Source organism: Antechinus flavipes, chromosome 2 (assembly GCF_016432865.1).
Source record: "Antechinus flavipes isolate AdamAnt ecotype Samford, QLD, Australia chromosome 2, AdamAnt_v2, whole genome shotgun sequence".
Classification (NCBI taxonomy): Eukaryota; Metazoa; Chordata; class Mammalia; order Dasyuromorphia; family Dasyuridae; genus Antechinus; species Antechinus flavipes.
This window is the reverse complement of record NC_067399.1, coordinates 684,672,748-684,811,694: the sequence shown is the minus strand read 5'-3', so window position 1 is coordinate 684,811,694 and position 138,947 is coordinate 684,672,748. Positions and strand designations below refer to the sequence as shown.

The 138,947-nt window shown below is 54.9% G+C and overlaps 3 protein-coding genes and 1 long non-coding RNA gene across 6 annotated transcripts; 2 read left to right on the top strand and 2 right to left on the bottom strand.

The window, feature by feature from the left end:
• The first annotated feature begins 6,784 nt into the window (after positions 1-6,784).
• On the top strand, positions 6,785-11,184 carry LOC127547034 (collagen alpha-1(I) chain-like). The gene is made up of 6 exons (XM_051973890.1): positions 6,785-7,024; positions 7,183-7,408; positions 7,791-8,791; positions 8,911-9,051; positions 9,390-10,643; positions 11,152-11,184. The coding sequence occupies exons 1-6, from the start codon at positions 6,785-6,787 to the stop codon at positions 11,182-11,184; spliced, it is 2,895 nt and encodes a 964-aa protein (XP_051829850.1).
• Positions 11,185-13,961: 2,777 nt separating this feature from the next.
• On the top strand, positions 13,962-15,433 carry LOC127547222 (uncharacterized). The gene is made up of 2 exons (XR_007950099.1): positions 13,962-14,807; positions 14,973-15,433. It is a non-coding gene; the product is annotated as an uncharacterized LOC127547222 (long non-coding RNA).
• A 13,931-nt stretch (positions 15,434-29,364) lies between these two features.
• Positions 29,365-35,824, bottom strand: LOC127547221 (homeobox protein Nkx-3.1-like). Its single transcript, XM_051974023.1, has 3 exons — positions 35,089-35,824; positions 34,484-34,866; positions 29,365-30,407 (listed from the first exon to the last, which is right to left on the bottom strand). Exons 1-3 carry the CDS (start codon positions 35,345-35,347, stop codon positions 30,135-30,137), a joined length of 915 nt encoding a protein of 304 aa, XP_051829983.1. The 5' UTR covers positions 35,348-35,824; the 3' UTR covers positions 29,365-30,134.
• A 31,909-nt stretch (positions 35,825-67,733) lies between these two features.
• KNDC1 (kinase non-catalytic C-lobe domain containing 1) lies at positions 67,734-136,851 on the bottom strand. Of its 3 annotated transcripts, none has more exons than XM_051982801.1 (31): positions 136,467-136,851; positions 127,490-127,688; positions 126,444-126,502; positions 113,462-113,608; positions 111,360-111,477; positions 108,023-108,867; positions 98,059-98,173; positions 96,385-96,456; positions 96,074-96,135; positions 95,411-95,569; positions 94,393-94,470; positions 93,789-93,888; positions 93,460-93,610; positions 92,341-93,044; positions 91,936-92,080; positions 91,512-91,612; positions 88,631-89,007; positions 86,349-86,378; positions 85,197-85,290; positions 85,018-85,115; positions 84,252-84,472; positions 76,947-77,060; positions 76,471-76,618; positions 76,187-76,366; positions 74,948-75,154; positions 74,022-74,104; positions 73,475-73,625; positions 69,188-69,310; positions 69,033-69,092; positions 68,307-68,464; positions 67,734-68,057 (listed from the first exon to the last, which is right to left on the bottom strand). In XM_051982801.1, the coding sequence occupies exons 1-31, from the start codon at positions 136,587-136,589 to the stop codon at positions 67,826-67,828; spliced, it is 5,454 nt and encodes a 1,817-aa protein (XP_051838761.1). In that variant the 5' UTR covers positions 136,590-136,851; the 3' UTR covers positions 67,734-67,825. The 3 variants fall into 3 exon arrangements, with proteins under 3 accessions (XP_051838761.1, XP_051838759.1, XP_051838760.1); XM_051982799.1 differs by having other exon boundaries at positions 69,203-69,310; positions 136,467-136,656; XM_051982800.1 differs by lacking the exon at positions 86,349-86,378 and having other exon boundaries at positions 136,467-136,655.
• Between the last annotated feature and the right edge of the window lie 2,096 nt (positions 136,852-138,947).

Genomic DNA, 138,947 nt, shown 5'->3' with positions numbered 1-138,947 from the left:
GGAGGAGATCTTGGAGACCACCCAGTGCCTCGATTGGCCCCTGGTCCAGAGAGGAGCCCCTCAGGGGGGCCTTGTGCTTGGGCCCGATCAGGGGTGGGCTGAGCTCCCGACTCTTGGACCGTCATGCCCCAGTGGCCGGAGGCTGGGGGTGGTGGCTCCTCACGTCCCCAACCTGATCCAGTGCCCTCAGCCTCTTTAGCTCTGGCAGGGGCCAAGATGGCTCCATCACCCAGACAGTTGGGGGGTAAGGCTCCCAGTCCTTGCCCTTGCTCTGGTCAGACCTCCCGAATGCACACTGCCCCCGTGGGGAAGCATCTCGGCCTGGTCCCCCCCAGATCTGGGGGTGCAGCAGCTAACAGAAATGCCCTGAGGGGCCCCTCTCCCTGGAGTTCTCGGGGAGGGCCGTTTCTTGCCTGAGAGCACCATGGCTTTGCGCCCTTGGCACGGCGGGGGCGGGGCCGGGGAAGGGCAGTCGGGAGCGTTCCCATGGCGCGGGCCTCCTGCTGCCGATAGGGAGGCCGTGAGAAACGAGGGAAGACAATGTTATGTCTCCTGGGCGGAGGAGTGAGAAAAGTAACCTTGAACATGTTTGGATCAGGAAGGCCGCCCCCCCTCCCCCTCCCCACCTCGCCCCAAGCCCAGGAGCCAGCCTGGGACGTGAGGCAGGAGCTGGCAGGAGGCCAGGCCCCCCCCCCCCCCCCCCCCCCCCCCCCCCACCTCTCTGCAGACATGGCCCAGGTGGGAAAACGAGGCTCAGAGGGCAAAGCTCCCGAGACGGGCAGAGCGGAAAACCCGGATTTGGAACCGGCCTTTCTTCCCTTGCAGAAATCTGGGAGGTGGGGGTGGGGGGAGGGGCGGGGGACTGGGACCCCCCAGCTGCGGACACGGGAGCCATTGACGCCTGGGCTCGAAGGCTCCCTTAGAGGCCTCCTCTGAAAGTAATGGCGGCAGCAACAGCAGCTTCCTGCCACACGGCCCTGAGCTGGGGCCCGAGACAGTGGGGGCAGCGGAGCTGGTTGTGGGTCTGGGGCCTGAAGGAGGGGAGTCCAAGCCCGAGGCTGAGCCTAAGGATGGGGATGAACCAGATCTGCCTCTGAGGCTCAGTCTGGGCCAAGGCTGGGCATGAGCTGGGTCTGGGCCCGGGCTGAAGCCCATCTGGGCCTGGCGGTCCCGGGCCTGGGCCCAGGCCTGAGTGTGACTCGGCCCGGGAAGGCCGGCCCCGTTCTGAGGCCAGTCTGGGCCTGGCGGTCCCGGGCCTGGGCCTGAGTGTGACTCGGCCTGGGGAGGCCGGCCCCGTTCTGAGGCCAGTCTGGGCCTGGCGGTCCCGGGCCTGGGCCTGGGCCTGAGTCTGACTCGGCCCGGGGAGGCCGGCCCCGTTCTGAGGCCAGTCTGGGCCTGGCGGTCCCGGGCCTGGGCCCAGGCCTGAGTCTGACTCGGCCCGGGGAGGCCGGCCCCGTTCTAAGGCCAGTCTGGGCCTGGGCCCCTGTTGGAGCCGGCCCTGAGTGTGGGTGGGGCTTTGGGGGCCCCTTGTTGGGGGTACCTCGCTGTAGGGGAGGGGACTCTCTTCCACTTGGGGGGCCAGGAGAGCCAGCCCCAGGACTCTGTGACGTGGGAGCGTGGTGCGCGCTTCCCAAGCTTCAGATCCTTTGGATAAAGGATTTCATCGGGTCCTCCCCTTGCCCTGAGAGCCGGGTGCCCATTTCACAAACGAGGAAAGTGAGACTGGGGCGGGGGGGGGGGGGGAGGACAAGGTCAGCCAGAGGAGGAATGGGATCTGACCCCCGAGCTCCCTTTCTTGGCCCAGGGCAGCCAGCTGAACCCCATCCCCCCAGGCCGCCTGAACGCTGCCCTCTGCAAAGGGAGGGGGGTTGGGGAGCGTCCCGGCTGGTGACCGCCCTCCCGGAGTTCAGCTGGGGGCTGGACATTCGACCTCCGGGCTGACAATGGCCGGGAGGCCCCAGAGTGCCCGGCCCCGGGCGAGGAGCCGCCATGTGATGCCCAAGGGAAGCGCGAGAGCAGCCTGTCAGGCCCCTGAGGCCCACGGCCTGCGAAGGGGGCACCGGGTCGGAGCTCACCACCGTGGTCTGAGGCAGCTCGCCGGAACCTGTCTGTCCGATGGGCAGCGGGTGGGCCCTGGAGGCAGCGGGTGGGCCCTGGAGGCCCCCGACTTCAAATCTGGCCTCGGACACTTACTAGGGTGCGACTCTGGGCGAGTCATTGAACCCTGTTTGCCTCAGTTTCCTTGCCTGTCAGATGACTGGAGAAGGAAGAGGGAGCAGCTCCGGGGTCTCTGCCAAGAAACACCTCGAGCCTGTCCCTGGGCGCCCAGCGGTGTCCTCCACAACAACAGGGAGGCTCTGGGAGGGATGATGAATTCAGGGTGGGCTTCAAACGCCCCCGGGACACCCTGGCAGTGAAGACAAAGGCCAGGGCTGGCTCTCTCTGCCGGGGGGTCGGCAGCAGAGATGAGCTCACCCCGTGACAGAACCCGGGGCCCCCCAGAGCCCCCGACTAGGGCTAAAGGAGCCCCTGAAGGGGGAGGGGGACAAGGGCAGTGCTCTGAGTCAGCCAGCATGGCCTTTCACTCGGCAGATGAGGAAACTGAGGCTCCAGGGGGAGGGCACCTTGCCAAGGCCATCGGAGAGTCAGCGTAACCGGGGGCTGGGCCCCCGCTGCGACCCTGAGCCTCCCGGGAGGGCGGCTTTGTAGCGCCAGGATTCCACAATGTGTCCAAACAGAGCCCGGGCAGCTCGGTTCCCAGGCCGTGGTGACCTTGGCAGCTGAGAGGCAGGGAGGGAGGGAGGCCGCGGAAGGAGGAACAGAAGTCGGCCCGCCGGGCGAGGGGGGGGCAGCAGCCGGGGGGAGCGAAGGCAAGGGGGAGCAAGGGGGTTTGGCTGTGCCGGGTGGTGGGCACCCCCACAAGGCCCCCTTCCTGGGACGTTCGCCCCCACCTCAGGGCAGGGCACCCACATCCTAGACACGCAGGCTCTGGTCCCGCTTCGTCCCCTGCACCGGCCCAGCCCCTCCCCACACCGCGGTCTCTCCATCTTGTGAAATCAGGCCCCTTTGAGCAGCGGGCAATGCCCAGGACCACCAGACTCAGCATCGAGGGAGCCACCGTGAGCCTCAGTTGCCTTATCTGTAGAGTGGAGACAGCACAGGCTGACCAGGGGGAAGTGCAAACTTTAAAATTCTAGAAGGACGTGAGGGTCCGGGATCATTGTTACTATTTGACAGAAGGAGAAACTGAGTATTTGACAGAAGGAGAAACTGAGTCTCAGAAAAATTAAACCACCTTAGCATTCGAGAGCTGCCGGGGACTCCCTCACTTTACAGGGGAAGAAAATGAGTCACTTGCTTAGGCTCAGGCACCAGGGGTGTCTGGGGCAGGATTCAAACTCAGTCCTCCCGACCCCAGGCCTGGCTCCTACAGCAACAATCCCCCAAAGATCTAGGAAATGGGAGCCTGGCCCTTGGACGAGTCTGGCCCCCAAACCTCCCGGCTGTGAGGGGGGAGCGATGTGGCGGAGGCCCGATGGGGGGGGAGCGATGTGGCGGAGGCCCGGGGAGGGGGGAGCGATGTGGCGGAGGCCTGGGGAGGGGGGAGCGATGTGGCGGAGGCCCGGGGAGGGGGGAGCGATGTGGCGGAGGCCCGATGGGGGGGGAGCGACGTGGCAGAGGCCCGGGGAGGGGGGAGCGATGTGGCGGAAGCCCGGGGAAGGGGGAGCGATGTGGCGGAGGCCCAGGGAAGGGGGAGCGACGTGGCGGAGGCCCAGGGAGGGGGGAGCGATGTGGCAGAGGCCCGGGGGTGGGGGGAGAGCGATGTGGCGGAGGCCCGGGGAGGGGGGAGCGATGTGGCGGAGGCCCAGGGCGGGGGGGGGGGAACGATGTGGCGGAGGCCCGGGGGGGGGGAGCGATGTGGCGGAGGCCCGATGGGGGGGGGGGGAGTGATGTGGCGGAGGCCCGGGGAAGGGGGAGTGATGTGGCGGAGGCCCGGGGAGGGGGGCGGTGATGTGGCGGAGGCCCAGGAGGCAGTGCTGGACCTTCCAACCACAGACACAGGCACTTTCTGCCTCCTTTTCAGCTTTTCATTTTCAAAACGTTGACATTCACCTTCCCCACTTCTGTCTCCTTCCTCCACCCCCCCCCCCCTCCCCAGGGCAAATGAGCCAAGGATATTGGATCCGTTGAAAACAAAAACTCACCAAGAAAAGTCCTTCACACAGTGCCCAGCACACAGTAGGGGCTGGCCGAGGCGGCGCACAGGGCCCAGCGCACAGTAGGGGCTGGCTGAGGCGGCGCACAGTACCCAGCGCACAGTAGGGGCTGGGCGATTCACCATACACTGCCTGGCAAATAGTAGGGGCTGACCAAGTCTCCTTTCCCTTTGCTAGAGGTCCTCAGGCTGCGGGATGGGGCAGAGGGAGTCAAGGACCAGGTGTGTAGGGCCATCCGGGTGCCAGTCGGCACAGCAGCCCTATGGGCTTTACAGGAAGCCGTGTCTGTCGAGCGAGGGCCTTGCCCTTGGAGCCTTTCGGCCAATAGGGAATCCTGCTCCCTCCTTCAGATTAGAGGCCGGGCCCCTCTGGGAAAGGAGCCGCCCCTCTGAGCCTCAGCTTCCCCATCGGGGGAAGGAAGTGGGGTGGGATCGCAGGTAAGAAGCCCTCCATGTCACACCGGCGTCCCGTGTGCCCCTCCGGCCCCTCCTCGCCCTTTATTTTAATTCCATTTAATGAGCCTTTATTATGCACCTGCTGTGCCAGTCACTGGGCTAGAGACATGGAAAGCCACGTCAGGCTGGCGCCGAGGAGAGACGGGGGGGCTGGCAGAGGAAAGGCCTGGGTGCCCCGTGGTATGGCCCCTTCGGGCCCTCCCCTGCCTGCGGTGCCCTGACTGTGGTGCAGTCCCGGGGCCCCCATGTTTGAGTCGGGGAACGCTGGGGGAAATGTGTTTCAGGAAAGGAATCTGCCCCGGCTGGCAGAGAGCAGTGGTTCTGGTGGGAAGCTGCAGAAATCCAGAGCGAAGAGGGGCATTGTGGGACCAGGGCCCGCTGCTCGGGAAGGATCCACATCAAGGGGAGCCTGGCAGCCAGAAACTGGAAAGTGCACGGATCCTGTCAGTGGGAAAGGGCTGGGTAAACTGTGGCATATGAATGTTATGGAATATTATTGTTCTGTAAGGAACGACCAGCAGGATGACTACAGAGAGGACTGGCGAGACTTACATGAACTGATGCTGAGTGAAACAAGCAGAACCAGGAGATCATTATATACCTCAACAACGATACTGTTTGAGGATGTATTCTGATGGAGGTGGATCTCTTCAATAAAGAGAGCTAATTCAGATCAAAGATGGACAGAAGCAGCTACACCCAGAGAAAGAACACTGGGAGATGAATATAAACTGCTTGCATTTTTGTTTTTCTTCCTGGGTTATTTCTACCTTCTGCATCCAATTCTCCCTGTGCAACAAGAAAACTGTTTGGTTCTGCACACATATATTGTATCTAGGATATACTGTAACCTATTCAACATGTAAAGGACTGCTTGCCATCTGGGGGAGGGGGTGGAGGGAGGGAGGGGACAAATCGGAACAGAAGCGAGTGCAAGGGATAATGTTGTAAAAAATTACCCTGGCATGGGTTCTGTCAATAAAAAGTTATAATGTTTAAAAAAGGGGGAGCCTGGGCTGCCCTCCCCTGGCCCCAAAGTCCCCAAGTAAGGAGGCAGGAGGACCAAGATTTCAATCACCCATACGCTTATTAAACGCCAGCTGGATGCCGGTCTTACTGGAGACAGTGATGCAGGAGCCTGACCCTCAGGGAGCCCACAATCATTGGGACAAGGTGTAAACAGCAGGGGCGGGAAGTGTAGGGGCGGGAAGGGGCATGGGTCTTAAGGGCTGGCCGCTGGGCACAGGCCATGGTAGTGGATAGGAGCGGGCAGGAGGGGCATCCAGGTGGAAGATGGGGGAAAGCTTAGAAGCAGCGGGCCCTCCGTCCGCCCCCAGCAGGGCCCTCCGTACCCACCACACGCCTAACAAGTGGGCAATCAGCCCGCGCTCCACGGTGGGATGCCCCCTCCCCGCTTCCCCTGCCCGGACTCCGAGATCCCGGCTCTCCTGCCATCGAGCTGCCTGGGGGGCCAAGCAAAGCCATGGCATGTGTCCCTACCTGGCCAGGCCCTTCTGGCTGAAAGAACATCTGGGGAAGCGAAGAGTAGCAGTGAAGAGCGGGGGCCACAGTGGCTACAGACAGCCCAGAGACCCCATCTGCTCCCAAGGAGTCCCCAGGGAATCCAGGCCCAGTCAGTCTGTCCCGGCAGGCCCTGGGGCTCGAGCGGGGCCGGACCCGCTTCCCTGCCTGCCAGGGTCCGGGGGCTTTTCTGGCAGCTGCTCTCGGACGGCCCACCTGGCGAGCCCCTCTTTTCTGGCTTCGCCCCCGGATTTGTGGCCCATCGGGGGCGAGCCCTGCCTGACTAGTGGGGCTCAGGAGAGGCCGAAGAGCCGGCTCAGTGCTCACTGTCTCACCCACAAAGCTGCGCCGAGGCCTTTGTGTGCTCAGTCGGGCAGCCTGAAGGACAACCCCCCCTTATCTGACTGCCTCTGAGCAGACCAGACCCACCTCAGCCGGGCTCCTGCTGCCTCACAGAGCGGCCGGCGGCCTCTGGGGACTGGGACTCGGCTAAGAGGGGGCACGGGGCGGGGGAAGCGCCTTTGGCGCCCGTGTGCCGCCGTCTGCCCGAGGCCGGGGGGGGTCATCCAGGGCTGGCCCCCAAGCCCCCGGATGGCTGAACACTCATCCCGAGGACCCCGAGGGCTGGGGAACCGAGCCCCAAATAACACCCCCGCCCCCGAGGCGCCAAACGTCCCCAAAGGCCCTTTGCACACATCAAAGGCATCCTTGCCCTCCATCTCCCCGACATCTGTCAAAATCATCCCAGATACCGGGGCCAAAAGCAACAGTGGTGACCTTGCCCGAAGCCCTGCGATTGTCCCCGACGAGCCAGGCACAAAGCCGCGTCACGTGTGGCAACAGGGGGCCTGGGGGAGGGGGCTGCTCCTCCCGCCCGGCTTTTGGAGCCGACGGGGAGACCCCAGGAGACCCGCGTCTCTTGCTCCCCGGGCCAGGCAGTTGTCGTTTTTGCCCTCACGAGACCACCCCCCTGGCCTCCCTGCCTCCAGTTTCCTGACCCTTTCCTTGCCCCCAAAGGCGTTCTGCTTCAGATGCTTCCGCTCTGCTTGGACACATGGGAACACAAGTCCTCAGGGGGAGAGAAAGGAGAGCCCCCGCCCAGGACGGCCCCAGCCGGCCTCCGTGGTCTGGAAGGAGCCGGCCCCACGGCCGAGCCCAGGGACTGGGGCTCAGGGTCCTCACCGCCAAAGCCCCGGAAACAAGATGGGGTCACTGGCACCGAGGGGATGGTCCCCGGAGAGCAGAGGAGGGCGCTAGAGAGACCTGGGGACGGATGACAGCAAGGGGGTAACGGCACATAGAGGGAGGGTCCTAGCAGCGGGCCGGGGGGAGGAGGGGGCGGCCAGGACGGGCTCCGGGGGGGAGGAGGGGGCGGCCAGGATTCCCAGCTCTTTGCCGAGGGTCAGGGCCGCGGTCCCGCACTTGCCGCGAGCTTTCTGTGATGGCTGGGGTCATTTTCCTCACATTTCTCCCTTTTCTCTCGTTCATTATGGGAAGAGGCCCGGGAGGCCGAAGGGAGGCCGGCATGGGAAACTGTAGGTAACATGAACAAAGAAGGCCACGGTTTATTTGCCAAAATCAGCCGGATTTCTGTCAGGGAGAGCTGCGGACAGTGCCCAGATCAACGCCTGGAACAACGCTGGAAACGCCAACGTGAGTCATGGGGATGGAGATTCCTTGGAACCGGAGCTGTCCCATCCTAACGGCAGTGGCCAAGTAAGGAGCAGGTGCCCGGGGGGAGCGGGTGCCCGGGTGGGGAGTGGGTGCCCGGGTGGGGAGCGGGTGCCTGGGGGGGAGCGGGTGCCTGGGGGGGAGTGGGTGCCCGGGGGGAGCGGGTGCCTGGGGGGAACGGGTGCCCGGGTGGGGAACGGGTGCCTGGGGGGAACGGGTGCCTGGGTGGGGAGTGGGTGCCCGGTGGGGAGCGGGTGCCTGGGGGGGAGCGGGTGCCTGGGGGGGAGTGGGTGCCCGGGGGGAGCGGGTGCCTGGGGGGAACGGGTGCCCGGTGGGGAACGGGTGCCTGGGTGGGGAGCGGGTTCCCGGGTGGGGAGCGGGTGCCTGGGTGGGGAGCGGGTGCCTGGGGGGGAGCGGGTGCCCGGGTGGGGAACGGGTGCCCGGGTGGGGAGCGGGTGCCTGGGGGGAGCGGGTGCCCGGGGGGAACGGGTGCCTGGGTGGGGAACGGGTACCCGGGTGGGGAACGGGTGCCCAGGTGGGGAACGGGTGCCCGGGGGGAGCGGGTGCCCGGGGGGAGCGGGTGCCCGGGGGGAGCGGGTGCCCGGGTGGGGAGCAGGTGCCCTCCCCCTGCCCTGGGGGAGACGGCTTCCTGGAGCACTGAAAACCCCAGGGCCGAGACCTGAGCGAAGCCACAAAGGCCGATTTGGGGGCAGGGGAGGACACAGGCGACATCCACAGACCCGTCCCGTGGCCGTCCCACCGAGGAACGGGCAGCTCTTCCCCGGGCACCAGGAACGGCCCGCGCGCCCACCCACGCAGCCAGGTCTGAAGGAGCCCCGGCCCAAGCTGTCCCCGAGCCGAGGAGACGCCAGGAAAACCCCAGGCCCCGTTGGCGCCTCTGCTCCCAGCAAAGCGCCTAACTTCTGGGTGCCTCATTTTCTTCTCTATGTTAACAAGAGCTAGCGAGCCGGGAGCTCCCTCCCCTCGGCCCCCAGCTGGCCGGAGCCAGGCCCAGGGGCCACCTTTGGGACTGGTTTCGGGGGCAGAGACGGCCCACGGCTGGCGCGTGTGAGCCTCGGGCCGCCCGCGGGACGGTGCTGGACCAGTCCCGGCCCTGCCTTCGGTCCCCGTCTGTGAAACGAGACGACCTGCGGCCTCCGGCCCCCCTCCTGCTCCTCCTGGAGCCCGCTGGGAGATGGGGACCAGACCCCCCCCGGCCCGGCGGGGGCAGGGGAGCTGCCCAGAGCCGTAGGGCCCCCGGGCCGGGCCTTGGCGGGGGGAGGAGCTCTCTGCATCACTTATCAGTCCCTAAGCAGGCTAATCTCCCCATCACGGCCCCAGTTATCAGTCAGTCGAGGTCTCCTTTGTGAGAGGCCCCGGCTTCCGAGAGGAGATTGTGGAGGGAGCCGCAGAGCGAGCTGCCCATTAACCAGGGAGCCCGGCCCGGGCTGCCCAGGGAGAAGCCGAGGGGGCGGCCCCGGGGCCATTGTTCGGGCTGATCTGAGCATCAGGGAGGGCCCCGCAGGACTTTGGCCCCGAGCACACAGACCAGTCTCCGGTGGCCCTTGGCGCGCCCTGCGCTCGGTGCCCTCGCCAGTCACGGGCGCCCCAGCCGGCGCTCCTCCGGTCAGCGAGTGTGGGCCCCCCAGCCCGCAGCGGTGCCCAACCTACGGGCAGGGCCCCTGTGCCCCCTGTGCCCCCCGGCCTGCAGTGGTGCCCAACCAACGGGCAGATCCCTGTGCCCCCTGTGCCCCCCGGCCCGCAGCGGTGCCCAACCAATGGGCAGGGCCCCTGTGCCCCCTGGTCTACAGCGGTGCCCAACCAACGGGCAGGGCCCCTGTGCCCCCTGTGCCCCCCGGCCCACAGCGGTGCCCAACCAACGGGCAGGGCCCCTGTGCCCCCTGTGCCCCCCGGCCCACAGCGGTGCCCAACCAACGGGCAGGGCCCCTGTGCCCCCTGTGCCCCCCGGCCCACAGCGGTGCCCAACCTACGGGCAGGGCCCCTGTGCCCCCCAGCCCACAGCGGTGCCCAACCTACGGGCATGGCCCCTGTGCCCCCTGGTCTACAGCGGTGCCCAACCAACGGACAGATCCCTGTGCCCCCTGTGCCCCCCGGCCCACAGCGGTGCCCAACCAATGGACAGATCCCTGTGCCCCCTGTGCTCCCCGGCGGTGCCCAACCTACGGGCAGGGCCCCCTGTGCCCCCCGGCCCGCAGCGGTGCCCAACCAATGGACAGATCCCTGTGCCCCCTGTGTCCCCCGGCGGTGCCCAACCTACGGGCAGGGCCCCTGTGCCCGGGCACTGGAGAAGCGCCTCAGGGGCCGCCGCGCCTCTGGTTGTGCTGAGACCGGCCGGGGGGAGCCCAGGGATCCACGTCCAAACCTGGCCCCGCGGCCGCTGTTCCACGGGCGACCCTTCTCCGAGCCCTCGAAAGGGAGGCACCAGCGACCTTCGGCCCGGCCTGGGTCCCGCCTCCACCGCACTCAGTCTGGGGGGGGGGCAGAAATAGGGGAGGGGGCAAAAGGAAGGGGGAGGGGCGGCCCCGTCTGCCCAGTCAATGGGTACGACGACCACAATGGTAACTCGGACGGCATTCACGCGTCGGGGCCAGCAGGAGGAGCCACAGAGCGCCGGGCCTGGGGCCAGGGACTCTGCCTCAGTTTCCTCCTCTGTCAGCAGGAGAAGGAAACCGCCAAGAAAGCCCCCGACGGGCCCCAGGGTCAGAGGGCCGGACCCCGGGCACACGTAGGCAGCGCGACTGCAGCCGGGGCCTCGCACGTAGGGTCGGTCCGGCCCTTCCCCCGGCCCCGGAAGGGCCTTCACTTACCCGGGTCACACAGGGCTGGGCCTCGTGCCCCACGACCACGGAGGGCCCGGCCAGGGGAGGTGGGGGGGGTCTATAAGGGGTCGCCAGGGACGCGAAAGCCAGAGCAAAAGAGGAACATGGCGGCCGGGCCGGGGTCGGACGCAGGGGGGGCTTCCTCTCAGTGGCCACCGGCTGCAGGGCCCGACAGCTGCCCCCGGGGGGGGGGGGGGGCAGAAATAGGGGAGGGGGCAAAAGGAAGGGGGAGGGGCGGCCCCATCTGCCCAGTCAATGGGCACGACGACCACAATGGTAACTCGGACGGCATTCACGCGTCGGGGCCAGCAGGAGGAGCCTCAGAGCGCCGGGCCTGGGGCCAGGGACTCTGCCTCAGTTTCCTCCTCTGTCAGCAGGAGAAGGAAACCGCCAAGAAAGCCCCCGACGGGCCCCAGGGTCAGAGGGCCGGACCCCGGGCACACGTAGGCAGCGCGACTGCAGCCGGGGCCTCGCACGTAGGGTCGGTCCGGCCCTTCCCCCGGCCCCGGAAGGGCCTTCACTTACCCGGGTCACACAGGGCTGGGCCTCGTGCCCCGCGACCACGAAGGGCCCGGCCAGGGGAGGTGGGGGGGGGGTCTATAAGGGGTCGCCAGGGACGCGAAAGCCAGAGCAAAAGAGGAACATGGCGGCCGGGCCGGGGTCGGACGCAGGGGGGGCTTCCTCTCAGTGGCCACCGGCTGCAGGGCCCGACAGCTGCCCCCGGGGGGGGGGGGGGGGGGCGTCCGACCGAGCGTCCCTGCACTTCCGCCCCAAACGGCGCCGAGGGGACCCGGGAACCATTGCTGCGGAGCTGGCGGGGCGCGGGGGCGGCGTTGGGGCTGCGGGGGGGCGTTGGGGTGCAGGGGCCACGGGGGCAGTGTTGGGGTGCAGGGGGCGTTGGGGTACAGGGGCCACGGGGACGGTGTTGGGGTGCAGGGGGCATTGGGGTACAGGGGCCACGGGGGCAGTGTTGGGGCCGCAGGGGGAGCGTTGGGGCCACGGGGGGCATTGGGGCACAGGGAGCAGCGTTGGGGTGCAGGGAGCAGCGTTGGGGTGCAGGGGCGGCATAGAGCCCAGGCCGGAGGAGCCAAAATCCCGGGCTTTGCCCAGGGAGCCGAGCTAGGAGAGAGGCTGGAGGTGCCGAGGGAAGGGCGCTGAGCCCGGGGCAGGGGCCCGGACCGGGGGCCAAGGGGAAGGAGGGCTCGGTGAGAGCGGAGACAGGGCAGGAAGGCCCCAAACCCGGCTGGAACCACCCAGCAAGGGCTGAGGGAGGGTCCGAACCAGGCTGTGAGGGGAGACAGGGAGGGAGGGAAGGAGCGGAGACCATGGCGGGGCCGGAGGCGTGGAGGGCGAGGGAGACTGGGGAGGAGACGGGGCCTCCCAGAGCTCCGAGACCATCGGACACCGCAACGAGCCTCGAGGAGCGGCTCCGGGGACGGGCTCTCCACAGGGAGGGGTCCCAGCTGCTCGGTCACGGGGAGAACCGGCTCCGGCCGGAGAGAACCGTGGGAAGGGAGCGGGCCCCAACGGGGCATTTCCACTCCCTGCTGCCGCTGGCTTCTGGCGCCTTCCCAGGCCATTTCCCCTCCAAGCCCCGCTTCTCTCGGGCAGCAGGAAAACTGCGCGGACGCGGCGCACGCTGTGTTCAACATATAGTTTAACATGTATGGGACACCTGCCGTCCGGGGGAGGAGGGGACGGAGGGTTTTGCAAGGGTCAGGGCTGAAAACTCACCCGGGCCCGTGTCCGGCCAATGAAAAGCTTTAATAAAAAAGAGAAGGAAAAGGCTCCGAGAACGTCACCCCCCCCCCCAAAGTGGCGGCTGAGGGGGCAGAACGCGGGGGCTGCTGGACTCGATGCCCCGGGACAGGAGCGGCCCAATGGTCAGTGCCGGGTTTGACACTCAGAGCTGCGGCCCCGGCAGAGCCCCGAACCTCCGCCTTCCTGAGCTACAAAGCGGGGCTGATGACAGCGCCCCCCTCCCAGAGGGCAACAGGCAGTCTCCAGGCTTCAGACCCCCTGCTCTGCGGGGCTTCCGTGGCAGAGGGCGGCAGCTGTGGGCACTGGGGGGCTCCTGGGAGCCCCTGTGAGGGGCGTGGGCTGAACTCGTGTGTGACCCAAACTCGGGAGGCCGGGGCCCAGTCTGGGTGAGAGAGGACTCTGGGAGTCTGGGGGCCCTGGGAGTCTGGGTGCGGGGGGGCCCTGGGAGTCTGGATAAGAGAGGGCTCTGGGAGTCTGGGTGCGGGGGGGCCCTGGGAGTCCAGATGAGAGAGGGCCCTGGGAGTCCGGGTGCAGGAGGGCCCTGGGAGTCTGGGGGCCCCTGGAGTCCAGATGAGAGAGGGCTCTGGGAGTCTGGATGAGAGAGGGCTCTGGGAGTCTGGATAAGAGAGGACTCTGGGAGTCTGGATGAGAGAGGACTCTGGGAGTCTGGATGAGAGAGGGCTCTGGAGTCTGGATGAGAGAGGGCTCTGGGAGTCTGGATGAGAGAGGGCTCTGGGAGTCTGGATGAGAGAGGGCTCTGGGAGTCTGGATGAGAGAGGGCTCTGGGAGTCTGGGGGCCCTGGGAGTCCAGATGAGAGAGGACTCTGGGAGTCTGGGGGCTCCGGGAGTCTGGATAACAGAGGGCTCTGGGAGTCTGGATGAGAGAGGGCTCTGGGAGTCTGGATGAGAGAGGGCTCTGGGAGTCTGGATAACAGAGGGCTCTGGGAGTCTGGATAACAGAGGGCTCTGGGAGTCTGGGGGCCCCGGGAGTCCGGGTGCGGGAGGGCCCTGCCAGGTGCCGGCCGTCCAGCTTGGGCTGCAGACCCCCAGACCCCGGGGGCTTAGTCCGGGCCCGGGCAGAGCCCCCGAGCCGAGCTGCCCCAGGCCCGGAGTTTGTGCAGAAAGGGTTAACGATCCCTCCCTGTGAGCACGGACGAGAGCCGGCTAACCTTGAGCAGGGGCTGCGATAACAGAGCGGGCCTGGCTATCTCTCCCTGGGAGAGCCCCCGAGGAAGGCCAGCTCTGCAGAGATAAATGCCCGCAGCCCCAGAACGCCGAGTTCTTCCTCCGATACTTTCCCCGGGCCCTTGACGCCAGCGGGGCGATAACTCTGGGCCCGCTGTCAGCGCCAGCCAATCGGCGCCCGCCCCCCGGGTCCCAGAGGCCGGGCCCCCGCCCCGCGGCCTCCCCCCTCCCCTGCGCCTCCCGGCTGTGCCTCTGCCAAGTCTCTGTGCGGCGGGCGGGACCTTGGCGCGCGGCGGGCACTGATTACGGGCCGGAGGAACTGGCTACATTGTTTGAGCCGCCTTCAGCCAAGGTCTCGGGCTGGCATAAATTGAGAGGGGCCGGGGCGCTTCTTCAGCCAGTCAGCTCCTGGCTCCCGAGCAGGTAAGGTCTCCCGGCCGGCGGCCGCCCTCGCCCTCTCACTCGCCTCCCTTGCCCCTTTCCCGCTTGGAGGCTTTGCAGGCCGGGCCCTCGGCTCCCACTCCAGGCCGGGCCCTCGGCTCAGGTAAGGTATCGGCCCGGTCCGACTCTGCGCCCAGGTAAGAGGGACGCTTCCCTGCCCCTGCCCGTTCCCCTCGTGCCCGGGCAGCCAGGGGGAGCCCAGGGGGCGAGGCTGCAGGCGGGCAGCGGGCCTTCCGTTTGTCCCCGAGCTTTGGGGCCCCTGCAGGCGACTGTGGCTCAGCGCTGGGGGGGCGTCCGGGAAAGGCTGGGGGGTCCCTGCTCCCCGGGGCCGTGAGTCCGGGAATCCTCGGGGTGAAGGAGTCTCCCGGCCCCCGACCACCCGCTCTCTCCCTGTGACCCAGGCGCCCTCGCCTCCATCTCCTCGCGGCGGTGACAGCCCAGCTCAGAATGGCTCGTGGTTCCTTTTTCCTATGCATATACTTCTTTGAGAATAAATTCTAAAGAGGCGTAGGGCATGGGAAAATGGGGCCACGGAGCTCCTCCTCCTCCTCCTCCTCCTCCGGACCTCGGCTTCCTCCTCAGCGCTCTCCCGGCCGGCCCAGCTCCTTCCTCGCCCCTTTCCTTCTCCTTCCTCCCCATCCTCCTCCTCCCCCTCTCCCCGCCTCCTCCCTGGAGCGCCCGCGGACGTCCAGCTTCACCCCAGCAGCCGCAGTAAGGTAAGAGGGGAGCCCCGAGCTCGGAGGCCAGCCTCCCGCGCCCTCCCTCTTCTGTTTGTTCCTTGGCCCGGAGACCCCAAGGTCCGGCCCTTTTCCGCCTCCTTGTTCCAGCCGTGGGCGTCCGGAGAACTCGGCAGGAAGATTCTCCTTCTGTTTCTCCCTCAGGTGGAGGTTCCGGCGCCATCCCCTTCGCTCTCCCTTCCTGGAAGCCCCCGCCCCGCCAAGGCCCCAAGGGCACGGCCCCTGCTTGGGTGAAGATGGGTGGGCAAAGTGGGGGCGCCTAGCGAGGAAGCCCCGGACGGGAGTCCGCCCCGGAGCCGGGCCGGGGGCTTGTGAGGGCACCGGCTCCAGTGAATGCCCAGGGCCAGGGCTCAGCTTTAGAACCCGGGGGGAAGGGGGTTATCCTGCCTGCACATGACTCCATGTGTTCAGTACCAGGACGGGACCATGGTCCAGAGGCACCGGGCCAGAACCTGTGCCAGTGGAGCTTTGGCCCCGGCCCAGCCAGGACCTCGGAGGGCCTGGCTTCTCGGCGTGTCCCTCCCAGCCAGGCTTGGGGAGGCTCCTCCGGGCCCCCAGACCCTCTTCACATGTGAAATATTAATAAAATCACGCTCCTTCCTGAACCTGTGCGACTTCTCTCTCATTTACTGGGTCTGGGCGGGTGGTATCAGGGCTCCGCAGACCCCAAGACAACTGGGGGGTGGGGGGATGAAGCACAAATTACCGATGCTGATGAGCAAGGGAGCTGAACCCAGAAAAGTCTCCTGACAATCAAAGCAAGGGGCCGGTCCCAGCACTCAGTCTGGGGTCAGCCCTCAGTGAGGGAGCCCCAGCTCCCGCATCCCAGCCTCAGCCCTTCCCCCAGCCACATTTAGGGCGGGGGGGGGGGGATTAGCCAGGCTGGCTTCCGAGCTTCACTTTCCCAGGCTTAGTGTCTGAGGGACCCGGGCTCGGGACCCGGGCTCAGAACCCGGCTTTCGGGAAATCCCCCAAAGTCCTGGCCACTGCGAGACCAGAGGACGGCAGCCTCCCTTCTGGAGGCTGAGGGCAAAGCCTCTCCTGCCCCAGGGGGCACCGACTGGGGCTGCCCCAGTGGGCCTTCCCCGGGCGGCCCGAGAGAAACAGCCCAGCGGCCTGCACAGGAGCCTGAGCCAGCCCGGCCACTGCCCAACAACTTGCAAGGGGCAGGGCCCATTCCCAGACGGCCTGGGGCGTCCACCTCACTTTCCTTTGCCACAATCAGCCCGGCTTCTCAGAGTGGAAGGATGTGGGGGCGCGGCAGGGGGGCGGGGGGAGGGCAGGTTGTGGCTTTGAATTCCTGAGGAGTGAGACGTGAAGGGGAGGGAAGTGGGTGGGAGAAGGGAAGGCACCTGGGGGCAGGGGGGCTGCCGCTGGAGAAGAGAAAGGGGCCATGTTGCTTCGGAAGGAACCAGCTGGAACCAAGCTGCCTTCTGGGAGACTTGGATTCCTTCCACCAGTATTCAGCCTCACTGCTAGGCAGCCAAGGTGGCAGGACAGGACAGGCCCTGGGACCAGTGGGAACTCCTCCTCCTCTTCCTTCTCTCCTCTTCCTCTCTCTTTCCTTCTCTCCTTCCTTCTCTCCTTCCTTCCTCCTCAGCCTCCTTCCCTCCTCCTCCTCAGCCTCCTTCCCTCCTCCTCCTCAGCCTCCTTCCCTCCTCCTCCTCAGCCTCCTTCCCTCCTCCTCCTCAGCCTCCTTCCCTCCTCCTCAGCCTCCTTCCTTCCTCCTCCTCAGCCTCCTTCCCTCCTCCTCCTCAGCCTCCTTCCCTCCTCCTCCTCAGCCTCCTTCCTTCCTCCTCCTCAGCCTCCTTCCCTCCTCCTCAGCCACCTTGGAATCACCCTCTGTCACTGATGAAGGGTCCGAGGGCGGAGCTGGACAGCGGCTGCCTCGCTGACCCACGGCAGAAGCCCAGAATTTTAGAGCCGCTGAGACCCGGATCGGGGCAGTGTGACTAAGCAAGAGCCCCCAAACCTCCCTCCAGCACGTGGCCAGAGAAGGACCCCTCCAGCGGCCCGACATCACCTTCTATTGTGGAAGGGCTTCGAGGGAGGGGAAGGGGAGCCCCTTGACTTGCTGGGCCTCCCACTCCCTCCTCTTCTGGGGAGAATTCTAGCCTCCGGGCAGAGAGGGGGCCCAGACCTTGCCAGAGGTGGGGCGGGCTGGCCACAGACAGCCACAAGGCCCCGCAGGCACTCGCTCAGGGACTTCGTTGGCTGATGAGTGAAAGCCGCTGCTCGGGGCTAATCCCGCTGGGCCACAACGAAGGGTGGGCACATTTTGTCCTAGAGAGATCTGTGACAACGTTGCAGAGAAGCGACACAGCGTGAGGAGGAAAGCTGGCCGAGCCTTCTTCATCAGCATTTTACTCCCGCAAATAGCAAGATTTTAAAAGGCTTTAAACACATTTTCTTTTGATTTGCTGAGGAGAATCACTATGGCGCTTAGTGCTGGGGAAAATTCCATGTTTTACTTAAACAGGATATTAACCCTTAGAGTGATTAAAGCACGGACGTCCTTTAGCCCAGAGTATTTTCAATAAACACTCATGCAGAGACTTTGTTTAGCACACACACAAAAAAATAAAATAAAGAACCAAATGGCCTTTTAGCAGAGAAAAAAATTTCCCAATCCCGAAAAAAATCAACTCTCTCATTTCACTGATGAGGAAACTGAGAAAGTCATCCCTGAGGCAAGGGATAGAATCCAAATCCTCACATCTGCCTCAGTTTCCTGCACTGTAAAATGGGAATGAAAATTGTACCCACCCCGCAGGGTTGTTCAGTGGGGATCAAATGAGGCAATATCTGTCAAGAGCTTACACAGTGCCTGGCACACAGCAGGTGCTTAATAAATCTGCTTCTTTCCTTCCTGCTGTTCTGATTTCCAAACCTTTGTTAAGAATCTACTCTGTGAACTGCTAGTATCTGAATACAGACTGAACTTTATTATTTTTCACTTTCTTTTATTCTTTTTTCTTGTTAAAAAAAAAAACACTGACATAGAAAGGTTTTCCCTGATCGTACATGAATGACCTGTCAGACTGCTCACCATCTGGAGGGAAAGAGGCCAGGATAGAGTTTGGAACTCAAAACATTTTTTCAAAATTTAAAAATTGCTTACACATGTAATCGGAAAAAAATAAAATTTTATTAAAAAATAAAGCTCTGGGTACAAATTTTAAAAACAAATAAATAGAAATTTAAAAGTCTGTCTTGCACCGAGAGCATTATTCTGGCTTCTGGAGATCCACAAATCAAGCAGCTTCTGTCTCACTGGGGTAACCCAGCATGTATATCCAGAGCCCGTTCCCTGCTCGCCCTCCGGCTGCCCCAGGGGCTGAAGCCAGTCAGGCACCCCTAATGGGCTCAGCAGCCTTCCTCTGTCTCAGACCACATCCACTGGTTACCCTCCTCTAGATCACTAAGGCCCTGCCATTTTCTCAACAGGGATTCCCCCAACATTGGTTCTCAACGAGACATCCCAAGGATCTCGTCCCCGTGAGCCCCCAAAGGCTCGGCTTGCCCCGACCATTCTCCCTCAGCAGCTCTCCACATCCCCTCCTCCTGGGAGGTTCACGCAGCCTATACCATTCCCCCCCACTACTGCTGTGGGTAGTTCCCAGTTTTTCCTAGGTTACTCCCAGAATCAGCCCTTCCCTTTCCACATCTTCTGCCGTCATCCTGGAGGACTTCAAGCATGGCGCTGGCGTCTCCTTCCGTGACCCGATTAGTTTTCCTAGCCTTGGTGCCCCCTCTGGTTCCCAAACTCCAAACGGGGGTCTCTGGCCACACTCTCCTATCCTTCCAGGGCTCTCACTCTTCCCCAGCCTCACTGCCACTTCTGGCCTCCGACTCTCCGAGGACATCGACCACTTCTGGCTTCCCCTCTGCCTCCATATAGCCCAATCCCCCGTATGATGCCGTCAGCTCCCCACCCCCTTCAGATTCTCGTCAGCCCTGGGGGAGCCGTGTCCCCCAAAGGTCTCAGGTTAGCTCATGCTGCAATGTCAACGTGAGATGGGGTTAGTCGGGTGGCTCCGCAGCAGCGCTCCCCGTCTGCCCCTCCTTGGGTCCCCCTTTTCTCCCCAGAGTGATCTTCCAAATCTTTATTTTCCTGTCTCACCAGCAACGTCACCCTCACTCCCTTCTCACAGGAGATGGCCCATCCTGAGCTTCCTCCGCCCATTCTTCAAAGGACCTCGGCAGCTTTCAGAATCTCCCTCCCTCTAGTCACAAAAGGGGAGGAGGGAATAAGCATTTAGCCAGCACCGACTGTGGATGGCCCAGGAACTACTTTAAGCACTTTTCTTTGCAAATATCATTTTAACATTGTACCCGGCAACAGCAAGATTATAGGACAATCAGTTGTGTCGGACGTGGCTCTTTCCAACAATGAGATGATTCAGACCAGTTCCAATGATCTTGTGATGGAGTCATCTATATCCAGAGAGGATTGTGGGAACTGACTGTGGGGCACAACATGGTATTTTCACTCTTTTTGTTGTTTTTGCTTGTTTTTTGTTTTCTTTCTCATTTTTTTTCCCCTTTGTGATCTGATTTTTCTCATGCAGCGAGATAATTGTGGAAATATAGATAGAGGAATTGCACATGTTTAATATATTGGATCACTTGCTGTCTAGGGAAGGGGGTGGGGAGAAGGCAGGAAACAAATTTAAAACACAAGTTTTTGCAATGGCAAATGCTGAAGATTATCTAACATGTCTTGAAAATAAAAAGCTTTAATAAAAAATATTATTTCATTTAATCCTCACAACAACCATGATAAGACAGATGCTATTACTAAGCTCATTTTACAGATGAAGAAACTGAGGCAAACAGATTAAATAATTGACTTGCTCAGGATCACCCAGCTAGTGTCTGTGAGGCTGAATTTGAATTCAGGTTTTCCTGACTCAGAGCTCTATCTACTGCATCACCAGCTGAGCCCCGCTCCAGTAAAACCCAAATAAATGAAGCTCCTTTTCTTGTTTACAAAGGATCATTTCTCCAGCAGGGGCCTGTGGAAGAACCCACCTCCAGCCTTCTCTAGACCAGGATCCAGTTTTCATTCTGTTTCCTGCACATGACCTTGACATTTTGTCCAGCTGGCCACTGTCCATCTTGACTCCCCTTCCCAGCCAGTAAGGGCAACATTAAAAAATGTTTGGTTTAACATTTGTAATATGGTCCAGAAGAAAATGGCCAAGTTAAGAAACACCGGTTGAGCCTTCCTTGAACTCTTCTGACCCTCACCACAAGCCTGAGGGGATGTTATCATCATCCTTATTTTTCAGCTAAGGACACCGAGGCAGAGTGACTTGCTCAAAGTCACCCAGCTGGCAAGTGTCTGAGGCTGAATGGGAACCTAGGGCTTCCAGACACCAGCCTAGTGCTCTGTGGATTCCGGTACCCCCTTGAGTCCCGGTGGGCAATAGATTTATGATGCTTCCAGGGCTCTGGAGACCCCACAGCTGACCCTTTGTCAGTCTTAGTCCACATTGACCTGGGCGATTTCTTTGTTCATTTTTGTTGTTCTCTTTGAATTTTACATCACTTCTGTTTCCAAATCCCCCCACTTCTCCTCCCTCCTTTCCCTAGCATCCTCCTTTGTTAGAATATCCGAGTTACTCTACCTTCTGACCTATTAACTTGCCTTACCTCCAGCCTCCCCCTTCCCCAAATTAGGACTCCCCCAATGCTATGCTATTCACCTTCATCCTCAGCCCCTTTGTCCTGACTTCCACACTGGGAACTAAAGCAATGCCTGCTGTGGTTGCCCGTGAATTAGAGGTGGGCAGAGGTGGGGAGAGGGAGGAGAGGAAAGAGCAGAGTGGGAGAGGGAGGCTGGCACCTGGTGTTCGGGAAGAGAAAGAACAGCTATCTTGGACTAGAAAGGGGGCGCAGAGCTTTGACATGTGTCTCAAGTCACTCTGGCACTCTCAATGGGGCAGCAGAGTTTCTGCCCTGCTACTTGGTAGCCAAGTGACCTTGGAAAAATCACAGCTTGTTTTCTCCTTTGTAAGATGAGGGGCTTGACCTTCACCAGGGCTTTCCCACTTTTTTTTGGTGTGACAAGGAAGCATTTGGCAGTAGTCTGGCCAAGTCTACCGACCTCTGCTCAGAATAGCTCTTTTAACCAAATGAGATGACATGTAATACACTTTGCAAATGTAAAATCCTAATATAATGCCAGCTGTTACTAGTTATTTACAGTATATCCTTTTCCCTCTTTTATGATCTCTGGAATACAGACCCAGTGGAGATCAGTAAAATTGAAAGTAAGAAAACTCTTGAATTAATAAATAAAACTAAGAGTGGGTTTTATGAAAAAAAAAAACACAACAAAATAGATAAACCAATTTGATTAGAAAAAGGAAAGAAGGGGGCAGTTAGGTGGCTCATTGGATAGAATAATGTTCTGGTTGGTTTTCTGGAGGTCTCTGGAACAGCCTTCTTTTTAGTAGAATAATCACCAGAGAATAGCCAGGTGTTAAAGTCCAAATTCTTTATTGTCTCCTTGTCTGGGGCCCAGACTAGTTGGTCTCAGTGGAAGAAACAGGCCAGCCACCACAGTGGTGTGAAATGGAGTGAATTTCTCTCCTTGGCTGCGAGAGCTTGAGCTCCTGCCTCTAGTCCTCTGTCTTCTCTGGCTGTATCTGGACCTCCAAAAGTGCAGGAAGGAGGAGAGCCATTAGGAGCCTGATCAAAGATGGAATGTCTCTGGCTATCCCAGCTTATATGCTCTATTTTAATGACATCATTGTAGGTGTGAATCTTGTAGAACTATATTAAGTACTAAGTTCATGTACTGAAGCAGAAAACTATTAATCACCATGCTAAACTGAATATCCATTGTCTTATCAATTCCACTGACTTAACACCTTGTAAGAATCCTTGTTTCAAGTACAGAGTTCTGGCCTATAACAGAATAGAGTATCAGCCCTGAAGTCAGGAGAACCCGAGTTCAAATAAGGTCTCAAACACTTAACACTTCCTAGCTGTATGACTCTGGGCAAGTTACTTAATTGCCTCAGCAAAAAAAAAAAAAAAAAAAAAAAAAAAAGGAAAGAAGAAAATCAAACTGTTAGTCTCAAAAATGAAAAGGAACTTTCCACCAATAAAGAAGAAATTAAAACAATAATTAGGAGTTATTTTGTCCAACTATATGTCAATAAATTTGATAATCTAAGTGAAATGGAGGAGTACCTTCAAAAATATAGATTGCCCAGATTAACAGAAGAGGAAATAATTTAAATAGTCCCATTTTAGAAAAAGTAATAGAGCAAGCTATTACTCGGCTCCCTAAGAAAAAAATCTTCAGGGCCAGATGGATTTACATGTGAATTATGCCAAACATTTAAAGAGCAATTAATTCCAATACTATATGAACTATTTGAAAAAAATTGGGGAAAGGAGTCCTATCAAATTCCTTTTGACATACACATAGTACTGATACCTAAATCAGGTAGGATCAAAACAGAGAAAATTATAAACCAATTTCCCTCATGAATATTGATGCAAAAATCTTAAATAACATATTAGCAAAGCAATTACAGAAAGTCATCCTCAGGATAATACAATATGACAAAGTAGGATTTATACCAGGGATACAGGGCTGGTTCAATATTAGGAAAACTATTAGCATAATCAACTATATCAATAACTAAACTAACAAAATCATATGATTATCTCAATAGATACCAAAAAAGCATTTGATAAAATCCAGCACCCATTCCTATTAAAAACACTAGAGAGTATAGGAATATATGGAGTTTTTCTTAAAATGATCAGTAGCATTTATCTAAAACCATCAGCAAGCATCATATGTTGATAAACAGAACCATTCCCAGTAAGATCAGGAGTGAAACAAGGTTGCCCACTATTACCATTACTACTTACTATTATATTAGAAATACTAGCTTTGGCAATAAGAGAAGAAACAGAGAATAAAGGAATTAGAGTAGATAATGAGGAAACCAAATTGTCACTCTTTGCAGATGATATGATAGTATACTTAGAGAATCCTAGAGAACCAACTAAAAAACTATTACAAGTAATCTACAACTTTAGCAAAGTTGCAGGATATAAAATAAATCCACATGAATCATCAGCATTTTTATATATCACTAACAAAATCCAACAGCAAGAGATACAAAGAGAAATTCCATTTAAAATAACTTTCAATAGTATAAAATATTAGGGTATCTATCTGCCAAGGGAAAGTCAGAAACTCTATGAGCAAACTATAAAACACTTTCTACAAAAATAAAGTCAGATCTAAACAGTTAGAAAAATATCAAGTGCTCATGGGTAGGCCAAGCGAATATAATAAAAATGACAATACTATCTAAATTTATTTACATAGTGCCATATCAATCAAACTCTCAAGAAATTATTTTGCAGATCTAGGAAAAAAATAGTAACAGTTTAGAAGAACAAAAGGTCAAGAATTTCAAGGGAATTAATAAAAAAATGAAAGTGGCCCAGTTGTACCAGATCTAAAACTATATTATAAAGCAGCAGTCAGCAAAATCATTTGGTACTGGCTAAGAAATAGAGTAGTTGATCAGTAGAACAGGTTAGGTTAACAGGACAAAATAGTCAATAACTATAGCAACCTAGTGTTTGACAAACCCAAAGACTGAAGGTTTTGGGATAAGAACTCACTATTTGACAAAACTGCTGGGAAAACTGCCAACTAGTTTGGTAGAAACTAAGTATTGACCCATATCTAAGATCATATACCAAGATAAGATTGAAATGGGTTCATGATTTAGACATAAAGAGTAATATCATAAGTAAATTAGAAGAATATAGGATAATTTACCTCTCTGATCTGTAGAGAAGGCAGGAATTTGTGACCAAAGAAGAACTGGAGCCCATTACTGAGCACTAAATAGATAATTATGATTTTATTAAATTAAAAAGTTTTCATACAAACAAAACTAATATAGACAAGATTATAAGGGAAGAAATAAACTGGGAAAACACTTTTACATTCAAGGGTTCTGATAAAGGTCTCATTTCCAAAATATATAGAGTAGGGGTCCTCAAACTACGGCCGCGGGCCAGATTCGGCAGCTGAGGATGTTTATCCCCCTCACCCAGGGGTATGAAGTTTCTTCATTTAAAGGCTCACAAAACAAAGTTTTTGTTTTTACTATAGTCTGGCCCTCCAACAGTCTGAGGGACAGTGAATTGGCCCTGTATTTAAAAAATTTGAGGACCCTTGATATAGAGAATTGACCCAAATTTATAAGAATTCAAGCCATTCTCCAATTGATAAATAATCAAAAGATATGAACAATGTTCAGATGAAGAAATTGAAACCATTTCCAGTCATATGAAGAAGTATTTATCATTATTGATAAAATGCAAATTAAGACAACTTTGTGATACCACTACACACCTCTCAGATTGGCTAAGATGACAAATGTTGGAAATGTGGGAAAACTGGAACACTAATGCATTGCTGGTAGAATTGTGAATTGATCCAACCATTCTGGAGAGCAATTTGGAACTATGCTCAAAGGATCAAAGTGAATACTCTTTGATCCAGTTATGGCTCTACTGGGCCTATATCCCAAAAAGATCTTAAAGGAAGGAAAGGGCCCCAAGTGTGCTAAAATGTTTGTGGCAGCCCTTTGTGTAGTGCCAAGGAACTGGAAACTAAGTGGATGCCCATCAGTTGGGGAATGACTGAATAAGTTATGGTATATGAATGCTATTGAATATTATTGTTATCTAACAAACGACCAGCAGGATGAATACAGAGAGGCCTGGAGAGACTTACAGGAACTAATGCTAGGTTAAGTGAGCAGAATCAGGTTATCATTATACACAGCAACAAGAAGATTATATGATGATCAATTCTGATGGACGTGGCCCTTTTCAACAATGAGATAATTCAGGCCAGTTACAATAGTCTTGTGAGGATGGGAGCCATCTATATTCAGAGATAATTGTGGGAACTGAGTATGGAACACAACATAGTCTTTTCATTTCTTTTGTTGTTTGCTTGGATTTTATTTTCTTTCTCATTTCTTCCTTTTTGATCAGATTTTTCTTGTGCAGTAAGATAATTGTATAAATATACATGCCTGTATTTGATTTTCATATATTTTTACCATGTTTAACATATAATGCATCTAGAGGAGGGGGTGGGGAGAAAGAGGAGGAAATTGGAACACAAGGTTTTACAAGGGTCAATGTTGAAAAATTATCCTTGCACATGTTTTGAAAATAAAAAGCTTCAATTTCAAAAAAAAAAAAGGGAATACAGACCCAGTAGACACTGCTAGATCAAAGAATATATTCTATGCCTTTGGGGCATAGTTTCAAATTGCTCTTCAGAATGGTTGGTGATCCCAATATTTTGAGGACACAAGTTGAGGGATCCCAGATGAAGATAAAGAACTGACTTCAGTTCAAATGTGTCATTATGAGATTTGTCTGCGAGCCTGGTCTGGGTTTGAGGCTAGGACAGGAAGAAGAGGAATGCTTATTTCTGAAAATGGTATGCTCAATCCATCTGGGCATGTCAAGTCCATGTCCTAAAACCTAGATTCCGGTAGGTGAGGATTCCCAGAATCTGAAGTCCTGGCCTGGAACCTAGAGAGGGAAATTATTCTCACCTTGTACCCAATGATCCTTGAAGAATTATGCATTCTGGACCTGGGCCAAGAAGCCCAACTGGGTAAGAAGGCGCCTCCTATGCCCCTGGACTGGGGCCTGAAAAAGCAACTGTTTTTAGCTGAAAGTAATGAAATGTGATTAAACAAAACAGCAGCAAAAACTAGGCCTTCAGATAGCTTTGCTAAGTTCAGGCAAAACTGCCCCAAACTAAGGAAGCCCAGTCAAAGCAATTTATTCTTCTCCCCTCCAAAAAAAAAATCCCCAAAACAAAACATGGAAGGTTTTGGAAGCCTGCTCAATGGGGAGGGGGAACCAAATGAACATTCAGTCTTCAGAACACTTGACGGTGAAGCAAATCTTCTGCCTGCCCATTGGCTAAGAAGTGGGGGACCAGGGGCACGGCATCAGACACTCATTTTCAGATGTGGCCAAACTCTTGACTCCACTTGCTGTATACAAGAGAGGCTTCTACAGCCCAGGAAATGAACATGAAGTTCAACGCAAAACCATTAATAAACCATTTTTAAGGCACAGAGGTATGTAGTCAGTCCATACAGTGCATGGCAGGCTTTGAACCTGGAACCATTTGGGCAATTGAGCAGATTCTATCAATGATGTTTCTCCTTCAGTGAGAGGAGCTGGATCTGTCCAAGGTGCTGAAGTTCTCCTCTCTGGAGAAGAGGCACAGGAAGTCTGTCTCTGCCCTGGGCTCTCCCCTGGTAATGATGCCCTGAGAGCCCTTACCTAAGAAGGTTGACAAGGGGGACTCTCACAACAGTCTTGAGCATGAGGAACTCAGTATTTGCCACGCAGAGACCTAGACTGCATCCTAAACCATGCAGCTACCTGCGAAATGAGCAAAGTACTTGTATTAATGATCTCAAATTCTGGCCAGGGCCCAGCTCCTTGCTGTCCATGACCACATGGGCAAATCCTAAATTTGTGTTGTTATCTGACCCCTGGGAGGTCACTGGACTGAGCTCCAGGCTCTTCATGGGGAACTGAGGCCCCCAGGAAAGTGGGCAAAGTCCTTAGTGGTAGTCTGGCTTGGATTTCTCATTTTACACATGATGAAACTCATACAGTCCATCAAGTTAAGATGCCTTGGCTCAGAAGGCCACAGATAGGCAGCATTTGAATCCGGGTCCCTTGATTCCCAGTCTCGCGCTTTCTCTGTATATTGTTGTCTGTATATTCGTTACTTGCGTTGCATATCTCGTAGGATCGCTATGAGGATGTGGCAGTCTGGGTTTGGAGAACTTGGGGGAGGGAAAAGGATTCACCTTAGGAATGGGCCCTGCTAGTTCTGCAGCATTTGAAACTCATTGAAACCATTTGCATCCTGATACATTGTTGGAGGAATTGTGAACACATCCAGCCATTCTGGAGAGCAATTTGGAACTATGCTCAAAAAGTTATCAAACTGTGCATACTCTTTGATCCAGCATTGTTTCTACTGGTCTTATACCCCAAAGAGATACTAAAGAAGGGAAAGGGACCTGTATGTGCCAAAATGTTTGTGGCAGCCCTGCTTGTAGTGGCTAGAAGCTGGAAAATGAATGGATGCCCATCAATGGGAAAATGGCTGGGTAAATTGTGGTATATGAACATTATGGAATATTATTGTTCTGTAAGGAATGACCAGCAGGATGAATAGAGAGAGGACTGGCGAGACTTACATGAACTGATGCTGAGTGAAATGAGCAGAACCAGGAGATCATTATATACCTCAACAACGATACTGTATGAGGATGTATTCTGATGGAAGTGGATCTCTTCGATAAAGAGAGCTAACTCAGTCTCAATTGATCAAAGATGGGCAGAAGCAGCTACACCCAGGGAAAGAACACTGGGAGATGAATATAGACTGCTTGCATTCTTGTTTTTCTTCCCGGATTGTTTATGCCTTCTGAGTTCAGTTCTCCCTGTGCAACAAGAGAACTGTTCAGTTCTGCAAACATATATTGTATCCAGGATATACTGTAACCTATTCAACATGTAAAGGATTGCTTGCCATCTGGGGGAGGGGGTGGAGAGAGGGAGGGGAAAAATCAGAACAGAAATGAGTGTAAGGGATAATGCTGTAAAAAATTACCCTGGCATGGATTCTGTCAATAAAAAGTTATTAAAAAAAGAAACCATTTGCATTATCTGCTTTTGGGCACCAAGACGCTCAGGTCCCCTTCTATCATTGCATGTACACGACCATCGTCTGGAAATCTATCGTTCTGACTGTTTCCTCCACTCTTCTGTCAGCTGAGACAAATCTGCCTGCATTTCCTTGACTACCTCCCATCCTTCTGTTCTCACTGGGCCAAAATCTCCTATTTCATGCATTTTGCAATGAATACTTTGACTGTCTCCATATTTCTTGTCATGATGTGCTGCCACATATACTGTAGTACATATTAGAAGTCTCTCTTACTGCACCCTTACCACCCCCAATCAAGGCCTGTCTGCCAAATGTCACCTGTGCAACATGCCTCAAATGTAGCCCCTTCTCTCCTTGGCCATTGCCTGGTGCAAGCGACATTACCTCCCACCTGCAAAAGCTTATCGGTGGCTCTGCCTTCCCATATCCTTCCACACTTCAGTCCACCCTCCACTCAGCCATCAAACTGATGGATCAAGGAGTTAAGCAATCAATAAACATTTACCAAAAACCTATTATGTGCCAGGCATCGTGTTAATCAGTGGGGATACGAGAGGCAAAAGACAGGATCTACCCTCAAAGAGCTCACAGCCTGATGATGAAGATAACTGCAAACCCATATATGCAAAAAGCTCAGTACAGGGCAAATAAAAGAAACAACAGAGAGAAGGCACTAGAATTAAGAGGAGTTGTTAAAGGCTTCCTCAAAAAAGGGGCTTCAAGTTGGGAGGCAGAGTTGAGAATTCCAACATTCCGGGTACAAGGGACAACCAGAGGTAAGATGGGATGTCAGCACAGAGATGTTAGTGAAATCCACGGGATCCAGTGAGATCACCAAGGGAAACTATACAGAGGGAGAAGGGAGGAGGAGGGCAAAGACTCAAGGAACAGTCTGGATGAGATACAGCCAACGAGCGGGCAGAGAGATAGGAGAATCAAGCGAGAGGCTTCCCCAAAACCTTCTTTCTAGGAGAGGATGACGAACAGCATCGAAGTCTGTAGAGAGGTCCAAAAAGATTACAAAAAAAGCTCATTAGATTTGACAATTATAAGATCATTGGGAACTTGGTTAGAAGTCAGATTTAACAGGTTAAGAGAAGAGACAATGGAGGCTCATAGTGTGGACATCTTCTCAAGGAGTTGACCAGGTCATCCCTTTATTCAACCTCTTAACAATAAACATCCCGCACCACTTGCAGGATGAAATTTTAAATCCTGTATTAAGGACATAGGACTCCACGGACTCTGGTCTCCTTGGTTAATGCACAAGACCCTCCATTTGCTGGCTGGGAATTTTCATTGGCTATCCCACATTCCCAGAACACCCTCCCTCCTGATCTTTTGACTCCTGGCTTCCCTCAAGTCTCAACTCAAATCCTTCCTTGAGCAAAAAGCCCTTCTCAATCTCGTCATCCTCATGCTAGGACTTTCTACTTTGTCTGCATTTTATTTATACACAATTGTATATGGTCTCCTCTGCTAGAATGGGGGTTCTATGAGGGCAAAGCAAGGGAGGGTTTTCTTCCTTTCTTTGCACCCTCAGCCATTAATCTAATGCTTGACACGGTAAGTGCTTTACAACTGTTTGTTGACTTTATTTTTACCTTTGCCCCTCTTGGAACACATGTCAGGACAGTAAGTTCCGAGTTATAGGATATGAAGATGTTCAGGCTCTTTTCTCCCATATTTACAAATTATTTTCCAAGTGTCTTGACTAAGTCATAGTTCCATATAATAATAATGCATGCATTTAAAAATTCTTTTAATTTTAATAAATAAAATGATTTGGAAATTTAACACCAGGTGTGTACAGGTAGAGGATGAGCTCCTTAACGGTAGGGTTTTTTTCATTGTTTACTTTTTTATCTTCATTGTCTGCCCAGGGCCCAGCTCACATCAATGCTTATGTTCTTCTAGATTTTATAATTCTGAACTTAAGAAGAAAAGGAAACTGAATTCCACATGTACCTTTCTAAATTATCCTGTTTATGTCATCTTTTTCTTTTGGGGAGGGGAGGAACCCAATCTCTAAATTCTTTCTTTCTTTTCCTTCCCCAGTTGAGGGAAAAAAAAAAAAAACAATTATCTCATTCTTTTAGAAGGTGGGCAGAATATTTCATCAGCAGAGCTCTGGGGTCTTTGTTAGTCATCGTATTGAGTACAGGTCTTAGGTCTTTCAAAGTTATTTGTCTTTACAATTGTGTTGTTATTGTATAAATTGTTTCATTTTTGCTCAGCTCATTTGGAATCGATTCATACCAGTTTTCCCAAATTTTCCCCAAACTGTCCCTTTTGCTCTTTTATGGTACAATAATATTTCATTACAGTCATATGCTATAAATTGTTTAGCCCAGTGATAGTGACTCTCTCATAGTCACATGGTCACACAAAATTCTTTGTTGGATGTCAACCTCCCTGGGCCTCAGTTTCCACAACAGTAAAATGATGGAACTCAGTTATGACCCCGGCCCTCTTTAGAGAGACCAACACACCTTATAAAATCATCCCAAAGACCTTCTTTAGAAATTTGGATGGTAATAAGGCATTTGCAATCCCAGAGCCTGAAGATCTCGAGAAGCATAGAGAGAATGGTTAAAGCCAGGGATGCAAGTGGGCGGGAGGACAGAGTTCTGCTCACATAGAAAAGGACAAGTGTGATAGTCAGGCTGCAGTCTCTCCCCAGGGTCAACTATAGTCCAGAAAGGGTTTGAGCGAGTTGGAGCAAGGAATTGTGCTTGTTCTTGGAGTTGTCTCTTAAGCTTCTTCCTTCTGTTCTGGAACCAGATCTTGACCTAAAAAGGCAGGAATAGAGAATTAGATCTGTCTCCCCTTTGTCTGGAGCCTTGGCTTGGACCGGATGCATGGGACCCGAGAACCGGCCTGTCTGTACCGACCACTTAGATGGGAGATTTTGTCATGGAGTCGTTTCAATCATGTCCAACTCTTGGTGACCTCATTTGGGTTTTCTTGGCAAAAATACTGGAGTGGTTTAGCATTTTCTTTTTCAGCTTATATTATAAATACTGAGGGTGAGCCCAAACCACATAACCAGTAACTGTCTGAGGTCAGATTTGAATTTGAGAAGATGAGTCTTCCTGACTCCAATATTGGCACTCTATCCATTGTACCATCATGGGCCATTTGATACCTTTCTGGGCACAGTTCTAAACTGCTTTCTAGAATAGCTGGACTAATTCATAGCTCCACCAAATAGCACATTAAAAATGTACCTGGGCTGGCTGCAAAATAAAGACCTGGGAAGACAGATGAACTGATGCAAAGTGAAGCGAACAGAATCAGGAGAACATCGTACACAATAACTGCAATATTGTACAATGAACAGCTGTGAAAGACTTTACTTTTATCAATACAACCTTCCAAAGCAACTACAAAAGATCCATGATGAAAAATGTTCTCCATCTTCAGAGAGAGAACTTGAGGACTCTGGGTGCAAATGAGACCAGATCCCCCCCCCACACACACACACACTTTCATTTTCCTGCTTCCCCCCACCCCAAACATGGATAATACAGAAATACATTGCATGATTTCACATGAATAATTGATATCATGCTTGCCTTCTCAAGAGTAGGAAAGGGATGGGAAAACGGGAATTTAAAAAATTTTTAAATTAAAGTGAAATTTTAAAAAGGCAATTGTGAATTTCTAATGAAATAAATAAAGATATAATCTGAAAACAAAATAATGACAGAATGCATAAAATATCTGGAAGTCAATCTACCCAAACCCACTCAAAGACCTTTAGAGATGCAATGATAAAATGTTCCTTAAGGAAAGAAAAGGGGGAAGAAATAGGTCGTAAAATGATTAAATTATCAGCCCTGGATTTGGGAGGATCTGGATTAAAATCTGACCTGAGACATTACTAGTTCTGAGAAAAGCAGGAAGGAAGGAGAGAAGAAAGGAAAGGAGGGAGGGAGGAAGACCTTCCTAAGTCAGGAGCAGTGTTCCTACCGGAAAGCAATATGACAGATATTTGGTCTACACCAACATCTTTGCCACAATCAATTTCAAATGGTTGATGTGGCCTGAATTATCCCATAAGAATAATGAAGAAGCAGACCACATATTTTACTTTAACTATGGCAGGCAAATGAATTAATTCTTTTAAAAGGATCAGAGACAATTACAAAAGATCCAGTTGTTTTTCTATGAAATTGGAAAGGTTTTAAATGAAAAACATTACTTCAACTATGTAAGAGAACTGGGCAACTAAGCAAAATCTTCTGTCAGTGGAAAGAGCCTCATATCCAAATAAGACTCAAAAGATATTTTTTTCTTTTTAAAAAATTATTTTAAAACATTTTAATTTTATTTTAAATTTATGGAACAAAACAAACATTTCCATAGTATACCTTAATAAAAAAGATGATTTCCCATGAAAATAAGTATAATGAACAACCTTCTATTCCTTTTAAATATATAAAATTATTATATATTGCTTTTCTTTTTTTCTCCCCCCTTTCCCCAACTTTACAAATGGCTACTATTAGACACAAATTGGTGTGTGTGCATGTGTGAAAGTATTCTATACATCCTTCTATTTATCAGTTTTTTCCTCTAGATGCAGATAAGAGATTCATGTGTCTTTTACTGTTAATTTAGATATTTATAATAGCAAAAAATTATTTATTTGATAAAAGGCTTAAAAATAGTATTGCTGCTACTTTATACAATGTTGCCTTGCTTCTGCTTATCTCATACAAGTCTTATCACATTTTTCTAAGATCATTGTACTCATATATCATCTTTACTAATTATGTGACTCTGAGCAGGTCTTAGTTCCAATTGTCTTGTCAAATTAAAAAAAATAATAATGACAACTTGTTTAGCTATTTCCCAATGAATGGGCATCCTGCAATTTCCAGTTCTTTGCCACCACAAAGAAAGCCACTACAAACATTTAGAACACATAAGTTCTTTTCCAATTAGTAGCAGGCTAATAGATAAATATAGACCAATTGTAGAAACAATTTACCAAGTTAAGGTTAAAATGGATACACAAAGGAGACGTTAAAAGAAAATTAGAAGAACATGGAACACATTATTTATCAAATTTGTGGATAGGTGAACAATTTGAATAAATAAGAAACAGAGTGAAGTTAGCCATAAAATGGATAACTTCAATTATACTAAATTTAAAAAGGTTTTATACAGATAAAACAAATGTCACCAAAATCAGAAGGAAAGCAGGACATTTGGGGAAAATTTGTAGGCAGTTTCTCAGAAAAAGATTTAGGGTCATGTTTCAAATATATAAAAAACTCTTGTCAAATCTATGAGAATAGTCATTCCCTTATCAAAGGGATATGGCCTGGTAGTTTTTCCAAAAAAGAAATCAAAACAATTTATAGTCATGTGAAAAACTATTCTAAATTATAACATGTTCCAAATCACTAATAATAATAAAATAATCTTTGTTGCTGATGTCAGTTGTATCCAACTCTTTCATGATCCGACTTGAAGTTTCTTTGGCAAAGATGCTGGAGCGATTCGCCATTACCTTCTCCAACTCATTTTATACATGGAGAAACTGAGGCACGGTCTTACAACTATTGTCCAACATTATATTTACTGTGACATAGAAATAAAAACCAAAACAAATTTTTTTCTAGACAAAGTCGAGATTAAGTGGTGTGCCCAGGGTTACACAGTGAAGAAGTATTCTGTGTTTGAGGCTAGATTTAAATTCGGATCCTGATTCCCTGGCGTTGCGCTATCCACTGCCCCATTTAGCTGCTTCCAAAACATTTCTAAAATTTCATCCGGTACTCAGAACAATTGGCAAAGAAAATAAAATATAAATATATCGCTGGTATACTTTACATTGGTTGTAATTCTGGGGGGAAATCTAGGAACCACGTGAAGAAAGCTCTGAAGTATCCGTATGCTTCCTGGGCTAGCAGACAAATGACAGGACAAGGTAGAACCCCAAATTTTTCTAGAGCCCCTTTTCTCCTTAGCAGAACTGCAAACAAACTGGATGAGCAACAAACGAGCTGGATAGAACTGGACTGTGGCTAGGCAATGGTGCCCAGTGGGAGGTGCACTTGGGTGGACTGATTAAAAGGAAATCAGCAAGGTCCAGCAGTCCCAGACCTCAAACACGCAAAACAAAGCGGCAGTGGGCATCGGAGCCACTCGAGATAGCCACAGGATAACTCGAATTATTTTAGTTAATTTTAAAAGCCGATGAGACGAGTGGGTCCCGGCACTCGCACAGAACCCCATTAGCCAGCTTCCCTGGCTAAACCCACAGCAACTAGGCCAAGGCCTTCGGAACAAAAAGCGCTCGAGCAAAAGAGACTGCCAGGTCCGGTTCTACAACAAAGGGGGCCGGACCAGAGCAACTGGATGAGCACACCGCAGCTAACACAAAGCTCCATTGCTCCGGAAACAAATTAGGAGGGAGAACCAAATGACTTTTCCAAAGGGGGGGGGGGGGGAGGGAAAGGTTCACAGCTTAAACGAGGGAGCCCGGATCACAGAAGATAAAAGGAACAATTTTGATCACATACAATTCAAACACCAGAGGAGAAGAAGCACCAAAGTGGTTCAAATGAGAAGAGGAATACGTAATGGCGCGCGGGGGGAGGAGGAGGGAGGAATTGTGCTGGCCAAGGTGCCATTTTCCAGCTCCCAACGTCGAGGAAGGGCGGGAAGTGGGAGGTGGAACTACCGTTGGTTCAAGCGGCCCTCCCTCAGGGGAGGCCGTTTCCACACTCCCCGCTTTTCCCCAGGGGAAGCAGGAGGATGGCCCGGGTCACCCAGCCCAAGCGGAGTCCGCGGGACCTCTCCCGGGCTCTGTGACCCTGCGGGTTATTTCACCTCCAGGACGCTCACTGACCTGGGCCTCGGTGATTCTCAGCTCCTGCGCCAGTGCGGCCGTGTCCTCGAAGGAGGGGTACGGAGTTTTCTGGAAAACCCTCTCCAACGTGCTGACTTGCCAGATGGAGAAAACGGTCCTGCTCCGGCGCAGCTTCGGCCCGGGCCACGGTCGCCCCGACGTCCACCGAAGTGGCGACTGCAGGCTGGCCTCAGGCCCGGCCTCGTCTTCGCCTTCGGCCCTGGCCTCCGCTTCGCCTTCGGGCCCGGCCTCCGCTTCGCCTTCGGGCCCGGCCTCCGCTTCGCCTTCGGGCCCGGCCTCCGCCTCCGGAGTCGCTCCGCCCTCGGGGTTGCTGTCGACTACCTCCGGGGCTCCAGGGCCGGCTCCGGGCCGGGTCGCCGCAGCTGTGGGAGATAGAAGAGGGTTAGAAGGCGGAAGGGTGTGAGCGAGGGCCCGAGAAGGCCGGGACGCTTCCTGCAACGAGCTCTGAGCGGATGCTGCCTCCCGACGGGCCGATGGCCCGAGGCGGCCCAAGCTGTTCCCCCCAGGTAGCTTGGTCCGCTCCGCCCGCACTTCCGGGGAGCCCATCCTTGAGTGGCCCACCGAGGCCCCCCTCTCAGACTCACCATCGGCGGCGGGTGTCTGTGGCGGCGGTCCCGGCCGCTCCCCTGGGCTCCCGGACCCGCTCTGGGATGCGGGGAGCGCCCGAGGGATGGCCACGGTGCTGTGGGAGCCCCAGCCCCGGTAGACTGGGGCCGGGACGCAGGGTAGGTAAGGCCTCCGGAGAGAGGGCTCAGGGGCAGCCCCAGTGGGGGGGCTCCACGCTCTCATGGTCGGAGTCAACAGCTGGCCGCCACCCACAACCAGCTCCCCAGCCGGGGTCATCCTCCCCAGCTGCTAAGGCGGGGCCTTCATTATAAGTGGGCTGAGTAAGTGGGGCATTGATGAGGGTGGAGGCTCAGGCCTGGGCCCGGAGGAGGAAGGCCGGCAGGGCCTCTGGGGAGTTTTGCCAAGGAAGGTGAGCCCCGAGGCTCCTCATCCCAAAGATGGCAGTCCGGGCCCTGCGGGAAGTCCTTTTGTCCCACGGGATGGACAAGCGTCAGGCCCAGGGATTGAAGGTGGGGCTAGCCCCCCAAGGCAAGGCCGCCCCGTCTTTGTGTTTGGTCCTCTGGAGGACTTGTTCGGGCCTGCCTCCTTTCCACGGCTCAGATGCCCCTCCCAGGATAAACTCATCACTTCTAATCTAATCACCGAGCCCCTGAGTTGTTAGCTTTTTATTTAAAAAGTCTGTACATAGTTTTTAACTTTTACCCTGCAAAACTATGTTTCAATTCTTTCTTTCTCCCTCCCCCTCCCCCTCCTTCCCCGTTCCTCCCTTTTCCCCCACCCCCTCTCCTCCCCACCTTCTTCCCCACCCCCACTCCTCTCCACCTTCTCTTTCTTCCTTAGACTGCAAGTAATTCAATATTATGTTAAACCTGTCAAACTGCTGATTAGAATCTTGATTGATACCACCTGACAGGGATCACCACCTGATTCTGGAGGGCTAGACGCTAAACTCCTTCCCTTGTAGGGGCAGAAACCGAGCTCACTTAACTACCCTGCTTCTCTGATAGCCTTCAACTCCTCAGAACAAGATGGCGGCGTAGCCCCTCAGTGCCCCATCCTATCCGTCAGCCCCTCCTGTCCTGCCTGCTCTCCTGGGTTGTCTTCAACACAGTCCTACTAGATTGGAAGCACCTTTTATAAACAAACAAACAAACAAACAAAGCTTCGTTCTTTTTTATTAATTGCACCTTCAGAGCCTGGCACATAGTAGGCACTTAATAAAAGTTTATTGGATTAGATTGCTGAGACTCCTCAGTTGTCAAAATGGTTCATCACGGGCCTTCTCCCCCCTGCCTCTAACTGTACCCCTCTCCTTTCCCCTCCTACTTGGTTTGCCCAGCCTCCTTTTACTCCCTTCTGAGGATTTCTGGCCAAGATCAATGACTCCACCTGGCCTTGGGATTCTACCTCTCCCCCTCCCCCCAGCCAAGGTTACCCCGATTACATCCCCACTTTGTCCCTTCAATATCTACTTTCCTGCTGCCTACAAATGTGCCTAACTTCATCCTTAAGAAACCTTCACTGGAATCTCTGGTTCTGTGTCTGAATCACTTGGGACACCCAATCATTTTGGCCTTCTTTGATTTTTTTAATAATGAATATTTCAAAACACGCATAGATGATTTTCCACATTCACCCTTGCAAACCCTTGTGTTCCAAACCAAATGCAAGCAGACAACAACAAAATGAAAATGCTATGCTGTGATCCCTACTCGGTCCCCAAGAGCCTCTCCGTGCAAGAACATTGGAACTGTTGGTCTTTTCTTTTGTGCCTCTGTAGGGCCTAGAAGCTGTTATTATAGCTATTATAATGTTGTATATTATATATCCTAGAATAGCTTCTCTTGACCCTAGGCTGGCTGCAGAACCAGAAAAGAAACTCTCTGGAGCCATGCTGGTTATCTTGGCTTTTTGCTCAGCTGAGTGCAAGGTTCCACGTTCTCTGCATTGCTCTCTTGTGATGTGTTTTTAATTCTTTAGATTTTAAGAATGGCTATGAGTGAGAAGTATAGCCTAAATCAGCACACTTCAATGACTCGTGGAGATAGATACTGCCAAACTTTTTGATGTGGGGAAGTTCAGGTTTCAAGGATCCATCAAGTCCACAATGAAACAGGAGCAGTTGTACCAAATACAGAAGAAAATGCAGCCCCAAGCACAAAATAATGATAAGAAGTGACAACCTATTAGCCGCAAACTAGCCTGGATTACTTCTTTGTTTTTATTTATTTACTTTTATTTTACTTTTGGGGGTCAGGGAATTGGGGTTAAGTGACTTTCCCAGGGTCACACCGCTAGTGTGTTAAATGTCTGAGATCAGATTTGAACTCTGGTCCTTCTGATTTCAGGATCAGTCTTCTATATACTGCTCTATCTAGCTGCCCCAAGCCTTGATTAATTCTTAGAAAATCAGCAAAGATTTTCTAAGGAACTTGGCAGCTGGAAGGCTTGTTTCTTCTTCAGTGTGGTATAGACTTCTTGAAAATGGAAGGACCATGAAAAGACCATTGGAAAAAAGATATCAACCTAAGCCCTGACTACTGCCATAAAGGGAAAATAAGCAAACACTTTGTCATGGGAAAGACAACATAAAGAGTGGAGTACTAAGAATTAGGGAAGGAATTATTTTTCCTGGGTACTCTTAGGTCTGGGGAACAATCCATGCAGGAGATGGAAGGTTTGCATAAGAACTGTAAGTGTGAAAGAAGGAGCTTTTTCCATTGATATAGAGGTAATAGGGAGCTACTGACATACTGACAAGAACTTGATTAGGTCTATATTTTTGTCTTTCTTTGTGCTACCCCGACTGCTAATTATTAAGGAGTTAACTCTTGATTGTTGCTGGGTTGTTGAATTGAAGAAATCTCTTTAAACAAATAAAGGAACAATCAAAAGTGATTGTGAAATTACAAAGAATAAACTTACCTCCAAAAAGAAACAGGCTCCTCCCCTCCTCCATCCTTCTTGGCAGAATGTAGTCTAGTGACATTTTCAGATTATTTGATGACTTGATCACTTTTCCTGATTTTTTCTCTGTTTTCCTTTTTAAAAAATATCATTTTATGAGGTGCCTCTCTAAGATGGGAGAGATACTAGGAGAGACTATGGTGACATTAAAAAAAAAGCCCAAAAGTTATTGAGAAAAATGTATTTGGGACAGAAAACTAATAAATACCTAGTACATACCAAGCATTGTGTTAAACACAATGAGAAAGCAAAGCAACTCCCGCCTCCAGAAACTTAGTCATTGAAGGGAAAACAACATGATGGAGGATGGAAGAGAATTTTGTACTGGCAGGGAAAATGAGCACCACCAATGACAGGGGACATTAGGACCACCAATTGACACCCCCATGCAGAAACAACAGGGCGGATTTGATTACAGCTCCCAAAGTAAGAGCTAGGGCTTTCTTTGGAGAAGGTGAATGGTGGGATGTGAGCCATGGTCTGGGGTCTGCCATTGGCTAGATGGGAAAGGGAGGGGAGAATAAATATTTATATAATGCTTACTCTGTGTCAGGAACTGTTCTGATGCTTTTCTAAAGATTTTCTTATTTGATGTGAGGCAGATGTGCTGTCTGACTCACCAATTAGGAGGGAATGGTGGTAAATCCAGTCATACTGTGATAATTATTACAATTGTTCAGTTACACCTAACTCTTCATTGACTCCTTTGGGGGTTTTCTTGGTAGAGATACTGGAGTGGTTTGCCATTTCCTTCTCCAGCTCATTTTACAGATGAGAAAACTGAGGCAGATAGGATGAAGTGATTTGCCCAGGATGACAGTTTTGAAGTATCTGGCCTCAGATTTGGACTCAGGAAGATGAGTCTTCTTGTCTTCAGGCTTGGCAATTCATGCACTGAGATATCATAAGGTTTTTTTGAAGTTTTTTTTCTTTTTTAATTTTTTAGATTTTTTCTTCTTAAAAGCTTTTTATTTTCAAAACATGCATAGATAATTTTCAACATTCACCCCTGAAAAACATCATGTAACAAATTTTTTCCCTCCCTGCCCCCCCACTCCCTACTCTAGATGGCAAGTAATCCAGTATAAGACAAACATGTTCAATTCTTATATATATATACACACATATACATATACATATATTTCCACTATTATCATGCTGCACAAGAAAAATCGGATCAAAAATTCAAACTGTGAATTCACAAAGTTAATGTTGCATATAAAGTAGAAATATTAAACATATCTTTTACTAAATGTAATATCTGAACTAGCTCTCTGGAGGATCTCGGGACTAGCCTTGATCTTAGTGGAAGAGTGCAGGAAGCAAGAGAGCCACCAGGGGGATGGTCAAAGATGGAGTATTTCATTTCCAGTCCTCTCAGCCCTTCAATACTTCAGTATGATTAACATCATTATAGCACATTAAATATGTGTTTAACTAGGGAACCATTGCATCACCATACTAAGTGTATGTGAACTAGAGAACCATTATCTCATCAATTACACTGAGTTAACACCCTGCTGTAAGTATCTCTGCTTCGAGTATACTTTTCTCAGAGCTCCCCAATACCTTCTGTCCTCTACAACCAAACACAATGCAATAAAAATTACATTTGATAAAGAACCTTTAAAGCCAAAATTGAAAATTAATTGGAAACCAAATTATTTAATCTTAAAGAATGGATGGGTCAAAGAACAAATAATAGAAATAATAATTTCATTAATGACAATTATAATAATAATACAACATACTAAAATTTGTGAAAGGCAACTAAAACAGTACTTAGGGGAAAGTTTTTTTTCTTTTTAAAAATAAGTTTTGGGAAGGGAAGCCAAGATGCCGGTGTAAACACAAGTACTCTCCTGAGCTTTCCCCCAAACCCTTCCAAATACCTTCAAATAATGAGTCCAAATTCCAGATGAGCAGAACTCACAAAAAGATGGAGTGAAACAAAGTCAAGGTTCTTACATCCAAAGCCCAAATTGGTCTCAGACTATGGAAGAGTTCAAAAAGGATTTTGAAAATGAAATAAAAGAAGCAAAGAAAAAATTGGGAAGAGAAATGACAGTATGAGAGTGATATAAGAAAACCATGAAAAATGAGTCAACAATTCGGTAAAGGAGACACACACAAAAAATGAATAAACTACCTCACATAGAAGAAGCAAGAAACAGCTTTTACAGTGGAGAAGAGGGAGAAAAGTAAAGGTGAATGATTTAAACTTACTGTGATCAGAATTGGCTCAATTAGATGTAGAAATCTATCTTCCCCTATAGGAAAGAAGAGGAAGGACAAGAGAAGGGGGGTGGACAGTGATAAAGGGAAGGAAGACTTGGGGGAAGGAATAGTAAGAAGCAAAATACTTTTGAGAAAGGATGGGCTGAAAGGAGGGAGAAAATAGAACAAATCAGGGCAGGGATAGGATGGAGGGAAATACAATTAGGAAAAGTAAATGTGGAAAATGTGAAGCAAGTTTCTCTGATAAAGGCCTCATTTCTCAATCATAGAGAAGTTTATAAAATTTCCAAATGATAAATGATCAGAAGATATGAACAATTTTCAGATGAAATGATCAAAGCTATCTATGGTCATTAAAAAAAGTGTCCTAATTATTGTCTGGAGAAATGCAATTTAACATAAGTTCAGTTACTATCTCATATCTATTAGATTGGCTAATAAGACAGAAAAAGAAAATGACAACTGGTGGATGGGATGTGAGAAAAATGAGACATTAATGCCTTGTTAGTGGAGTTGTGAACTGATTCAACCATTCTGTAGAGCAATTTAGAAATAGTGATAGAAAAATATGCATATCCTTTGACTTAGCAATATCACTACTAGGTTTTCATCTCAAAAGAGACAAAAAACAAAAGGAAAAGGACATATATGTACAAAACTCTTTATAGCAGCTCTTTTCTGGGGTGCATTGGAAATTGAGGGGATATCAATCAATTGGGAATTGGCTGAACAAATCTGCTGTGTGGTGGTTCTGGAGTACTGTTGTACTCTAAGAAATGATGAGTAGGATGCTCTCACAGAAAAGCCTGAAAAGACCGCTATGAGCTGAGGAAAGTGAAATGTTCTATGTACAAAGTAACAGCAATATTGTAAGATGATTAGCAAGGAGAAACTTAGTTATTCACAGCAATACATGATCCAAAACAAGTTGGAATGATTTATGATAAAAAGTTCTATTCATCCTCAGAGAAAGGACTGATGGTGTCTGAATACAGATTGGAGCTTACTCTTTTCATTTAATTTTTCATGAGGTTTTGGTGGTAAGCTTTTTTTGGGGGGGGGGTTGTTGGGATTTTTGGTCTATGTTTTCTTTCACAGCATAACTTATGGGAATGTTTTCTATGATTACACATGTATAACCTATATCAAACTGCTTGCCTTCTCAATGGAGGGTGAGAGGAGGGAAGAAGGGAGAATTTGGAACTTAAGAGTTTTAAAAAGGAATGTTAAAACTTGTTTTTACATGTAATTGGGGGAAAATAAAACACTAACCAAAAAATGTTTTGATTAATATTTTCTGTTTCTTATGTCACTGTAATATTCCATGAATTTCTTTCCTTCCCCCCTTTGAGATTCAGCCCATATGACAAATAGTAATTTTTGGAGAAGAAAAACACAAGTCAGCACAACTAATCACTACATTGAAAAATTAAAAAATATGTGCAATACATAATACCTGTGGATCCCCTATCTCCACAAAAGATTGGGATGAAAGTGTTCTCTAATAAGTCTTTATTCTGATTCCTGTATTGTTTTTGTAATTGTTATATTTTCATTGTTTACTTACTTTTGATTTCTTGATGTCATCATTTTTTCCCATTCACATGTATAATGTTTTCTTTGCTGTGCTTACTTCAATCTGTGTCAGTTCATATAATCTTTCCATGCTTTCCTGTATTCATCACATATTTTCTTTCTTGTGTCAAGGTAATATTTATTATATTCACTTACCGATGTTGTTTTGGTATTTCCCAATCAATAGGCACCAATTTTGTTTCCAATTCTTAGATAGCACAAAAATGCTGTTGTAAATATTTTGGAGTACATAGGGATTTTTTTTTAATGGATGATTTTATTGGATTATACATCCAGTAATAGTTTCTAGATTAAAAGGAACTAATATACCTTAATGCTGCCTATTAGTTTCAAGTAATTCAAATGATCAATTTTATCTTTTGTAATTCCCTCTGTCTTTTATTTGGTTAAGACATTCCCTACCCATTAAGTATAATCTGTAGAGGGCGTATACTTGAAAGAAGGTGTTAATTCAATGGAATTGATGAGATGATTGTCCTTTAGAGTTCACATATATACTTAGTACTTAGCATGGTGATGTAATGGCTCGCTAATTCACACATATTTAGTAGGCTGTGATGATATAATTACAATAAGGTATATAAGAGCCAACAAGGACTGGGAGAAACATTCTATCTTTGACCAGCCTGGTGGTAGCTCTCTTGCCTTTTGCACTAAGATCAGACTGGAAAACACGCAGACTGCTGAAGGAGACTGGGTCACACAACGACAGACACAGACAGTGAAAGAGACAATAGAGACTTTGGACTCTATTCCTGACTATTCTTGTGGTGATTATTCTGTTGAGACCAAGGCGGGTCCCATGGCCTTCCAGACAGCTAGCCCAGACATTACAGAAATCTTTATTTAAGATCCCATATTAATTTAGAATGTATTATGGAATGAGGTATAAAGTGTTATTTGAAACTAGTTTCTGCTAGATTACTTTCCAGCTTTCCCCCCAAAACATTTTTATAAAATAGTTTTTTTAAGGAATTGTACATCTTTAACATATATTGGATCATTTGCTGACTAGGAGAGGTGGGAAAGGGAGAAAAAAAATAGAACACAGGGTTTTTAGGGGTGAATGTCAAAAATGATCCATGTACATGGAAAATAAAAATCTCTAACTTTTTTAAATAGAGGAAAAAATGTGATAATACATTTATGGGCATGTTTAAAATCACTATTGAAGTTATTTCTTAAAATGAGTTAATTGCTGGGCCCAAGATTCAAATGAATTATTATTATTCCCTTTGTGACATTCCTAAGAATAATAATAGTAATAACAATATTATAAAAAATTAAAACAATTTTTCCTAGATAATTTACATTTTTTACTTTATCAAACACTGGGTTATTAAGTCCTACTGTTTCTGAATCTCTCTAGTCTTTTCTCACTGATGTAGTTCTTTTTTCTTTAACCAATACCTGATAATTTTGATGATTACTCCTTTATAATACAGTTTGAAGCCTGGAAATTCTAATCCCCATTCATTCCTACTTCTTTTCATCATTTCTCTTGATATGCTAGATCTTTTGTTTTCCCCGGTGAATTTTGTTATTATTTTATCAGGTTCTGTAAAATATTCCCTTGGTAATTTGAATTCTCTTGGTAATATAGCATTGAAGGTATAAATTAATTTTGGTAGTATTGTCATTTTGATTATATTGGCATTGCCAATTGGCACCGAATATTCCTTCATCTAGATTGTTTTTTGTTTCTTTTAGGAACACTTTGTAATTGAAACTATTCAAGTGTTTTGTGTTTGTGAAGGTTTACGCCCATCTAAATTATGCATTTCTTAGTTTTTTGCAAGGGCAGTTTCTTTTCTATGATTGTCTCTTGTGTTTTGTTATCATCATGTAGAAATCGTGTTGATTTTTGTGGATTTATGTTATAGTCTACAACTTTCTGCTGAAGCTATCAATTATCTTTAGGCCCGGCACTCTATCCATTATTCCACCTTGATGCCATTGTGTCCAGCTCTTCATGACCTCCATAGTCCCCATTGTCTACAGATAGTGGTGTAGTTTGCCATTTCCTTTTCCATCAGATTATGGCAGATGGAGGTTAAATAACTTATCCAAGATCACAGGGATAGTGGCTGAGGTCACATTTGAACTCAGATCTTCCCGACTCCCGCCCTAGTGATTTATCAATTGTGCTACTTTGTTGTATGCTTATTTTAGGTTTACTTATTTTCTAATTTAAATAAAAGCTTATTCAGTTCATTAATACTCTTTTCTTTCGATTTTGTTAGTGTATGATTGTAAAGATATGCTTTCCCTCTGACCCTGAGAAGTGCTTTAGATCCACCCGCGAAGTTTGAGTATGTTGTTTCATGGGCCGTCGATGAAACTATTAACTATTAACTAGTACATCGTTATTGTTGCTATGATTTGTTCTCTCTCCCATTCATTATTTGAGATTTCATTGTTGCTTCCACTTGAGTCTGTAGCTTTTGTTTGTGGTCCCTGAACTAATTTTATTTTTATCGCATCGAAATCTGTAAAGGATATATTAACTCCTCCTTTTTACATTTGTTTGCAATATCCCTGTGCCATAATACCTGGTCAATTTTTGAAAAAGTTCACGTGGTACAGAAAAGTACGTGTATTTTTTTTCCTTTATGTCCAATGTAAAAGATACCCTAACTCTTTTAAGTCTAATTTCTCCAGAAATTTGTTCAGTTACATGTTCCCTTTTGTTGAGCAAAGTCTAATCCAAAATTGATAGAAGATACTGCACTGAACTCTCTCAGATACTGCTTTCTTTATGAATTTGGATGCTAAGGCAATTGGAGTATATGTTATAGATACTGATTCACCGCTTACGGTTCTTTTCAACATATTATAGTTTCCTTGTTTATCTCCTTTCTCTTTTAAATGTTTATTTCTCCTTTGTCTAGCGTGTTGGCAACTCCTGCTTTTTTGGGATTCACTTGATATGTAGTCAATTTTTTCTCCATCCTCTTATCTTTATTTTCTGTATGCCTTTGGTTTTTTAAATGTTTCTTATAAACAACAGATTGTAGGATTTTGTTGTTTTATACAATCTGTCACTTAAAAAATTCATTGGGATATTTAATTCATTTATATTTAAAGTTATAAGTTAGGTTAATCTTTTCCTCCATCTGAATCTAATTTTTTTCAAGTTGAGTTCTTACTGTATACATAATATTCTATACATTTTGTTATTTTAATTTCAATCTTTTTAAGGTCACCCTGTTTCCACTGATTCTCTTCCCCTCCCCCCATCTTGTCTGTTACCCCTTTTTCTTTAGGGTTTTTATTAATTCCTCTTTCTCTCCTGCTTTTATCTGGTTACATATTTCTTCTCCCTCTTTTATCCTCTCAACTAATCAAGTAGATTTCCTCTTTTCATTCCTCTCCTTCAGCTAATGCTGTTGATTAGATTTTATTTTTTTAATTTTCAGAGATTTCATTATTCATATTCTCTTTCTCTTTATTCCCGACTGTCATTTTCTGATTCGTGAAGCCTATAATTATCTAGTCTCTTTTTTCTGTGTTCTTTATGCAATCAAAGCTTCCCAGAGATGCATTCAAGGCTGTCTCCTCTAGGTGCTTTGTGCCACTGCCTACATGTAAGGCTTCCTTACCCCAAGGATTTTTCTTTTCCACTGTACCTCATTCAGAACAATGGTAATTATTTCCGTGTCAGAGAGAACACCGCCCATGATAGTGTTCCTCCCACACTGATCTATATATTTTTTTGTTGACACCCCCCGCCCCCCAATATTTGCTTGGAAATCTCTTCCTGGTGTCCATGCTGTCCTACAGCTTCAGGTGCCCATTGACTCAAAGGGTTGCAACTCCCTTCTCCTCAGAGAACTGGACTTCTCCAGTATCAAATCTTTCCCTGCTGCCCCTCCCCACTTAATGTAAAGTTTTCATCAATAGGGGCATTTATCAGTGGAACACCTTCCTTCTTCAAAAGGAAGGCCTTCTTTATTTCCCCCTTTCAATCTTTCTCCCTCCTTACCCTATAAATCCTTTTCTTTTGGTGTTTTACCTCATTTGAATCCCACAATCACTTTTGGAAGTAGGTGCTATTATTATCCCCGTTTTACAGATGAGGAAACTGAGGCAAATAGACATCAAGTGACTATCCTGAGGGTGCACGCGGCTGATAAGTGTCTGGAACCTGAAAGCTGATTGCTGGACAGCCCATCTTGAAGTATTTACTCAAGTCTTCCCCCAGTGCCAGGCGATTTGCCAAGCACTTGATGATACAAAGGAAAACAAAAGCGACTCCTGTTTTCCAGTTGACATTTTTGGAGGAAAGACCAGACCTAAAGAGGGGCTGAAAGGGAAGGGAAGGGGCGGGGTGTACCTGGGAGAAGGGAAGTCAGCGTGACTGGGCAGCTCTTGGAATGCCAGCCTGGGCTAGGGTTTGCTGACTCGGGAGAGCCCAGCGGCTGGGGGTTCCCTTGCCAGGGGCTAAGGCTGCAGAGCTTGCTCTAGCTCTAAGGCCTTTGGGTTGCCAGAAGTCTAGTATTCATGCAGAACGGAATTGTCCCACTGATATTCCCTTATTGAAGGCGCTTCAGTGGCTCCTTGGGACTTCTGGGATTTCTCACACTAGGGTCATTATATAGCTAACTCAAAGCACCCCAATCCCCTGCATTTCTATAGCACTTTCCTTATTTTATCAACGAGGAAACTGAGGCAGATAAAGGCTAAATGACTTGCAGAGGGTCACACAACTAGAATCCCTGATGGGATTTGAATTCAAGTCTTGCTGATATTGTAAACATCTCACAATGTGGACGCTACTTCATCCAAGGGGCCACCTGAAGGAGAAGTGGAGGAGGGGAATCTGGTTGGGACTGGAACCCAAGGAAGATAGAGAACGTCTCAGTCCTCAAGCAGCGGAGGTCAGGGCCCTGCTCACCCAGACAGCCTTCACCCGTTCCTCCCCCCTTCCCCAGTTACTCTTTTCTCTCCCTTTTGGAGGCCAACAATTGACAGAGTTTCCCAACTTAATTGACACCTAATTGTGGATCAAAGCAAGAGATAATGGGCCACGATTGCATCTAATAGCCTAGCCCTGGGAGCTCTCCTTAGAAGGATCTCTGATCCCTCCAAGGTTGGGTAAACAGGTCCTTAGCTGGCTCCGCTCTGTCTGGGCAGACCGGGACTTGGGGAAGTCCAAGGGGTCGGCTCCCATTGGGTGGGAGATTGGCTAGAGATTGCTTCTTTGTGGTTGGGGAAACCAGGCCAGATTGGGGAAGGGGACAAATGTTCTCTGGAGGACGGGGCCACTTGACCTCCTCTGTGGAACATGGTGGCGTTTGGCTGTGTCCAACTCTTAGCGACTCCTTTCCCAGGAGGGCTTTGCTGTTTCCTACTCCGGGGACTCTCAAGGGATTAAGTGACTTGCCCAGGGTCACACAGCTGACTTGTCTAGCCCTCTGTCTATACAACTTCCTAAGCGATGGAGATTCAAAAGAGAAAAACCTATCCAGGCTTTGCCTTTGGAGAGTTTACCTTTTCCTGGGTGCAGAGAAGAGCGAGGGTCTAGGGAGGTGTCCTGTGGCAGAGATGAGCTCCAGGACGAGGTGGGCAGTGGTGCAGACCAAGGGGCCCAAGGCTATGGCTGAAGGGAAAATTGAGAGAGTGAGGGTCCCTTCCCTGGAGGAAGGCCAGGAGGCTGGTTCCCTGTCTAAGGGACCCTCTGAACTAGGCTTTGAGGAAGAGACAACTGAAGTCCATGAGGGGCTCCAAGGTTCCCCCTCCCCCCCAGCATGTGCACATCTTTCTTTTCTTTCTGGCCCCTCCCAGGGTTCAGCCAATTCCTTTGTGCCCAGCTCCCTGGTCTAGGTCATTAGCAGCAATTGTGACCTTGAAGATCTCTTGGGGGTTTAGCTGGTGGGTTCCAGCCTTCAGGAGCCCGGACCATGCCGCTGGTCCTGCTCAGAGCAAACCATGATTGGGGGATGGGCTGGTTAGTCCGGTGTCTGTAGGCTGCTCCAGCTTCCCTGGGCCCTCTCCCGGCCCTTGGCCCATGTCCAATGGCCGGAGGGGCTGGCGATGCCTGCTGGGGGCCGTGGGATCACCCCGTGGGGGGAGGGGCCTCAGTCCAGGGGTGCTGCTCCTTTGGGGGGGCGGGCCTTGGGCCCGTAGGGGTTGGGAAGTTGTCAGGCCGGGTCGGGGCCTGAGACCGAAGGCCCTTTGTTATTCTGAGGAAGGCCCAGGGCCCCGTTAGTCCCAAGTCCGTCTGTCTCCAGCCAGGTGCCAGATTTCCCTCCAGGATCAAAGCCCCCAAAAAAACCCGCTGGGGCCTCAGAAGTCTGGTCCGGGAAGGGAGGAGGAGCTGTAGGAGACAAGCAGGGGTGGGGTGGGGGCGGAGCAGAGACCCCAGAGAGCCCGAGATAGAAGTGAGACTGAGGGGAGAGAGACTGAGGGCCCAAAGCCAGGAAGCAGAGGAAAGAGAAAGCCCCTTTCTCAGGCATCGGATTCCAATCCACTTTCTAGGGCGAGTCTGCGGGTGCAAGCTTGGAAACGCTGCGACTTAACTGCAATGGAAGGGTCCATCTGAGGGGCCAGACAGGGAAAGAGGTGCCCTCCGCCAACGGGAGCACTCCCTGGCCTTGAGAAGGGGACAGGGCAGAAATGTTCCAAACTTCTGCCTTCCCTGTCTGAGAAATCCCTCCATCATCCAGTTTAGAGAGAAAAAGAAGCTCCTGCCTGGGGCACCTCAGTGGACCCTAGGGGAGGAGAAGGAAAACTATTGGAGGCCGGGCACAGCCTTTGCTTTTCCTTATTGTATCCCTGGCACTCTGCACAGGCTCTGGCACATAGTAAGTGCTTTAAAAACGTTTCTTGAATTTTGAAAAATAAAAAGAAGAACCAGGGACAATTTTTGGGAAGTCAGAGTGCCTGCCTGCCCCCAATGCTGCGGCAACTTCCGGGGGTAGGAAACTTCCCAGGAGGGAGCCTGGCCAGGGGCACACACCACAGGCCCGAAGAGGACCAGAAGGGGAAGGAAGTTGGGCTGAAATCGTGAGGGTCCAGTTCACAGGATCTCTCTCTGAGCACAACGTTGGGCATTAACTGAGACCCCTACTGCTTTCTGGGGTCCAGCGATTAGGAGCCGTGGGGAGAAAGGGGAGGGGGTGCAGCTAGGGCCCCCGACAAGTGGCTCGGCCAGATTTCCTGAGGCCCTCAAGGTAGGTCCTTAGTAACCCCCGGTGCAAGTCCTGCCCTCCCTGCCCTTCCGGAAGCTGAGAGACAGTGCTATTTTTCCTATGATGGAGGAGCCCGGGCAGCCCCCCGGGCTCCGGACCAGCCTTCTCCCTCCATCTTCACTTGTGTTTCTCTGACACCGGGATAAAGGGGTTTCTGGGGGGGCCACTTGCTGAAAACAATAGTGCTCCAACCCTCGGGAACTTGTCCCTGTGACATCACTTTCCCCAGAAGTCACTTACTAGCCAAGCTGCCACTAATAAAGCTCAGTCTCAACATTTGCAAAACGGGTCTGAGTCCCCCCCCCCCCCTCCCCACCCCTCAACTCTCTGGGCCTTTGTGCTAGATGTGTCCCCCTCTGGCCCACACTGGCTCTCCTCTCTCCCCCCCCCCCCCCCAGGCTTGCCTTTGGTCAGCCACTGATACCAGTTAAAGGTCCTGTGAGCACCGGCCTTTCCCCACGGCCTTTCCCCACGACCCCTCCCCCTCCCCAGCCTTTTTCCTAGTAGCAGCAGCTCAGAGTCCTTCCTTAGCTGGCCTGTGAAGCCCTGGGCCAAGCACAGGCCCCACAGATACTTAACTTTGGGTGTCTTAGTCCTGCAAACGTCTCCCCGGACCCAGTAGAGTGGCTGGCACATAGTAGGCATTTTAGTAATTGCTCCTTTAAACAGATCAGGCCCCAGTTTCCCTCCCCAGGCTTCTGTTTCTGCTTTACAGCCCCCCCTCCTCCCCCACCTTATGTGTGTACACTGTCTGGCCCATTAAGCACAGCCCAACAGTGAAGGCAGAGACTGCTTCCACTGTCCCGGCTCCCGCTCAGCCCCAGGGAGACTTCTCGCTGCCTAATCTGGGACAAGATACTTGACCTTGACTGACTGCCCCGAGCAGCACAAGCAGGAGTCTGGGGCCGGGAGCTGCTCCCTCTGCTCTGCCCTGAACTCTTCAGCGTGGTTGCAACCTCTTCGCTCGAGCATTTCAGGCAGGCAGGATTTGCAAATACTGATTCAGCCTCCAGCCTTCAACAAAACAAGGATTTACTCAATTCAGTGCGGCTGGGCTTCGAAATAATCACCGCTTCCGGGGGACTGGATCTGGATCAAATTCTGCCGCCCAAAGTATCCGAGCCAACCCTGCAGGCTACCGAAAACCTTTTGCACCGTGGCTGCGGTTAGAAAATAGCATTTTCTGCCCAATTAGGAGACTGCGGCCCTGCCTTTTCTGCCTGGGCCCCAACCTTCCAGAACTCTCATTTAATGCAGGATACTTCCCCACCCCCACCGTGGTTCGGAGCAAATTCTCAGCCTAAATTCAGGAAGCGCTAACCTGTTGCAGATTAATTGGATTGGCTCCCTCCCTTATCTCCAGGTTTAAATATGTGCTGGTCTTTAGCACTTTTTAAAAAGCTTTCCTTTTTATTAGCCAGGATGTTTTTCACACATAGGAGAGACCCCCCCCCCAACTTTCCATGTCCTGTCTGCCCCCCTGGAAGAATGTGCTACTCGCTTTTGGAGCGCCACCTTCTCCGGGAAGGCCTTGCTCCGAGCTGCTAACCCTCCCGCCGCTCTCTGAGTAGCCATGGCTATGTTGTTTCTCTTTCAGCTCGGAATGGAAGGTTAAATTGAAGTAGCCTGCTTTGTCTTTGCTTTTTTGCATAATTTCTCCCAAATTAAACACACGTAAGACATGTTAAAAACATAATTATTTAATATGTCCATAAATAATTCTCTGCACATAATATACTTCAAAAAAATTTGCAAATATATACAAGTTCATGTATGGAGTAGTTCCATGGGGCAGAAGACAAGAGCAAGCGTTATTTCATTGTCTTCCCGATTAGATAGAGTACGTCCCGGAGGGATCTGTCTCTTGCTCCCTTATTCTCTCTCAGTACCAGTCACCCCCGGGGGGATCATAGGCCTCTAAAGTCACACGGCCCTCAGGAAGGAGGCCTGGTCTGGACAGCCGCTTAGCAGACAAGCCAGCACCGATGGGATGGCAGGAGGGGCAACTTTGCAGGAGCTGGGAGTTAAGGGGAGAGGGGGCAGAGGTGGGAGGGGCAGGGCACCGGCAAAAGGCTCCTGGACGAGGTCGGGGACGCGGAGCTGCGGCGAACTGGGGTACACGTACGGCAGGGCTGGCGGCGGCACCGGTGCTGAGCGCAGAAGCAGGGGGCTGTAAAAGTGGAGGGGGAAGCCTGGAGGAGGGTCGGGCGGCCTCAAGTCCTGCAACTGGCGTTTCAGCTTCATGCGGCGATTTTGGAACCAGGTTTTTATCTGCAGGAGCCCAACAAGCCAAGCCTGAGCGTCGCTGCAGGCCGGCGACCGGCGCGCGAGCCGAGAGCGAGGGTGGGGTGGGGTGAGAAGCCCCCCGAGTGCCTGGTACCTGAACTTCCGACAGCTGCATCTTGCCCGCCAGCTTGCGCCTCTCCGCAGCGCCCAGGTAGTGGTGGCGTTTGAAGGAGCTCTCCAGAGTGCTGATCTGCTTGGTGGTGAAAGCCGTTCGAAGGCGGCGGGCGCCCCGGCCGGGGGGGTCCGGGCCCGGGCCCTCGACCAGTCCGCAGTGGCCGGGGCTGACCTCGGTAGATGTCTCCTCGCCCAGAGACCTGGATTCTTGGGAGGGAGGAGGCGCTTTGGAGATCTAGGCCTTCCCACCCGGACCCGTTGCCACACCCTCCCCGAGGGCCCCGCGTTCACCTAAAGGAGGAGCAGGACTCTCTCTCTCGCTCCCGTAGGGAGGGGCCATAGGGGAGGCCGGAAGGCGAAGTGCTTCCTTACGAACACGTGGGCCCGAGTGGCTGGGGGGCTCCCCAAATAGGGGCGGAACAGAATGGAGGCCTTGTTCCCCTTCGCCTAGGAAGGCCTCCCGCAGACCTGCAAGCGCCCGGCTTTTGTACAAAAAGGGACCGGTTTTCCGCAGAACTGGAGAGCTTTCCCCGTTTTGGGGGTGTGCCTTATTCAGTCCGCCCGCTACAGTCTCTCGTCGGTTCCAAACCGAAGGTGGCTCCCCACTCCCCCTCCTCCTCCCCCCCCCCCCTCGTTGTTGTCTCTGGTCTTTCTCTATACTCTGGCACCCGGTGGTCAAGAATTCCTCCTACCTTCGCCACAGACCCACCCACTCGCGGAGAAAGCACTTACTGAATGTGGAAAGGCCTCCAGCGGTGGCGGTGGCGGCGGGCAGGTCTGGGGGCCCGGCACTTGTAGAGGGCGATTCCGAGATGTTGGGGGACCCCGAAAAAACTGTAACTCCCGTAAGGCCCCGGGGACCGCGGCTTTCCCTTCCAGCGGAAGCCTCAGAGTCCCCGCGCTCGAGGTGCGAGGACTTTTGGCTGCTCTGGGACAGCCATTCTACGGAGAACGGGGCCTTGGTCATGTTGAGGAAGTTGGGAACTGAAATGGACTCTAGGCTGCGGAGAGGAGAGACTTATATAAGCTGCGGCCAGGTCCAGGGTCCACCCCCAATCTGGCTTGCATAAACAAACCTCAAAGGCTCCGATAAGTACCACCTAATTGTCCTCCATTCAGCCCCACCCCGGGGGCCCTTCGCACTTCGGCTGGCTCCTAGATGTCTGAGTTCCTTCTCGGGGATGTTACACCCCACTAGTTACATCCTTTTCTTTTTCTTCTGCATACCCCCCTCCGAACTCCAGAGGACTTCTGCTCCTCCACCCCATCCCCCACACCTTGGCCCCAAGAGGATGCCGAGAAAATGGCTCCTCCAGGCCTCTCTCCCTTGGTCCATAAGGCTAAAGGCCTCTCTCCGGCTTGGCAAATACAGTCAAAAGCATGTACTAAGGGTCTCCTTTGTTCCAGATACTCCGATAGCGCTGGAAGGAGTAATTGTGGAGCCTGCCCAGACACCCCCCTCTCCACCACCCCCTTCCTTTAGTCCAGCCATTCTCCCAGGAAACTATTCCACAGTTTGGGCAAAGAACCTGCCTCTAATATGGGATAACCTGGTGCTAATTTGCTTTTCAAATTGGTTTAGAGGCTTCCAGGGGAGTCTTAGCGGCCAGCCCAGATGATGAAGGCGATGGGAAGGCCACTTCCTTGGGTTCTTGTAGAGCTGACGTTCGTACTTTCCCCTAGCAGTGTGCATATACACATTGTAGTTCAGACATGGCTAACTCTTTGTGCCTCCTTGGGCTATACTGGCCATAGGATTTTCTTGGCAAAGATTACTGGAATGATTTGCCATTTCCTTCTCCAGTGGACACACACACACACACACACACACACACACACACACACACAGAGACAGAGACATTCTAAATCTGCTCCCTCTCTACTCTTTTCCCTGGTGGTCTCATTAGCTTCCAAGTATTCAGGTATTATTTCTAGGCTGATAATTCTCCGATCTATTTATCCATCCCTAACCTCTCTGCTAAGCTCCAGTCTCCACCTCTAACTGCTTTCCCTGATCTATATCCTGCAGAAATCCCAAACTGAACTGCTTTTCTTTTCCCCTTGCAGATTCCAAACTCCCTATTACCACCTCCTTGTAGGTCCCCAAGCTCCTAGCTCAGGTGTCATTTTCAGCTCCTCATTCTCTCACCCCCTGCAAACAATCTGTTACCGAGGCTTGTTGGTTTTGTTTTTGCTCACATATGCCCCCTTCTCCCTTCTGACCCCGCCTTCTCCACCCTGGTGCAGGCCCCCAACACCTCAGCCCCGGATGGCTGCAATAGCTTTGGTCTGACTGCCCCCTTTCCCCACTCCAGTCCATCCTCCTCTTATCTGTGAAAGTGATCTTGCTACTTCACAGCTCTGACTAGTCACTGGCTCCTTTGCACCTCCAGGATCAAAAATAAACTCTTGTTTGTCATTTGAAGCCTTTCATAAGCTGCCCCTCCTACCTTTCTGGGGTCCCCCTCACCTAAATTGCGTCGTGGGAGCACAGCCTCCTTGAATGGGACCCAATTTCCCTCTCAGCTCTGGGCATTTTTTTCAGGCTGTCCCCAGTCCAGTGGTTCTCCCAATTCATCTTGGAGTCTGGGCTTTTCTTATTTCAAGCCCCAATTGAAACCCCACGTTCTATAGGAAGTCTCTCCCAAGTTGCTTCTTTCTCATTTATTCAGTATGAAGCTTGTCTGTATATGTTTGCTTGTTGCCTTCATAGAGCATGAGCTCCTTGAGGACAGGGACTGTCTTGGAGCTTTCTTTGCATCCCCACCTCTTAGCATAGTGCCTGACACATAGTGGGTGCCCACCTCTTAGCATAGTGCCTGACACATAGTGGGTGCCCACCTCTTAGCATAGTGCCCGACACATAGTAGGTGCTCGATGTTCGCTGATTCCTACACAAGTACGTAGGTAAACGAGGGGAGGAATACAGCAGGAGTAACAAAATGAAACAAAGATAATGGCAAAAAAAAACAAAAAACAAAAACAAAAAAAAAACCGAATACCAGAAGTTGAAATAAAAAACACTTGAGACTCAGTGGAAAGAGCCAGGGCTTAGAAGCAGAGAATGGAATCCGGACCAGGACTACCTCTTACTGCCATTAACGTGACCACGTCATTTCATCCCTCGAGGGCGCCTCAGTTCCCTCCTCTGTAGAATGGAAAGGTCCTCTCCAGAACCAGCTCTGTGATGTGTGATCTTGTGAAGAGCTGGAGGAAGGGCCAGTGAAAAGTGAGGCAGCCGCGCACAGTGGGGCTTTGGGATCCATCGCGATCTCAAGGGCTAAGGTTCTTTCGGTTGTGGTTTTGAAAACTGGCAAAGGGAAGAGTTGAATGGGGGAATCTGCGGGAGGCCCCTGAGGTCTAAAAATGTGTCAACCTGGTTTTCTCAGGCACCGAACTGGGTGTGTACGTGTGGCTCATAATTGCCTTAATTACGTCTTAAGGGAGGGCCTTTATCCTCGGAGAGTGCTCCAACAGCAGGCTCCCGGGCCTTCCCGAGTTACAAGGCCATTCCACCGTCCCCGTCGCTGCCCGCAGGGAGCAGGAGGGCGTCCCAGAATCCCCCGGTCCCGAGTCTCCCGTCCAAATTCAGCGGCCGAAGGCCAGCCGCAGACAGGGAGGGCGATCACCCGAGGAAGAGAGCGCGGGCCGCGGCTCGGGCTCCCGGGCATCCCCAGGCTTTTCCCAGGGCCGGGCGTTTTGACCTGAGAGTGGGTGGGGCAGAAACCAAAGCCATTTAATACCTAATTGTCCGGGGACAGAACCCTCTCCCCTCCCCCCAGCTGGGGCCCGAAGCTGCTCGGAATAATCCCAGCCTCTGGTTGCAATTTTGCAAAGCATTTGCATACATTATCTCCGGGAGATAGAGCGATTGAATTGTTAGTTTGCGCTCCAAGGGGCCTGGGAAGCCCCTGCCTCTGATCCCTTCCTCTGCCGGCGTCTGCTTCCGCGCACTTTCCCCCGGCTGGGAAAGCCTGGGAGAGGCTGAGAGACTCGGCCGTCTGGGACCCGCGGCCAGCGCCTCTCTTCTCTCCCCTCCCCGCCCCCAGCAGCAGCGCTGTGCCCGCGCCGAGGGACCCCGGGAGGGGCCGAGGAGGAGTCCAAGGGGGCGGGTTCGGGGAAGCGAGGCTCCCGAGCGCTTTTCTGGGACTCTGAGAGACATCTCAAGGCCTTTCGCGCGCTGGCCCTTCGAGGGGAGGAGAAGGGCTTTCTTAACAGCTGGTCCTTCTCGGGTGGGCATCGAGGCAGGGCTCTGGGAGCGGGGAGCCCCGCTGCCCGCGCGCTGATTGTGGATTTCCAGTGGAGTCACTTCCCAGGATTCCTGGCCCCAGGGGCGAGGGCTAGAGGATCAGCCTTGGAATCTGGGCTGGAAAGGGATGAGCCCATTGTTAAGCGGCCAGACTAATGGGATTGAGCGGCCTAATTGTTTTAGTGGAGGGGGAGGCCCCGCTATCTCTCCCAGAGGCTGGGGTGGGGCTGGGCTGGGGGACACGGTCACCTTACGTAGCTCGGGGAGGAGGGGCAGTGTCTGTGTGGGGGAGGCTGGGTCCTCAGAGTGGGAGGCAGTGGCTCCCTCTCCTGGAATGAGAAACGATTCCGAAGAAGGCCCACCTGTGGCCAGCCCCGCCGTGTCCCCCTCCCCCACTTCAGAGGCAGCTTCCCAAGGTACAGTCTTAGAGGTGCCCGGAGCTCTGGGGGGGGCTCAGGAGGTGAGGCTCCGGACTGCAGGCCTTCTCCTTATCTCAGGCTGTCGGTCCTGCGCTGCCCGAGCTAAGCGCCTGCCTGTAGATGGCACAGTGAGGCCCCGAGTTCAAATGCAGCCCCAGCTGGGTGGCTCTGGACCAGTCACTTCCCGCCTCCTGCTTCAGTTTCCTCAGCTATAGAAGGGAGGACTATAAAGGGAGGACAGCAGCATCTCCCTCTAAGGGTGAGCTGTCTTTGGGTAGAGCACCAGGCTTGCAGTGGGGAGGAGTTCAAATCCAGCCTGCCACTTCCTAGCCAGAACTTCACCCTGTTTGCCTCAGTTTCCTCAAGTTCCACCGAGAGGTGGAGTGGGCAACAACAAAAGCATCTGGCCCCGTGCTGGCCGTTAGCAGGTGCCGGGCAAACGCCGGTTGTTATTTCGGTGCCTCTCCAAGAGGGCCCACAGGAGGAGAAGTCAAACTGCCATCGGCCATCCTGGCTTTCCTGCCAGGGCCGGACAGATGCGACGACCCGGGGAGGTCAGCCTAAGGAAGGGGAGGCTACAGGTGCACCCCTCCCCCAAGGAGAAGGTACCAGGGGCAGAAAATGGCTCGGAAGCGGGCAGATCAGGTCCGGTGTCCAGGTGGCTGCGGCCCAAGGAGGCCCCTCAGCAAGAGCCCAAATCCCCGGCTGGCCGGCCCTATCTCCCTCAGACGTCCCGTCAAAAGCCACCGGGCTTCCCTGGGGTGCTGGCGCCTGCTTTCTGGATGGGCTCCCCCCGCCCCCCACCAAATCCCAGGAACAAACAACTTCCTTTCGGCCCCTCCCCTCCTGTGGCAGGAGATCAAAGGCTGACGGGCAGGGTCCTGGTTTTCGCATCCCTAATCCAGAATGCGGAGCCATTGGAAGAGGTGTTGGGGGGAGGGAGGCCGGCGGAGAAGCGGCCGGAGAGCTAGGGCCTGTTTGCCCCCAGCCTGAGAGCGCTTCCTTCTCTCTTTCCCTCCCCCAATTCCTAGGTCCTTTTGAACCAGGGATCCCTGGGGTGTGGGGAGAAGACCCGGGAGCAATCCCACCCACTTCCTACCTATGAGGCAAGCCCCCTATTCTCTCTGGGCCGCAGTTTCCCCTCCCTAAAATGAGATATTTGAGCTCGGGGCCCTTTCCAGCTCTAGGCTCCTAATTCCTGGTGGTGGGGGGTGGGAGAGGAAATGATGAGGGATCAAGGGGCCATCTGGCCAGAAAGCTCTGGGAAGAGGACGCCAAATGGGAAGGAAATGCCAGGGCCCTGGCAGCCCGGGGTATGGAGGCGGGTGCTAGGGCCCGGATCCCGAAGAGCTCGGGGCCAGCAGCTCTGTCTGAGGAAGGTAGCAGCGCCTTCTGAGAGGCTACTTTTCAGCCGTGGCTCAGTGGAAGCCCCCTCCCCCAGGTAGTTACCATGGGTACCGAGACGGAGGAGGCTGAGCGATCGCAAAGGTCAATATATTCGAGGCGTTCTGGGCGGTGAAAGGCTTAACGAACCTCTCCTCGGCAGCGCCCCCTGGGCGGGTGGGGCACCCCAGCTCCCGGTTCCCCCCAGACCCGTCATTAGCAATCCGTTTGTATTTCTCCTGCCCCGCCCCCACCCCACACCATTGCCTACGTGCTGTGAGGGAAGAAAGGGCCGTGGCCCTAAAGGTTTCGGCGAGAAAAACCAGAACGAGAGCGGCCCGAGACGCCGCGAGCTGGGGAGGGGGGCTCACCCCCCTCTCCGAGCCCTCTCCTCGGCGGCCCCAGGACTGCCCGGAGCCGCATTTTAATGGGGAGCCCAGCTTGGCCGGCACGCACACAGAACGTTCCCGCTCCTGTGGGCCGAACGTGCTCTCAGCACGGGGGCGGGAGGGGCTGAGCGAAAAGCCGCAGTGAGGAGGGAAGTGCATCCTGCGCACACGGTTGCCTAGGCAACGCAGATGTGGGCGAGAGGGAGCGGGCTGTGTGGGAGGGATGCTGCGGTGCCCGCGGACCGCGGGGGAGCGGGGGGGGGGGACTGTCGGAGCGGCCCCCCTCCCGCCCCCTCCCCGGTCGGGGAAGAGGCCCGGACCGATGCCCACGAGCGGGAGCGGTGTCGGGCGCGCCCGTCTCTGATGGCTCTTGGGCCGTTTTAGGGAGGGCTCTCGGTCGCCAGTTAAGGCAGCTCTTCTGTCCCTGTTGGGAGCCCGGCCTGGGCCCGCAGAGACCGGCACCGCATGGTTAGCAGCCCCGGGAGAGCCTGGGAAAAGTGGTCGTGCTAAAAACCGGGCAGGAGACGCACTGGGGGCCGGAAGCCACCGCAGCGTCCGGGGGAAGAGGGCTAGGACGGGGCCCTGGCCAGAGTGGACGGGAGGAGATGGGCAAAAAATAGGGGGGTGGAGTAATAAAAGCTCAGTCCCGTGTCCCGAGAGAGGCAGGGCTGGCTGCAGCGCAGCTTTCTCATCCAGCAACGGTAAGAGCAGGTGGCTCAAGGGTCATTAGAGTCACTTGAGATCCGAGGTGTAAAGTGGATTGGAAACATTAAGTGCCTACTAAGTGCCCTACTACACACACAAAGGCAAACCACAGTCCCGGCTTCTCTAAAGGGGCAAACGTTGCAAACCACCCCATAGAAACCATTTCCCTAGAGGCTGAACTGGACGCGGCATAACTTTCAAGTGCCACAGGTTACGAAGCTCGGCGAAGGAGGGGCTGCGAGAAGCCTCCGCTCCAGAGAGCCTCGGCTCTGGACAGCCTCGGCTCCGGACAGCCTCGGCTCTGGACAACCAGCTGCTGAGGGAGGCTGAAGCTCTGAGGACAGAACAGGGCGAGACCGCTCAAGAGCTGGCATTTGAACACTTGACAGCGGAGTAGCGGACGGACCTGAGGCTGGCTGGGTGACCCGGGGCTATTTCTCTGTGCCTCAGTTTCCTTTTATGCGAAATGGGGATTAGAATACTACCCGCATCCCCGAGTGATCGTGAGGCTCTAATGAGGGCTTCTCCGAGCCCACGAACGCCGCCATTGTTATTAGCTGCGAGAGACAAGCTGGGGGGCCCGAGATGGCCCCGAGCTGGGTCCTGGGGGCCTCTAGAGGCCGGGCTCGGAAGCGAAGCCGAGCTGGCGAGCCCGCGCTGGAGGCGCGGTGCGAACGGTGGGGAACAAAGCCCCTCCCGCTCCCCAGCTCCTGGCGGGGCTGGCCTGCCGGAGCATGCGCGATGGCGAGGGGTGGGCCCGGGCTCGGAAGCAGGAACGCGGGCCTCGGGGCCGAGAATGGGCAGGACAAAGGCTCTTTGTGAGCAGCCATTACGCGTCTTCTCTGCCTTCCTCCCAGCCCCGGCTTTAGGAAGCTCCGCGTTTTCTTTTTGAATAGAAAGGTGGTTCATTGGTCTTTGCTAATGGGAAGGCCATAAAAATGGATCCCATTCAGTGTCTAATTGCTCCGAGATTAAGGTGAAAACAAAAACCCGCCGGGCAAAAGCCTCGCCCCCGGCCGGGCCGAGCGAGGGAAAGCCGGGGCGGGGCCCCGGGCCGCTCCCCCTCCCAGTCGCACCTTTGCCTTTATTTGTACAAATCCGAGAACGTGGCTACTTCCCAAGCTGCTTTGGGAGACACTGGAGGACTTTGGGCCGGACCTGGCGTCGGGGGTTTGGGGACGGGGAGCTTGTAGTTTAGCCGTCTTAGGGTTAGGGTCGAGGGCTTGGCAGCCCTGGAACCAGTCAATAAGCCTCTATTAAGTGCCTACTCTATACCGTACCAAGAGCTGTAGGAATGCTCCCTCTCTGGGAGGAAACAAGTCAGCCCCTACGTGCACGCAAGTGCTCAGCCGTGCTTCTGGAACGTTTGTTATCTGTATCTTTATCCTATTACGCGTGATTGAGGATCTCTCCAAAGCGTTTTTGTTTATCTGGGTTATATTTACAGACATTTACCATATTGGAAATGAAAACTATTTTTGAATTTGTAGACCCTCTAAAAGGGTTTCAGAGACCCCCAGGATTCTCTAGACCATACTTTGGGAACCACGACCTTAGGGGAATAAAGGGATCCCCCCCCCCCAACTCAAATCCAAAGGACTAGGAAAGGTCTAGGAAAGGTCTCCAATGGAAGGCGGGATTTCGCAGGCTCGAAGCCAAGAGGGAAGCTGGAGAGCGAGCGAGCAGAGGCGGCGGAAGGCCCGGACCGAAACTGGAGGGTCTGCTTGAGGGACAGCTGGGAGGCCAAAGTCAGCAGGCAGAAGAAGGTGAGGGAGGAAGAGAAGGTGCAGCCAATGGCCTAGGGAGCCTCGGGACAGCGGAGGCCAAGTGAGGAAGGAGCAGGAAGATGGGACTGGAAACTGCGAAAAGGGATCGGCCGTGGGGGTGGGGAACGCTCGGGAATTGTTGGGATTAGGAGGTGGTTAATGACTGAGTGAATGGGTGACTTTGATGTCACCTTCCCGTTACCTTGGGCTTAGCCTTAGCCCCGGGGCTGGGCCCTCCGATGACTTTACCTATCAGTGGCTTGGTCATCTTAGGGTGACCTTCGGGGCAGTAGTTCTGACCCCCCGGGGGCAGACTCGGGCTCCGGGCGGCTTGGTGATCACAGGGCCGGTGCAGGTGCTGTCAGCCTGAGGAGCCGACCCTGGGGGAACTTGTGGTCTCTGCTCCTACGTTGGCGGTGAGAACTCTGGACCCGCATCTTCCCCAGATTCTTTTCTGTCCGGTCTCCGCGGAAAGCACAGTTCTCTCCCAGGCTTGGGGCCAGGCCCTTCCCTTGCCGCTGGGACCGGAACTTTCTCCATTTCCAGGACCACTACCGGCCATCTTGCACTGCCGGGGGTTCCGGGGTTGGGAGCCGGAGAGAATGAGGGAGGGATCGCAGGGGAGCCCCAGACAAGGGTTCTGAAAGGGGGAGGAGGAGAGGAACAGCATCATGAACCAGTTCCGTCCCATCCCCAGTCCGGGGCCTTGAAGGAACAGGAGCTCGGCGGCAGAAGCAAGTGCCACAGACCGGAGTCACTGAGTCCGAGTCCCGGGTCGGAGGCTCCATCGTAGACAAGCGAAAACACGGGGACCCCGAGACTTCTTGTTTGGGGGATGTCAGTGAGGCTGCTCTGGCTGCCGGGAGCTGATGGGGAGCGACTGGGGGTGAGAAATCTGGCAAGCTATTAGAAGCAGCTGGTGGAAACCTATGTTATGCCGAACAAGCACTTAAAGCTGCTTTCCTCAGTTTCCTCATCTGGAAAATGGGGGTTATGATAGCATCTAATGGCAGAGTTGTGAAGATCCAGTAAGAGATTAGTTTTAAATGTGCTTAGCACAATTCCTGAACACAGAGGAGGGGAATGCTTCCTCCTCTCCCTTCTCCGGGCAGGGTTAAGGCACGCAGTGGTATGGGTGGGGAGGAAACAGGAAGTTCACCCCGCGTGGAGGCAGAAAGGATTAGGCACGGCCCAGGGGAGTGAGAGGTTGGTTTTCCTGGTGGAGAGGGGAGTTTGCTGGCGGGGTCCATGATTTTTGGAGCCTGACAATGAATTGGACATCCGAGTGGAGCTCTTGGGCATAGGAGAGCAGGGATCTGGACAGAGATCACTGCTGGACAGACAGATCACTGTTGGACAGAGAGGTCACTGCTGGACGGAGAGGTCACTGCTGGACAGAGATCACTGCTGGACAGACAGATTGCTGCTGGACAGAGAGATCGCTGCTGGACAGACAGATCACTTGGACAAACAGATCACTGCTGGACAGAGACAACTGCTGGACAGACAGATCACTGCTGGACAGAGATCACTGCTGAACATGAGGATGTGGGCATCACCTGCATCGAGATGGTCACTGAGTCCAGGAACTAATGGGGCCCAGGATGGCGTAGTGGGGTCCATCTCTCCTTAAGGGGAATGATCTCGCAGGAGAGCCCGAGCCCAGTGGTCAGGCAGCTCGGCAGAGAAGCAAGGGGCTCTGCTCTGGAAGACGAGAAGGAGGGTTCTTGAGGGTGGGAGTGGCAGTAAACAGTGGGGGAAAGCTCAGGAACGGAAGCCGGACTTCCGGCGGGTCACTGCCCAGACCAGAGTCCTTAATGCTTTCTCCTTGGCTCACTTTTTATAACCAACTCTTCTTTGTTCGGTTCCCACTTAGTACTGGCTCCCGCCAGCAGTAGCTCCCAGCAGGCTTCCCCGATGTCTCCCGGTGGGAGACGGTCTGACCCCGCTCCGTGCTCTAGGGTATCGGTCCCACCAAGCCCACACGGCCCTCACTCCTCAGCCCCAAGCCCCGCAGACCCCAGATGTTAGGAGCTGCCTGACCTTCCCGAGCTCCCCCTGTTGGTCTTCAATCCCTGCACCTAAAATAGAAAAGAATTGTGAAGGAGAGGCTGGAGCCGTGTCTCTGGACTCCAGCAGTGAAGGAACCAGCCTGGTGATTCCTAAGTGTTTAATAAATAAGCATTTGTTAAATGCCTACTGTGTGCCAGGCACTGCGTACAGTGCTTGCCCTGGTCCCCAGTCTCAGGGGGAAGAAACCATGCAAACGGACGCATGGTAGCAAGCTTCCTGCAGGATGGATGGGAAAGAGTGAACAGAGGGCAGGCCCTGGGAGCAGGGGGGCTTGGGGAAGGCTCCGGGGGGAGCTGCGCTTTCGGCTGGGACTTGGAAGCTGGGAAAGCAGCAGGGGTGGCTGAGGCCGGGAGATGGAGGCTGGGGTGGGGAAGGGAGCCTTCTCCATTTGCTCCTGGAAGCCTCAGGGAGCCACCGCAGGTGGTTGAGTAGGGGGTGGTGATCACTGGGCTTTAGAAAGATGACTAAATGGAGGATGAGCTGCTGCAGTGTCCAGGTGGGAGGTGGCAAAGGTCTGGGCCAGGTGGGCAGCAAGCGCCAGGGGCCGGAGGGAGAGTCTCTGGCCCCTGCAGCAGCGGGGATCTGGGGGGAGAGACATGGGGGGGTGGAGGGGCTCCTGGAGGGGAGCCGCGGGGGCTGGGAGAGGGGAGGGTCTCTGGCCCCTGCAGCAGCTGGGATCTGAGGGGAGACATTCGGGGGGTGGAGGGGCTCCTGGAGGGGAGCCTCGGGGGCTGGGAGAGGGGAGGGTCTCTGGCCCCTGCAGCAGCGGGGATCTGGGGGGAGAGACATGGGGGGGTGGAGGGGCTCCTGGAGGGGAGCCTCGGGGGCTGGGAGAAGGGAGGGTCTCTGGCCCCTGCAGCAGCGGGGATCTGGGGGAAGAGACATGGAGGGGGGGCTCCTGGAGGGGAGCCGCGGGGGCTGGGAGAAGGGAGGGTCTCTGGCCCCTGCAGCAGCTGGGATCTGAGGGGAGACATTGGGGGGGGGGTGGAGGGGCTCCTGGAGGGGAGCCGCGGAGGTTGGGGGAGGGGAGGGGGAGTCTCTGGCTCCTGCAGCAGTGGGGATCTGGGGGGAGAGACATGGGGGGGCTCCTGGAGGGGAGCCGCGGGGGCTGGGGGTGGGGAGGGCCCCCCGGGCAGAGAATGATGTGGTTTGGACATGTTGAATCGAAGCTGTCTTCAGGCTGTGGGAGACGGGAGTCTGGAGGTCAGGTTGGAGACTGGAGCGGGAGGAGTGGATGGAGCGTCGCCATAGAGATGGTCATTAAATCCGAGGGAGCCGATGAGGTCATTGTGCAGGGGAGGCGAGCGGAGCGCTCACCACCGGCCCGGGGGGACCCCTACTGTTGGAGGGAGCGAGCTGCTCTCTCTCCGAGTCCCGGAAGGGAAGAGAGCTCTTTGTACACCCTGAAATGTCGCGCGCTCTCCATTGTCACCCTCTCAGTCTGCGGAGGAGGGGGGGAGAAATTGAGGGGGAGACAGAGGCGGGGAGGGAACTGAAGAGGAGGGGGGATGGGCAGAAGCCATATTCCCAGGGGTCCACAGCTTTTCCCGGCAGACACAAGTTCAGCCCCCTGGGCGTTCAGTCCCGGCTAAAAGCATCCCCACCCCCACCCCCAACAGCAGAGCGAGGCTGTCCCTCCCCAAACGCTCACGGGCCTGGGACCCGAGATTTAGGAGCCAATCTCCCCCCTTTGCAGGTGGAGACCCCCTGGAGCTGGGCTCAGAGGGTGAGGGCGGGCTTGTGGAGAGCAGGTGCGCGAGCTGGGATTCGTAGTTGGGGCCCCTGCTAAGGGGGAGTCAGAGTGCCATCATCTGCCCGCGGGCTGGGGCTCCTGGCCGGTCCCGACCCCAAATCCAGCGCCCCTAAGGGGGGATCAGATCTGCCCGCAGAGACCTCCGAGGCCCCCAAGGCGGGGCGTCTACAGTCGGGGGTGTTGTAGACCCTCCTCTACTCCCGCGGCACGTGGCGTAACGGGTTTATTATCCCCCTCCCCCACAGACCCACGGGCTTTGCCCCACCTGTTCCCACTCCCGGCTCCAGGCCCCCTGCCGCCTCCTTCCATGCTGGGATGGCCCAGCTCGTGTCATTTCACCCTGGACGGGCCGCAGCTCCCAAAGACTTGCCTGGTCCTTTGTGGGAGGGCGCCCCTCCCCCTTCCCTCTCCCCAAACCCCACAGCGGCTCCCTTTTCCTCTACACTGGGCCCCCGAGTCCCCCCCTTTCGGCCCCGGGCTCAGCGCCAGGCCATGTCCGGGCTGGAAGGCTGCCCCCCCTCCCCCCATCTGCCCTCGGGCTCCCTCCCAGGTGTGCTGTGGGCCTTTGGGCCAGAGCCCAGCGGGCAGCACCGAGGCTCAGAGCCTGGGCTCCCGCCCTTCGGCCGGGCCTGACTGAGCCCGGGACAGGGGCTGCAGGACGGGAATCTCGGAGTCCGTGTCAGCGACACTGGCGGGTCTGGGACGCTCCTGTCCGAGCGGCACTGGGGTGGGGGAGGGCCAGTGGGCAGCGGACCACCCGGAAGACTCCATATGGGTCATTTCCAAGTCTTTCAGTCCTTTCCTTGCCAGACCAGGAATGATTCCAAGTCTCTCTGCCTCTTAGTTTTGGGGGAGGGACTAAGACCTCTGACCTTTCCCCTATGCCCTTCATTTCTTCTCTCCTCCCATGTAATTCCTCTGCAAAGCTGACTAGAGAGGTCCCAGCCCTTCAGGGCATTCCTACAGTCACGTGGTGTCCGGGTGTCTATGGGACAATGGGTACCTGTGAACATTTTACAGAGGAGGAAACTGAGGCCCAGGGCGGTCATAGTGCTCTCTGGGGTGTGCTGGGGCTGCCTCGGCCCCGATGATTCCCACCCCGCCCCCCTCCCCGTGGGCCTGGCCATCCCGGCGGCTCCGGGCAGCCTTCCGTGCGCTCCCGGTGGGAGCCCTGACCGGGTCTGGGCCGGCTCCCCGAGGGCGGCCCACCCGACCGGAGGAGAGCCAGGCCTGGGTACAAATGGCTTTATTTAGAAACCGGGCGTCGCGGAGGACATGCAGACAGCAGCGCGGGGAGAACGGCGCCTTCGCTTCCCCGAGAAAGGCAAGGCCATCCCTGAGCGTCCGCAGGGCCATCCCTCCGCTCCGGCTCGGGCCTTGGCCGATGGCCCCGCGGGCCCCGGGGTCGAGGCCGCCTTGCTCATCCATCCGCCGAAGGGGAAGCTCCTCGGGATGCACATGCAGGCGCGGGCGGCGAGTGGGCCTGGGCGGCAGCCATGCCGGAGTGGGCAGGGGGAGCGCCGCTGGTGGGCTCGGAGGCCCCTCCCTGACTCGTGGGGACACATGGAGGGACCGAACCAACATCCCAGACTCGTTGGGTCCCTTCAAACTTACAGGGTGGGCAAAGGAAGCCTGGGACTGAGGCAGAGGGGCCCGGACACCTTAGGCGCCAGGTGCTGGCTTATGGTGCTTCCGGGGGCTTCCTGCCCAGCTTAGCGGGGGACAAGGCCCCGGCCGAATTCTATTTGGGGCTCTCTTCTGTCGGAGGGTCCCACTCTTCCTTCCTAGGGGAGGCCTGTGGGACCAGCTGGGTGGCCCCAGGGCCTGCTCCTTGGCCAGTTGGCATTCAGCCCCCCCACGTTCATCCCATCCCCAAAGCAGGCTATGTACGGACCCAGTGAATCCCGAAAGCCAGTCTCCCAAGCTGAGGGCACAGGGTTGTGGCCCCTCTCCAGGCTCCGAAGCCCCGGGGCGCTGAGCCGTCCCTCCCTGACAGCCCCAGGCCCCGGGAGGAGGAGAGCACTCTGGCCGAGGCTCATGGGAGGAGGTAAGTTTTACAGGAGGACAAAGTGTTCCCCAGAGGGGGCTGGAGGCAGCCTGGGGGTCATCGGCTCAGAGGACGGGGAGCTGGTCTTTGCCCTAAGCAGCAGCGGGGCCGGGGGCATGCATGGAGCCAAAGCAGGGCGCCATTTGGGAAAGTCCCTTGGACGGGGGCGGCTGGGGTTCCCGGGGCAGGGGAGGAGCAGCCGGCAGAGCCTCCTGGCCCTTGGAAAGCCGGGCAGCTCCTGCCAGTCTGTCACGGGCAGACAGGAGGGGGCCAGGTGGGCCTGAGTCCTGGGGGCGGCCCGAGGAAGGGGGGCTTTCTGAGCCTCATCCTTTACGCTCCCTCCTGGGGCCAGCTGGGGGGGTGAGAGCGTGTGTCTGTGTGAGTGGGTCTGTGTCTGTAGCAGCAGAAGCGCCCCTGCAAGCTGTTGCCCCTTGTGGGGGCCAGGCCCTTAGTTGGGCCGCTGTACCCCCGCGGGCCCCAGGGACGGGGCCTTTCACTGCCCCACAGCGGGCACCTCCTCTTCCAGAAATGGGCGACCGGGCGCTCCCTGCCCTGTCACACTGGGGGGAGGCAGAAAGTCCATAGTTTCCCCCCAGAGGGAATCGACAGCCAGAGAAGCCCCAGGAAGACCCCAGTATCCCGGTCCCTTGTCAGGAAAGGATGAAGGTCTTTGGCCAAAGCCTCGCCCGGAGCCCGTGTGCACGTGGTGATCGATGGGACCCCTCTCCCCCAGCTCTGGCCAGGACCTCCTGGGACCCTCAGGGGCCTAACTCCCGGGTAAGAATCCTGGCCCGGGGCAGCGGGGCCAGAGGAGAACTGACGGGGGCGCAGGACCGGGCCGGAGACCTTTAAGGTCCGGTGGGACCGGGGCTGGAGCACAGCCTCTAGCTCCCTGTGCTTGCACTGGGGGGAGTGGACGCTGGGGGGGGGGCAGGCGCTTTCCTGGATCCCAAGAATTCCACTTGCATTTCCAGCAGGGCCTGGGACAATGAGCTTAGCCCCCCCACTCTGCCTGGGGCTCTGAGCTTCCCTGCCGGGAGAGGGCCCAGGAGCTGAGGGAGGGAGGGTGGGCTGGGAGGTCTGGCCTGGGGGGCAGAAACAGGGACTTTTCCCATTATCCCCACAAGCCCATAGTGAGTGGCGAGAGGATCTTTTGCCTGGAGAGAAGGAAGGACTCAGGGTGAGCCAGGGCCAAAAAGGCCCCATGGCCGACAGCCGAGTCGGGACCAAGTCAAGGATACTGGAGCTGTTGGCCATCGCCTTCTCCAGCCCATTTTACAGATGAGGAAACTGAGGCAAGCAGGGAGAGAAGACACAGGCTCACACAGCTGGCGCCCGAAGCCACGTCCTGCCCACCACCAGAGGCCTGGCCTGAGGAACAATGCCCTCGCCGTCCCGGGCGGTGCCCTCCACCCTCTGGCTCTACTGTAGGTCATTTGCACCCCCTGGTCTGGGTGGGGACAGAGGAAGCGCTTGAGGAGGGGGACAGACAGCTCAGGGGCAGGGGAGACGGGCGACCAGGGACAGTCCTTCCTGCCCCCCGGCCCGATGTCCGGCACGGCCGGCCGAGCTGCGGCTACTGAAACGTGGCCTTCATGCGGCGCAGCGTGTCCTGGATCTTCCGGGAATGCTTTTCCCCAGGGACCTGGTGGAAGTTGGCCCGACAGTCGGCGGCCAGCAGGGAGATGTCGGCCCCGCTGAAGCGGGCGATCCTCTGCCTGAGGTACGACTGCAGCTTGTGGTCCGCCGCAAACGGGTACGGGTTCTCCTGGAACGCGTGCACCTGGCTCACCACCTTGGCGATGTTCCTTGGGGGGGAAGGACCGAGTTGGGCGGGGGGCCAAGGGGAAAGGTGGCCCGCAGGGGTATCCGCGGCAGAGTCCTCCTGCTCCACCCCGTCCACTCCCCCTCCCTCCCCCTCCCCAGCCCCATTCCCGCTCCCTCCGCAGCCCCACTCTTCCCCCCCATCCAGCCTGGGCCCTACTTGCTGAGGCATCCCCCCCACATCCCGCCCAGACTCCCCCCTGCCCATTCCCTGCCCTGAGGGCCCCGGGCACCTGAGCTTGCTCCATTTGTGGGCCCCGTTGGTCATGGTGAAGCCCCCGGTCTCCAGCTGCTGGATGTGCATGGCCAGCAGGTGGGCAGAGGGGATGGTGGGCTGAGTCCGGAACCTGCGGCCTTCCATCAGACACACGCTGTCGCTCTTGAGGAACACCTGCAGGAGAAGGGCTTTCTGGGTCCCCTGCGGCCGAGGCCCCAGGGGACCAGGGCGACTGCTTGCGCTCGTGCCAGCACAGGGCAGACACCTAATCCATGGCGCTTTTGGCCCCTTCCTTCTGTCCTGACTGCTGTCTCGGCCGGGGTCCCAGGGCGCTGCTCAGGGGCAGGTGGGGGTAGGGCTACCCCAGCTACTCTCGGCCAGGAGCGCACGGCCATTTACCGACGCCTTCCCCCACAGCCTTGCCCAGCCGAGCAGCTGGCGCCCGTGGGCACCCCCTCGCCGCTCCCCGGGATAAGCCACGAGTGACCGCCTCCGTCCATCGCCAAGCCGGGCAGGGGCAGCGACGTTCGGGCCTCCAGCCTCGCTCTGGGATGTGCTGGCAGAGCAGGGGGGCGTTCGGGCTTGGACACAGGGTGCCCACATTTGGGTCACCCACCAATGCTGTCGGGGCGCCTCCTACTGGCAGCGGCCCCTTTGCCTCCCACGCTTCCCCAAGGCCGGGCAGAGGAGCCCCCCCCCCCCCCCCCCCCCCACAGAGAAGGAGCCGGGGCCATCCTCGCACCTCCACGGCTTTGAGTTCCTCCATGATTTCTGCGATCTTCGCTGGGAGGATTTTCCAGGCCTTTAAGAGACACAGAAAGGAGCCTCATTAGCTGCGTCCCACCGGGCAGGAGCCGCCGTGGGCCCTCCCAGCAGCACGAGGCACTCCTCACGCACCGGCAGCTGCCTCACCAGGAGATGCTCCAGGCCCCCCAGGATCTGCATGGCCGTGGAAAAATTCCTTTGCTCGTAAGAGGCCTTGGCCACCAGCAGGAACTTGGAGAGGAGGTTCACCTGCAGCTGGAAAAGCAAAGGGCCCGGGTCACCTGGCTACTTCCCCCAGGCCTGCCAAGGGAAGGAGGACCTGGCCCTGGCCCCGAGCCCCGGGCACAGAGAGGAGGGCCTCGGCCCCCAGGCCTGGGCACCAGCTGCTTCCCTCTCCCCCCTCCCTCCTCCCTCTCCCTCCTCTTCCTTTCTCCCTCTTCCCCTCTTCTCTCTCTCTCTCTCTCCTTTTCTCCTTCCTTCTTCCCCTTCTCCCTCCTTCCTCCCTCCCCCTCTTCTCCCTCCTCTTCCTCTCTTCTCTCTCCTTCTCCTTTTCTCCTTCCTTCTTCCCCTTCTCTCTCCTTCCTCCCTCCTCCCTCCTCCCAGTCTTCTAGCACTTCAAATTCATGCACATTTTACAAGGGGCGAAGGTTGGGGGTGGGAGTGGGGATCCTTGAGCAGGTGCCGCTTCCCACCCTTTGGGGACCGGCCTCCAGCGGCCTCCTTCCCTCCCGCCGTGGCTGGCTGACAGGGCCCCGGCCGCAGCTCCCGTAACTGACTCTTCCAGAGTCTCCCCTGCCTCCCTCGGTGCTCCCGAGGACACCCCCATTTTCCGGGTGAGGAGGTGGAGGCCGAGGGGCACTGAGCAAGTGCAGCCCTAACAGCCCCCGGGGAGCCTCCTCCCCATAAATTCTGCCCCGGAAGGGCCAGGGAAGGTCTCCGCCCTTTTGGTTCCCAGGTCTAACTGGCGATTACCCAGCAGTCTCTAGCCCAGAGTCCTTCCCGGAGAGGGCCGGTCATTAGCAGCCGGTTGTTCCTTCTTTCTTCCCCTAACCAGCCCCGCCTCCCCCTCTCCCCGGTCTCAGAGAGGAGGCCCCCCCCCAGATGGCTTGCTCCCATTTTCGGGTTCGGTGCCCAAGGGGACTCTGGGAGCCTTGGATTCCAATGGGCCTTTTGCCTTCTTGGCCCAATGGGGAAGTTGTGCTCTACGACTGCTAGGAGGCGCTGCAGTGGGTGCGGTCCGGGAGAGCTAAGCAGAAATCTGACCTAGATGCTCATCTGTAAAATGGGCTGGAGAAGGAAAGGCAAACCGCTAGCCAAGGCCCCCACAGGGGTCTCCAGGATGTGACCGAAATGACTGAACCAGCCGAAAGCCGCTGGATCTGAGCCCGGGCTCCTTTTCCAGGCAAGTCCTGACTGCTCCCCCGCTGCCTCCATCACCCCACAAGCCTCTGCTGGCCATCCACCTCTCTCCTCTCTTCCGAGGGGCCCAGGCCTTCGGGCCTCCAGCCTGGCCATCGCTGGGACCGCAGGATCACGTTTAGGGAGCACCTGCTGTGTGCCAGGCCCTGTGCCAAGCCCTTTACAAATGTCCATCGCAGAAAGGAGGGAAGGGGCTTTGGAGCCAGGGATCGGGACCACCAGCCACCGGCACTTACAGCGGGGGCGCCTGGAGGTGAGACCACCGGAACTGAAATCGAGCCCAGACGCGCCTGTGTGACCCTGGGGAAGTCCCTTCTCCCGCGTCCTCAGTTTCCTCATCTATAAAACGCTCCCGATACATCCACATACAGATAACGGCCACCCGGGCTCCCGGGCCCCCTCCCCCGTCCCAGCGGAGGCTCTGGGCCTGCCCAAGGCGCTGCCAGCGGCCCACGGGGCTCCCGCCCGCCCGGCCCCGGCCCCAAGGCTGCGGGAGGACCCAGCCAGCTACCGCGGAGAGCTCCCTCACGGAGAGCTCTGCTGCCCCCCTCTGGCCAAAGGGAGGACGAGACAAGGGAGGGCGGGGCGGGGAGCGCGCGCAAGCTGACGCTATGGAGTCGCGAGCCTCCGTTTCCCCAACGGGTCCCGGGCCCTCTGGTGTCCCAGGCAGGGCCCGCGCCGGCTCCAGCCCCTCCCTCCCCCAGCTTGGAGGATTCCAGCCGGGGTCCCGGACAAGGGCCCCCCCCCCGCCCCCCCCAGCTGGGCGTTACGGAGCCTGCCCGCGCCCGTCGGGGACTGCGCCAAATCAGGCTTCCTCACTGGCTCCCCCACCCCCGGCCCCCAAGTGCCGGCAGGCGCCCCCCAGTCCCCAAAGAGAGTCCTCGTGCCTCCACCCGCTCCTGCCGAGGGGCGCAGCCTCCCCGGACACGCCCCTTCCCCCGGGCCAGACTCAGTCCCTCACAGCTGGACTAGGGCAGTAGCTGGGGGGGGGGGTCTGCCTGCCTCGGGCTCCCCCCAATTCCAGCCTATCCTCACTCAGCCGCCAAAGCCGAGCCCGGCACCCCACAAACTCCAGGCCCCCCAAAGTCCTCCCCGCTTCCCGCCCCTGGCTCCCAGCGCCACCTTCCAGGCTTCCTACCCTTCCCTGCCCACAGGGGCGTCTTCCATCTCCGACCCCGGCCTGGAGGCTGGACGCCAAGAAAAGCCTCGCGCCTTTCTCAACCTGCTCCCCCCCAGGCCTCCCCCCTCCCCCCTTTTCCTCTGGATTGCGAGCCGGGGGCTCGCTGTCCCCCATTAGATGTAAGCTCCCCGGGGGTGGGGGTGGGGCGGGTGTTTGGGTTCTGTCCGACTCTCCGGGACCACCTGGGGTTTTCTTGGCAGAGAATGGAGTCATTTCCTTCTCCAGCACATTTTACAGGGGAGGAAACTGAGGCAGACTGGGTGGGGTGACTGCCCGGGCTCTCACAGCTAATCAGTGTCTGAGGCCGGGCTCCAGGCAGGTGGAGGGGACCCGGTGGTCTCCGGCTCCGGCCCCTCGGGGTGACAGGGCTGCAGCCGGGGTTACTAACCCTTATCCCGAGTTGGGCCAGCCGGCAGGAGGAGCCATCCCACAGTGGGAAGGGCCTCCCTCTTCCCAGGGACTCTGGTAGCGACCCTCCATGAGAGGGAGACTTCCTCCAAACCAGGGATTCTGTCAGATATGGAGGGAGGGCGGCTCTAGGGCCTGGGGGTGGGGGGGCAGTGCCCTGGGTCAGGCAGGGGGAACCGCCAGCGCCACCTCCCCTCTCCCCTCCCCCCCTCCAGGGGATGGCCTCATGGCTGTCGCTCCCGGAAGCTGCTCCGGGAACACCGGGCCCGGATTGGCTGCGAGCAAAGGGCTCCCGAGGACCCAGAGGCAAGTTCTGACTAGCAGGTCCCGGCCCTGCCCAGGGCTCCCCGCGGGAAGGTCTGCCTGGCAGCAGGAGGCGCCCGAGAGGTCGGCCTCGCAGCCGCCCCCAGCCCCTTCCCCTCTGAGCCGCAGCCGGAGCCGTTCCTAGTGGTGGGGACCCGGGGGCTCTGGGAGCCGCGCCCGCCCGCTCGGGGTTGCCGTGTCGGGAAGCCTTCCACAAGTGCCTCACTTTACGGTTCTGCCGGTTTCTCAGGGTCTGGCCCAGCCAAGTGCGATTTTATGAGCATCTGCTAGGCCATTAATGGGGGTCCCCTAGTCCCCAGGGGGTCTGGCCAGGACGGGGACGGCCCGAAGCCCGAGTGTGTGCTCTCTCTCAGAATGGTCAGCCCCGGGCCTCCCCCTGAAACCGTGCCCTCTGAGCCCTGACTGCCTGAAAGTGGAGGAAGGTCCCTCGGGCCACGGGCCGACAGACTCCCCTGTGCTCGCTGGGGCTGTCCCCGGGCCAAGCTGCCCGAGGCCGGCTCTGGGCCCCGCCGCCTTCTCCTCTCGGGGCCTCTGGGAAACGACCGGGGCGAGCAGGGGCTGCCCAGGCTCCTCCTCGGACAGCGACGCCGTTTTCTTGCTTAGTTAAGACTAAACCCGACACTGAAGTGAGCGGGAAATCCGGAGTCCTCTTGGACCGGGAAGTGTCTTTAGTGACTGTACGTCCACCCACATCCCTCAGCTACGGGTCCCTCCCTCCCTCCATGTGTTCATCTACCTCCCTACCCATCTACCCCCCCCCCCCCACTGTCTGCCTACCATCCACCAGCCAACTGTCCCTTCATCCCTCCCTCCCTCCCTCCACCCATTTATCTTTCCACGCTTTATCCACGACGGCCAGAAAACTGGGAAAGCCGAGACTCAGACACACTGACTGACTGTGAGCACGGAAAGGACTCCAGGCTCAGAGCAGGGAGAGATTTGGCTCCAACCCTACTTCGGACTCGTAATGGCTGGGTGACCCGGACTACTGGGGCTCAGTTTCTCCATCTGCAGAATGGGCAGGAGGGAGGACAGAACGGGAAGCGCCGTCAGCAGTCCTCCCTAGGACGGGGCTGGGAGCGGCCAACCTTGGAAGTGTGACTCGTCACGATCTCGGCGGCGACCCAGGTGCTGATGTTGTCGGCGTTCCTCAGGAGCTGCAGCAGGTACTTGTCCTGGACGTAACTGGGCAGGAACAGGCTGCCCGCCTTGGAGGACAGGGACTCTGAGGAGGCGCATCTGTGCGGTGGAAGCGAGGGGCCTCGTGAGAAGGACGGGGGCCGGCCCCCACCCTCCCCGAGGGCCCGTCCCTGCAGTCTCTGGGCTGGGGTCCGCCCCGGCGCACACGTGCACGTGCTCCGCCGCGCCGCAGGAGGGCCTTCAGGACAGCAGAGGGAGACTCAGGCCCGGCAACGGGCAATGCGGGCACGGGCCGAAGTGGCGCCAGGGTGCCGGCCTCAGGGAGCCGCCCTCGCGGTCGCAGGAGCTTGCCAGCTGCCGCAAGCCCCCTCCCATCCGCTTGCCCAGGCTGATGGGGAGTCTCCTGCTACTCTTTGGGGGCTCCGAGGGACCCGGACGGGCAGGCTCTGGGCATCGGCCCTGGCACGCAGCGCCCGGCAGCGGGCACACACTCACTTGGGCATGGCTGTGCTTTTGTCCAGGACACCGAGGGCTCTCGAGTTCAGGAAGTGGACTGGATGGCACTTCTGGAACATCTCCTTGTGGGGAAAAGGATCCCGGTCAGCGCTGGTGGCTGCCTCGGCCTGTTCTCCTAAGGCAGCCTGCTGGGCGCTCTCCAAGGTACCTGGGGCCAGTCCCTGGCCTGCGTTCTCCTGCTCAGCGACCAGGGCTTGTGCTGGGGGGGAGGTGCTTCCAGGATGTGTGGGGGTGCTCCCGGACGGGAGGGGGTGCTCCCAGGGTGGGAAGGGGTGCTCCCAGGGCGGGAAGTCAGACATGGGCAGGCCTCTGGGAGACTGGGTGCGGCCGGCCAGGCGCTGATGCCGGGGAGGGGCTGGGGATCCTCACTCAGGGGACCAGGAGGAGAGGGTCAGCCCAAGGAAAGGGATGCCCAAGGCAGCATCCCTGGGGGCAGGAGTCCCTGTTTTCCCCGCACTAGCTCCCGCTGGCTTGGGGACCCCCTCCCAGTTCCCGGGCCAGGGGGCCGCCTCTCCAGTCTGAGCCCTGTGCCTGCCACTTAGGGGCCCTCTAGTGGCAGAAAAGAAAAGGAGAAAGGGAAAACTGCCAGGGAAGATTTTGGCCTTCCTTGCTGGAGATGCAGAAGTCGCAGGTGGGAGCCACGGCCTTCAGGCCACAACTTGCACCCACCCCCCGGGGTTGGGGCCCTCATTTGGAGCCTTGCCAAGCTCCCCAGTGAGCGCAGCGCTGCGGGAGGACTCGATCTCGGCAAGGCGGTCGTGCCTTTTTGGCCCTCGCACTGACCGGCGGCTCCACGGGCCGAGCCCGTCCTGGGGAGCGCGGGGACTCCTGAGGGCAGCGCGGAAGCAGTGGGGGCAGTGGCTGCCCCCGGGCCCCCTGTCTCCCCCCTTTCCTGGGGTCCTTACCTGCTGCATCAGGGTCAGCTGGCTGAAGAGCTGGTGGGTGCTGTACTCGGTGAGGAAGTAGGGCCCCTTCTCGCTGCCCTTGCCGTAGGCCCCGCAGAACTCCTCCAGGAAGCAGGGCTTGGGGAGCGCTGAGGCGATGGTGTACGGCCGCTCTTTGTGGTGGGGCAGGATGAAGCCGTTGCCCCGTGGGAGCTTCCAGTTAAAACCCTGCCAAGACAGAGGTGCTGGGGGGGTTCCCTCCAGCCTGGCCCTGCCAAGGAGGGCGGGAAGCTCCGGATCGGGCACTTGCCCCCAAAGAGGGAGGGCAGCTCTGGATCGGGTACTCCCCTCCTAAGGAGGATGGGGAGCTCCGGATCGGACGTTTCCCTCATAAGGAGGGCGGGGAGCTCCGGATCGGGCACTTGCGCCCAAGGAGGGTGGGGAGCTCCGGATCGGGCACTTGCGCCCAAGGAGGGTGGGGAGCTCCGGATCGGGCACTTGCGCCCAAGGAGGGCGGGGAGCTCTGGATTGGGCACTTGCCCCAAGGAGGGTGGGTAGCTCCGGATTGGGTGCTCCCCTCCTAAGGAGGGCGGGGAGCTCCGGATCAGGCACTTGCCCCCAAGGAGGGCGGGGAGCTCTGGATTGGGCACTTGCCCCAAGGAGGGTGGGTAGCTCCGGATTGGGCACTTGCCCCAAGGAGGGCGGGGAGCTCCGGATCGGGTGCTTCCCTCCTAAGGAGGGCGGGGAGCTCTGGATCGGGCACTTGCGCCCAAGGAGGGCGGGGAGCTCCGGATCGGGTGCTTCCCTCCTAAGGAGGGCGGGGAGCTCCGGATTGGGCACTTGCCCCAAGGAGGACGGGAAGCTCCGGATCGGGTGCTCCCCTCCTAAGGAGGGCGGGGAGCTCCGGATCGGGCACTTGCCCCAAGGAGGGTGGGTAGCTCTGGATTGGGCACTTGCCCCAAGGAGGGCGGGGAGCTCCGGATCGGGTGCTTCCCTCCTAAGGAGGGCGGGGAGCTCCGGATTGGGCACTTGCCCCAAGGAGGACGGGAAGCTCCGGATCGGGTGCTCCCCTCCTAAGGAGGGCGGGGAGCTCCGGATCGGGCACTTGCCCCAAGGAGGGTGGGTAGCTCTGGATTGGGCGCTCTCGGGAATCTGAAGGCCCGCCTGCCCATCCCTCTGCTCGGCCCACCGAGGCCGCCCTGGTGCTGCCCGGCCCACAGCCGGTGGCGGCAGTTGGGCATTTCTGTGGAGAGAACGTACCTTCCGAGAGAGGTTCTCCTCCGAGAGCTTCTTGCAGAGCGCGTTCAGGGACCGCGTGTCCTCGTCGGCCTCCTTCTCATCCTCCAAGTCCCCGAGGCGGGAGGGTCCCTCACACTTCCCATCTGTGGCTACTTCAAGAAAGGAGCGCAGGTGCTCCCCGTAGCCGTCCAGGGGAGTGACCTGGCCAGGGCCCAGCGCGCGGTCAGAGGGAGCTGCCCCAGCCCCAGCCGGCCCTTCCCGGGGCTCCCCCCGACCTGCTCGCTGGCAGGTAACTGAGGCGTTACCTTGGAAGAGATGAACTCTTCCAACTTTTCCAGGAGCCCAGAGTTCCTGGTAAAGTCAATGGTGTAGCAGTCTTCAATCCAGGCCTGGAGGATGCAGAAACTGCGGTTATAGATTTTGGTGAAGGTGGAGGTGGGGTCGTGGTTGGCTCTGCAGACAGAAGGAAGAGGGAGGGCGGGGTTACCTGCGCGGGAGCTGCCGCCTTGGGTCTGGGGCTGCAGGGGGGCCGGGGCCTGTGTCGCGGGGGCCCTCATCCAGAGGCCTCCCCAGCCACCGGGGCCCCGGATCTGGGCCAGACGGGCGCGGGGACGCAAGGCCGGAAGGAAGGAAGGGCTCCAGCCCCAGCTCCGGTCATTGCTCCAGGTCTGGGCCAGAAGGCGGGGACTGGCAGCACAGGGTCTGAGGGCGCGGCGCGGGCTGCCTGCCAGGGGCCAAAGCCGCCTCTCCCCGGCCGCCCCAGCAGGGGCTCCCGACTTACCGGGACAAAGTGCTGTTGATTCTGTCCAGGAGGAACTGCAGGAAATCTTCGGGGGTGCAAAAGTACCGGAAGGTGTAGAGGAACTGCTGGACATAACCTTCCAGGAAAGCGTCACTGCAAGAGCAGGGGGAGGCCCGTGACGCGCCGGGACGCACCGGGGCCTCGCTTTTAGGCACTGTGGGCATCGCTCGGCAAAAGTGCCAGCCTCGGGGGGGTCAGCAGGTGTACAGGAGCAGGACGGCGACACAGGGACACACAGACACACGGCCAGGGGCAGAGAGACACCCAGGGACAGAGACATGCCAGGGACAGACAGACGCACGGCCAGGGGCAGAGAGACGCCCAGGGACAGAGACATGCCAGGGACAGATGGATGCCCAGGGGCAGAGAGACGCCCAGGGACAGAGACATGCCAGGGACAGACAGACACACGGCCAGGGGCAGAGAGACGCCCAGGGACAGAGACATGCCAGGGACAGACGGATGCCCAGGGGCAGAGAGACGCCCAGGGACAGAGACATGCCAGGGACAGACAGACACACGGCCAGGGGGCAGAGAGACGCCCAGGGACAGAGACATGCCAGGGACAGACAGACGCACGGCCAGGGGCAGAGAGACGCCCAGGGACAGAGACATGCCAGGGACAGATGGATGCCCAGGGGCAGAGAGACGCCCAGGGACAGAGACATGCCAGGGACAGACAGACACACGGCCAGGGGGCAGAGAGACGCCCAGGGACAGAGACATGCCAGGGACAGACGGATGCCCAGGGGCAGAGAGACGCCCAGGGACAGAGACATGCCAGGGACAGACAGACACACGGCCAGGGGGCAGAGAGACGCCCAGGGACAGAGACATGCCAGGGACAGACAGACGCACGGCCAGGGGCAGAGAGACGCCCAGGGACAGAGACATGCCAGGGACAGATGGATGCCCAGGGGCAGAGAGACGCCCAGGGACAGAGACATGCCAGGGACAGACAGACACACGGCCAGGGGGCAGAGAGACGCCCAGGGACAGAGACATGCCAGGGACAGACAGAGAAACAGACACAGAGACATATACAAGAACACACAGGGACATAGCCAGGGACAGACAGACATTGCCTTCATGGTGATCATCTTAATAAGCCTCTGGATCCCCTTTATGCTATTCTCCTCCTTTGGGGATCCTGACTCGGTCATTTGGCTCACTCCCTGGCCCTCTGGACTTTGGGTGGATGGCAGAACTAATATCAGACTTTATCTTGGGTTTCCAGAGACACAGACCCTCCCCAAGCCCCTGGGACTGGGGCTGAGCACAGGCTCCAGACCGCCGGTCACTCAGCCGGGTCCGGTTCTCTCGGCTGTATCACCACCACCCCCAGCTCGCCATCTTTCCCCTAAGAATGGCATTGTTCACCACAAAATCCTGCCCCCCACCTCCACTGAGTCCTCTCCGCTGCTAGGCCCTCCTCTGCCCTGATGGACTCACCTTCCCACCCACCCCAGGAGCCCTTCTCAGGCTTCCAACGCTCCTCAAGACCCTCATGGCATCCCCAAGCCGGCCCCTAGCACCTGAGAACTTGGGGCCATGTTTCCCTGGAAAAAGGCGACCATCGGTGGCGAGCTCCCTCTTGTCCCGGTGCCTTCTGGCCTTTGTTTCTCCTCCACCCTGTCTCCCATGAAGAGGGGCCTTCTCTGTGTGTCTGTGACCCCATGGCGCCCCATCTGCCCCGGCACAACGCCTCCTCTGGGACCCCTTTTCTCACCATCCTCCCACCTCTTACCTGCTTCTCTGTGTTCCCATTCTCAACACAGAACAGAACCATCATCCTTCTCGCCTCCTTTTTTGTCATTCCTTCTTTCCTCTAACCCCACTGTGGTCTGGCTTCGGTCTCCTCCCTGCCCATAACTCCTGATCCCCAGTTCTCTTCTCCCCTGCCTCTGACTCTCTCCTCTCTAGGCTTTTACTCTCTCTTTGTGTCTCTGTCTCTGTGTTTTTCTGTCTCTCATGTCTCTTTCCTGTCTCCACCTTTGTCTCTGCCTCTGCCCCTCCCAGGTTCTCCTCTAACCTCTCTGATCACCCCTTCTCAGTCTTCTTTACTGGATCTTTTCTGAGATTTATGCCCATTGACTCTGTAAGCCCCTCTAAGGCTCCAACGCTCCATTCCCACTCTGTTTTACTCAGAGATTTTCCTCAGCCTCTCTGACTCAGCTGTTGTTACTGTGCTAATGATTCTTAAACCTACTTACAATAATAGCCAGCCTTAAGATTTCCAAAACCTCCTCAAAGGAGAGGCAGAGCCTCTGGAGGAGTAAAGGCAGGGACCCACCTGAGCTCTCCCCCAAAACGGCCTGAAATAATGATTCTAAACCAAATGAAACCAAGTGAAACAATTTTCCAGCCCAGGACGACTTAGGTCAGCAGCAGAGGTCTGTTGCACCAGGGTGAGAGAGCAGCGCAGCCCGGCCTCGCCAGCTCAGGCCCAGCCTCTCCAGGCTTTGGGGTGACCGAATCCATGGCAACAGTGGCAGTTTTCAGACCTCTAAGTCCACAGACAGGAAGGGGACCAGATAATGGGCCGGAAGGAGGTTATAGGGCTCCCTTTACTGGCAGGGGGAGGATTTTGTTGCCTTGTCTATACTTTGATCTGGGTTCTAGTGCCAGGAAGACCATTAGTACAACAGAGCCTCTCTGAAGAGCAGGGAAGACAATGTGAAAGACTTCACTGAAAAACAGCTGACCTGGGAAACAGATCCAGGAGAGATAATTTTAAAATTATTTGGCAACCTGAAGGCCAGGATCAAAATAAGGGCCCAGCCATGATCTTTCAAGAAATTATCAAGGAAAATTGCCTTGATATTCTAGGACCAGGAGGTAAAATAGAAATTGAAAGACTCTGCTGATCACTTAATGAGATTGCAAAATGAAAACTAAGAATACTATAGTCAAATTTCAGAACTCTCATGTCAAGGAGAAAATATTGCAAGCAGCCCAAAACAATTCAAATATCATGGAACCACAGTTAGGACAACACAAGATTTAATACCTTCTCATTTAAAAGATTGGGGAGCCTGGAATGTGATATTTCACAGTGCGAAGAGCAAGAATTACAACCAAGAATCACCTCCTCAGCAAATTATACACAGTATAATTGTTTTTTGGGGAGGGGGAATATGTATATTGAATGAAATAGAGGACCCCAAGCATTCCTGGTGAAGAGACCAGAGCGGAATAGAAAATTTGACTTTCAAGCACAAGATGCAAAAGGAGCATAAAAAGTAAACAAGAAAGAGAAAACACAAAGGATTCAGTAAGGTTAAAGTGTTTATCTTCCTATGTGGGAAAATGCTATTTACACCTCCTAAAATTTTTCTCATTATTAGGGCAATTAGAAGGAGTAAACACAACCAAGAATCACCTACTCAGCAAATTACACAAAGTATAATTGTTTTTTTGGGAGGGGGAATATGTGCATTGAATGAAATAGAGGACTTCCAAGCATTCCAGATGAAGAGATCAGAGCTGAATAGAAAATTTGACTTTCAAAGACAAGATGCAAAAGAAGCATAAAATGTAAACAGGAAAGAGAAAACACAAAGAATTCAGTAAGGTTAAAGTGTTTATATTCCTATGTGGGAAAATGCTATTTACAACTCCTAAAAACTTTCTCATCATTAGGGCAATTAGAAGGAGTAAACACAAATAGAAAGTAGAGGTGTGAGTTGAATGTGAAGACATGATTATTTAAAAAAATAAAATTAAGGAATGAGAAAAAAGAATACTCTGGGAGAAGGAGAAAGTGAGAGAGAGAGGAGAATAAATTATCTGACATAAAAGAGGTCTGAATCAGATCTTACAGTGGAAGGGAAAATGGGGAAAATGGAGAGGGAAGCACATGAACTTTATAGGAAAATTAAAACACTGATGTATTATTGGTGAAATTGTATACTGACTGCAGAGCAATTTGGAACTATGCCCAAAGGGTTATAAAACCATGCCTAAAACTACTGACCAAGCAATGTCACAAGATAAAGATAAAGATAAAAAAAAAAATGGAGAAGGATCTTTGAGTACAAAAATATTTATAGTAACTTTTTTTTTTAGTGGTGGGAATTAGAAATGGAGGGAATGGTTGAACAAATTGTTCTGTATGATTGTGATGGGATATGATTGTGCTTTAAGAAATGATGAGCATGGGACAGCTAAGTGGCACCGAGGATACAGCACTAGCCCTGAAGTCAGGAAGACAGTTCAAATGTGGCCTAGCTGTATGATCCTGGGCAAGTCACTTAATCCCAATTGCCTCAGCAAAAAATAAAATAAAATAAAGATGAGCAGGACGCTGTCAGAAAAAACCAAGACAGATTTCTATGAACTGAAGCAAAGTGAAATGAGCAGAACCAGAGCATGTTGTGCACAATAATGGAAACATCGTGCAACTATCCACTTTCAGCTATTCTCATCAATACAATGAGCCAACACAAATTTGTAGGTGCTGTCGGTCTCCAGAGAAAGAACTGGTAGAGAAGGCAGAGCGAAAATCCTTCTTCTTGCTTTGCCTTTGGTCTTTGCTTTCTTTCACAGAATGACTTACAGGGAAATATATTTTGAATGACTACATATCTATAACTTGCTTTCTGAGAAAGAGAATTTGGAGCTCAAAATCGGAAAAAAAAAATGTTAAAATTGTTTTTACATGTAATGGGCCAAAGCGAAATACTGTCAGATTAACAATGTTTTGACAAATACCTGATTTTATCCTTATGACAACCATTGGATGTAGGTGTTATATCCATTTTTAAGATAAGGAAACTGAGGCAGGGAGCTTAAAAAAAAATCCATAACTAGGCAGTAAGCATCAGCAGGATTTGAACTGAAGTCTTCGAGCTGATCCTTGTTGTGATGCTGAGGAGAGGCAGTTGGTTCTATATGGCTTGGATCCGGTATGGCCATCGATGTACCTTCCAACTGGAAGGGTCTGTTTGTCTATGTGCAGCCTGGGAGGCTCAGAAGGCCCAAAGCCCATTCCTTTGCCATCTACAAGCCAGTGCGGACTCAAATTGCAGGAAGGGCCATTTTGGCTGAAGGGTCCAGCACTTGGGGTGCTGTTACCCCAGGGGCAGGTGCTGAATTCTGGCTCGGAAGTCCCGTGTGTTGGCTCTGTGACCAGGGGTCAGCTCCTACCCACGTTGAGTTCCCTAAGGCTCTGGACCTTCTCCTTCTCTCTCCCCAGACTCAAGACCTCCCATGGCTTTTCTTATCCTTTCCATGACTGCCCTAGCTACGGCATCTCATTGACCAAACTCCTGGGCTCTTATCTCCTCTCCGTGTGTTTGTGTGAACACATTTCCCCCAAAGAATAGAAGGTCTCTGAGGAGGACACGTTTTTATTTCTGTGATTCTCTCTCCTGCCTGGCTCTTAATAAGAGCTCGCTAATTAATCGGATGACCAATGAAGACCACAATGAATAAGTCCCCACTTCTAGCCCTCATCTTTCCACAAAACTCATCTTTTCTTCGCCTCCCCTTATCAGATTGGCCCCTTTCTGTAGCCTCTCTATTTCTATCCAGAAGCCCATCATCCATCTGCCTGTCGCCATCTGCCACCTGCCACCATCATCCACCATCTGCAGGCTCCCGGTCCTCCCAATCACATCTTTCATCATCTCTTATCTTGACCTCCCATTATCTCTTCATTTGCTGGGGACCCTTCAGTCTGTCCCCACGTATTTTGTATCTGAGCCCTTCTCTCTCTACCTCAGTTCAGGCCCTTACCTTGAAGCTGGATGACTTTTATTTAAAAAAAAAAATTAGGGGGCAGCTAGGTAATGCAGTGGATAGAGCACCAGCCCTGAAGGCAGGAGGACCTGAGTTCAAATCCAGCCACAGACACTTAACCCTTCCTGGCTGTGTGACCCTGGGCAAGTCACTTAACCCCAACTGCCTTAGGAAAAAAAATTAGAATTGCCATTTTTATTATATTAGCTCGACTTCTCCATGAGCAATCGATATTTTCCCAGTTGTTTAGATCAGACTTTATCTGTGTGAGAAGAGTTTGGTGACCATGTAGTTCCCGGGTTTGTCCTGGCAGGTGGGCGCCCAAGTAGTTTGTCTACAGTTATTTTAGATGCAATTTCTCCCGGCCTCTCTTACTGCTGGACTTTGCCAGGAACAGAGAAACGCTGCTGCTCTGTGGGACTTTATTTCACGTCTGGAACTTTGCTAAAGCCGAGAACTGCTTCCAGTGGAAGATTGTCTCGGAGCATCTGCACAGAGCGGTCTGTTGAGCTCCTCATCGCTGGCTCTAACGCCCTGAATTTCCTTTTCTCATCGCTGACACTCCTAGGGCCACAACGAGTGCCGCTGGGGGCAACGGGCCCTTAACATTTTAAACTGTTGTTCCCAAATAGAGAACAGGAGGCTAGCATGGGGACCTCGGTCTCTACATCCTTCAGCTGTGTCTCCCCCTTGAAAACAACCGGCCAGTTTCCAAGCTGTCCTGCTCTTCTGGGTCTCCCTGACCTGAGACACTGCGGTCTCCCCGATCCCGGCCTCTCTCCTCTCCACTGTCCTCCCTGCAGAGATGGGTCTCCCCCACTTGTGGCTCCTCATCCCCCACTCCAGGCTCCTCTATAGGCTCCTCCCAGAACGTGCTCCCCACAGGGGCCACTCCGTCCTCCCCCCCCCCCCAATTTCTGCATTTCCCTCTGAGCAGAGTGCCGACGCTGGGGCCTCCTCCGGCTCAGTGGCCCACGCTGTCCCCGAGTCACACCTACTTTGGGCGGCGTTTCTAGTACGCCTTTCCCATTTGGGATCTGAGCTGGAAGGACCTCAGGGGGTGCTTGGTCCCAGGCTCCTTTTTGCAGATGAGAAAAGTGGTTTTCCCTCAGGAGAACATAAGCCGGGAGCGGGGAGGCAGGGCTGTGTCTGCAAGGATCCCCCCTTTCTGCCCGCTTTAATAACTTTCTCACTCACAATCACATGGCATTCTCCCAGCACGGACCCCGTCTTACACATGTGGAAACTGAGGCTGATGGTGGAGGGAATTGATGGCAGGTGAGAGACTTGGACTGGGGGGAGTCTGATCAGTAAATTTACCCTCCCCGGATTGGAAGAAGGGGGCCTTCCGCCATAAAGGGTAACTTGGCCAGGGACGTGGACCCTGCAGGGAGTGTCCTGAGAGCAAGTGCGGGTCCGGCCCCAGCCGGCCATTCCTCCGGACGAGAACCGTGCAGGCGGAATCTGCCCGAAGGTCAGAGGCGCTCCTTCCGGCTGACCCCGGGCAGCCTCCCACCCTTTCTGAGCCTGGGCCCCGAGTACCTGGAGTAGAGATAGGCCATGAGCCCCAGCGGCGTCCCAGCCTGGAGGATCCGAGACCTCTTCTGCTTGTTGTTGCCCTGGTGTTTGTTCACGTTGTAGAAGATGAGCGAGGAGGACTCGTCTAGGGGGCTGAAGTCCAGGGTGTCGCCCCCGGCCGCCGAGATGTTCACGATGACCGGCAGGGCCCAGGGCTGCAAGCCCCACTGCTCCGCGTAAGCTACCTGCGGGGGAGGGGGGCAGCGGCTGTTGGGGGGCTGGAACACTCCGGCCTCTGGTCTTAAAGGGCCCTGTGAGAAGGGCTGGGGCTAGAACGGGGCAGCCACCGGCCATTCCTGGAGAACGGCCCTGTTCTGTGGTGGGAGCTGACATGGGCCCATGTAGAATGGGGGGAGGGGGGAGGGGGAGAAAGGGGGAAGGGAAGGAAAAGGGAAGGGGGAGGAGAAGGGAGAGAAAGGAAGAGAGAGGAAGAGAAGGAAGAGGAGAGAGAGGAAGAGGGGAGGGAGGAGAGGAGGAAGGGAAAGAGAAAGAAGAGATGAGGAGCAGGAAAGGGAAGAGGGGAGGGAGAAGGGAAAAAGAAAGAAGGGAAAGAAGAGAAGGAGCAGGACAGAAGAACAGGGGAAAGGGAGGAGATGAAGAAAAAAAGAGAAAGAAAGGAAAAGAGAGAAGCAGCGGGAGAGGGAGGAAGAGGGGAGGGGGAAGGGGAAAAAAAGAAGGGAAAGAGAGAGAAGAGAAAGGAGAGGAGGAGGAAGAGCCAGGGCTGCCTTACCTGCAGGTACTTCCTGACCAGCTCAAGGAACTGCACCTTGGCCTTCGTCTCCTCCAGCTGTCCTTTCAATTTGGACAACATGGTTTTAACGTCGGACCCTTAAGATGTAAAGCACATTTAGCGGAGCCTGGGCCTGCGACGCCGGGGCCGCCCGCCTCGCCCCTGCCCGCGGCCGCTACCTCGGCTCCTTTTCTCCTTCTGGAGCAGCTTCTGGCGGAACTTGAGGGTCTTGCGGTAGTTTCTTTTCTCCATCATCAGCTGCTGCTCCAGCTCCTGGGAAGAGGCCGAGTTCGTGGCTGGGTCCCTGAGGCTACCCCCTTTCTGCCGGCCTGAGGCCCGGCCCCCAAACAGAGGCTGCCCATTGGCAGCCGGGACTCCCCAGCACGGGAGGAGCCGATGCTGGGGGCCGCCCACCAGCCCCAGGGCGGGCGCGAGGCTCTCAGAGAGGCGGGAGCCCCGCAGGCTCAGCTCGGGCCCTTTGGACCTCAACCGGCCGTGGGAGGAGCACCAGCATCTTGTCTGGGTCCTGACAGTCTGAGGGAACCCGGCCTGAATGGGAGCCGGCCCTTCAAGGCTGGAGGGAGGACCCTCAAAGGACCTGACTCCGCCCCTTCTCCCCTCTCCCCCCCCCCCCCCCCCCCCAGGGATAACCTAGTCCGCAGCCGGGGGCCTCCAAATCCTCCCTGAGGAGCCTGTCTCCCCGCCCCCACGGACCCCCCGGGCCTTGGACCCCCCCCAAGCAGCGCTCCGGACCCGCGGGCGGGTCTCCCCCGCCCTCTCTTGCTTTGCTTCAAGCCACGGAAGGTTCCGATCCCCGGAGGTGGGGCAGCCCCTCCACCAAGAATCGGGCCCTTTTGCTCCGGACACGTCCCAGCGTGGGGCGACAAACTCCAGGAGCGGGGGCTGGTCCGGCCTCGGGACAAATTGGGTATGAAGGGAGCCTTTGGCGAGGCCCTTAACTAGAACTAAGATCTCGGGGCCATCAGCACAAAGACGGACCCTCCTCCTCGGGGCCGAGTGACCCACGGGACAAACGCTCATCCGTGGGAGGGCCGGGACCAGACGGGGTGGGGGATGGGCGACCTAGCCCTCGCAGAAGCGAGGGACGCCGGGAAGAGTCCACGTGCGAGGGCTGGCGTGGACTGCGTGGGCCGGCCGGGCCCCTCCGCGCTTTTGCTTTTAATCTTTGATCAAGGGCCGCTCGCCTGGGAGGGCGGACTTGACAATGGCCCCCAACCAAAGGCTTTCTTTAGGAGAGGCTGGAGACGCAAACGGAGGGGAGGGGCCCAAACTTGGTCAGAGGGGGCGTCCGGCCGCACCCGGAAACCCACCTGGTTACACTCGTGCTCCTCCAGGGGGGTCTGCTCCCGGGCGGCGCCGGCAGAGAGCGGAGAAATCGCCGTCATTACCCCGCAAACGTCCCGTCCCCCCCCCCCCGCCTTGGATAACGGGCTTCTGGCCGGGGTCTGGCCCAGAGGGAACCCCAGGGCGTCTCCCCAGGAGCGGGCAGGAGTCCGGAGCGGGGGTGGGACCGGGAGCCTTAAAGAAGTGGGCGGAAAGACGGCCCAGGACTAGTGGGGAGGGGGCAGTGAGAGCCGGCGGGAGGGGGCAGTGAGAGCCGGAGGGAGGGGGCAGTGAGAGCCGGCGGGAGGGACAGTGAGAGCCGGAGGGAGGGGGCAGTGAGAGCCGGCGGGAGGGACAGTGAGAGCCGGAGGGAGGGGGCAGTGAGAGCCGGCGGGAGGGGGCAGTGAGAGCCAGCGGGAGGGGGCAGTGAGAGCCGGAGGGAGGGGGCAGTGAGAGCCGGAGGGAGGGGGCAGTGAGGGCCGGCGGGAGGGGGCAGTGAGAGCCGGAGGGAGGGGGCAGTGAGAGCCGGAGGGAGGGGGCAGTGAGGGCCGGAGGGAGGGGGCAGTGAGAGCCAGCGGGAGGGGGCAGTGAGAGCCAGCGGGAGGGGGCAGTGAGGGCCGGAGGGAGGGGGCAGTGAGAGCCGGAGGGAGGGGGCAGTGAGAGCCGGCGGGAGGGGGCAGTGAGGGCCGGAGGAGGGGGCAGTGAGAGCCGGAGGGAGGGGGCAGTGAGAGCCGGCGGGAGGGGGCAGTGAGAGCCGGAGGGAGGGGGCAGTGAGAGCCGGAGGGGGGGCAGTGAGAGCGGAGGGGAGGGGGCAGTGAGGGCCGGAGGGAGGGGGCAGTGAGGGCCGGAGGGAGGGGCAGTGAGGGCCGGAGGGAGGGGGCAGTGAGAGCCGGCGGGAGGGGGCAGTGAGAGCCGGCGGGAGGGGGCAGTGAGAGATGGAGGGAGGGGGCAATGAGAGCTGGAGGGAGGGGGCAGTGAGAGCCGGCGGGAGGGGGCAGTGAGAGCCGGCGGGAGGGGGCAGTGAGGGCCGGAGGGAGGGGGCAGTGAGGGCGGAGGGGAGGGGGCAGTGAGAGCCGGAGGGAGGGGGCAGTGAGAGCGGCGGGAGGGGGCAGTGAGAGCCGGAGGGAGGGGGCAGTGAGAGCCGGCGGGAGGGGGCAGTGAGAGCCGGCGGGAGGGGGCAGTGAGGGCCGGAGGGAGGGGGCAGTGAGGGCCGGAGGTAGGGGGCAGTGAGGGCGGAGGGGAGGGGGCAGTGAGGGCCGGAGGGAGGGGGCAGTGAGAGCCGGCGGGAGGGGGCAGTGAGAGCCGGTGGGAGGGGCAGTGAGAGATGGAGGGAGGGCTACTTTGAGCCCCTGCAGGGCCTGGGGCCGGATTGGGGGGTGGGGCAACTCCCAAGTCAGCAGCCACCACCAAGTGGTCTACTCGCCAGGGATCCTCCCCCAGGAATCCTCCCCTTAGGGATCCTCCCCTTAGAGATCCTTCCCTTACGGATCCTCCCCTAGGGATCCTCCCCTTAGCACCAAAGGAAGAGAGAGCAGGAGGCAGCCAGAGGGAGGACAGTCCCCTCCATGAGCCATCTCAGACCATTCTCTGAGCCCCGGAAGCTCCAGCCTCCTCACCCATCTCATAGCAAAGGCCTCCCGACCTCGCCCCCTTGGCCCTTGAGGGGATGAAGACGGCCTGGGCTGGGACCAGACTGCAGAGGGCGCCAGAGGCTCCCGAGAGAGGGTGGGGGGCAGCCCTAGAGCTGAGGCCATGGGAGGAGTCCCAGGAGGGGGTCACTGCCCTTCACCCAGGCTCGGGCAGCCCAGGTGGTCAGCGGGCTCCCCCGTGGCCTCCCATTCTCCTCCCCACATTGGGCCATCTCCAGGCCTCCTCTTTTCCCAGCTAGACTCAGGGCAGGAGGCCAGGGCGCACCCAGCCTCAGGGGATTTTAGAGGCTCCGGAGGAGGCTGGGGAGCACTGGCCAGGCCGTTCCAGAATCCTCTGTGCCCCCTGTGCGAGCCCCAAGTGTGGCAGGCCCAGCCTCCTCGGGCCCCCAAGTCTCTGGGACAAGCCTGCCGCAGGGACCGACGGCGGAGGGCCGGAGCTTGTGGCTGGCCCTGGGCCCTTCCGGGCTTGCCGAGGCCCCCGTGAGGGTGTCTCTTGGTCCCAACACTGGTTCTGGTTCTTGGGACCAAAGTGCCCCCCGGTCCGACAAGCCCCAGGGCCCCCCGAGCATCCCCACGGGAGCACTCAGCAGCCGGGGCACTGGGCCCCTGGAAAGACTCACCAGATTTGGGGCGTCCGCGTTCTGGGGCCCATCGTCCTTCGGCCGCCCCAGCTTCTTCACGTAGGTGTGAACGTCAGGCCCGAAGCAGTCGGCTTCGTAGAAGGCGCTGCACCAGCCGGGGCTACAGCTGCGGAACTCGGCGGGGCAGGGGGAGGGGGCGATGTTCCTGGCCCCCAGGGCCGGGCCCTCCCCTCCCGGGCCCTCCCGGAGGCAGCTGTCCTCCGCGGAGCACTCCTGGCTCCCCCCGTTGGGCGGCTTCTGCGGCCGGAAGCCCACCTCGAAGTTGCTTTGGGACAGCTCGTTCGCGTCCATTTCCGAGAGCGAGGTTGGAGAGGGGGCGGCCCCCGGGGTGCGGGGGACCCTCGGCCTCAGTTTTCCTTGGAGAGAAAAGGGGACAAGGAGCGGGCTGGGCCCATGCCTCGGCAGAGGGAGGAGCACCTGCCCGACTGCCGGGCCCCGGCCCCGGGGGTCAGCATCCCGCCATCCAGCCCTCCCAGCGAGCTTCCCCTTGGAACTCCAAGGACCCTGGACAGCTCCTCTGCCCTGCTGGTAACGGCGACGGGGAGACACTCTTCACATGGGGAAAACGGTCCCTCACCTCGGCCATCACGACCGCCTCCACAAGCAGCCTCTTTCCCCACTTCCCTCAGCACAGAAACTCCTCCCACCTCCCGCAGGTGGGGCTGGAAACGGCCTCCAACCCAGAGGATCCGGCTCGTCCACCCCCGACCCTCACTGCGTGGCCCTCAGTTTCCTCATCTGTAACATGGGGCTCACAGAGCTTTAGGTCGGGTTTTTGAAAAAAACCAATTTTATTTTAAGTTCTAAAGTCTGTCTCTCTCCCCCTCCCCCTCCCTGATCCGGGTCTTCCCAGCTGCCTCTGACACCGCCCCCGGCGCCCCTCGGCCCCAGGCAGCCCAGCTGGCCCGGAGCGACCCCTCAGCTTCCCCCAAAGGCCGCTCCGCCGGCTGCGTCAGGGGCAGGCGCCAAGGACACCCTTGGGGGCCCAGGTCAGTGGCTTCCCGGGTCCGAGAGCACAGAGCGGGGGCTCTTTCCTTCCCTCCCTTCCTTGTGATTTTGCCCTTTTTGTTTTCAGATTTAAGTCGGGCTCTGGCAGCGAGCACAAGCCGGGCGCCTCGCACAGCTGGCTGTGGGGAGGGAATGTAAGCGGCCCCGCGGAGACCGGGGAGCCCCTCGCTCCCCGGCCACTAACTTGGGGAGCGCCTAAAACTGTGATGAGAGCATCATGGCTCTGTGGCTCCTGGGGCCCCAGTGGTCTCTGGGAAAGGGGCAACTGCCATAGTAAGGGAGCTGCCTGAGGCGGTGGTGCCCCCCCCCCAGCAGGGCCCCGGATTACGCGGGTTTGTGCCCCGAGGCCTCTGGTGGGATGTGCAGGGAGGGCAGACAGTTCACTGTGGAGGAGGCGGGTCAGGAGGGCCCGGGGGAACATTCCCAGAAGTCCCAGCGCCCGCACCCGGCTGGGACCAGTTTGGGAGCCCGGGAATGACCACGAATGCTGGGAACATCTGCTGGCCCTGGTCCCTGCCCCCGCTGCAGGGCTTACAAGGAGCAGGGACTCGGGGCCTCAGAGAAGGCCGAGGGCCTCCAAGGTGGGGGGGCTCCATCCCCTGGCCACTGCTGACGGCGGCCTGGGAGAGGGGGACAGGCAGCCTACGGGGGGCCTCGGAGCTGCCACCGCTTCCCTTGGGTTTGGAGGCCCCAGGCTCTTGGATAGAGAAGGGGACATTCCCCCCAAATCTGGAGTTCCTGAAAACCAGGAGCGACGCCTGGAAGGGAGCAGGTCTCAGAAGGAAGCCTGAGCAGGGAGCACAGTCCCGGCTCTAGGGGGCGGGGAGGGACTGAGCCGTGGCCCCCTCAGCAGCTGGCCCTAGGCAAGAGTGAGTCACCAAAATGGGGCAAGTCAAAGGAAAGGGGCCATTCGTTTCCCTTCTGGGGATGGGGGTCCCGGCCTGGAGAGACCGACCAGAAGGGGAGAGGAGGCTGGACAAACTCACATTTCATCTATCTAGCTATATCTTTTTTCTCCCTATGTGTTTGTATCTGTTTCTTCCTCTCTCCTTCTCTCTCTGTCTCTCACTTTCTCTGTCTCTGTTTCTCTGTCTCTATCTCTCTGTATCTCTCTGTCTCTGTATCTCACTTTCTCTCTCTGTCTCTGTCTGCCTCTGTTTCTCTCTCTGTCTCTCACTTTCTCTGTCTCTCTCTCTCTGTGTATCTCTGTCTCTGTCTCTCACTTTCTCTGTCTCTCTGTGTACCTCTGTCTCTCTCTCTCTCTGTCTCTCACTTTCTCTGTCTCTTTCTGTCTCTCTCTCTCTGTCTCTTTCTGTCTCTGTCTCTCTCTCTGTGTATCTCTGTCTCTCTCTCTGTGTATCTCTGTCTCTCTCTCTGTGTATCTCTGTCTCTCACTTTCTCTGTCTCTGTCTCTCTGTCTCTCACTTTTTCTGTCTTTCTCTGTTTCTGTTTCTCTCTCTGTCTCTGTCTCTCTGTCTCTCACTTTCTCTGTCTCTGTTTCTGTCGCTCACTTTCTCTGTCTCTGTCTCTCTGTCTCTGTCTCTCACTTTCTCTGTCTCTGTCTCTCTGTCTCTCACTTTCTCTGTCTCTGTTTCTCTCTCTGTCGCTTTCTCTCTCTAGTCTAGAGCTTTTCATGCTTTCAGTGACTGCAGTTCAGAGATGACACTGAGACTTCTGGCAGCCACAGGCCCACAAGCCCCGGGAGGCAGGCGTCACAGAACTCTTTGTTTCCCGATTAACGATCGGCTTAAGAGCTGAGAACTGGCTGTTCGGGGACCTCCTTTCGCCCCGGTGGAGACGAGGGAGCCCCCACCGGGGAAGGCCCCCAGCCCCGGCCGGCGCAGACTCTCACCTGCTTCGTACTTGCTTTGTCTCCCGCCCGCTGGCCCGCTGACTGGCTCCTGTCCGTCATGGCCCTGATCCTCCCACTCAGAGCCATTGGTTTCCTTGTCACTGAAAATCAGAAGCTCTGGGTTAACATTTCCAAGGGCTCCGGGCCAAGGCCGGGGGCTTCCTAAACTCCCCCTCCCCCCCCCCGGCTGCCCCAGGCTGCACCTGGGCTGGAAAAAGCTGCCTTGACCGGACTGCCCAGAGCACGGGTGCCCCCCCACTCCTGTCGCCGTCACCGTCCCCTCATCGCCCCCCAGCCGTGACCCTGAGAGCATCTGCCCGGCTGTGGGCCTGTGGCCGGGCGCGGGGGGCTGAGAGTGAGCCCCGAGTGAGGGCCGGGGGCCGGGGCCGCACGGGGCTGGCAGAGCTCGGGGGGCCTCACTCACCCCCCCGGCGGGGACGTCTTCCCGTTGACGACCTTGAAGAGATTGTGCAGCAGCTTCTCGTCCCAGTAGAGGTCACAGAACTTCTCGGAAATGGCGCTGCAGAAGGTGGCATAGGTGAGGTCTTTCAGGGCGAAGATGTATTCTCCTTCGTGGGGAGCAAACGGAAGCCCTTCTCACCCCTCGGCCAGTTTCCGGGGGAACGCTGCCCGGGGGGCCGGGGTCCCCGTGCGCCCCCTCCCCTGGCTGCCTGAGGCTGCTGCGGCCGGGCTCCTCTGACCGCTGGGGAGGGAGGGACGTGGACTCGGAGGCCCCGGTGGTCCCCAGGACTTCCTGCCCGTCCCCCCCTCGGCCCGAGGGCCCGCCCAGCCCGGGACCCCCAGGATGGCGCTCTCAGCCCGCCCGTACCCATGATCAGGGCTTCCAGCCCGTTCTCCAGGTAGCCGTCGAAGGCGAACTCTTCTTGGATGAGGCTCATGACGCGCTGCAGGGACGGCCCGATGGTCCTCCTCTGCCCAGAGGCTTCCGAGTGAGACGGAGGCCTCCGATCCGCCGGCTTTGCCGGGTCCGTGGGGGGCTTTGCCGGGTCCGTGGGGGGCTTTGCTGGGTCCAAGGCGGGGCCCGAGCTGCCGGGTTCTTTCTCCCCTCCTTGACTTTTGAGGATGCTCCTCTGCAGGGGCTGACTCGGTGCCTCCCTGCGGCTGCCCGCCATCTTGGGCCCCGGGCCCGGGGCCTCCGGGGGTCCCCGGCTGCAAGGAGGGCCACAGGTGACATGGCCCTTGAGGTCGCTGTCGCCAGGAAGGCCCGGGCCTCGAGGCTCCTCCGGCGCGTCTGCTCTGGCCTCCAGAGCCTGGGCAGGAAGGAGGCTGCTCTTCTGGGGGGAGGCAGAGGGCCCGGAGGCCTCGGCAGGGCCCCGTGGGGCGGGCGGCTCGCTCTCCTCTCGGCCTCCTGGGGGCCGGGGCTGGGCTGGGCTGCCCGGGGGTGGCGTGGGCGCTCCCAGAGGGGCCGTCTGCTCCTCAGTCTCTTCGCTTTCAGCACCATCTGCAGCGCCTGGGGTGAGACCCGGATCCTCGAGCCGATCGCCCCGATCAGAGCGGGGTGTACGGCCGTCCCTGAGACAGAGGAGAAAACGCAGCTGGCAAAGCTCTCCTGGAGCCCCCCGGCCTCCCCCCAGGTCTCCCCCCGGCCTCCCCCCCCCGGCCTCCCCCCAGGTCTCCCCCCGGCCTCCCCCGGCATCCCCCTGGCCTCCCCCCAGGTCTCCCCCCGGCCTCCCCCGGCATCCCCCCGGCCTCCCCCCAGGTCTCCCCCTGGTCTCCCCCCCCCGGCCTCCCCCCAGGTCTCCCCCCCAGCCTCTCCCCAGGTCTCCCCCCAGGTCTCCCCCCCGGCCTCCCCCCGGCCTCCCCCCAGGTCTCCCCCCCGGCCTCCCCCCAGGTCTCCCCCCAGGTCTCCCCCCGGCCTCCCCCCGGCCTCCCCCCGGCCCCCCCCCGGGCTCCCATGGCCTCCCTCCAGCCGCTCCCTGGCACTCACTCGGTCACTTCAGCCTCTTGTGCCAAAACGATGGGTTTAAAGTGAGTGGCCAAAGAGGTAAACGCAGGGGGCAAGGCCGGCCCTCCTCTGCCTGTAGACAGTGGGTCCTTCACAGCCACCAGCTCGCTGTCCTGAATCAGGGGGACAAACCCTGTGACAAAACAAGACCCAAGGTCAGAGAAGCCCAGAGGTGGGGGTCCCACGCCCGCTGCCCGAGGCTGGGGATGCCCCTTAGCTGAGGGGGGATGCCCCGTTGCCCGAGGATGGGGGTGCCCCAGTGCCCAGAGGTGGGGGTCCCACGCCCGCTGCCTGAGGCCGGGGGTGCCCACCTGGCCCAGCCTCTTCCGTGCCCTCTGTGCCACCTTTAGCCCCGAGGGTCACACCGCTCAGGGCATTCTGCAAGCCGATGGATTCTTCTTCCTGGTAAACCTGAGAGCAGGGGGGAGGAGGGGGCCGCCTGCGGCCTTCTGTCTCATCCCAGCAGGGCGACGCCCCTTGCAGGCCCTGGCTCGCCTGGTTTCCACACTAGCTACGTGAGAACACGACCGGCACCATTTCTCCCACTTTCCAGATGAGTAAACTGAGGCTCTGGCCCCGACCCGGGCCCAGGGCTCTCCCAGCCCCCCCAGCCCCGAAGGCCGCACACAGCGTCTCCGCCGCTCCCGGGGCTCCTCCTCCGGATGACTGAGGCTCCCTCGGCCGATGGGCCCCGAACTCCCGGACTTAGAGAGAAGGAACGGCCCCGGCCCCTGCTCACTAACACCAAAGGCTGAGGGGGCTCCTGGGGGCGGCAGGGACAGACCTAGAGCCGCCAGCCTGGGCGTGAGCGCGGGGCCGAGTTCAAGCCAGGCCAGTCCGTCTGCCCGCGGCTCAGGGGGCTGGGGGTCACTGCCCGGGCGGAGCCCGAGAGGCCTGAGGAGCTCGGGGCCTCACCTGCAGGGGGGACGTGCTCAGGTGGGCCAGGATCTTCTTGCTGTCCATCCCTCGCTGGTGCAGGTAGACGCTGCACACCTGGACCAGGCGGAGCAGAGCGGGCGTCAGGACCGGGCTCCCTGGGGCTCCGGGGCAGGGGCCCACCCCAGAGGGCGTCGCACTGTGGAAACGCCCCTGACTGCGCAGCCAGAGGGAGGGCCTCGGTCCCCGCCCCCTCCCCCAAGCCAGCACCGCCTCCCGCTCCCGCCAGGACAGCCCGGCGCTCCCGGCACAGCCGCAGAGACCCCAAGAGCAACCGCCGGAAATGCGGGCTCAATAAAGAGTCACGGGGCCTCACAGTCCCCACCAGGGTCAGGGAGATCCGAGCACGGCCCGGCTGGGAGCGAGAAGCGTCTCAGGGGCCGAAGGAGGTCACAGCTGAGGGCACTGAGCGAGTGGGTCCCGGGCCCCCGCCGGGCACTGAGCGAGGGGGTCCCGGGCCCCCGCCGGGCACTGAGTGAGCGGGTCCCGGGCCCCCGCCGGGCACTGAGCGAGGACCCCAGGAGCCAGTCCCGGGCTCCCGCCGGGCACTGAGCGAGGGGGTCCCGGGCTCCCGCCGGGCACTGAGCGAGGGGGTCCCGGGCAAGCCCCCAGGCCTGTTCTCAGACCCAAACTCAGTCAGCGGCTGGCAGAGCCCCTCGGTGGGGCCGGCCCGGGAGCCCACCCCAGAGGGCCTGGGGAGCTCAGAGAGGGAGGGGGTTTGCACCTTCATTTTTGTCAGCCTGTCTTTACCTGTGATTGGAAAAATAAAACACTGGGAAATTTCTAGATTTATGACAGAGAAAGTGAGACCAAATGTCAGCTCAGATCCTCCCTCTGCAAACAGGCCCAAAGGGGGGGGCTGAGCCAGGGCAGAGCCACAAGCAGTGGGGGAAGCTCCCGACACCACGAGAATACCCAAGAATCTGGGGGGGCTTGGACACCGACTGTTCCCCTGCCCGGCCTCGGCCGATGGGAGGAGGGGCCGCAGAGCAGTCACCTTCATGGCCTGGGCCACGGACGGCCTCTCGGCGGCGCTGCTCCGCGCCATGTCCAGCAGCAGAGCCTTGAGCTTCCGAGGCAGGGCCAGCTTCTGGTTGGGAGCCAAGTTAAACTTGGCCGCGGTCCACAGGATGGCGGCCACACAGTAAACAGAGGCCTGTGGGGGGGGGGGCACCGTCAGCCGGGCAGGAAACCCATTAATGAGGGCCTACTATGTGCCGGCAGCAGCAAGCTAAGGAAAGGCAGAGAGCCCCCGCTGTGCCCCCCTCCCCCCGTGCCACCCCCCCCCCCGCTGTGCCCCCCTCCCCCCTGTGCCCCTCCCCCGCTGTGCCCCCCTCCCCCCATGCCTCCCCCCTGTGCCCCCCTCCCCCCCCCGCTGTGCCCCCCTCCCCCCTCCCCGTGCTTCCCCCCCCCCCCGCTGTGCCCCCCTCCCCGTGCCTCCTCCCCCCCCTGTGCCCCTCCCCCGCTGTGCCCCCCCCCCTCCCCCCTCCCCCCCGCTGTGCCCCCCTCCCCCCTCCCCGTGCCTCCCCCGCTGTGCCCCCCCTCCCCCCTGTGCCCCCTCCCCCCTCCCCGTGCCTCCCCCCCTGTGCCCCCCTCCGCCCTCCCCCGTGCCCGACATTGTGGATTGTGGCAAGGGGCCCGGCAGGAACCTCCCACTGACCTTTTCTGTGACCGGCTTCTGTCGTTCCACTTCGGGAGCCACATAGAACGGGTTATAAGAGCCTGACAAGGAAGGGGTCAAAGTTTTCTTCAGAGAAGGCGCTTGGCCCCCGGCCCTTGGAAGCCGGGACGGGAATGCGCAGTCCCTGCGGAGCCCCCGCCTGTGTGTGCGCTGCCCCCCCCCCCCGCCCCCACACTGTCCCGCCCCCCCGGCCCCCCCCCCCCCCCCCACACTGTCCCGCCCCCCCGGCCCCCCCCCCCCAGCCCCCAAAGGCGCGCTCGGAGCCCGGGGCGGCCGCGGCCGAGTCTCACCCGCGTCTCTGGAAGCCCCGAAGAGAACGTTTCCTTCCGAGTCCACCAGCACCGAGTCCAGGCACAGATAGGCTGCGGAGGAAGCACAGGTAGGGGGCGGGGCAGCTGCTGAGGAGGCGAGTTCGAATCCGGGAGCCGCTCCCACTCGGGGCTCGGGCCGCTGCCCTCGGCTTAGCATTGGCGGGGCGGCCCCGGGCTCTGCCCGAGCTTTCCATGCATCCCCTCCTTCTCCCCTCCGACTGCGGGGCGGCAGCAGCTGTTACCCCCTCATTTTACAGATGAGTAAACTGAGGCAGAGGCTGTCCAGGTCACCCAGCTACCAAGTGTCTGAGGAGGAACTCGAACTCGGGTCTTTTTGCCAGGGGGGCCCCGCCCTTCCCTTCAGCCCCGGCTCTGCCTTTTGGCTCAAGAGCCTCATTCTTTCAGACCCCCCCCCCCCCCCCAGTCAATATCTAACCTCCATCAATGACTTCTCTGTGAGCGGGTGCGACCCCCTCCCCCTCCCGGCTCGCCACCAGCCATCCCAGCTCTGTTCTCTCTAGGATCAGGGCCCGGCACAGAAGGGGGAGGAACAATGGCTATAGATGCACCTGCTCCCCAAGAGAGGGGATGGACCAGATGGGCAGACTTTGGGAAAGGGAGAGACACAGAGAATGAGGGACGCAGGGGGAGGTTGAGATTTCTCCCTCCCTTCTTTCCTCCCTTCTTTTCTTCCTTCTTCCCTCCCTCCCTCCCTCCTCCTCCTCCTCCTCCTCTTCTTCTTCTTCTTCTTTCTCCTCTTCCTCCTCCTCTTCCTCTTCCTCCTTCTTCTCCTTTCTCTGTTTCTCTCTCTGTCTCTGTCTGTCTCTGTCTCTCTCTCTGTCTGCCTCTGTCTGTCTGCCTCTGTCTCTCTGTCTCTGTCTGTCTCTGTCTCTGTCTCTGTCTCTCTCTCTGTCTCTGTCTCTATCTGTCTCTCTCTCTGTCTCTGTCTCTATCTGTCTCTGTCTGTCTCTGTCTCTGTCTCTCTCTCTCTGTCTCTGTCTCTATCTGTCTCTGTCTCTCTCTCTCTGTCTCTGTCTTTGTCTCTCTCCCCCCCCCACTCTCCCCAGATTATGACTTATGTGGATATTTTGCATGATTTCCTAAGTGTGATGAATTCTTGTTTTCTCAGCATTTTGGGGCGGGGGGGGGGGGAGAGTATTTGGAACCAAAAATCAAATAAGATGGAATGACTTAAAAAAAAAAAACGGCAGAGGGCGCCTTTGTGGGCCGTGCTATGGGGGCTGCCTGGGCCACCTTGGGGAGGGGGGGCTAACGGAGGGTCTGTGACCGGGGACCCCGTTCTACGCCTAACCGAGCACTCTCCTCATGGTCCCGGAGCCGGAGACGTCTGGCCAAAAAGTTTCGTTTTGACCTGGGAATCCCCAGAGCCTTGCCAGGTGTCTTGCACACAGCAGGCACTTAATAGCTGTCGGAGGACTGAAGCGCTGGCTCCTCTGCACCCCCCCTTCCTGCCTCGCTCTCCTCGTCCCGGGTGCCAGGCTCTAGGAAGGGCCTCCCCCGCCCAAGTCCTGCAGTAGTCGGGGCCCTGTGGGGGGGCCGGGCCAGCGGCCTAGTCAGCCTCGGGCGCACAGGCTGCTGGGTCAGGCTGCCGCGGGGGCTCCACCGGCCAGGCCCCGGAGACCGGGGGCTTACCTGGGTACTCTATGTAGCTCTGAAGGGTGAACAAAGCTTCTCGGCACAGCGCCCACAGCTCGTACTCCCCAAAGGGCCTCCCCAGCCTGCACAGGAGCTCCTGCAGAGAGACCCACTGGGGGGGAGACAAGACAAGGAGGGGCCAGGGCCCCGTTACCATGGGGACCCGCGGGCCCCTCTTCGGGCTCTCGGGCAGAACCCAAGGGGCAGCTACAGGCTCTGGCAGCTACAGCCAGGAGGCTTAAAAATGCCCACGTAAATATGCCCCTGGCTAGGACTGTGTGTGTGTGAGTGTGTGTGAGTGTGAGTGTGTGAGCGTGTGATTGTGTGAATGTGAGTTTGTGTGATTGTGTGTGTATGTGAGTGTGTGTAAGTGTGTGAGTGTATAAGTGTGTGCAACTGTGAGTGTGAGCGTGCGTGAGTGTGAGTGTGTGTGAGCGTGTGTGTGATGTGAGTGAGTGTGTAAGTGTGCAAGTCTGATTGTATGTGACTGTGTGTGTGATTTGTGTGATTGTGTGAGTGTGTGATTGTGTGTGTATGTGAGTGTGTGTGAGCGTGTGTGTGATGTGAGTGTGTAAGTGTGCAAGTCTGAGTGTATGTGACTATGTGTGTGATTGTGTGAGTATGTGAGTGTGTGAGCGTGTGTATGTGTATGTGAGTGTGTGTATGTGCGTGTGTGTGACTATGTGTGTATGTGTGTGTGTGTGTAAGTGCATGAGTGAGTGTGTGTGAGTATGTGCATGAGTGTGTGAGTGTGACTGTGTGAGTATGTGAGTATGTGAGAGTGAGTGATTGTGTGTGTGTGCGTGTGTAAGTGTGCATGAGTGTGAGTGATTGTGTGTGTGCATGAGTGTGAGTGATTGTGTGTGTGCATGAGTGTGTGTGCGAGTGTGAGTGATTGTGTGTGAGTGTGAGTGTGAGTGACCTTGTGACACTATGGGGCCGTGGGTCCCCAGTGACTGTCGGTGCCTGACCGTGTGCGTGGCCCTGGTTCTGGTGACTGACTGGCACAGCTCACCAGCCACCAGGGCACCCTCTGCTTCTCACACGAGCCCTTGCGGGAGAGCCTTAGGGGGCCCTCTTGAGTCCCCGGAGGCCTCCTGATCCCGGGGCCGAGTGGACACAGACTGAGGGATCTGTCCTTGGGCTCCCAGAGGCCATTGCCTGGGCCCGGCTGCTCCCAGAGTCTGGGGGGGTGGGGAGTAAGGAGGGACTTGTGAGAAGCCATAAGGAAAATGGTCTCGGGGCCTTTGGCTGCAGATTTTGCAGGGCTGCTTCCTGTAAAAGCCCTTAGACAGAAGGTGGGGCCCAACCCCTCCCCAGGCCTGTTTGCTCGGAGGAAAGGCCGGAGGAGGGGGGTAGTGGGGGGGGTGGGGGGGGTGGGGGTGGGGGAAGGCAGCCCGGAGCCCCCCTGCCAGGAGAGGAACCTGCCCCCCAGGCCCCGGGCAAGCTTCAGAGGGAGGTGTCTGAAACGGGCGCCAGCAGAACGGGCTGATGAGAGCGACCTGGGGGCCAAGCAGCGGAGCAGGGAGCCTGGGCCCGGCCGCCCCTTCCTTCTCTGCTGCTCATTCTGCCGGAGGAGCCCCTTGGCTGGCACTGGCCCCAGAAGGGGCCGCCCTCCGAGTCTCACGGGCCGCCATTGGGGGACTCTGGCCCGGCTCGGGCCTGCAGCTGGCCGCTGACCACAGCAGCTCTCCGGGGAGAGCCTCCCATCTCCAGAGCGGGCTGGGAGGCCGGCCAGGGATCCCAGGTGCCACTGATGCGGGAAAGATTCCTTTCTAGATTCCCACCCTCTCCTAGTTAATAATGTAAATTGCCCTTTAACTCACAAATCCTGGTCCCTTTGAATTCCAATAGAAGATCTGACCTGTTCCCAGCCCCACCCGGATATGAGCCAACTTTGGGGCTACACCCCAAAGCCCCTCGAGCTAAGTCTCCTATTATAAAAAGGCCACGCTGGGAACCCCTCTTGGCAGAGATTCCAAACATGGCTACCATGTGAGGACCCTCTGTCCACTGGACCCTCTGTCCAGTGCCCTCCTTATCTCTACCTTTGCCTATACTTTAACTTTGCTTATCTAATAATAAACCTCTTTTATCAATCTAGCTCTCTGGGCCAATAAATGCTTTTATTGGGAACTCGCGCCACCACTAGACCCCCTTGCGCCGAATCTGTACCCCAAACCTGCCACTAGACCTTAACCCTAATTTCATTTAGATACCCCAAAGCTAGACCTCAACACCACGGGTGGGACCCCAAAGGGTGAGGGGACGCCGCTGGCTCAGAGGCGGGTTTGTCTCTCCCCCACAACAGTTCAGAATTTGAGTTAGGTGGGGAGGGGAGCCCCCTTGTGCTCCCCAGAATGGTGCCTCAGTTCACAACTCTATCCACATGCATTAGTGTTTCCGGTTTCCCACATTACCCCCGCATTTATAATTTTCTTTTTCTTGCCACATTAGCCAGTCCGATAGGTGTGAGGTAAACCTCCAAGTTGTTTTAATTTGCATTTCTCTAATCAATACTGATTTAGAACATTTCTTCATATGACTAGAGAGAACGTAGATTACTGTAGCTGAAAACTGCCTGTTCATATTCTTTGACCACTTATCCATCAGGAAATGACTTGTAATCTTATAAAGTTGATTAAATTCTTAATATATTTGAGAAACAAGGTCTTTATCGGAGATTTCTGTGGCAAAAATTTCTGCACATTATTCTGCTTTCCTTCTAATTTTGGTTGCATTGATTTTATTTGTGCAAAACAATATTAATATAATCATAATGGTCTATTTCATATTTTGAAATGCTTTCCCTATTTTGTTTGGCCCTAAATTCTTCTCTTGTCCATTTATAACAAGTAAAATATTTAATGTTCTCCTAATTTGCTCATGGTATTAACCTTTATGTATAAACCACGTACCCACTTTGATCTTATCTTGGTATATGATATGAGATGAGGACCTGTAGAAACCTAGTTTCCACCATACTGTTTTATAGTTTTCGCAGCACTTTTTGTCAAATAACGTGTTTTTGTTCCAAAAGTTTGGATCTTTGGATTTATCAAACACCAAATTACTATGGTCATTTCCTATAATATATCATGTATCTAATCTACTCATCTGATCTACTATTTCTTAGCCAGTACTAGATTGCAGCTACAGTTTGGACACAAACCTATCAATAATCCCTAGAAGAGTTAAAGCAAGAGTTTTTCTTTAAAGCAAAACATGATTTTAAAAAATGAGAACCATGGAACAGGATAATGAAAAGAGAGTTAACAACTGGGTAAAAGAAATACAAAACTTTATCCCCAAAATAACTTTGAAAAGAAGAATAACCGAAAGGAAACACATCAAGGAAGGAAATGAAACATCGGGAAACAATAAAGGAGAGACAAAAGGAAAGAAGAAAATGTAAACTATCTCAAAAGACAGACAATTGACTTGAAAACCAGAAGAATCACTGCCTACCTGCAAGTCACAGACAAAAATGAGCCCAGCCATCATAGTTCAAGAAATCATAAACCAGGGGCAAAAGTAGAAATTGAAAGAATCTGTTGCCACCTTCTCGGACACCAAAATGAAAACTCTGGGAATACAGTAGCCAAAATCCAGATCCCAGGGCAAGGAAAAAACACTCAGCAAACAGGTAAAAAGAAAAAGTCCAAGTACCACCGAGCCAGTCAGGATCACACAAACCTTAGCAACCATCACTAAATAAATTAAGAGTTCAGAAGATTATTTTTAGGATTAGAATTATAACCAAGAATAACCTCATCTACAGAAGACCCTCCGGCATTCCTGATGATACCAGAGTTGAGTAGAAAATCTGACAGGATTCAAGAGAATCAGCATGAGAAAGTAATCTTGAGTGAAAAACTAGAAGGGACTAAACAAGATTAAATTGTTCCCATTCTTATATGCAGGATGATACATTTAACTCCTCAGAACTTTATCATCAGCTAGGGCTCCTAAGGGAATTTATTAAGACAGAGGAACTGAGTATGTTTCTATTTGATTGGGATGATCTCAAAAGAAGAATAGAAGAGTAAGTGAAATGCAGCAGGAGATGAGGGGAGAGGAAGAATGTAGAAAATTCTACCACATAAGTGGAGTGCTCAAGGGAGCATATAATGGACAGGACAGTAGCAGAGTAGGGAGAAAGCCAGAAATATTTTAACTTCACTTTAATATGGACTGGTTGAAGGAGGGTACACACACATCCAGGGCAGTGGAAAGGAATGGGGTTAAGGGAAAGAGTGGAAAAAGGATTAAAAAGGAGGATAAATTAAGGGAGACAATAGACAGAGACAAAAGAATCTCTTAAAGAGGGTATGGGGGAAAATGAAGGAAAAGTATAAGAGAATAGGATGGAAGGAAATACACAATAATTGTGAATGTGAATGGGATAAACTCACCACAAAATGGAAGAGGATAGCAGAATGTTAGAAAACAGAATCTTATCTTGTTTATAAGACACACACTTGAAACAAAAAGATATACACAAAGTTAAAATAAAGGACTGGAGCAGAATCTAGTCTGCTTCAGCTGAATTAAAAGGGCAAGAGTAACAATGAAGATTTTAGACAAAGCAAAAACTATAGATAATTAAAAGAGATGAACAGGGAAATTACAGTTTGCTAAAAAAAAAAGGTAGCAGAGACAATGAATTAATATCAATACTGAACATATAAGCACCAATTGTCTTAGTATCTAAATTCTTAAAGGAAAAGTAAAGGGAAATAAAGGAGGAAGAAATTTAGTAAAAATATTCTATGGGACTTGAATTTATCCCTCCAAGATCTAGATATAGCTAACCATAAAATAAGAAGTTAAAGAGATGAGCAGAGACTTTTAGCAAAGTTAGATATGATAGACTTCTAGAGATGATTAAATAGGAATAGAAAGAAATATACACATTTCTCAGCTATGCATATTAAAACTTCAAAATTGAGAAAGTTCAGATTAATGAATGGAGCATACAACTAAAAAAATTAGAAAAACAATGAATTAAAAAAAACTATCAAAATAGAAATTCTGAAAAAAAATCAAAGGAGAAACGAACAAAATTGAAAAAAAAAATTTAAATTCAAGAAATAAAACTAGGAACTTTTTTTTTTATGGGGAAAACATAATAAAATAGGTAAGTTAATTTGATTTAAAAAAACAAATTATCAGTATTATAAGTGGAAAATGTGAATTGTGAGTTCACAAACATGAATAAAAGTGATAATTAGATGCTATTTTTACCCAAATAGATGCCAATAAACCTAACACTCTAAATGAAATGAATAAATATTTACAAGAATATCTTTTTCACATTAACATGAAAGGAATATTTAAATAGCCATATCTTTAAAAAAGAAATTGAGCAAAGTGCAAATGAACTTCCAAAGTACAGGAAAAACTTAGGATAAGATGGACTTCCAATGAAAGTCTCCCAAACAGATCAAGTAATTTCAATGCTATGTAAACTTTGAAAACAATTGATAAAGGAGTCCTGCCAAATTCTCTTTATGATATGAATATGGTCTTGATACCTAAACCAGGGAAAGTCAAAACAGAGAAAGAAAAGAATAAACAGCTTTCCTTAGTGAATATTGATGAAGAATTCTAAATAAAAAACTAGTGAGGACATAATAGCATCATATCACAAAAATCATTTATTATGACTAAGTTGGATTTGTACCAGGAATTCAGGACCGATTCAATATTAGGAAAACTATAAGCATAATAGACCATATTAATAACAAAAAGAAGAAAAGCATAGGATGACTTTAATAAGTGCAGAAAAAGTTTTTTTAATACAAAAACCAATATTCACTTTGTTTAAAAAAAAAAAAAACACAACACTAGAAAGAACAGGAATAAATAGAGCTTTCCATAAACTGATAAGCTGTATCTATCTAAAACCAAGAGCAAGCATTATCTATAAAAAAGATAAGCTAGAAGCCTTTCCATTAATATTAAGGATGAAGCAAGGAGGTCCATTATCAACATTACTATTCAATATTGTACTAGAAATTGTAGCTATAATAAAAAAGGTAAAAATAAACATGAAGAAAAAATAAAATTATAACTTTTTTTTTTGCGGATGGTATGATGAGATATTTAAAGAACCCTAGAGAACTCATCAACAAACTAATTGATGCAATGAACAACTTCAGCCAATTGAAGGATATAAAAGAAAACCACACATATCAGCATTTCCATGTATTACCAACAAATCCAACAGGAAGAGAAAAAGGAATTACATTTAAAATAACTACAAATAGTATAAAATATTTGGAAGACTACGTGCCAAGACACACACAGGCCCTGTAGAAACATGATTACAAAACACTTCATGCAGATATAGATGGCTTTAAATAATGGGAGAAATAATAATTGCACAGGGAAAGGTCAAACCAATATAATAAAACATGACAATGCTGTCTAAATTAATTTACTTATTAGAAAAAAATAACAAAAATTCATCTGGAGGAACAAAAGATCAAGAACATGAAGAGAATTAGAATGTGTGTGTGTGTGTGTGTGTTAAATGCAAGGAAAGGAAGTCTGGAAGTATGAGATCTCACACTATTCTACAAAGTGGAAATCGTTAAAACAAACTTGATACCAGATAAGAAAATGAATGACTGATCAATGGAATAGATTAGGCATACAATATACAGAAATAAATGAGCACATAACCTAGTGTTTGATAAACACAAAGGTCACAGCTATTGAGACAAGAACTCATTATTTGACCACAAACATTTGGCAGAAACTAGGCATAGATGAACATCTCACACTATATGCCCAGTCAAGCTCCAAATGAATACATGATTTTGACATAAAGGGTGACAGTATAAGCAAGTTAGGGGAGCACTCGAAAAATTAACCTATCAGATTTATGGATAAAGAAGAAATGATGACCAAAAAAGAGATAGAGTGGCTCATGGGAAGTAAAGTGAATAATATAAAAGTAATTTTTTGAACAAATAAAATAAATGCAGATGAAATTAGAAGAAAAGCAGGAAATTATTTTGCAAGTGAGTTTTGCTGATAGAGGTTTCATTTTTAAAATATATAAGGAACAAATTTATGAAAATAAGAATCATTCTCCAATTGATAATCAAAGGTTATAAAAAGGCAGTTTTCAATGGAAGAAATTCAAGCTACCAATAGTTTTATGAAAACATGATCCAAATTACTGATAATTTTTATTTTTAATTTTTTGGAGGTAACTGGGGTTAAGTGACTTGCCCAAGGTCAGACAACTAGTAAGTATTAAATATCTGAGGTCAGATTTGATCTCAGGTCCTGCTGACTCCAGGGTTGGTGTGCTATCCATCTAGTTGCCCCCTAAATCACTGACAATTAGAGAAAATACCAGTTAAAACAATTATGAGGTCCCACCTCATACCTACCCATTTGCCTAAGATGACAAAAAAGGAACATGACAAATGCTAAAGGAGTGTGGAAAAATAAGCAGATTAATGCAGTGAATGAGACAGTTAAGGGGCACCATAGTGAATAGAGTACTGGCTCTGGAGTCAAGAAGGCTAATTATCCTGTGTTCAAATCTGGCCTCAGACACTTACTAGTTGTGTGATCCTGGGTAAGTTACTTAACCTTACTTGCCTCAGTTTCCCCATCTGTAAAATGTGCTAAAAAGGAAATGGCAAACCATTCCAGCATCTTTGCCAAGAAAACCACAAATGAGGTCACTAATTCCCTCTTTTTGAAATTACCCCATTTTGTCCTGTATAGAGCTTTTGGGTACATAATTGTTTAATTGTTTGCAGGTTATTTTCCCCACTGGACTGTGAGGTTCTTAAGGGCAGAGACTATATTTTGAGCAACCAGGCAGCATAGAAGATTCAGTATCAGGCCAGGAGTCAGGAGGATGTGAGTTCAAATCTAGCTGGCCTCAGTTAGTGTGTGACTCTGGCAAGTCATGAATCCCTGTTTACCTCAGTTTCCTTATCTATCAAATGAGCTGGAAAAGGAAACAGCAAACCAATCCAGTATCTTTGCCAAGAAAACCCCAAAGAGGGTCATGAAGAGTCCATAAAACATACAATGACCATCCAGCAAAAGCACCACTAGATCCGTTTTTCAAAGAAATCAAAGAAAAAGGGAAAGGATTCATATGAACAAAAATATTTGTAGTAGCTTTTGTTGTTGTGGGAGAGAATTCGAGACTGAGGGGATGTCTTGGGAAACGGCTGAACAAGCTGTGGTCTATGAATATGTTGGGATATCTCTGTGCTGTAAGAAATTATGAAGGGGATGACTGTAGGAAAAACCTTTGGAAGATACAGAAGGGGATACAAAGTGAAGTGGGCAGAAATTACGAGAACAAGATGTGCAGTTACTCATGATGAAAAATGCTATCCACCCCCAGAGAGTGTTGAAGCTTCTCTCTTCATTCTTTCATTCCTGACCTCCCTCCCTCCTTTTTCCTTCCTTCCTTCGTTCCTCTCTCCCTTCTTCCTTCCCTTCCTTCTTTTCTCTTTTCTCTCTCTCTTTTGTTCCTTTTTAAATAATTGGGAGAAATATTAATTACACACTAATAGCTGAGCCAATATAATAAAAACGACACTGCTACTTAATTTATTCATTCAGCACCATAACAATCAAACTATTAAAGAATTATTTTATAGAGCTAGAAAAGTAACAAAATGTATATGGGGAAATAAATGGTCAAGAACATCAAGTCAATGAAAAAACTGTGAAGGAAAGGGTCTCGTACCGTTTCTCAAACTACACGTGTACATAGCAATCATCGTTAAAACAATTTGCTTTGGCCCACCATTTACCCAGCTGTGTCTGAGTTAAAACACTAGGTTTTTCCATATTCCCTGCTTCTCTTCTAATTTTAGCTGCATTGGGGTTTTTTGGTGCAGTGTAATCAGAATTGTCTTTTGTCTTTGCTGCCCTTCGTGGCTAACCTCCTTGAGAAGGCCATCGACAGGCGCTTCCACTTCCTTTCTTCTCATTCTCTTCTTCACTCTCTACAGTCTGACTCCCAACCTTATTATCCAGCTCTCTCCAAAGTCATTAATGTCCGTGTCCAGGGGAGCATCTGATCTGTGCTTTCTAGGCTGTCTCTTCTGGGGAAGCCGGTGCTATCAGAAGGCTCCTGTGGCACACCAGGCCCGAGTCAGGAAAACTCCTCTTTGGGAGTTCAAATCTGACCTCGGACTTAAAAGCCGGGTGACCCTAGGCAAGTCCCTGCCCCCTGTTTGCCTTAACTTCTTCATCTGTAAAATGAACCGGGGAAGGAACTGGCCAGCCCCTCCGGGGTCATGGGAGAAAAACGACTGAATAAAAACAAACATAAGAATGGTCACCCAGTCAATGTGGGTCTGAGGAGAGGCTCCGAGCCACCTTCCTACCTCCCTGGCCAGCACCTCTCTAGTGAGTAAAAATAGGGATTTACTGACTTTGGCTGTAGCCTTCCGAGAGGTCAGCAGCATGGCGTCCGAAGGAAGGGAGGACTACACTGACCGAAGAGCCAGCCCCCGGCTGCTCCATAAATCCACGGCTTCAGAGCTGGGATGGGGGTTTGGAGCGGGCCTGAACTCGCTGGACTCCCCGGCAGGATTTAGAGCTTTTGTTTCCCAAGGAGCCTGACACAGGCCTGGGGACCGGCCCCTGGGAAGGGCCCAATTAGAGCCTCTTGGGAGCCAACTGGACTGGATGGACGTGACTGTCAGGAGGGCTCTTCGGGGCCCCGGGACTCAGCCTGTTGGGGAAGCTCGCTGGCTCCCACTTTCTGTGGGTGTCAGAGCCTGGGCCAGAGTGCCTTCTGGGACTTCCTTGGGATGGGGAGACATTTCTCCTGTGACCCCAGGACCTGAACCCAGGTGGCCCCAGGCTGGTGCTTACCCAGACACATGGAGGAGCTGTCCAGGGTTCTGGGCCTCCCTCCCCCCACCTCCAGGACCCACGTGGCAACCGCAAGTTATCCTACCTGCTCACCACCGGCACCATCCAGCGCTCCGCCTCCCGGGCTGTGTTCTTCCTGACTGCCCGCCATCCCCGCGTTCTCCGGGGGGCCCGTGTTCCCTGGGGGGCCTGTGTTCTCTGGGGAGGCCCGTTCTGCCCCAGGATTCATCCTTAAGTTCGGATCCTGCGGCGCGTTTCTGCTGGGTCCTTCAGGAGCCTCCGCGTTGGCCGGTGTTTCTGTGCCATCAGGAGCCGCTTCTCTAGGCCCAGGCCGAGCCCGCTTCTCCCCGTGGCCTCCACTGCCGCCGTCGCACCCCTCGCCACCTCCTCGAGCGCCGGTGGCTCGCTCCCGCGGGGGAGACCGGGACCTCTCCCCAGGGGGGTCGGCCAAGCGCTCGGACCTAAGTCGGTGCTTGGCTTGGGCCTTGATGGGGAAAGAGCCATTTTTCCCCTCTGGGAAGATCTTCCTGTAGTCTGGAGGAAAGAATTCCGAGGCAGGGGGCTGAGTCTTCCTGGTCAGAGACCCCCCGGCGGTCAAGGACACGCAGAAGTTGTTGGACTCGGGGGCCTCCATGAGGAGGCGCGGAAACGTCTGGATTTTTCTCAGGCGGCTTTTCTTCAGGAGCCCCCTGTCCGGGTCACTGTGGGAGTAGCCCGAGTCCAGGAAGAAGCTGGCCAGCTTTTCCTTCGAGAAGCTCTCTCGGTCATCTTTGTCGCCGGCCAGAGGCCTCGGAGGCAGGCTTCTCTGGGCCGTGGAGCCGCCGTCCCCACCCTGCGGGTCTGCTCCGGCAGGGGCGTCCCCCTCCGAGCGCTTCTCCTCCAGCTGGGTCCTGGGGCCCGTCCTCCCCCTCCACATGTTCTCATTCACATCTGCGGGACAAACATGGAGAGCTGCAAGAGACCGGGGTCGCTCCCACGGGCAGAGGTGGGGCTCCAGGCCCATACAGTCCCTCTTCCTCTGCCCCCAAACATCTGCAGGTAAGCCCACCACTGGCTGCCCTGACTGCTCCCTCACCCGAAGGGCTCTCCCCGTCCCTCAGACTTCCTGGGGCTCGCCCTAGCCAGGGAGGCAAGGCCGTGGCTGCTGCAGTGGCTCCGGGGGGCCCTGCCTGAGCCTTCAGTGCCCTCTGAATGCCGGGGCCCCCAAGATCTATCCCGGAGCTTCTCCCCAGGGAGGGAGTGTGAGGACGGATAATGTGGCTCCTGCTCGTCCCCCAGTGAAACATCTCCCATCCCTGGGGCTCTCACGCAGGGACTCACAAGTGCCACAGAAAGGCCCACGGGGCCAGTGCTGGACACTTCCCTTGTCACGCTCCCTTCAGGCCCCTTCAAGTGAGCTTTGTTAGGCTGGGGGAGACCGGGGTGTGGTGGGAGGCAGAGAGCAGGGAGGGGCCGGAAAGGGGAGGGCTGGTATGGGCCAGTCTGCAAGAGAAAGAAGGACCTGGCCCACAGGCAGCTCTGCCGGGACCAGAATCTGGGACCAGGAAGGAACGAGGGGGACAGAGCAGATGGGTAAGAAGGCTCGGAGCCCAGAGACTCCACGCTGCCCCGGGACTCCACGCTGCCCCGGGACCCCATGCTGCCCCCAGGACCCCACGCTACCCCCGGGACCCCACGCTACCCCCGGGACCCCACGCTACCCCCGGGACTCCACGCTGCCCCTGGACCCCATGCTGCCCCTGGGACCCCACGCTGCCCCCGGGACCCCATGCTACCCCCGGGACTCCACGCTGCCCCGGGACCCCATGCTGCCCCCAGGACTCCACAGTGCCCCCGGACTCCACGCTGCCCCGGGACTCCACGCTGCCCCGGGACCCCACGCTGCCCCCAGGACCCCACGCTGCCCCCGGACTCCACAGTGCCCCCGGACTCCACGCTGCCCCCAGGACCCCACGCTGCCCCGGGACCCCACGCTGCCCCCAGGACCCCACGCTGCCCCCGGACTCCACGGTGCCCCCGGACTCCATGCTGCCCCCAGGACCCCACGCTGCCCCCGGACTCCACGGTGCCCCCGGACTCCACGCTGCCCCCAGGACCCCACGCTGCCCCCGGACTCCACGGTGCCCCCGGACCCCACGCTGCCCCGGGACTCCACACTGCCCCGGGACTCCACGCTGCCCCTGGGACCCCACGCTGTCCCCGGGACCCCACGCTACCCCCGGGACTCCACGCTGCCCCTGGACCCCATGCTGCTCCCGGGACCCCACGCTACCCCCGGGACCCCACGCTGTCCCCGGGACCCCACGCTACCCCCGGGACCCCACACTGTCCCCGGGACCCCACGCTACCCCCGGGACTCCACGCTGCCCCTGGACCCCACGCTGCTCCCAGGACCCCACGCTACCCCCGGGACCCCACGCTGTCCCTGGGACCCCACGCTACCCCCGGGACCCCACGCTGTCCCCGGGACCCTACGCTACCCCCGGGACCCCACGCTGCCCCCGGGACCCCACGCTGCCCCTGGACCCCATGCTGCTCCCGGGACCCCACGCTGTCCCCGGGACCCCACGCTACCCCCGGGACCCCACGCTGCCCCCGGGACCCCACGCTGCCCCTGGACCCCATGCTGCCCCCGGGACCCCACGCTACCCCCGGGACCCCACGCTACCCCCGGGACTCCACGCTGCCCCCGGACCCCACGCTACCCCCGGGACCCCACGCTACCCCCGGGACCCCACGCTGCCCCGGGACCCCACGCTGCCCCTGGACCCCATGCTGCTCCCAGGACCCCACGCTACCCCCGGGACCCCACGCTGTCCCTGGGACCCCACGCTACCCCCGGGACCCCACGCTGTCCCCGGGACCCCACGCTACCCCCGGGACCCCACGCTGCCCCCAGGACTCCACAGTGCCCCCGGACTCCACAGTGCCCCCGGACTCCACGCTGCCCCCAGGACCCCACGCTGCCCCCGGACTCCACGGTGCCCCCAGACTCCACGCTGCCCCCAGGACCCCACGCTGCCCCCGGGGCCTCTGGTCTTCCCCTCCCAAGAAGCCTGAATTGGGGCACGTGGTGCAGGGCCCAGAGCAGAACTCGGGACTCTGTCCCTCTCCCCTGCCCCAGCCGAGGGGTCCACAGGCCTCTCTCTTCGGGCTAGGGGAAAGGAGGGACACCCATGCTGATGTCTAGCAGCTCGCAGCAGGGAGAATCCCCAGACCAATCTCCTCACGAGCCCTTGCCCATCTGGGAAGACTCTTCAAGGAGCTTCCCCAAGGACCAAGGGCACCTCTCCGGGGAAGAGTGCCGAGCCAGCCCCACGCCCTCACGCCTGCCTCACTTTCCCCAGCATGCTCCCGACTTTCCCCAGCGTGCTCCCGACTTCCCTAGCTCCTCTGTGGCAGGTGCCCGGGGTGCTTTTTACCTTGAAAAGTCCCGAAGGACTCGATGGAAAGCACTCTTCTCCCGACGGCGGACAGGTCTCGGCAGATCTGACAGGAGGAGGCCGCCTGCACCTTCCCCTCACACAGGGCGATGATGCTCTAGACGGAAGGCAGAGACAAAGGCAAGCTCTCCCAGCCGCCTTTGCCATGACACAACGGGAAGCTGATGGGCTCACGGCAACGGCGGGCCATCCACACTGGGGGTCTCTCCTCGGGACCCCCCTCCCCACCACAACAACCCTGCCCACAGCATGCCAACAAGTCCTGGGAGGAGTCTCAGTGGTCAGTCCTGGCTTGGCGGCTCAAGCCAGGGTCTTTAGCCCCTTTGGGCAGCCGGAGGGGGGGGCAGGGCTAATGCAGACCGCGCTCCCGGCCAGGGCCCCAGGAGAACTTGTGGAGGAGAGGAATGGAGCCCTGGAAGGGCGGCCATCCTCGAGGCCACTGGGACCCTGGCAGGGGAGCCCCCGCTTCACAGGTAAGGGGGAGAGCGTGAGGAAGGTGGCCATTTCCCATAAGCCTCTTTCTTGTGTCAGCATCGTATCAGGTTCGAGACGAAGTCTGAGAGTCAGAGAGCAACCCGGGAAACATGCTTGGAGGAAACGTGCTGACGAGCGCTCCCGGGACATCCAACCCCGCTGGTTGGGCGCAGAGGAGGCAGCCGGTGCGTCCCGTGCCGTAATGTCGCTGCCGGGCTCGGGCGAGGCTTCCCGCGGAGGAGCGCACGACCCCCTGGCCGGAGAGGGCTCGCGAGCATTGGGCACGAAGGCCCCGGGCACCGTCTGGTCCAGCGCTCGTGACCCACCAGTGCATGCCAAAGTGGTCACTCCCCGCCCACAGTGGAGCAAACGGTCAAAGGATAGGAATGGCCGCTCGAGAGGGGGACACACTGTGCCCATCGCCTCGGTAACGAGCAGAGTTGGCGCGCTCCCTCGCGCTGCTCGGACAATTGGCCACGAGGAGGCTCGGCTCGGGCAGAAGTGGGGGAAAGCCGCCCCTCCTCCACCGATGGGAGAATTTGGCCTTCGGTTTTCTCGATTTGGGAATCTGGCGAGACGCAGCGAGTCTTAGACCCATCATATCCTTTGACCCAGTCGTTCCACTGTTGGGAATATACTCTGAAAGGGTTATGAAAAAGGACTACCTGCTCACAGAGTCTCACAGCAGCTTTAGGGGGATTGCAAAACCCTGGAAGCAACCTAAGCGTCCACCAACGGGGCAACGGTGAAATAAACTGAGGCCCATTCATGTCATGGAGACTCTAAGGCCAATGGGGCTGACCATGAAAGGCCTCTCTTTGTGACCACCTGCCAAGGGAGAAGAGCACAAGCACGAGAAGGAGCCTCCCCATGCCGGAGGACAGGCCCTGAGGGGGCTCAGGGAGTGAGGAGAGAATGAACGGACAAGTCTCACGGGGACCGGCCCATCACTGCTCACGTGGACCCTGGACGCCGAGGGGCAGCATACCCGGTTGTACACAAGCCCGCCCCGAGTCTTGGCCAAGGAACATTCTGGGCGTGGGTGGTCAGGATGAGGGGCCTCTCTAATCAGTCCCCAGGAGCATCTCGTCCATCAGGATGCGCCCAGATCAGGGCTGGCCAAATGGCTACGACCCCGGGGAGCAGAGCCACAGCCACCACTGGTCCCTGGGAGTGTTCCGCCGCCGCCGCCGCGCCTTGGACCGCCTCCCTCCAGTCTGTGGGCCCCGCTCCTACTGCGGAGCCCTCAGAACCTCCATTTTGGGTAAAGGAGCAGACGGGGCCTACCCTGGACTTCACCACTGCACCTGGGAGGCCTGCTCCCTCTGCCCTGGCGTCCCCCGTTCACTGGAGGCTTCTGTGCGGCTTCCAGTCTGAACTTCCCCATCCCAGGAGGCATCTTTCTCCCTTCCTCCTCTGGCTACCGCTTCGACCCTCCAGCTCCCTTTTGGGTGCCTCCGCATGAGAATGCGCCCCTTTGACTAGCTTGGTACCCCGGGGCTTCTTCCAGTGCTTGCCACAAACCAGGCATCTTGCACAAGCTTGCGGCTGGCTCCCAGGTACGCCCTCCTCCACCAACAGAGAGCCCTGCAGCCCGCTCCACTCACCTCAATGTCGGGCCTGCTACCGGGACTCTCCTCCTGCATCTGGTCCAGGAGGGTCTCCAGGTCCTTACAGAACTTTGGCTCTAGCTCAGGCTCTATCACATACTCAATGGCAGCTTTCAGGGTCGCCCCCAGAGAGTAGATGTGGGCCTGCAGAAAAGGCAAACGGGCTCGTTCAGCTGCAGCCGTTCTTCAAAGGCAAAAACCAGGCCCCAGCCCCTCCCAAACACAGGAACCAGCGTGCTCTTCCAGGCCCGGTTAATGACGAGCCCGGACCACTGTCCCAGGAGACCCTGCTGCAGAAGCCCACCATCAGCCCTGAGGGGAGGCAGGACCTCCTTGGGCAGAGCCTAAGAGGGCAAGATCCCTGCCGAGCAGCTTCCAGGTTCCAGCGGGCCTAAGGACCAGGGCTCCAACGTTACCACAACCTCCCGCGAACCAGAGGCCTGGATGCCCAATAGTCAGGGCTTCTCCGGCTGAAAGGACTCTGCACTACCCCACGAGTCTGTCACTGCAGCCTTTGGGAGTCTGGCTGTCAGCACGGGGGCTGCCGACCTAAGGGAGCCGAGACCCCCACGTCTTTAAGAGTGCTACCTGTCAGACCCACTGAGGCTCTGCTCTGCCCACTACCAGTCTGCACAATGGGGTTGGGGAGCTCCCATGATTTTAAAGATGGAATCCACAAGCAGGAGAGGTCGGTGGATCCCAGGTGTCCCAAGGACACAGCAGCAGGCACGGCCCATCCTGGGGGCCTCATCGTTGCCTCCTGAACAATCGAACTAGTGGCTAGGCTCAGCCTGCTTCAGATCTCTCCCCCTCCAGCCCACTCTCCACTCGGTCCCCAGGGAGCGGCCAGTGCGTCCTCTGCCATAATGTTGCCACCGCTCCCCAGTGCCCAGAGGGACTTTCCAGAAGTAAAGGTCTGAGCATCTTACCCGACTCTGTGGACTCCAAGGACTCCCTGTCCCCCTGGGCCAAAGTACAAAATGGCCTTCAAAACCCTGTGCTCTCTCCTACCTTTCCAGACTCTTTATTCCTGTTGATCCTCGGTCCCAGCCTTCTGGCTGTTCCACAAACAAGACCCCCCTGTCTCTCAGGTCTGGCCATTTTCTCTGGCCCTCCCCCGTGCTTGACACGTTCTTCCCTCTTTGTTTCAGATATTTCAGAGAATTGTGAGGAAAGTGCTCTGTGACTAAAGCACTGCGTACGGACCCAAAAGCCCCAGAAAAGGGTTCTCTGGCAAATGTCCAGACCTCTTCATGGGAGGATCCTGGATGTGATGGTGAGGCTGCTGCTGCAAGTCTCCTTCTTGCTAAGATTCGAGAAGATCAGACAAGGCTCCCGTGGCTTGATTTGGAAGGGGGAGCTGCAGAATGAAGCATCTCCTGGCTTCCTTTTTTTTTTTTTTTAATTAAAGCTTTTTATTTACAACGTATATGCATGGGTAATTTTTCCAACACTGATCCTTGCATAACCTTTTCCCCAAATTTTTCCCTCTTTCTCTCTAGCCCTCCCTTAGCTGGCAGGTATCCTGGCTTCCTCTAAGTCTCAACTAAAATCTCACCTTCTATAGGAAGCCTTCCCCAAACCCTCTTAATTCTAATCTCTTCCCTCTTTTGTGGCCCATTTATCCCACATTAAACTATCCCTGACCTCTCTCCACACAGCTGTTCAAGTCTTTCTGAAGCAAAAGTCTAACCACGTCACTTTCCTGCTAAGTAACACCTCCGTGTCCCCTCCCTGCTCCTCCTGGGAACCCGACTCTCCTCCGTCCTGTTCTGCCTGCACCCGGAAGGGTTGTCTAGCAGTACTGCATTTCCCAGCAAAGGAGACTGAGGAAGAGTCAGGAGAGAACAACAGAGAGCAGCAAGTCAAGGAGGGTGTCCAACCAAGTGTCAAAGAGGGGACTGAGGAAGAGTCAGATAGGAGAGAACGAGAAGATAACAGAGAGCATCAAGAAGAGGAGTATGTCCAACAAAGTGTCAAAGAGGGAACTGAGGAAGAGTCAGATAGGAGAGAACAAGAAGACAACAGAGAGCACAAGAGGATGTCCAATAAAGGGTCAAAGACTACAGAGCTTAAGGAAAATGCGAATTTAGGAAAGGCCTTTGGGTCTGACAAATAGAGATCATTTGTGTCAACAACAGAGAGCATCAAGAAGAGGAGTATGTCCAACAAAGTGTCAAAGAAGGGACTGAGGAAGAGTCAGAGAGGAGAGAACGAGAAGATAACAGAGCATCAAGAAGAGGAGTATGTCCAACAAAGTGTCAAAGAGGGAACTGAGGAAGAATCAGCAATTCTAATTGAACCCAGGGTGTAGAGTTAAAGGAGTGAGAGACTGTGTGGGAAATACAGCAGTCTGAACAAGATAGATCTCACAACATTAATTATTGTCATTCCTGTTGTTTAATCATGATATTATAGGCAATTTATATCATGTAAATGCAGAACACTTTCGAACTGCTAAATGCTGAATATTATTAATTGCTATGGACAAAAACATTTAGTTTTATGTTCTAAAGAGCTATTTGTGCAACCCTGACTTTTCTATTTCAATAAACAACAGATGTACCAAAAAAAAAAAAGAAGAGTGAGAGAAGAGTAAGTGAAGGCACCTATTGTAGATGGCCACACAATGGAGGAAATGTGGATAAATGAGGGGTTTTTGAATATGGAGGAGACAAAGGGCATGTCTGTGGACAATAGAGAAGCAGCCAACAGAGAGAGGAGAGATAAGTGAGAGACTGGAGTGGAGGGGCAATCTGCTGGGGAAAATGAGACGGAATAGCTTCAAGTGTGCAGGTAGAAGTCTAAGCCTTGTCAAGGGCCAACCCATTGTGTAAAACTGGGATGCAAAGTAAGAGAAAGGAACAGAAGGTATCTGAGTGATCTGAGATGAAGAGGAGGAGGAGAGCATGTTCTCGACAATGACCTCAGTAAAATAAGGGACAAGGTTCTCAGCTGAATACAGTGGGAGAAGAGAACACAGGAAATCTGAGGAGGAATGAAAAGGTTTGGAAGAGTTACTATGGAGAGCTGGAGAGTGAATTAATTAGGGAGGGATAGATGGGTTGTCTAGCAGTACTGAAGGCCCACTTGTGGTTGTGTAACATAAATCCGTAGTAGATCTGGTAAGGATGGTTACATGATTTTCTCCACCCTCGTTCAGCAATGGCAGCGATCCAAGGCTGAGGCTTGCCAAGACAAGGATGGTGACATACGGAGGTGGTGAAGGTGGGGAAAGGAAGAGAGAATGGTTAGTGCAGAAGTGACAACTTGGGAGAAAACTGAGGGGTCAAGATTTTGAAAGTTGGGGTGTTAGTGAAAAACAAGATTTGGAAATGCCAAGATAGGAATGGTAAGCCTGCAGAGGTGGTAGATAAGGCATTTTCAGAGTTCTTCAAGGTGAAAGTGGTGCATTTTTGGGCAATGACAATATCAAAGAGCAAAAGTAAGATAGTGGAGGAATAGCTCTTGTGAAATAAGCTGAAAAATTGGAAGGCTGAGGGTGTATCAACATATTTATTGAAATCTCTTAGTGAAAGGAGAAAATCTGGGGAGAAGAGGGAGATTTTGAGACAGGCATTGAGCTCACTGGGTAAAGAAGGGAGTGTCCTGGAGGTGAGTCAGCTTCCAGAATTTGGATTGTATGGTAGAAAGGGCAGAAGCTTGATAATCCAGGTTTTTTGGTTCTTTTTTTTTTTTTGCAACCTGGGCAAGCTACTTTAGCTCTAGGTGCTATAGGCAACTCCCTTGGATTTATTTAGTAAGTCAGAGAGGTACCAGAAAGGGGAAATCACAGAGCCTTGTGTATCTGTATCATTGCTAGCACCTAGAGCGTGATAAAGTCACCTAGTGTAAAGGACAAAGAGGGTCAAAGAGATCCTTGGGGAACAGTCCTCCACATTAGGGAATGGGGTATGAATAACGACTCAGACTAAGAAGCTGAGGAGAGGTCAGATGGGAAGAGGAAGTAAGAGAGAGGAGTCAGCGTAATGAAAAAATGGGAAGTTAGAGTTGGGGTGGTCAAGAATGTAGCTAATATCAATACTTGAGCTAAATCAAGAAGGAAGTTTTAAATCTAATCAAAGTTTGAATGAGGAGATCTTCAGAGGTGGAACTAGAGTTGTGTCAGACAGTAAAAGGTTGAGGAATTAATGGGAGACAGGAAAACAAAGATGGGGAGGTTGCTGGTTCTCCTAAGAATCTGGGAAAAGGAGAGATAGAGAATGAAAATCTGAAAGGTGGTCAGGATCAAGGGAAGGATTTTTCTAAATAGTGAGGAGCACTGGGGCATGTTTGTATGCATCGGGGAAGAAGCCAATGGATAAAGAGAAACGGCAGAGTAAAGGGGAAGGTGGGCAAGGGAGCAAGATCTTGGAGAAGATGGAAAGGGTTGGGGTGAACAAGCAGAGGGTTTAGTGTTGGTAATAAGGACCCCTTTCTCTCCCCAAATGGCACAAGGGATGTAGGAATGGGGCAGGCTTAGTCAGAGTATTTGAATAAGTCTTGGAGAGAAGGTGTCACAGATCATGTGCTCACTCTTTTTGGTAAAATATGCTGAGAGGGGGAGTGAAGGAGAACCAGCCAGGGTTTTGCCAAGGCCTTGCCCACAATATCCTCTCACTAGATGCATGTGTCGATGGGGGAAGAGTGGTTGCCATGCTGCAGTGGGATATGTGCCAGATCAACCATCTGGCAAGATGGTGCCCAATCTCAGAGCAAGCAATTCCATGAAGAGTGTACTGCACTGTGGGAGCCCCAGAATTGGGCACAAGGACATTTTCTTCATTTTGTTCTATATCTTTATACTACCTACGTTTCCCTTTAGTTTCCATGGGTCAGCTGTGTTAGCCCTGACTAGGGTGGGGGGAAGTCACTATTCTGCACAAAGAAAAGACTCTTCCTGCTGGGCATCCAGTGCCAGTTTCTACCCAGAGCCTTTCCTGACTGCCAGGTGCCCTCTGTTGAAGCGGCTCTGTTTCAGGAAGAGGGAACATGAAGCAATGTCAATAAGGCTGAAGGAGAAGGAGCAGGATCCACTTTCTCGTCACTGGACAAGTCATTGTAGGCCATGCATTATTTGCTCCTTTGCCCTCTCCTAAAGTAGCATCAAATTAAGACTCTGACAGAAAGCAGAGCTCTATGGATGCAGAAACGAGGGGCCGAGACAGCTGAAGGAGACCCTGGCAGACTGGGTCTGGGTTCTGGCCCCCTTTGACTTCTCAAGCACTTACTACACTCCTGGGGAAGGTGTTGGAAGAGAGGCCCATAGCTTTGCCCTGATTTTAAAAGGGAATCTTTTAAAAAGGATCTTTCTTTAAAAAGGATCTCTCTTTCAATTTGGCTTTTGGCTTGGAGTGGTACTCCGGTCCCTTTGACCAGTTCCACGTAAGGTGCTTCTGAATGCAGGATGGACGCTGTACAAATTCCATGGATCTTTGGAAAGGGGAATAGCCCCAGGGGGCCAGGAGGGGCCAGGAGAAGGGCCAGCTAGAACTTAATAGGTGCCTACTCTAGACCAGGAACTGAAAACTCAAAGCCCAAAACAAAATGGTCCCCGCCCTCAAGGCCTTTCCGTTTTATCAGGTGAGATGTGTGTAGGTACAAACATGCACAAGAGAAAACCAGAATCACATCCATGGATCATCCAAAGGGGCAGGTTCGGCTTGGCCTTGTCTGGGAGCTGACATGAGCTGAATGCTTGAAGGAAGCAGGTGTTCTAAGAGGGAGACGTGAGAAGGGAGGGCCATTTCAGGCACAGGTGGGATTCACTGCCTGGGCAAAGGCATAGTTGTGGCAGATGGCACGGCATGTACACTATGTGAAGGGACCAGCTGGAGCCCGATTATCATGGGCTTTCCATGGCAAGCAGAGGATTTTATATTGATTCTTGTGGGTGATAGGGAGTCATAGGGGCTTCATGAGTGAGGGAGCAATGTGGGCAGACCTTCATTTGGCAACTGTGTGAGGAGTGAGCTGGGAAAGAGAGCGTGGTGGTAATGAAACGCCAGTCAGCCATTTGGGCCTCGTGAAAGGCTGCCATGAGACTGGATAGTGAAATAGGCACTCAAGATGGAGATGAGGTGAACTGGTAAGTCCAACGGTCCCAATGCAGGTACTGCAGGCAAAGGTCTTTAGTTTCCAGGGAAGGAAGAGCCCCCTTGTCTCCTAAATATGGCAGAGTGGGTGTTTTCAGGCCAGAGTGCCCGATTCGCCTTTTCTCCTTGGGATTTTGGCTTATACAAGTCAGAGGGTGAGTGGCACCCCAATCACGGAGTGAGCAGAAAGCAAATGTAGTGGGACTGACAGAAACATCCCAAATTTACTGCAGCAATACCGTGTGATGTTTGGTGTAGGTCTGAGAATAGCTCCTGGCACAAGAGAGGCACTGAGTAAATGCTGACTGATTGATTAGTGCCAATGGGGACAATGAGCAGCTTCTCTGGGTTCCCTCACCTTGATAGGGTTCTCCAAGACCTTGGCTCAGCAACATCCCCACCTCTGAGACACGGCTTTCTTTCTAAAGAAATACACTGAAGGAGTCATCCTTCCCTTGAATCCTTGCTGTGCCTCTCTACAAGACGAACGGCTCGGGCTGTCACCGTGGGGCCAGGGTCAAGCTTGCCCAGTGATGTTTCTACTGACCTAGCCTGGCAGTCCACAGTGAGGAAGCTTTCCCTTGAGCTGCGTCCATACAGACCTGCCTCCCTACAGACCTGCCTCCCTTTACAAGTAACTACTGGGGGGAATGCTGTGAATGATGGGAGCAGGCATTTTGCTTGCAAAATTTTGCAAAGTAGGCATGTACATGGCTATCAAGGAGGAAGAGAAGGCAAGAGAAGCTGCAGAGCTGCTCTCCTGCCAGTCATTCATCCTAGCCCCCAAGGATTAAGGTTCAAATGAATGCTCAGACGGATGCAGAGTGCTGAGAGCATGGAGAATGTCCTTTGGGTGGACTTCCACTGCTCTAGCTCAGAGGCATCATCTGGCATGTAAGCACCTTCACAGTTTGAGAAATCAAAGGGAATTTTATTAAAGGACTGAAGAGTAAAGAAAGAATTCAAGTAAAAAACTCTGAAAAAGGCACCTTTCAAAATGGGACATGTTCCCAAAGATCAAATGAGATAATGTTTGTAAAAAAGGCCTTATCACAATGTCTAGTACATAAGAAAAACTCAATAAATGCTTACTTCCTTCTCCCCCTTCCCTCTAAATGTGCTGTAGAGGAAACAACAGCATTTGGAGAGTCTGAAGATGAGTTCAAATTTTAGCTACATTACTTAAAACCTCTCTCAATTTACCTAACCTTTAATGGCATTCATTCAATTTTTTCATCTGTAAAATGGGAGGGAAGGAGAGTGTTGGATTAGATGGGCTCCAGTTGTAGAGCTTAGACCCTACAGAGATTTTCACACAATCCAAATAGACGAGTTTGCCTTTACCGTTCCTTCCTTCAACTCTTGAATTGCTCTTTGGGGCGCTTCCTCTACTAGCTCTGTCATGCTGCCCTCTATGGCACCTCCTCTCCTGTATTTCCTTTGGTGAGGTCGTTCTCCAGGGTGCTTTCTCCAAAGGCTCATCCAGGGCCTCAACTACTCAACTACTCAAACTACGGCCCGCGGGCCAGATGCGGCTGCTGAGGACGATTATTCCTCTCATCCAGGGCTATGAAGTTTCTTTATTTAAAGGCCTACAAAACAAAGTTTTTGTTTTTACTATAGTCCGGCCCTCCAACAGTCTGAGGGACAGTGAACCGGCCCCCTATTTTGAGGATCCCTGCCTCCTCTGCTTAGTGAGGGTGCTCTCCATGGTGCTGCTTCTCCTGTACCTCTAGTTACATTGCTGAGGGTGCTGTCCATGGTTCTGCTTCTCCTGCACATCCAGTTCCATTAGTGAGGTTGTTCTCCAAGGTGCCTCCTCCAGAAACTCCATGATGGCCCATCCTCTGCCTCCTGTTTAATGGCTAGGGTGCTCTCCATGGTGCTGCTTCTCCCGCACCTCTAGTTACATTGGTGAGGGTGCTCTCCATGGTGCTGCTTCTCCCACACCTCTAGTTACATTAGCGAGGGTGCTCTCCATAGTACCTCCTCCAGAAGCTCAAGGATACAGCTTGTTCTCATTTCCTTGAGGCTGCACTTCATACTTGATGGGTGAGGGTGCTTTGTGGTGCCTCCTGCTGCAGTTTTGTGTGGCTTCCATGGGCAGCACCGGGTATGGGGTTACAACCTCAGCAGTCATCTAGTCTGATCCTTTCTTGCTCCTCACCCTATTAAATCCCTCTACCTACCAATCTTCTGTCACCGTCTGGGATACATCAGTGATCTCATATTCAAGAAGAACTTGGTAAGGAGGAAGTTCTAGAGCAGCAAGGAAGCTCCCTCCCACCTGTGGAATCACTGAGGAGCAGCAGAATGGAAAATTTTAAACATTTGCCATAATATGACAAAATCTTCCAAATTCCCAAGGTATCAGGAAGGCAGAACTATTAGGTAGCCTTGTACATATTTAAGTTAACCAGGCCACCTGTCCATTAAACATGAGTTCTCCTCCCACAGAGTCCTGGCTCTAAGGATGCCAGACATCACAGAACTCAATGTGCCAACTCAGCCTTAGGATGCATCTGTCTCAGGGCTGCTCATATTTTCTCCCTCTGAAGGACATGTTTTGAGAAGTTCTGGTCCTGAGTTACTGTGATAGTCTCCCTAGTGTCCTGAAAAGATGTTCGGAACCCCCAAAGACACTCTTGTGGGAAGGAAAGAGGATAAATATTTCTTTTTGAAACAGTCCACGTGATGAGCCTAGCTGCTGCTGTGCCTTCATTAGCAAGCTTCCCGTGAACTCAGGGCACCACCAGAAAGGACCTTTTATCTGGAGAATTTTCTGTATTTTTCCCTCTTCACCCGTCTCCCCAGCAAAACAAAAATTAACTTTCCTAAAATCTATTCCAGACCAGTAGAGCTGAAGGTGATCTTTGAGGGTGACCTTTAGTTGAAAAATGAGGAACCCAAAGCCCAAAGGGAAAAAGCAGGCAAAACCTGGCATTACACAGAAGAAATTCTTTCAGGATATTTCATTCCCATGCATCAAGAGGGACAGAGGTATCAGTGGAAAGAGAACAAGCATCTTGTCCACAGCAACTACCAGCGGTACTCCAAAAAGCAAGAGGGCTATAAAACAATAAGCTGCAGAATGACTTACATGGATAACAAAAGTGACCTTGAGGATAGACAACACTTTAGCTTCTCTGCCCTGCCATCACTTCCAAACAGGATGATTTTAGGAGTTACAGAAAAATAGGCACCTGCTCCCACCAATCTTGCCTCCAAACACTGATGTCAACAAGCAGCCTGATTCCCACCATCAGAAGGCTTCTCCATATGGTCTGGCCACCTTCCATGTTGAGAGTGATACATAAGGAAAAGCAGGGTTGGAGAGAACTATGTGATGAAGCACTACAAAACATGACCAGAGAAATCATTTAAAAAATAAAATTCTCCTGGAGGAATAAATGGTCAAGAGTATCAAAGGAGTTAAAGAACGAAGGAAGGAAGTCGGCTTAGCAGTACCAGATTGCAAACTATACTAAAGAACCATTACTGTCAAAATGTGTGCTGGGTTAGAAATAAAGAGGGTGATCCATAGAATAGATTAGCTACACAACATGCAGATGTCGAAGAGCACAGTGGCCCAGTGTCGGAGAAACCCCCAATTTGCAGCTACTGGGTTAAGAACTCACTATTTAACAAAACTGGAAAACTGGAAAGCAGTTTGGTAGAAACTGAGTGCCAACCAATATCTTAGACTGTTAGCAAGTCAAGTTGCTACTGGGGACAGGATTTAGAACCAAATGGTGCTGTCACAAGCAAATTAAAGCAACATGGAGGAAACCATCTGGCACATCTGTAGAAAGGAAAGAGTTCATTACTAAACAAGAGGGAGATTCATAGAGGACAAAATGACCATTTTTGATTATATAAAATTAAATTTTTTGAAAAAGACCAATGAAGTTAAACTTTGAAGTAGAAAACTGGGGGAAATATTTGTAGCAAATTTCTCTGATAAATGTTTTATTTCTAGTATGCAAAAGTAATTGTGTCAAATGTATAAGAATTAGAGCCATTCACCACTTATTTTTTTTGTAGCAAGTTTCCTTAATAATTATTTATTTCTAATATCTATAAGTAACTGAGTCAAAGCATAAAAACCATTTATCAACTGATAAGTGGTTACAAGATATAACAGACAATTTTCGGAGAAAGAAATCCAAGCTAAAATGAGCCATATTTTAAAATGCTCTAGATCACTAATACTTAAGAGAAATACAAATTAAAACTCTCAAATATCATTTTGTACCTATCATAGTGACTGACAAAGAAAAATGACCAATGCTGGAGATGACATGGGAAAATAATGTGCTGTTGGTGGAGCTGTGAACTGGTCCAACCATTCTGGAAAGAAAGTCCCATCCTCCTTCAAAAAATTACTAAATTTTGCTTCCCTTCTAACCCAGTGATCTGTAATTAGGTCTGTATCCCAAAGAAATCAAAGAAAGAGGAAAAGAAGCCATATGTACAAAAATATCAACAGAAGCTCTTTTTGGGGCGGCAAAGAATTTGGAATTGAGGAGACATCGAGCAATTAGAGGATGGCTGAACAAATTGTGATAAATGAAGGCGATGTAATATTCATGTAGTCTAAGAATTAATAAAGAGGATAGTCTGAGAGAAACATGGGAAAACTTTTATCATCTGATGCAAATTGAAGGGATGAGAAGCAGGAGAATAATTTCTACAAGAGCAAGAATACTGTCAAGACTTAGGAACTTTGATTAGCTCAATGAGCAGCCACAATTCCAAAGTATTAATGATGAAACATGGGCAGCTGCCCACCTCCAGATGGAGAGTTGATGGACTAGAATGCAGACTGAGGAATCATTTCTTTGTCGCTCTCTCAACATGGCTAATACAGGAACTTGTTTTGCCTGATCATATACTTGGGATGCTTTTGTTTTTCTTTCTTTCTCAATGGGTGATAGGAAGGAATTGGGAAATGAAAATAAAGTTGAATTTATAAAAGAAAGAAAAGAAAAATACGAACTTCTAGGAAATGATGAGATAAAATTTCATAATGCTTAAATGAATCTCTGTCTCCATACTATATTTATGCCAAAAGAGCATATGGAGAAATCTTTTTATTTCAATAACGTAAATATATCCAGTGTGGAAATAACTAGATTTATTTCAGCAACAGCGGCCGACAATAATATCACCAAATAAAGGAATCTATTCTTCAAATGAAAATATTAAAGTTATTTTTGTTTAGTCCAGAGGGAAATGTCACCTTGTCTGTGACCCTGTTATTCCCACTCCTACCCCAGCCATAACCACCCCCCCCATTCTTTTTTCTTGTGTTGAGAGCTTGCCGAGAATCATGATCTTTTTTGGCCTACAGATTCCCAATTGTCTGTAAGGAATAAGATTGAACTTGGTAGCAGTAGTAAATTCAGGAAAACCCTCCACAAGAGGCAGTGAGGTGATACCCTCACTGTTTATGAGAGGGCTTTCGCTAACCAGAAGCAAAGCAGGAATGGTTGCTTTGAGGTCAGTCAACAAGCATTTTGAAGCACCTGCTGTGTCCTATGAACCATGCTAAATGCTAGGATACAAAGAGAGGCTATTCAGAAATCACACTTCCCAAGGATGACCATGAATGTACCTTTCTAAGGCTCCCATCATCTCAGCAGCCAGCTCAGACATGAATCTTTGCCCCTTTAAAAACAGGGCCCCAGGGCTAGCTTGATATCCAGAAGGTGAGGGTCTTCCCAGCTTTTCCGTTCCCCCGATCCCTAAACTTGGTATCCCTTTCTGCACCTTTCATGCCCCCCACATTCTCTAATCTATTGACAAGCTTTATTTCTGCCTTCCCATCCCCCTATACCTGCATACCCCCCCACATATATATAAATGATTTTCCCAAAATGTGGACTTGACTAGGTCACTCCTGCTCAATTGAACCTCAATGTCTCCCTATTACCACTTGTGGGCTCCCAGCAGGATCCACCACACAGCAGCCTGTTCCTTGGCTCCTGAGGGAGTCTCTGATGCTTCACTTTGGGGCCATGTGCCTTCCCCCTCCTCCAGCCCTACCTCCTCACCCTAGCATCCTCCAACACAGGGCAGGGCTCCTGCCTCTCCAGCACTGTTTCCACCATTGAAGCTCTCCTCCATTTTTCAGGCATTTTTTGTCCTCCCTGATAATCTAGAGAGAGAGGATCAGCATCCAGAACAGGTCTCATTCACTTGGCTGGACATTCTACACAGGTTTTTCCCCAGCCAGCCAACTTCTCTCTTGGCCTCCCTCAGTCTCCACAGTTGCTAAAATCCTGCCAGCACGAACCATCTTATGCCCCAACAGCCGCGGATCAGCGGAAATGAGCATCGTCAGTCACCATGTTACGCTTCTGCCATTTTCTCACTCTAAAGCTGGGGGTTAGCAGCTTATTAGTTAGGTTTATTTCTATTTATTTATTAATAATGTATTTATATTGTTAAAGTTTATTTATAAAAGGATCAGTTTATCAGTTAAGCTCAGATACCCCTTTTCCCTTCCTGCCCAAATAAAATGTTTTTGAGGAAAACCCATGATGTTTCTGGATCCCAGGAGTCAAACACTTTCACAACTTTCACAAAAGCTGGCCAACCTCTGAAGCTGGCTGCAGATTCACTCCTAGGAACAGAGTAACCGAGAGAACAAAGGAAGGAAGAAAGGAAACCAGCACTTACTAAGCACCTACCATGTTCTCTCAAGGGGATCAACAGGCAAGCAATCACGGACAAATGAGCTACAGAAAGGATAGATTGGAGAGCCTAAATAGAGGGCAGAAAGGGGATGGGGAGGGCTTTACTCTAACTAAATCAAGGGCTTGACAAAAAATCACAGAAGAGAAAGGCATCCTTTGGTGAAAGCCCTAGCCTTTACTTACCTCAAAAGTATTTCCTGTTATGTCGAACTCTGGAGGAACGAAGGCACCTTCAGGATCATCTTGGGAGGAAGGGAGACAGAGAAATAAATGGCCTCCGCTCTCGAGTGAGCCCAAACCACATCCACCTGAGCGATGAGTGATAGCAATGGCCCGAGTGGGTTTTGTGGCTCCAGGACAAATGGAGCTTCTCCTGAAGACTCAGGAGACCCCAAGTTGCATGTAGAGAGCCGGATCCGGAAGGGCTAATTCATCCCAGTGGGCAGGGCCCAAAGGGATCCCTTTCTTCTGCGGTTTCTAAGGCCTCCAGCTCCGGGAAGTAGCCTCCACAGAAGCTGCTGGATGACCGCCTTTAGCTTGCTCCCACCCAGAACTCCTACCCCAGCTGCGTCCCCCAGGCAATTAATGTTGTTTCCCTCTGGCCCCCAAAAGCTCAAAGCTTGTCTTCCTGGAGGTGAGGAGAAACCGCTCCTGGGTTGGCCCAGCAGTAGATGTCCCTTGGACATGGAGGCTGCTGGGAGCAGAGCTTCCACTCTACGTGGAAAACTTGCTTGCATTCACTGAGCTACGAGAATCAGCGGGCAGACATGAGAAGCACTGGGCGGGCTGGGGAAGAGGACCCCGCTCCACCCCTGCTTGGGTTTGGGGTGTGGACCCCAGCTCCGGCAGAACGTGTGTGGTTACAGTCAAAGAAGGGCAGTAGCTGCTTCCCAAATGGTCAAGGACGGACCAGCCCCCTGCGCCAGCCTAGTGCAAGGCAAGCTCAGAGCTATGTTCCCCCAACAAAACAGTTGTCACGAGTCCAGCAGAATGGGTTTGCTCTCTTGGAAACATTTGCTGGGGCAAAATTATTGTGACTCATCTAGATCTAGTTTTCAAACTAACTGGGTTTCAATTTTAATGACATTCATTAAGAAATGATGCTCTCCTACAGCACTGCAAACACAGCCCGACCCGTAGTTTGGCTAAGCCCTGGCCCCTCCCGGGGCCCCCGGGGCAGCGGGCGCACGGTCAGCCGGGCCGGGGTCCGGGGAGGTTCTGGCACTCACCGCTGAGCTGTTCCATGAAGCACACGTTGCCATTGGTGTTAAAGGCCAGCGTGTCCGGGGTGATGCACAGTGTCTGGAAGATGGCAGAGTGGGCGATGCTCCTCAGGGAACGGCTGCACTCCAAGCACACGGCCCAAATGTCCTGCTCCGTGAGGCAGCTGTCCCGCAGGGACAGGATGTCGGCGAGCGACACGTTCTCCTGCCAAGACAGGGATTCAAAACTCACTCGGCCGCACGGGACGCGGAAACACACCGGGGCACAGGCAGACCGGGACGACCGGCCCCCGAGACCGATGCCTACTAAGTTTGACCTTGGAAAGCCAAGATTCCACACCTTCCTCAGAACTCACCTCCTTGGAAAAACCTAGGGCTCGCCACCAAAAAAATATCCTTGGATTTTAGTCCTTGGATTTCTCATATCCTTGGATTTTAATGAAATTAATAATGAATACAGTGAGATTTTCATTAAAAATCTTGAGATGGAGCTTAGATCATTATTCTGAAATACAGCATAAGCCGGCTGTTTGCCTTGATCAGCCCGAGCAGAAAGTACCCCCACATTCTCTCCCTGCTCCTGGGCCCACACACACAGACTCGTCAGAACCCCCCCCCCCCCTGCTGCCACAGAAAGGGACCAGTACCACAGCAGGATAATGTCCACAGGCCATAGCTTGTACTTCTACCGTAGGAGGGGGATGGTCCTGTCGGGGGAAAGAAAGTGCTGCTCACAGGCCTGGCTGGAGATCTACGAGCATCAGCCAAGTGGCTGCCTTGTTCTGGAGGGTGTCAGGTCACTGGCCTGCGGACCAGTACTGGGGGGGGAGGCTGAGGAGTCCCATCACCAAGGAATCCTGAAGAGGATGGGAAAGGAGATGGGGGGGAGGAGATGGAGAGGGGAAAGGAGATGGGGGGGAGGGAAAGGAGATGGGGGAGGGAGACCTCTAAACTATAGGCCAGGGAGATTGCTGAAAGACTTCTGGAGCGTCTTATTAAAGGGCTGGTCAGTGAAACTAAGGCAGCAGGGATCGCACAGAGCCAGCAGGCCCTCCCTGGGAAGAAAGCTGGGCTGGATGCACCTGGGCTCCCTTACTTTTAGGACAACCAGACTGGAGGGCCCTGGCAATGGGGTAGACAGCGCTCCCCGAGATTTCTGGGAAGTTCCTCAAGCCCATCTTATGGCAATGACGGAGTTTAGGGCCAAATGAGAGATTAGGGGGCTCCTGGAAGGGTTCAATGGCCCAGGCCAAAGAAGGAAGGAAGGAGGCCTTCGGTGAAGTGTCTGAGGACCCTGGCCCTCTGGACTCTATTGATGACTTGGATCAAAGCAGCACAGGATCATGAGAAAATGGCGTGTGTGGGAAGCATGAATGCCATCTAGCTCAACTCCCCTATTTTCTACATGAGGAAACGGAGGCAAAGAAAAATGAAATGGCTTATCCAGGTTAAACAGCTTGCATGGTCGAGTGGGGGCTGCAATCCAGGTCTTCCCCACTCCAAAGCGAGTACCTTCTCCACCAGTGGGAAGCTACCCTTCGAAGCATCCATTGGGTCACTATCAACTCCATGGATAACAAGGTCGGGATCCAACACCAGGCTCAGATTGGCTCAGAGGGGCTGCCCCGAAGCACTCCCATGGAGGTTCAGGCAATCTTTAGACAGCCCCGGGCCGTTCTGGCCTCGGGGCTTTCAGCCTTCGTTTTCAGAGGATCAATAGCCACAAATGATGTCTCCACTGGAATGTGAGTTGGGTCTCAGGGGGGCAGAGCTGAATGAAGCCACGGGCTTCTCTCTCTCCTCCTGAGTCACCAAAGTCCAGGGGCAAAGCCCGAGGATGACCGGTGATGGCCCAGAATGCACCGGATGGCTCTGGCACCCGGACAAGCGCTTCCACAGCTTCAGCTCCTCTCACGGTTGTGGGAACAAACCGTCCTCCTCTGCCCACTGCACCAGGGAAAAGACACATTTATGGCAGAATCTCCCAGACACAAACGGGGTGAGGGGAAGAGGAATCACCAGCAGCAAGGGGGATCCTGGAAGGCTTCCTGGAAGAGTGGGTGGCTGAACTAAATCTTGGTGGAAAGGAGAGATGTGGAGGGGGGTGCAAAGGGAGTGCATCCCAAGTGTGGAGGCTAAACAGACGCAGTGAAACATGGGAGGAAGAGGCAGAAGGTCTCAGTGGTTGGACCAAAGAGTACAGAGGGGGGAACAACGTCTGAGAAATCCCAGCTGCAGCCTGGGAAGGGCTTTAATGCAAATAGAAGAGTCCACATTGGATCCGAAAGGCAATAGGGAATTAACAAAGGGGAGAGTGATACGGGGGAAGGTGTGCTATCAAAATGGCATCCGGAGGGCGGCGTGAGAACGGACTGGAGAGGGGAAGCCACGGGATGTGTCAGCAACAGAAACACTGAGACTGTTCTCTGTGGTCCAGACACGGTTGCCAGAAAGAGTTTTAGCTAATTGGACATTCTTATAGCCAAGTGTTTCTACTCTAGAGGAGGAGATGGTCAAACTGGCGCCGTTCCCCGCTGCCCTCCCGTGTCGCTTTAACTCAGAGATGACATTTAGAAGAACCTGAACAAGAAAAAGATGAGGGTGCCTCAAAATACAGCTTGGAGCTGCACGTCCCAAACAGTGGCCATGAGGACCTGCCAGGACCATCCCGTAGGCTCAGGGCTTAATAATCCAAAGAGCCTTTCATCCTTTTTAAGGGAGAAACTTGGGGGCCTTGTTGCCCCAACAATTCTTTTCAAAGTTTGACAAAGAAGTGGCTCTCTGAGGTGTCCTTTTGGGGGGGCAAGAGCTCCAATCGCTTTGTTCATGAGGGAGGCAATGACCTTAACAAAAGAACTGAGATTCTTTGGCCCTTAGGTTTGGTCCCAACTCTTAATGGGCAACGAGGTGGGTGGAGTGCGGGGCCTGGAATCAGGAACGTCATCTTCCTCCATTCAAGAGCAGCCTCAGGCCTGTGACCCTGGCCAGGTCACTGCAAGCTGTTTTTCTCAATTTCCTCAGCTGTCCAAGGAGCAGGAGAAGGGAATGGCAAAGCACGCCCAGGTGGGCCAAAAAAAAGCCTGAATGGAGTCGAGAAGAGGAGGACACAACCAGACACCCAGAAACCTTAACCCACTTCTTTATCAAAAGCCTTCGGGCCGCAACCCACCTACCGACAGCAAGCCGGGACAGCGTGTGAGGTCAGAGAAGGGCACGTCTCACATCCGCTGTGTTACCCGAGATCCCTCTCGTCACCTTCCTCAGAAAGAACTGAGCTCAGAAAGGGAAGGGGCTGTGCGGGGCTCCTGGAGGGAGGGCGCGCCCACCTCTGGGATCCATTCGGGCTTTCTTACGGGCGCCATTACCGGTCCAAGATCGGTCTGTCACTCACTCCCGTTAGAAAGAGCATCGCAATGAAGAGAGAACTCATCAGTCCATAATTTATTGCGAGTTTGGGGTCAAAGACCAACAAGCAAACGAGGTGAAGGCTGGCCCCCGTCCTCCAGAGGAGGACATTTAGATGGGAGAGTTAATGGGCAAACGACTGAGGCACAGACCCAGCCTGGACAGAACAGCCTCAGGAGGAGGCTCGAAGGTGGAACCGGCAGAAAAAGGTGAGACTTGCACTGAGATGGAAGATCGCCAGTTTGATGCAATCAATATTTAAGAAGTGCCTGGAGCGGCTCCGTGGCCCACCAGATAGAGCGCTGGCCATGAGTTCAAATCTGGACTAGACACTTGCTGTGGGAACTTGGGCAACTCACCTCATCCTGTTTGCCTCAGTTTCCTTTTCTGTAAAACAAGCGGAAGAAGGAAATGGCAAATGACTCAACTCTCTTTTCTGAGAAAACCTCACTGAGGTCACAGTGACTTGGACACTAATGAAACAACTCAAAACCCCAAAGTGCCTACTACGTATCTGGGATAAAGAAGAGGCAAGAGACGCTCCATGCCCTTGAGAGCCGTTTAATGGCACGGCACCGGGAGGGGAGGAAGGGACGGCACATCCTGGGACAGGAAGGGACTGTGCGTCCTGGGACAGGAAGGCCACCGCGGCGAGGAGTCCGGGGTGGGCAGCGAGGTGAGCGGGGCAGAGGGGGCTGGGCCGTGTCAGAGAGCCGGGCCCCTGCTAGATGGGCCACAAGAACAGGGGACGGGTCGTAGCCGGGCTGGGGGTGCAGCAATGGCCGAGGGTGGGGCAGCAAAGGCCTGTACTAGATGGGGGTGACGCCCCGGCGAGGGAGGACGGGCGTGCATTGGAAGGCTGGAGTTCAGATCTGGGCCCAAATGAGCTTTGTGAGCTTGGGCAGGTCTTCTGGCCTTTCCATCGGCCTCGGTGTTCTCATCTGTTGAGTGGGGATAACTTCAATCCCAGGGCTGCTGTGAGGGTCACATGAGGCAGTAATTGTAGGGCGTGTAACGAAGCTGAAAGTGCTCTAGAAAAGCCTGTGATGATCATGACAATGATGATGATGAAGATGATGATGATGATGAAGATGATGATGATGGTGATGATGATGATGATGACATACAGGAGATTCTGTGTGAAACGGACAGGTCCCGGCCCCACATTGGACGTGGGAGATGAGAGCCAGGAGTCCGGGTGTCTCCTCGGTCGGAAGCTCGGTGGTGAGGAAGGCGGCAGGAGGGACGAGCATTTAGGGGAAGGGCGGCGAGTGTTTTGGGGAAGGGCGGCTAGCGTTTAGGGGAAGGGCGATAAGCATTTAGGGGAAGGGCCACGAGCCCCGCCTGGGGACGCCGGGACGGACAGGGCTGCTGAACGGCCAGCTCACCGAGTCTGGAAGGCGAGGCTCCCGGAGCTGGCGGAACCTGGGGCCGGACACCTAGAACTGGGAACATTTGCAGAAGGGGGGGTGATTAAACCCACTGGGATCCCTAGGGAGAAGAGCAGGGCCCGGGGCGGAACCTGCGGTCCACTAATGGTTAGAGTCGGAGCCGGTAAAGGAGCCGTCAGCGTGGTAAAGGGGGTCAGGAGAGAAGGAGAAACGGGCGGGGGAGGCAGGATGTTAACCCTGAGTCGCCGGGACTCCTGACACCTGTGGGGGACAGCCAGCCAGAGGGTGAGTGGGCGCTGCAGGAGAGCAAGCTGAGGACGCGAGGGACCGTCGACAGCCACTGAGGGCAGGACCGAGGAGGAGCCGCAGACTGGGCAGTCTGGCCCCGAGGCTCTGAGGAAGGAAGGGGGGCATCAGGGAAGCCGCTGGACCTTCGGCTGCAGGATCAACGGGCTGGAGGGAGGGCGTCTGCGCCATCCGAGGGAGCCCCTGCAGGGCGGGAAGTACCCTTGCCTCCCTCTGTATCCTACAGCCGGGCACAGGGCCCGGCGCCTCGCAGGGACAACGGTGAATGACGGGTCGGGGCGGGGCAGAAAAGCTTAAAAAGCCAAGCCAGATTCCGAATGTGGCCCTAGAGTTAGTGGGGGGGGGGCGCCTCGGTCAGACCCTCATCCAGGAAGCTTTCTCACAGCTGAGCGGGGGGCGGCAGGAGGCCGGCCCCATCCCCCACCTTCCCCGGCAGTGAGCGAGGAGGGTCTGCGCCCGGGCTGCGGGAGAGGAGCGTGCCCGGGGCTGGGATACAAGGGGAGAAAGGCTCTGCGACTCTGCCCAGGGGGCCCCCCCACCCCCGGCTCCCTCCCAGCAGAGCCTCCGGGCCCTCTCCGTCACCGCGCTGGTACTGAATTAAACCCTAACAAGCCCAGGTCAGAGCCGGGACCTCAGGAAGAGAGGCTGGGGCCCGGGGACCCCCTCCCCCTCCTCTCTTCCCAGAGGTCGGGGGCCCCAGAGAAGGGCTTGCCAAGTCACGACCCCCCCATAGGAGGACGAAGCCCCTGGCCAGAGTCAGAGACAGGGAGCAGCTCTCACTCGGAGCACAGCTCAGGGGTCCAGCTGGAGCTTTTTCTCCTTTTCACATGAGAAGTGTCTGGTGGGGGGTGGACGGATTCGGGCATTGGTCTGTCAAAAGGGGCTCCAGCCTTTCTTCCTTTATCCTTGACCTGGGGGGGGGTTGGAAACTCAGTGCAAGCCTCCCGGAGTCCGCCGTGGGCAGGATGGAGACGCCCGGCCCTGGCAAGCTCCCCTTCTTACTCCAGAGAGCAGCTCTGGGGGCGGGGCTTCGGAGTCCTAGGCAAGAGGCTGGTGAGGGTGCCCGGGGAGCCCCCAGACTAAGCAGCTCCTCCGGCTGCCCTCGAGGTGGCGTCCGGCCTCCTCCCACACTCCTCCACCTTTAACGGTGTTTTGTTAAGTCTGGGACACGGCCGGTCCGGTTTCCGGACTCCTGGGGCAGGTCAGGAAGCACCGTGACCCGTGGGGGGTGCCTGGGCCCGGGGAGGGCGCCCGATCCTTGCCAGGACTTTCGGAGAGACCCCTCGCTGAAGCTTTTCCCTTGGGAGGAAGCGCTGCCCGCCTGCCTCCGGGAGGACCCCCGGCTCGGTTCCTTGACATTCCCCCCCTCAGGGGGCTTCTCTGCCCCTCCCCCTCACCAGACCGAGTCCCACAGGGATCAGACCCGTCCTGGGCCCGGCTTCATGGGTGGCGAGATCGGCCCATGGGCTCGAGGCCCCAGCGGGGAGCGACGCTTTTTTCTATTTCCCTCCCCTCACTCTGGGGGAGATCCCACAGCCAGCGCTGGCACAGAACTTGGCGGGAGGGGGGCTGTGGGCCAAGGGCTGCCCCGGCGCTCCCTCGGGAGCAAGGGCCCATGGGCCTGGGGACATTTCTCAGACCCTCCACGTGCAGGAGAGTGTTGGCGGAGACCCCACCGGAATTAGCCCGAGGCTGGGCCAAGGAGCCTCTGGGTGTCTGGTCCTCGGCCGGAGCATTCAGGCCTTATGTAAGCTGGTTGCGGAGTGCCAGCCTCCTCCCCAGTCAACGGGCCTTCCCTGAAAAACTGTGCCCCATTTGCCAACCACGTCAAGTAAGGAGGGTGGTGACGCTCTCCAAGGGCTCGGGGTCCCGGGGCAGCTTTATTAGCTCTGCCGAGAGACTGGGACAGGGGCATGTGGTCCCTGGCAGGGACCCCAGGGAGCAGGGAGGTGCCCCAGGGACCATCTGGTCCACCTCCCCTCTGAAGCTCATGTGAAAGCAGCTTCAGACTCCTCCAGACAAGGAAGCTGGGGCTCTCGGGTCTTCCTGCAGACAAGTCTTGGGAAAAGCAGAGACTGGGGAGGTTGGTGAGGGGGCCCTCAGTGGTCCAGCCCTGGCACCCAGGGACCCTCAACAGTCCAGCCCTAGTTCCCAATAGCCCTCAATTATCCAGCCCTGACTCCCAGGGGCCTCAATGATCCAGTCCTGGCTCCCAGGGTCTCTAATGGTCCAGCCCTGGCACCCAGGGACCCTCAGTGGTCCAGCCCTGGCTCCCAGGGGCCTCAATCGTCCAGCCCTAGCTCCCAGGGACTCCAATGGTCCAGCCCTGGCTCCCAGGGACTCCAATGGTCCAGCCCTGGCTCCCAGGGACTCCAATGGTCCAGCCCTGGCTCCCAGGGACTCCAATGGTCCAGCCCTGGCTCCCAGGGGCCTCAATGGTCCAGCCCTGGCTCCCAGGGACCCTCAATGGTCCAGCGCTGGCTCCCAGGGACTCCAATGGTCCAGCCCTGGCTCCCAGGGACCCTCAGTGGTCCAGCCCTAGCTCCCAGGGGCTCCAATGGTCCAGCCCTGGCTCCCAGGGACCCTCAGTGGTCCAACCCTGGCTCCCAGGGACCCTCAATTGTCCAGCCCTGGCTCCCAGGGACCCTCAATGGTCCAGCGCTGGCTCCCAGGGACTCCAATGGTCCAGCCCTGGCTCCCAGGGACCCTCAGTGGTCCGGCCCTGCCTCCCAGGGACCCTCAGCAGTCCGGCCCTGGCTCCCAGAGACCCTCAGTGGTCCAGCCCTAGCTCCCAGGGGCTCCAATGGTCCAGCCCTGGCTCCCAGGGACCCTCAGCGGTCCAGCCCTGGCTCCCAGAGACCCTCAGCGGTCCGGCCCTGGCTCCCTGCTCTGAGGGGATGCCCAGCCAGCAAAGCCAAGCCCCACTGTGCTCAGCCACAGCCCTGGGCCGGGGTTCCCCACCCACCTCATAATCAAGACTTGCAGACCTGGCTGGGGGTCCTGGTCCTTAAAGGAAAAGATTTGGGTAAAGGCTGGCCCAGTGCCTAGGGCTCAAGGAGGCTGCAGAGAGGGGTCCCACCGGGGTGAGAGGATGCTGTGTCTGAGCCCAAGAACCAGGACTTTCCCCAAGGTTTCAAGGGCAGGAGTTTGGGTCCAAGTCCCACAGGCTGGGGCTGGGGTCCCTCAGGGATTTCCTCTGCTTTGCTCAGGCTGGGCCTGGAGCAGGGGAGGCAGAAGCCAGGAGGTCCCATCCTGGTCCGGGCTCAACAGCCTGGGGGGAGGGGGGCTGGCAGCAGCCACGATTGCTGGGGTTCCGCCCCAGGTGCCTGGGCAGGGGCTGGGACAGCTCCCTGGTGAGCAGGGGCTGGACCAGCAGGAGGCAGCTCCGGGGCTCCCGACCCTTATGGGGGGGCTGGGCCAGCAGGAGGCAGCTCCGGGGCTCCCGACCCTTATGGGGGGGCTGGGCCAGCAGGAGGCAGCTCCGGGGCTCCCGACCCTTATGGGGGATTTGGGGGTCCAATCTGCTCCAGAATTTGCCAGAAGCCGAGCCCTGCCCTCGCTGGGGTGAGAGGCTGCGGGAAGGATTCCTGGGGGCGGGGGTTAGCCCGAACCCCAGCCCTCAGTAGCTGTGACTGGCCGGAGGCTCCGGGGTGCGGAGGGGGCGGCCCCCTGCTCTCGTCCCCTGCCCTTCCCAGCCCTCATCCTCAGGCTTCCTGCAGCCCAGGGGCCCGCGGGGCCGGGACCTACGGGGAGGACGGAGGGCCAAGTTCAGCCCTGGCCAGCCGGGGGCGCCGGGAGCCTCGGACCGGGCAGGCAGAGCTCAGGGTCCGTCCCGGGCTCCCCCTGCGGCGGGCAGCCCTCCGCCCGCCCAGGGGCCTCACCTCGTCCTCCAGCAGGGCGGGCAGCGGCTCGAAGTCGTAGAAGTCCAGCTCCTCCTCCTCCTCTTCGTCCCCTTGGCCCCCGTAGAGCTGCTGCTGCAGCGGCTCGGCCACCTCGGCGTCCATGGCGGCGCTGGGACGGCCGGGGGCTCCGTGCCCCCCCGGGGCCGCCTTGCAGCAGGGGCGGGGGGCTCGGCGGCCTCCCTCCCCGCGGCCCCGCGGCCGCCCGAGGACGGTGCTCCTGGTGGCGGGGACCGAGACCGCGCCGGGGCTGGCGCCGGGGTGCGTGAGGCTGGTCGCGGTGCTCGGCTCGGCGCCGGGCCGACCCCAGACCGTCCGCCGTCCGTCAAGGCTCTGGGCTGCCTCAGGCCCGGCTCGCCAGCGGAGCTCGGACTACGGACGCTGCGCCACCATGGCAACGCGCGCTCGCGGGAGCGGGAGCGCGCGGGGGGCGGAGCGGGGGCTCTGCCCCCCCTTCCCTGCGGGGCTGTCCGCTCTGGCCCCGCCCCCGCCCGGCTCCTGCCGCAGTGACCACCCCTCCCCCCGCCCCCGCTGTCCTTGGGTGAGGGGAGGGGCGGCTTGGCCGGGGCCGGGCGCGTGCGGGAGGAGCTGGCGGGTTGGGGAGGTGTTGGGGGGAGGGAGCAGATGGACCTCTGCAGTGGCAAGGGTGGGGGGGCTCCGGCCAGGCCCTCTGCAGCCCCCCACCCCAACGGCCCCGAAGCCTGGAAGGCCGACTTGGGGCTCCCCTGAAGTACCGGGACCCCAAGCCGAGCCCCCCTCTCCTCTAACAGTGAACCGGAGGCCTGACTTCAGGGCCTCAGTGCTGCCCCGCCGGGGCGTCCTCGTGGCGGGGGAGAGGGAGCACGCCCGAGCTGAGGGGAATTGGGGGGAAGCAGATCTTGCTGCCTGTGGGCAACTCCCAGCCCGAGAAGCAGCTCATTGACGGGCCAGTGGAGAGCCCAGTCTCTCTCAGTGACTTCCTAAGGAAAGGATGGCCAGCTGAATGGACGGAGGCATGGGGGGAGGGGGTGGATGGGATGAATGGAGGGCTGGATGAATGGAGGGCTGGATGGGGGGGATGGGAGAATGAATGGTCAGGATGAATGGATGGATGAATAAATGAGTGGGGGGGGGAGTAGATAGATAGGTGGGTGGATGAATAGGAGAGTGAATGGATGAATGTGTTCTAAGCATTGGAGAAAGGCTTTGAGAAGCCAGTCCCTGGTTTTCCCGGGCTCCCATTGCGTAGGACAAAACGCACAAGTTGGAGGGCAAGGTCCCCGGGGTCCTTAAGGAGCAGCAGCAGAGGAGTCAGTGGGGTCTCTTCCTATGTGGTTCCCACCTTGAATCCCGCCAGGATCCCGGGCCTGCCTGTCAGCGAGCCTCGGTCAACGTTACCTCTTCTGTGCCAGTTTCCCTACTTTGCCCCTTCCTGTCTTTGCCAGCTGCCTTTGGGAGGAGCCACCCCCATCACAGCGATTCTCCAAAGCTTTGACCTAGAACCTCCTTCTTCTCTTTTCTCACTCTGAGATCTCATCGGCCTCCAAGGTCAGCCAGACCCACAGCGCTTTCCCTCACGCCTCTCCAGAGCTCTGGACCGCCATTGTCTTGGCTGCCCATATACCATCTGACCCGGCATGGTCCATTGTTGTTGCAAAAGGGAGGATGTGTCCTTCCCCAACACCCCCTTCCCAGCAAACCTTTTAAACTGGTGGGGGGGTGTTCAGTCATTGCTATCCCTGAGCCTGAATCCCTTTTTCTCCTTCATTCTCCCCCCTCCCCAATCCCTTCCACCCAGTTGCCGAGCTTGGCCAGCACTGCTTCCGCAGCACCTGGCTCCATAGCAGGGACTATTTCGCCTTGAAGTGCTTGCCCCAGATGCTTATGAATGTTTCTTGTGGAATGAAGTATTATGGGAAGTATCACAGAGGGGACTCACGAGCCCGACTTTGTAAAGTGGGGAACTGTTTGTTGCCGATGGACAAAGTCAAGGAAGATTCTCCAACTCCCGCCTGGGCTGAGGAGTCAGTGATCTGGGCTGGCCACTGGGGAAGAGCCTAAGCTTAGGGAGCCTCAGTCCCCTTCTTGGGGCCATGTCTGGACTAGTCTAGCCCAGGACCCAAAGAGGTCCGTCACCTTCCTGCACAACCGAGGACAAGCTGAGTGCCCAGGACACCTGGAGCAGAGGAGAGCTGGGTCAGAAGGACCCTGGATTTCCTTGCTGCCCTCGTGGAACAAAGAAGTAATGACTCAGGGGACTGATGGTGTGTCCCCGGGGAGGAAAATCAGGACAGGTAGATGGGAAGGAAGGGCGAGGGTGAGCCCCTGAAGGGGAGAATTCACTGAAGAGTTGGCGCCCCGGGGTTTGGGTGGATTTATGGGAGTGTGTTCCCATCTAGCACTCCCCAAGCTCTTCTTCTAGCTGAGAACTTCTTGTCCTGTGTCTCTGACCTGGCTTGTTTTTCAAAACGTGATCACTGTAGG

Bases quoted from the DNA above. Each gene is read 5' to 3' on its own strand.
- KNDC1 (XM_051982801.1), bottom strand. From the start codon at position 136,589: ATGGACGCCGAGGTGGCCGAGCCGCTGCAGCAGCAGCTCTACGGGGGC. The intron at 96,136-96,384 runs GTGAGACTCGGC...CTTCCTTGTCAG, and splicing joins CGGGGCTTCCAGAGACGCGG to GCTCTTATAACCCGTTCTAT. The intron at 68,058-68,306 runs GTGCCCGGGGCC...TTCCCCCCCAAG, and splicing joins CACAAATGGAGCAAGCTCAG to GAACATCGCCAAGGTGGTGA.
- LOC127547221 (XM_051974023.1), bottom strand. From the start codon at position 35,347: ATGACCCCGGCTGGGGAGCTGGTTGTGGGTGGCGGCCAGCTGTTGACT. The intron at 34,867-35,088 runs GTGAGTCTGAGA...TATCTCCCACAG, and splicing joins ACAGACACCCGCCGCCGATG to CTGCGGCGACCCGGCCCGGA. The intron at 30,408-34,483 runs GTCAGTGAGCGT...CTGCCTTTTTAG, and splicing joins TGAGAATCACCGAGGCCCAG to GTCAAGATCTGGTTCCAGAA.
- LOC127547034 (XM_051973890.1), top strand. From the start codon at position 6,785: ATGGCTGAACACTCATCCCGAGGACCCCGAGGGCTGGGGAACCGAGCC. The intron at 8,792-8,910 runs GTGCCTCATTTT...TTTCGGGGGCAG, and splicing joins GCAAAGCGCCTAACTTCTGG to AGACGGCCCACGGCTGGCGC. The intron at 10,644-11,151 runs GTAGGGTCGGTC...GGGCACACGTAG, and splicing joins CTGCAGCCGGGGCCTCGCAC to GCAGCGCGACTGCAGCCGGG.